Genomic DNA, 142,028 nt, shown 5'->3' on the forward strand with positions numbered 1-142,028 from the left:
TCTAATAACGAGTTCTATCGGACGGAACACGGTGTGGCCCGGAAAACGTGGTGTGCTCAGCACGTGGTGTGGTCAGAATGTGGTGTGGCAATAACGTGGTGTGCTCAGCACGTGGTGTGGTCAGAATGTGGTGTGGCAATAACGTGGTGTGCTCAGCACGTGGTGTGGTCAGAATGTGGTGTGGCAATAACGTGGTGTGGTCAGAACGTGGTGTGGTCAGAACAGTATGGTCTCTATGGGTCTCTATGCGAGTCTGTGGGTGTCTACGAGAGTCGATGAGTCTGTAATGAGCCTGTGGGTCTATGTGAGTCAATGGGTCTCTGTGTGATTCTGTGGGTCTCTATGCGAGTATGTTGGTCTCAGGGCCAGTCTATGGGCCTGTATATGAGTCTATGGGTCTATGTGAACTCTGCCTACACACTGCACCAGGTACTCGTTTGAGGCTTAGTCGACCTAGGGGAGACCCAGGACCGGTTCAGATAATCGTCGCTGGTGTTGGCCGTAAGTGGAAATCGAACTCGGGTAACACCGGGTTCGTAGCTCAGCATAGCGCTAACCACTACACTACCGCTCCCCATCTCATATACAACCTCCCCAAAAGACTCAACAGTTACGTTTAAATTTCGACTTAAAGCTTTCGTGGCTGCAGGGATTCATATTCTTGGTTCTTTCGGTAAAGTCACGTAGAAGGGAAATAATTTAAATATTTTATTTTTCTTATTTTATTATTTTCATTCTACGTGACTTTACCGAAAGAACCAAGAATATAGTTACGCTTAAGTTACAATTGTTTTTGCCTGGTTATTGTGTAAGGGAGGTCCTTGATGTGGAACTCGACCGTTATAACGCGGAACGCGACTGTTATAACGCGGTTACTGAGCGGTCGATGACGAACTACTTTCTTGAGCTGGGCGGAATGACACAGTAACACGGCGCCGTACCTCAGTTATTTGTCCTGCCATATCACTGTACATCGTATCTCGCCCCCAACTTTATCGCTACATTACCTTTTGGGAAATTATTTTCGCTTCCCGCATTTTTCGTTGAACGGGAGTCACTTTTCACGAACGCATCTACCGCGTTCAACGATGACTTACTGTGTATATGGGTGCATCTGTGGGTCTACGTGAGTCCGTGGGTCTCTATGCGAGGTCTGTGGGTCTCTATGCGAGGTCTGTGCATCTACGTGAGTCCGTGGGTCTCTATGCGAGGTCTGTGCATCTACGTAAGTCCGTGGGTCTCTATGCGAGGTCTGTGGGTCTACGTGAGTCCGTGGGTCTCTATGCGAGGTCTGTGCGTCTACGTGAGTCCGTGGGTCTCTATGCGAGGTCTGTGGGTCTAAGTGAGTCCGTGGGTCTCTATGCGAGGTCTGTGGGTCTACGTGAGTCCGTGGGTCTCTATGCGAGGTCTGTGGGTCTAAGTGAGTCCGTGGGTCTCTATGCGAGGTCTGTGGGTCTACGTGAGTCTGTGGGTCTCTATGCGAGTGTAATAAAAGGACTCGAACACTTCTTTCTGTCTTCGTGTCTTTATTCAGGTTCACGTCTTTACCCACACGGCACTCTGTTATAACTCCTGTATTCGTAGCCCCCGGCTATTCACTGCTATTATAGCTTCCTCTCCCCTCTGACTCTCTGCTTCATCTACTGTAACCTCCTCCCTGCAGACTCGCTGCTACCCCTATGCAGACTCCCGCTGCTACCCCTATGTGCAGACCCTTTGGCTGTCACTGTATGCAGACCCGCTGCCCACTCTCTCTGTGCAGCCCCGCTGCTGACTGCAGCCTCCTCGCTGCTTCGGGTCGGTCACCGCTGGCCAACGGTGCCGATCCTCGCTCCCCCCGTGTTCGTGGCGATCTCGCCACACCCTGCTTCGCCCTTCGTGGCCTTCCTCTGTTCCTGGTTCCCCGTCACTTCCCTTGCTCTTCCGGTTCCCCTCCTTCTATACTCAACCCCTCTGACCCCCACGTGACCTAACTCCTCCCCCCCTGACGGCACCTCAGAAGGGCCGTTTACAACCGCATTACATCACCCTCCCCCCTAAAGAAAATCCAGCCGACCTCGGCTGAATTGCAACCTGAAAAGCAATGCGGGTGTAAAGGGCCAACACGCAAAAAGACACGAAGCATTGAAGACATTATAACAATAACACAACACAACACAATCTAACGAAACGTGAGGGATTTCGAGCGAGTACGGGTAGCCGGGCCGTCCCGGACGGTCGGCGGCCCACCCGCCGAGCGGGAACGTGGAAGGGTTTTAGGGGCGACGGGCGCAAGTTCTTCCGTCGCCATTGGAGGCCCGCCACTGTCCCGCTCGCGTCCAGAAACATCCCGTACTCGCGTCCGCGGAGGGATAGGAAGAGCTGCAGGTCCCGTGGGTTCTGCGGCTCCGGTCGGCGTCCCACAAGCGGAAGGTCCTCCTCCCTGCGGTGTCACGGCCGGCTTGTCTGTGCCGGAGGGTCTTTCTTTGGGGCGTCCGCAATCGAGGCCTCCTGCTGGGGTGGCCCCGGAACCCGGGCCCAGCAGTCCCTGGCATAGTGGCCCCGACGGCCGCAGCGGAAACAGTCGACGTCGGGTCGGCGCGCAGCAGGCCCCCCGTCCCGACGTGGCCGCGCCGGCGGCGGAGCCCGCGGCCCCGGCCCGCTTCGAGCCGGCCACGGAGTGGAGGCGGCCGACAGCTCCTTTGGGCCGGTCGCATCCGGCACGTACACGGCCTTTGTAGGGTCCCACCCTACGGCCCCCCCATCGACGACAGGACCGCCCGTCCACGCCGTGACTTGTTTCCAGCGGCGGAGATTGAACTGGGCGTCCAAACACTTGGCCACGGTCCGGGACATGAGTTTCTCGTGACCGCACGCCGGCATAGGAATGCCCAGATCCCGGGATAACTCCAACATCTTCCCCAAGATGAGAGGTTCCAGCAGGTCAGGCTCCGTGTCCGGGTAAGCGGCCATCGCGAGTTCCAGCACGGCGCCCCTGTACGCTACAGGCGACTCCTCCGGTGCGCGTTGCCGCTGCACGAAGCGGCGATGGGCGTCATCCGGTGGCTCGTACGCGTCCGCCATTTCGTCGAACACTCCACGCAATGTTTTCTTCTTCGCAGCTTTTATAGAGCGAAAAAAACGAACAGACTCATCGTCAAGGAGAGTCGGAAGCACCTCCAGCGCCTCGGCGTCCGTCCACCTTGCCGTTCGTACCGCCGCCAAAAATCGACAAGCGAACGCACTCCAATCGCCCCCGATGGAGAACTCCTTAACAGTTGTAAGGTGACGACTGCGGCTCCTTGGCCTGCTTCCGTCCGTCACCGACTCCTCCGGCGGCAAGTTCAGCAAGGCGTCGCAACGCGGTGTCGCCAAGATGGCGGACGATCCTCGTGGCGGCCCCAAAATGGCGGCTTCCCGCCTTCCGTGGTGCGCCACGCCCAAGATGGCGTCTTCACGCCGCGTGGCCGATGGCGGCGCCATCGAAGACGACCCGGGCTCCTGCCGATCACCACCATCACCTTCCAACGCCGCCCTTGGCGTGACAAGGTCACACAACTCCGTGATGACGGTTTTTAGGGTCGCCAGTTGCTCCGCCATCCGGGTCCATCTTAAATCTTCGTCCTTCAACGCAGATGGGTCAGACGCAGCGGCAACCTCCTCCACACCCGGGCCCTCACGGATCTCTCCCTCCGCCGAAGTGAAGCCGACCTCAGGAGGAAGATCGTCGTCGTCCGATGATGAAGCCGACGCCGGAGATGGGATATTCTTCTTCCTCAGTTGTTTCGCCATGCCGTTTCACTTCTGACTCCAGTGTAATAAAAGGACTCGAACACTTCTTTCTGTCTTCGTGTCTTTATTCAGGTTCACGTCTTTACCCACACGGCACTCTGTTATAACTCCTGTATTCGTAGCCCCCGGCTATTCACTGCTATTATAGCTTCCTCTCCCCTCTGACTCTCTGCTTCATCTACTGTAACCTCCTCCCTGCAGACTCGCTGCTACCCCTATGCAGACTCCCGCTGCTACCCCTATGTGCAGACCCTCTGGCTGTCACTGTATGCAGACCCGCTGCCCACTCTCTCTGTGCAGCCCCGCTGCTGACTGCAGCCTCCTCGCTGCTTCGGGTCGGTCACCGCTGGCCAACGGTGCCGATCCTCGCTCCCCCCGTGTTCGTGGCGATCTCGCCACACCCTGCTTCGCCCTTCGTGGCCTTCCTCTGTTCCTGGTTCCCCATCACTTCCCTTGCTCTTCCGGTTCCCCTCCTTCTATACTCAACCCCTCTGACCCCCACGTGACCTAACTCCTCCCCCCCTGACGGCACCTCAGAAGGGCCGTTTACAACCGCATTACACGAGGTCTGCGCATCTACGTGAGTCCGTGGGTCTCTATGCGAGGTCTGTGCGTCTACGTGAGTCCTTGGGTCTCTATGCGAGGTCTGTGGGTCTACGTGAGTCCGTGAGTCTCTATGCGAGTCTCTGCCAGTCTACACATCGAGCCGAGCCTTTCACGGGGCCAAATATAACACACCGATTACACTGGTCAACACACTTTTTCTGGCATAAGGTATTCCAACGGTTTTAAGGTAATGTTGGGGTGCTGATTCCAAATCTGGAATCAGTTTTTTTCTATCACATCAGGTTTTTTAGATATCAAATATTGCATTTTCAATAAAAACAGCAAATATATGCTCATATACGAATAGCTAAACAGACATCCATACAAGAATACGATAAGATACAATATACAATAATAATGAAAAAACATTTAATGAGCCGTAGCACAAAGTTGTGAGAGTGACTGCATATCAACGTGAGTGAATGCATATTACCATGTAAGAATTGAATTGTGAAGATAAGAAAAATATGTACAAAAAGGTCATTCACAATAGTGATGTTACATCTGCATAAACGACCTCTTCTTTGACGATCTCCGATGTACAGCTTGTGGAATGTCTCTCATCACGGACCAGCAGTAATCTGCCATCATGTTTGAGTCCCATCGCCTTGGTAACGTTCTTCCATAACTTTAATGTCTTGATGAAAGCGTTCACCTCGCTCTTTGCTCACGTGACCCATGTTCTCTGGACACTGGGCCACGTGACTGTGTAAGTAGTGAACCTTGATGCTCATTCTACATCCAAGTGCTTGGAAACTCAAGAGCAGCTCCTCCACAATCTCTCGATAGTTGTCCACTTTCCTGTTCCCAAGGAAATTCCGCACCACATCAGAGAATGCATTCCAAGCTCTAGCCTCTGCCGCAGTCATTGTTGTAACAAAGTGTGGATCCCTGATGAGTGTTCTTATTTGAGGGCCATCAAATATTCCTGCCTTTTTCTTCTCGGCACTGAGACTTGAAAAGGTGGAACATGTATAGCTGAAGCAGTCTCCAATGTGATCAAGAGCTTTGACGAATTGCTTCATTAACCCAAGTTTTATGTGCAGTGGGGGAAATACAATTTTATTCCTATCAACCAGAGGCTCATTCTTGATGTTCTTGTCACCAGGTGTCAAACTGATTCTTGGTGGCCAGTTCTTTTGAACCCAGTGTTCTAATGTAGCCCGACTGTCCCAGTAGCACAGGAAACAAGGGTATTTGGTGTGACCTCCTTGCTGACCCAGCAGAAAATTAACCATTTTCAAATCAACACAAATTAGCCATCCATGAACATGGTATTCCAATCTATCCAGAACAATCTTGATGTTGGCATACTCTTCATTTATTTTTACAGAGTGTCCTATTGGGATTGAACCATATATATTTCTGTTGTGAAGTAACACACATTTCAAACTCCTTTTACTACTCTATGGGAACCTCATTTGCCAGTAAAAATATGATAATTGGTTTTTTACCCTTCTATCTGGCAACAAAACTGACACCTTTTTTACAAGGAGTCATGTTTGCATAGACCGCAATACCTGCAGTCATAATACAAACAAAAGACATAACTCTGATAATGTGCACTGTCCTTGAAGTTGATTGGTCCACACCCGAGACAGCTTTCCTTAGAGCCTAGTCTCACATGCGTTGGACCAGATGACGCCAAAAGGCGCACAACTCGAAGACAATGCACCATCAGAGTATGAGAGCTCGGGGCAAGCATCTACACTATGGGAACCTCATTTGCCAGTAAAAATATAATTGGTTTTTTACCCTTCACATTATCAGAGTTATGTCTTTTGTTTGTATTGTGACTGCAGGTATTGCGGTCTATGCAAACATGACTCCTTGTAAAAAGGTGTCAGTTTTGTTGCCAGATAGAAGGGTAAAAAACCAATTATCTCCTTTTACTACTGTCAATACAAAGTCTCCATTCACTTGAATCATATGCGAGCAGTCCCATATTGAGAAGAAGCCCTTCAACGTCATTTCAATGAACAAGTTGACCATCTGAATGGAAGCACTTTCGCAGTGCTGCTTCTCTGTTACGATAAAAGGAGACACTAGTGCCAGGTCTGAGTAGTCCTTTCTCTTGAAGCCTGGAAGCCAACAATTCAGCAGACTGCTTTGGCAAATTCAAATCTCTTACAAGATCATTCAATTCAGGCTGACTAAACAGAGACATTGTATCACGATCTGCATCAGATGGCGTATATTCGATCTGAGCATCATTATCATCATCTGTCGAAGCAGGTAAACTGAGGGATTCAACATCAATCTCTGGTAGCTCAGTAAATACAGGCATTTCCTCACAGTGCTCAACTGGTCGTCTGGCAGATGGGATATCTGGGTATTGTAAGTGTTGCTTGTTTTTCTTATTGAAACCTTTTACATTGACAAGGCAGAAGTAGCAGTTATGCAAATGGTTTGTAGGTTCTCTCCAAACCATTGGCACACCAAACTTCAGCTTAGCATTCTTTCCTTTAGACCATGATCGCAAAGTTTCAACACAGGTGTACACGCTTTGTGAGGAGCCCAATTTTTGTCTTGGTCTCCAAGTCGTACTTTAAAGTAGGCAAGATAAACCTTCTTGACAAAGGTATTGATGTTGCGCCTTTGATCCTGCAAAGTGAAGCTGCCACAGATGTAGCAGAAGATATCTGGGTCATTACTGCATTTCCTTCTATCGGATGTTGTAGCCATTGTTAGATCACGCCCTGTAGAAGAAAAATAGTAAATAAATGTGGATATCTACATAAAATGATATTTTAAACACACTATCCTAAAAATACAGCACCATATTTTAACACTAAAGCAGTCACTGACTCGCAACAATTTGCAATCAAAAGTGACAGAGTTAATTTCGGGTAAAATCAAAGAAAATGGGGTATGCCGATAGCATAAAAATGAGATGTGATAGAGCAAATCTGAGATCAGATTTGGAATCAGCACCCTGAAATTAGTCTAAAACAGCTGCAAAAGTCCAGGCCAGAATTTTTTGTTTTTGTTGACCAGTGTCATCACACTCACGTCGTCATGCACACGGCAGACGCCCTCTCTCCCTATCCCCAGATATCGCGTACGGCGCGAACACATGGACGCCCACGGAGAACGTCTCACCGAAAGTTGACAATGAGTGCGCACAGAAGCGCGGAGCGCGGAGCCGCTTGGGATGAACACCGCGAGACGGGATGGGAGCAGAGAGAGCGCGTGGATTAGAGAGGACGCGCGCGAGACACCACGTCGCGTCGGCTGCACGATACGCAGAGTCAGCAGCGACGACCTGTCCCAGGTGTGTCTCCCTCTCCTCCCCCCCACAGGTGAACAGACCATCTCATTCAAAAAGACAAAAATCCCCCGTATAGCTTCAACAGACTTTCGTGGCAAGTGCTGTTAGCGAGTAGCCCCCGTGAAGGCCGGACCGGCACGTGAGTGGGTGGTGTGGCCAGCCCCGCCCCCGGCCGCTTTTGTCTCCCGCGTGGCGATTTTTACACAAAGTACCCGGATACTCATTTTAGGCTGAGCCGACCCACGGGAGGTCCAGGACCGGGACGTGGGTAGTCGTCGCCGGTGTTGGTGGCCGTCGGGTCGCCGGGTTCGCAGCGCGGCGCGCTAACCGCTGAGCCACCGCTCCCCCCATCTCATGTCCGAACCCCCCAAGACGCTCAACGGGTCGAGGATTGTCCCTCGTGCCACGAGGTGTCTCCCTCTCCCACCCCGCAGGTATCGTGAACTTCCCGTGACAGGTCTGCTGCCCCCCCCCCCCTGTCCCCTCCTGCTCCTCTCCCCCCCGTCTCCCTCTTCTCTAATCGGGGTTGCCAACCTTCTCCACACCTCCTCCCCTAATACAGAACCACTCGCACTGCCTCCACTGCCAACGCCGCAGCAGCAAAGGCCGCAGCAAACACAATGTCACCAAATGGTGAGTTCAGTCCCCCCACGCAGGGGTCCCACCACCCCCCAACAGGTGCCCCCCCTCCCCTCCGCCCCGACTCTCCCTCCCCTCCCTCTCGATTCCGATTCTCCTCCAACATCAGCCCCACCTTTACAACTCTTGGAACCTCCGAGTTCAACCAGTCTACACAACAAAGGCTCATTCCTAGCAGCGTGCTTCAGCCGCACCGAACTGAACCTCACAATAATAATATCCAGGTGCCTGCCTTGGCTCCTCCCACCCTCAACCAGTATATATACAAGGACTGTTTTCTTGGAATTTCTCTCACTTGATACAGCTATCGTGCTGTGAATGTTCCACCTGAAGACGGAAGCTTGTGTTGCCTCCGAAACGTCGTGATTTTAATTTTATTTTAATTTTACTTTTATTAATTTTAAAATTTTTACCTACGTGACTTTACCGAAAAAGCCTAAGAATAAGGTGGTGCGGTGCCAACCTCCCCAGTCCCCACCCAACAAACGTGCCCCTCCCCTCCCTCCACACCCCCCTCCTCACCCAGGAGGTGCCAACTCTTGCGTCGAGCCATGCCGGGGATCGCAGGCGCGCGGTCCGCGGCGATGCCGACGAGCGGCGTGGCGAGGCCGTCGGCCACCTGTCCCAGCAGCACGAGGAGGCCCGCGCCGTCCGAGCCGATGCCGGCCACGCTGTGCAGGAACGCGAGGCTGTAGGTGAAGCCCAGGGAGGCGCTCACGTCGTTCAAGAAGTGGCCGCTGCCGTAGGCGAGCTTCGCCAAGAACGGCAGGGGCTGTGGGGCGTGCTGCGATGTCTTGGCTGGGGCCCACATGGTGAGCGGATTGGAGGTGGTGGTGGGTTGCGAGCACACGGGATAAGAGCAGGAGAGAGAGATAGGAGAGGTTGGTGGTGCACGAGACAAGGGGGGTATCAGAGGTGGTGTCAGAGGGGACCGATATGGGGGTTTGAGGGATGGGAAAGAGGGGCGATAGGGGCGGGGGGGTGGGTGGTGGGAGCCCTGGGGGGACTGGACGAGGCCGCGTCTCGTGTCAGGAGCGGCGGTGCCGCGGGCTTTTAAACTCGCGGTGTCGTGGGGAGGGGTGGAGGAGCAGGAGGAGGAGGGTTGACGCGGCTCCTGCCCTGAGACGTCGAGAGATTAGAGGGAGAGATGGGGACTTGGGCGGGCGGGGGGTGCGGAGAGGCGGGGGGGGGGGGGGCTTTGGGGAGAGGGATGTTGATGTGGGAGGGGGGGCGCGAATGGATGGAGATGTTGACTCAGCATGAGGGGAGATGACGAAGAGATAAGAGATGGTGAGTGATGGCGAGTTATGGTGAGTGATGGTGAGTGAGGTTGTTGTCCTTCCCCCGCAACTCCGATTAGCACGGTTGGCTACGTACGGTGCGAAAGAAGTCCAACACACGTGCAAGTTGATTGTTGTTCCACCAGGTTGAGAAGTCAAGAGACCAGGATCGGTGTCTCATTCGCAGGAGTGACCTGGGGTGAGAGTTTGCCAGTGGGGGGTGTAGGTTGCTGCTGCTGCTACTGAGTGTGAGTAGGTGTGTGAATAGGTGTGTAGGTGAGTGTGTGAGAGTGTGAGTAAGTGTGTGAGTGAGTTTGTGAGTAGGTGTGTGAGTGAGTGTGAGTAAGTGAGTGTGTGAGTAGGTGTGTGAGTGTGTGAGTAGGTGTGTGAGTGTGTGAGTAGGTGAGTGTGTGAGTGAGTAGGTGAGTGAGTGTGTAAGTGTGTGAGTGTGTGAGTAAGAGTGTGTGAGTGAGTGAGTGTGTGAGTGAGTGAGTGTGTGAAAGTGTGAGTGAGTGTGTGAGTGAGTGAGTGTGTGAGTGTGTGAGAGTGTGAGTGAGTGAGTGTGTGAGAGTGAGTGTGTGAGAGTGTGAGTGTGTGAGAGTGTGGGAGTGAGTTTGTGAGTGAGTGTGCGTCTCGCTGTGATGTGAATTTGATTTTCCCAGAACGCGGGAACGCATTGTGCCTGGAGCTGCGATTCACACGGACACGAGATGCAACCTCTGCACTACCACGCAGCTCGAACAGTCAACTCGACCAGTCAACTCGACCAGATAAGCTCGACCAATCAACTCGACCAGTCGACCTCGACCAGACAACCTCGACCAGACAACCTCGACCAGATAAGCTCGACCAATCAACTCGACCAGTCGACCTCGACCAGTCAACTCGACCAGTCAACTCGACCAGACAATCTTGACCAGACAATCTCGACCAGACAATCTCGACCAGTCGACCTCGACCAGTCAACCTCGACCAGTCGACCTCGACCAGTCAACCTCGACCAGTCAACTCGACCAGTCAACTCGACCAGACAATCTCGACCAGACAATCTCGACCAGACAATCTCGACCAGTCGACCTCGACCAGTCAACCTCGACCAGTCGACCTCGACCAGTCAACCTCGACCAGACAACCTCGATCAGTCAACCTCGACCAGATGACCTCGACCAGTCGATCTCGACCAGTCGATCTCGACCAGACAATCTCGACCAGTCAATCTCGACCAGACAAACTCGACCAGATAATCTCAACCAGACAAACTCGACCAGACAAACTCGACCAGACCATCTCGACCAGACATCTCGACCAGTCAACTTCGACCAGTCAACCTCAACCAGTCACCCTCGATTAGTCAACCTCGGTCAACCTTCAACGAGTCAACCAGTCAAACTTGGCGAGTCAACATCCACTGGTCAATCGCGACTCGTTAACAAACATTCAGTCAGCCACGAATCCCCTGCACCTCCGATAAACACGGCTGGCTACGTACGGTGCGAAAGAAGTTCAACATACACACGAGTCAACCAGTTTAAACGCGACTAGTCTACCTCCACAAGTTAACCACGACCAGTCAATGCAGACGATTCAATCTGGACGACAACCAGAACTGATGGCCCACGTGGTCTGGGAACCCTCGGGAGGCCACGGGGCCCTCAGACCCCCTTGGGTGACAGGAGACACGGGGGGGGGGGGGGAGATTCCGATAGTAGGGGGAGACACGGGGGAGCAGGGGGAGACACGGTGGTACGGGGAGACACTGGGCGACGGGGGGAGACACGGGGAGATCCTGGGAGACACGGGGTCATAACAGATATCAGGACGAGACACGGGGGGGTTACAGATATCAGGGGAAGATAACAGATAACAGGGGGAGACACGGGGAGTCAAGGGGGAGACACGGGGAGCAGAGAAACCTTCTATCCCACTGTGGGCCGCCAGGAGGCAGCAGAGAAGCACCGCCTTCACCATCATCACCGTCATCGCACCCATCAAAGACAAAGATCCCCCGCGTAGCCTTCACAGACTGTTGGGGCAAGTGCTGTTATCGAGCAGCACCTGTGAAGGCCGGCACTGTGGCACACGAGGGGGTGGGTGGCCAGCACCACGTCCGGCGGTGTTTACACACCGCACCAGGTACTTATTTGAGGCTGAGTCGACCTAGGGGAGGCTCAGGACCGGTGCATATGATCGTCACTGGTATTGGCGGGAATCGAACTCGGGTTGCCGGATTCGTAGTGAAGTGTGATAGCCACTGCACTGTCGTTCCCCATTGCACCCATCACCACCAGCAATCACGGCCATCATACCCATCACACCATCACTTGCGATCATACCCATCACACATCATACCCATCACACCATCATAGCCATCACACCATCATTACCATCATAGCCATCTGCCTTTCTCTCCTCCCCTCTCCCCCCATCCATTCCAGTGCTGATGTTTACACACCGCACCAAATATTAATTTAAGGCTCAGTCGACCTAGGGAACACCCGAAGCCGAGAGGAGATGGAGACAGGTAAAATCGGCTCTTGTTACAAGGCCTTGGTTTCACGATTACATCACAGGATCGTAGGGCTTGTGGATGCCTTCATCCAGCAGCAGATTGATCATGGCTGCTAATGGTGATGTCAGTGTGTGTGTGTCTGTGTGCACGTGTGGTGTGTCTGTGTGTGTGTGTCTGTGTGTCTATATGGGGAGCAGTCGTGTAGCGGTTAGCGCTTCGCTGCGCTATGAACCCAGCGAGATCACCTGAGTTCGATTCCTGCTCACGGCCAACACCGGTGACGATTATCTGAACCGTTCCTGGGCCTCCCCTAGGTCGACTCAGCGTAAAATGAGTATCTGATGCGGTGTGTAGTAAACATCGTCACTGGGAAGACAAAGGCGGTCGGGCGTGGTGCTGGCCTCCCACCCCTTTGTGTACCGCTCCGCCTTCATAGGTGCTACTCGCTGACAGTAATCTGTAATCTGTAAAGTCTATAAAGTGGATCTTTGCATATCCACTATGTCAATGTTTGTTCGTGGGGAGCGGTGGTGTAGTGGTTAGCGCGTCGATCGACGAGCCCGGCGACCCGAGTTCGATTCCCAACTCACGGCCAACACCGGCGACGATCATCTGAACCGATGCTGGGCCTCCCCTGGGTCGACTCAGCTGCTACGGGTGTTGTAAAACATCGCCGCGAGGGAGACCGAGGCGTGGTGGTGGTGGTGGTGGATGGGGGGGGTCGCGGGGTGAGGGTTGAGATTTCGTAATCCTCTCCAGGTCGTCATGGAGCCACGGGTGACGACCCCCCCCGCCCCCCCCCAGGTGAAGGCGGTCGCCACCTGCACCCCCCCCCCCCCCCACACGCCTGGGTGAGGGACCGGTCTGAGGTTGAGGCACGAAGCGTGGGGAGCAGGCGGCGGGGGGGCAGGAGATTGGGGGAATGGGAGGGGAGGGGTTGGGGGGGGGGCAGTCTCATCGGTGAGCGCCCATCGGTAGGCGAGGCTGCGGTGGCTGTGGCATGGAGCCCCCCATTCCCCATGCCCCATGGAGCCCCCCATAGAGCCCCCCCCTGCCCCAGGCACCGCATGGCCAAGAAGGTTCTGGTTGCCCGGATAGAGAGGGGGGGGGATAAATGGGCGCGGCACGGGCTCGAGAAGAGATGGAGCTGATGCGGTGCAGAAGGACGTGGAGCTGAGTGGACTTGCCGGTGACCGGGTACCAGCGGTGTCAAGATCGGCCTCTGCGGGCAGTTGGAGGCAGTCGCCCTTGAACAACAACGGACGGCAGAGGTTCGGCGCTCACAACAACGAGCTGAGCGCCGGGCGGCTAAAACGCAGCGAGTTGGCACAGCCGGGAGGAACGAGCGACGCATCTTCCCAGCCATAGCACCTGGGTCTGTCACGTGACAGCAGCTTAACACACACGCCACGTGCTCTCCACGTGGACCTCGCCTAGCACCACAACAGGCGCCGTTGTGACATCAGCAGCGACGCAACATCACGGGAGGGGGTCGGGAGGGGTGAGGGCGCGGGGGCTGGAGGCGGGGGTTGCGTAAGATGTCTTCCGCGGCGTCTCCTGAGCTCCTGAGAAACGCAGGGAGGAGAAGGGGGGGGGGCGCTGGACGTGTGCGCGTGTGTTTGTTTGGGGACACAAAAGGGCCGTCCATAAATTACGTCACGCGATTTTTGACGATTTTTGACCCCCCCCCCTCGTCACACGGCGTCACAAAAAGTCAGACCCCCCCCCTCAAATATGACGTCACAAAGCTCTGCCCCCCCCCCCAAATAAAACATTCTTCAAATCACTTTAAACTATTGTCATTGTAGTGCGTATTTAATGTGCCGCTGCACTCTGATGTTGTAGGAGTAAACATTTATTAAAAAGTCTATTTAATTAAGCAGAACGTGTTGTCTATTTATTTAAAGTTGCGCATGTTGATGCGACGTCACATTTCTCAAACCCCCCCTCGTCACACATCGTCACAAATATCTGACCCCCCTCCCTCCCCTAGGTGCGTGACGTCATTTATGGACGGCCCCAAAGGCGGTCGTGCGTGGTGTTGTTGTACACCGCGTGACTGATGCTGCACAAACAACAAACACTCAACAAGGTGGTCGATAACGCTCTCTGTGGCCTTCACATGGGAAACAAATATCTAGTGGTAGGCGACGTTTCGGGCAATGGCCCTTCTTCATAGCACACAGAGAGAGGGTAGAGAGATGGAGACTGCCCTTGTTTACACCATTCGGCATGATTATAATTCCGGGAATTGTTCATGAATTAATCACGTGCCCTTGGGCTCACTGGGTGGATTCTGCTGATCAAGGTCCAAACTTTCGTGACTGCAGGAATTCATATTCTTTGGTTCTTTCGGTAAAGTCACGTAGGTAGAAACATAATAATAACAATAAAATTAAGAAAAATTATAAAAAAAACCACGACGTCCAGTTTACCTGTGCCGACAACATTTTATACTTTTACATTAAATACAAATTAGTTCATTTTCTCATGCATATTTGCGATTATTGGAGGGTTTGTCTGTTACTCAATAGCTACCAATTGTGTAATCATTAATACCCCTTTTTAAAAAAAACTTCAGAAAAATTGTTTTTGTGTGGTCGACTCAGACTTTAATTTGGTAGGGTACCTGGTGCACTGGGGAGACAAAGTCGGCCGGTCGTGATGCTGGCCACCCATCCCGTCGTGTGTATGTCACCGTGTCAATGTAGCTGTCACTCTGTCAAAGTGTGCGTAGGTCAGGGTAGGTATGTCAGTGCATGCAATTATTTGTGAGTCATTGCGACAGAGTGTATGTCACTGTGTCAGTGTGTATGTGGTGTCAACGATTCAGAGACAGAGTTTCTAGGAGGCACTTTCTTTATTAAAAACTTCCACGGTCTCGTCCACACACTCCCCACAGCAGCTCAGCCCAGCCTGTACACAACACCAACCGTCTAACACTGACGGCGCTGACCTGTACACAACACGGTTAGGTTAGTGAAGGCCCCCGATGCCTCGGACTGGAATACGAACTGAACTAAAACGAAACAATTTTTTTTATTTCACCACTGAGCTCTGTAGTTCTTTTTCAGAAGCGATCTGGCCACAAATGATATCTCAACGAAGTAGATTATCATGTGGAAATGTATAGCAGTCAAATCCTCTAAACGCTCGTTCCTAAATGTGGGGGGGGGGGGTGGGGGGGACTGGAAGACCTTGAGAAAAATCCACACGAGCACAGAGATAGACACGCAAACTCCAAATATACAGCAGCAGGCGTCAGGGTCGGGATCGAACCCACGACCCCCTGTATACCAGGCGTGGAAGTTAACATCTCCGAGCCACCGTGGTTTCCATACACGTGGCCACACACGTCAGAGAGGAAACTGCATTTCCTAAAAGTGACTCGCAACATCACCCCCTTTACAACCCCGGGCACGGCTCCACTACAGTCGCATCGCATTCCTCCTCGCTGGGCCAGTGCGAGCGAAGGGGAAGCGAGAGTCGTGGACACGTGGAGGACCCAGTAATTGGGGGGGGGGGGGGGAGCGCACGTATCTACGCAAGTTGTGAAATCTGCGGATGCAAAGCGGCACCCCACCCCCCTACCCCCTCCCCCAAGGCCTTCGCTGCACAACCCTCACGAGTCCAGTTCACACCTCACACAGGGCACGCGAGCGCTCCCCTTTCCCAGATGATCCTTCAAGGACCCCCGCCACGGCTAACAACCCCCTAGTGGCCGAGTAGACCTCATCAAGACCCCCATGGGCGCGCAGACAAAACCGTTAATTAGCGATAATTGATTGCTACATTGAGAGGCGCCCCTCACTTCCCACCACCACCAACCCCGGGGGATGATCGCTGGGAGCCACCTGCTCCGTCGCCTCATCCGGAGGTACCGAGATCGCGAGGTCAAGGATGAAGAGGAGCCACGGCGGAGCCGATCGCTTGCCAGGTGAGCAGAGAAGCCAGCCACAGCCGTCAACTCCTAACGCCTCACCCCTGACCCTGACACCACTGTCCTTGACCCTAACCCCTATTCCTGGTCCTCACCCCTGGCGCTCACCCATAACCCTGACCCTCACCCCTAACCCTGACACCACTGTCCTTGACCCTAACCCCTATTCCTGGTCCTCACCCCTGACCCTCACCCCTGACCCTCACCCCTAACTCTCACCCCTATTCCTAACCCTCACCTGTATCTCTGTACCCTTTAGCGCTCAAACATACCCTATCCTCTCGATTTAAACCAAACCCCCATCTCTCGTCTAGACCTCGAGTCGTGCGGCCCTGGACTATGACCCCGACCCTGTAACCTCCATCCCTGAACTTCCCCCTTTCTCTGCAGCCTTTAGACCTCAGACATTGCCTCGGAAATCCAACCACGGTGGCGAGATGTTAACTACCTCGCTTGGTATAAAGGAGGTTGTGGGTTCGATCCCGACCCTGATGTCTGTTGTACATTTGGAGTTTGCGGTGTCTCTCATCATCATCACGATGGCTAAGAGATGTTAATTACCTCGCCTGGTGTACAGGAGGTCGTGGGTTCGATCCCGACCCTGACGCCTGTTATATATTTGGAGTTTGCGTGTCTCTCTCTCTCTCATCATCATCACGGTGGCTAGGAGATGTTAATTATCTCGCCTGGTGTACAGGAGGTTGTGGGTTCGATCCCGACCCTGACGCCTGCTGTATATTTGGAGTTTGCGTGTCTCTCTCCCCGTGGCATTTTCTCAGTTTTTCCTGCACACTTATAATTAACGTTCATTTAGAGCATTTGGCTGCTACCCATTTGCACGTGACAAGCCACTTCGTTGAGCTCTCATTTGTGGCCAGGTCGCTTCTGAAAAAGAGCTACGTAGCTCAGTGGGCCTTACTTGGTGAAATAAAAAGAATAGTTTAAATAATAAAAATAGCAGTTCAACCATCACTTCCCTATCCCAGTGTCTAAACCCTAGCCTCTAACCCACGATGATGTTGGGGTTTTGTGTACATGTTAGTGTGTGTCTTTGTCTTCTGCATGGCGAGCGGTGATGCAGAGGTTAGCGCACTGCGCTACGAACCCTGCTCTGCTCGATGTCCGCTCACGGTCAATAACAGTGGCGAATATTTGAACTGGTCCTGGGCCTCCCCTAGGTCGACTCAGCCTCAAATTAGTACCTGTTGCGATTTGTAAACATCGCCACTCGGGAGACAAAGGCGGGCAGGGCGTTGTCATAGGCACCCACGCCGGCCTTCATAGCTGCTCACTAACAGCACTTCCCACAACAGTCTGAGGCTAAACGGGGTATCTTTGTATTTTGTAAGTGTATTAATGTGTCTACCTGCACAGAACACACGTGTGTACCTGTGTGTGTATAACACACACGTGTACCTGTGTGTACCTGTGTCTGTTAGACACACACATGTACACGCGTGTGTGTTAGACACACACGCGTGTACATGTGTGGTAAACACACACGCGTGTACCTGTGTATAACACCCACGTGTGTACCTGTGTGTGTATAACACACACGTGTACCTGTGTATAACACCCACGTGTGTACCTGTGTGTCACACACACGCGTGTACCTGTGTATAACACCCACGTGTGTACCTGTGTGTCACACACACGCGTGTACCTGTGTATAACACCCACGTGTGTACCTGTGTGTGTACCTGTGTGTGTGCACCACGAGCGCAATCATTTCACCGATAGTCACGTGACCGTCGGCGCGCCCAGGCGGGAGGGGGGGGTGGCTCGCCCTCCCCACCCTCCCCCAGTTCGGTGACGTCACTCCACGTGGCCGCACAGCGCCGCTTCTGATTGGCTTTCATCCACCCCCCCCCCACCCGAGAAATCCCAGCGCGCTCGCGGAGTTTAGGGGCGAGGCCGCATTGGGTCAGCGCGGTCACGTGGGCCGCCAGAGCGCTCTCACGATTGGCTTAAAGTTTTTTCGCGGGGTCCCAGCGTGGACGGGGGGGGGGGTGAGCAGGAGGGGGCGGGGCTCCACGGGGTGGAGCGCGGGGGGCGGAGAGACGGGGACAGACACGGGGACAGAGGGACACGGGGGAGAGACACAGAGACACGGGGCAGAGACACGGGGACACTGGGAGAGGGACACGGGACAGAGACACAGACACAGAGACACGGGGACACTGGGAGAGGGATACGGGACAGACACACAGAGACACGGGGAGAGGGACACGGAACAGAGACACACAGACACGGGGACACTGGGAGAGGGATACGGGACAGGGACACGGGGGGAGAGAGACGGGGAGAGGGACACGCTAGGGGACAGAGACGGGGAGAGGGACACGGGGACAGAGGGACAGACGGGGAGAGGGACAGACGGGGAGAGGGACACGGACAGACGGGGAGAAAGACACGGGAGAGAGAGACACGGGTAGAGAGAGACACAGACAAGACATCCTAGAGAGAAGAGGAATAGGCGCGAGGGAGAAACGGGGGGGGGGGGGATACAAGGAAACAAGGAAACACGGAGACACAAGTAGACATTGAGACAGGACACATCGGGTGAGTGAGCAAAGACGCGGGGAGACGGACACAGAGACACAGAGACACGGGGAGACACAGAGACACAGAGACACACAGAGACACGGGGGGTCACGGGGACGACTCGGCTGTAGGCGATGGAGGAGCCGGCGGGCCCGGGCCCCGAGCCGGGCAAGACGCGCCTGGGCAGCAGGTGGAGCCGGGGACGGCGCAGGTGAGAGGGGGGTGGGTGGGGATGTAGTAGCAGGTCAGTGGGGGGTGAGGAGTGGTGGGGAGTGGTGAGGAGTGGTGGGGAGTGGTGAGGAGTGGTGGGGATGTTGTAGCAGGTCAGTGGGGGGTGAGGAGTGGTGAGGAGTGGTGGGGAGTGGTGAGGAGTGGTGGGGAGTGGTGAGGAGTGGTGTGGTGAGGAGTGGTGGGGAGTGGTGAGGAGTGGTGGGGATGTTGTAGCAGGTCAGTGGGGGGTGAGGAGTGGTGGGGAGTGGTGAGGAGTGGTGGGGAGTGGTGGGGAGTGGTGGGGAGTGGTGAGGAGTGGTGGGGAGTGGTGAGGAGTGGTGGGGATGTTGTAGCAGGTCAGTGGGGGGTGAGGAGTGGTGAGGAGTGGTGAGGAGTGGTGAGGAGTGGTGAGGAGTGGTGGGGAGTGGTGGGGAGTGGTGGGGAGTGGTGGGTCCATGCGTGTGAGGGCTGGGAATGTAGTAAGAAGTGAGCGGTCAGAGGTCACCGCCGCCGCTTGTCGGGGTCTGTGGCTCCCAAGGCCGCGCCCATTCCTCGTTTCTCTGGAAAGCCAAGTCCATCCGCACGCACGGCGTCCTGCGCTTGCCGCCTGAGTGTCGCCTCCCCTGCGCTGTGGGGGTCTCCTTGTTGCCCCCCTTGGCCCCCCATGCCCCCCCCCTCTTCCTCACCTCATCCCGCCTCGATCCCCGCTTCAAGTCGTGGCGAGAGTCTGCGAACAAACGCGAAGGACACGGGGGGGGGGGCACACACGGGGGGGCACATGGGGGGGGGACACACGGGGGGGGGGACACACGGGGGGGCACACACGGGGGGGCACATGGGGGGGGGACACACGGGGGGGGGGACACACGGGGGGGGACACACGGGGGGGGACACACGGGGGGGGACACGGGGGGGGGGGACACGGGGGGGGACACACGGGGGGGGACACACGGGGGGGGGGACACGGGGGGGGACACGGGGGCGGGGGACACGGGGGGGGACATCGGGGGGGGGGGGACACGGGGGGGGGAGACACGAGGGGGGCACGGGGGGGGGGCTGCGTCTTCCTCTACCGCGCTGATCACAGTGAGTGCTGCTTGTTTCTGGCCGCCGGGCGTCTTGGAGGCTGCGCGCAGACTGCGAACGACGCTCCTCCCCCGCCCTTTAGCGGCATCAGCGAGGCCTTCCATCTCGCAGTGGACTGACAATGGTTCTGTAAGTAGCGGTGGTTGCCCTACCTATAGACTCGCCACCCCGCCATGGGAACATGGAATGTCCATCCCTGCGTCAGGGTCGAACCCACGACCTCCTGTAGATCGGGCGAGGAAGTTAACATCTCCTAGCCACCGTGATGATGATGATGAGAGAGAGAGAGACACGCAAATTCCAAATATACAGCAGACACCTGTAGACCAGGCGAGGAAGTTAACATCTCCTAGCCACCGTGATGATGATGATGAGAGAGAGAGACACGCACATTCGACATATACAGCAGACACCTGTAGACCAGGCGAGGAAGTTAACATCTCCTAGCCGATTCTACAAGACTTAAAGATCAGCAAAGGCCCTGCCAAGAATGTCAAGGAGGGGCTAATGATGCTGCTGATGCTGCGTGTAATCCCAATCGAGCAGTTTGCAGGCGATATTTCATCATTGGCGTGTTGTTACATTGTATCGGTGCTTTTAGTTACGGGAGGAAATCCACAGGGAGAGAGGCGTCACAAAGGCAAAGATCCCCCGGGTAGCCTTCATTAGAGGGGCAAGTGCTGTTAGCGAGCAACCTATGAAGGCCGGCATGGCACACGAGGGGGTGGGTGGCCAGCACCACGCCCGGCCGCCTTTGTCTCCCTAGTGACGATGTTTACTACACACCGCACCAGGTACTCATTTGAGGCTGAGTGGACCTAGGGGAGGCCCAGGACCGATTCAGATAATCGTCAACTCGGCTCGCCAGGTTCGTAGCGCAGCGCGATAACCACTTCACTACCGCACTGTAACACACTAACACACTGTAACACACACTACACCCACTGTAACACACACACTGTAACACACACTGTAACACACACTACACACATTGTAACACACTACACACACTAACACACTAACACGCACACTGTAACACACATTGTAACACACACTGTAACACACTACACACACTGTAACACACTAACACACTGTAACACACACTACACCCACTGTAACACACACACTGTAACAACAACAACAACCGCCATTCGCCACTAAGTGGCGGTGACGTCACCACGATGCTTGTGCCAGGCCAAGTGCACCTTGAGGCCACGTGAAGTGTCGAAAGCCCGCTGGCAGGAGGTCACGGGGCAGACCCAGCAGGTGCCACGGGTCGACTGACCGAGATGACCGAGATGACTGGCTGATGCACCACCTGTGCCCCCTACTGTGCCAACTTGCTGTGCTTTAGCCACCCGGCGCTCCGCTCGTTGTTGTGAGCGTCGCTCCTCCGCCCTCCGTTGTTGTTGGAGGGCGACTGCCTCCAACTGCCCAGTAGCGTCCTTCACGAGCCTCCTCCACCGAGGCCGATCTTGACACCGCTGGTACCAGTCATCGGCAAGTCCACTCAGCTCCACGTCCTCCTGTACCACATCACTCCATCTCTTCTCCAGCCCGTGCCGCGCCCGTCTAGCCCCCTCGATCCGGCCGAACAAAAGCTGTTTAGGCATGCGGTGGCTGGGCATGCGGGCTACATGACCCAGCCAACGCAGCCTTGCCTGCCGGAGGAGCTCACTGATGGGACTTTGCCCAGATCTTTCAAGGATTTGTGAGCTCCTCACACAATCCAGCCTGGTTAAACCCAGGATGGATCGTAGGCAGGCCAGCCTAAATGTTTCCAACCGGCGAAGATGCTCCACCAGGGGGGTCCACGTCTCGCAAGCGTAGAGAAGGGAGGGAATGACCGTGGCCGAGAAGACCTGAAGCTTCGTGCGGAGCGACAGACCAGGTAGCTTCCACACAGCGTTACGCAACCGATGAAAAGATATTGCCGCTCGACTGATTCGGAGTGAGACCTCTGCTGTTAAACTGGAGCCGGTCATAAGCATACTGCCTAGGTATGGCAAAACTCTCCACTCTCTCCACAACTGCCCCATCACCGATTGGGAGTTGTGTGGGTGGAGTGTCCGATGGTACAAAATACCCAGGCAGGTGCTTAGTTTTGGTGGGGCTGATGGTAAGGCCCCACCTCTTAGTGGCATGCTCCAGTCTCAGCAGCAGCGTCTCCAACTCCTCCTCTGAGTGAGCAGCTATTACCACACTGTAACACACACTGTAACACACACTACACACACTGTAACACACTACACACACTAACACACTAACACGCACACTGTAACACACACATTGTAACACACACACTGTAACACACTGTAACACACACTACACACACTGTAACACACTACACACACTGAAACACACTGTAACACACACACACTGTAACACACACTGTAACACACACTGTAACACACACTGTAACACACACTGTAACACACACTGTAACACACACATTGTAACACACACTACACACACTGTAACACACTACACACTGTAACACACACACTGTAACACACAGAGAGGCACATCATCACCGCGGGGATGACAGAACCCGCGGATTCTAAATCCCAGTACACAAACAGGCATCGTCAGGGTCCGGGTTTCGAACCCACGGCCCTCCTGCAATAAGCCGGGCGAGGGGGCTCACGGCATCTCACGGACACCCCAAGGAAGGATTAAGAGTTGGTGGTAGTGGGAGCCTCCGAGAAGGGAGAGAGGGGGGAGCCAGGTGAGCTGCAGCTGTGCTGGGTGAGACGCGGCACGGGGTGGGGGGCGGGGGTCTGCGTCAGAGTCACCGCCAGAGGTTGCGTTGTCTTGAGCCGAAGCGGAGACCCCCACCCCACCCCTTCCTCCTCCTCCACACCACCACCACCCCCTGACCACCACCCCCACCTGACCACCATCAACCACCACATCCACCACCACACCACCACACTACCTGACCACCACCACACTACCTGACCACCACCACACCACCACCCCACCACCCCACCACACTACCTGACCACCACCACACCACCACCTGACCACCCCACCACACCACCTGACCATCACCCCACCACTACCCCACCACCACCCCACCAGACCACCTGACCACCACCACCACCCCACCACACTACCTGACCACCACCACACCACCACCTGACCACCCCACCACACCACCTGACCATCACCCCACCACTACCCCACCACCCCACCACCACCCCACCAGACCACCTGACCACCACCACCACACTACCTGACCACCACCACACCACCACCTGACCACCCCACCACACCACCTGACCACCACCCCACCACTACCCCATCACCCCACCACCTGACCACCACACCACCTGACCACCACCCCACCACTACCCCATCACCCCACCACCTGACCACCACACCACCTGACCACCACCCCACCACTACCCCATCACCCCACCACCTGACCACCACACCATCTGACCACCACCCCACCACTACCCCATCACCCCACCACCTGACCACCACACCACCTGACCACCACCCCACCTGTGTTTATGACTTCGCTCGGGTGTCACGTGCGCCGCTCCAGGCCCGGTGTTGGGTGTTAGCGCAGGGAGGGAGGGGGGCGGGTTACCGAGTCGTGTTCACGTCGCGTTGCCACGGCCAGGAGGGGGGGCCCCCTCGCCCAGACCCCCCCCGCCCGAACCCCCCCCCCCTTCGCCCAGTCCCCCCCCCGGACCCCCCCCCCGGACCCCCTCCTTCCCCTCCCGCCCGGACCCCCCCTCCCCCCCCCTCTTTGGAGCCGGCAGAGTCGCAGTTTGATCCAAGCGCGCAGGTCGGTTGCAGTTGACTCTGCCTCATCATCCCACGCGTGGTCGATAAAATTGGCACCAGGTTCGCCACTACGACCGGCGTGTGGAAATTCGCCCACCGGCTCTCGGCAGGGCTGTAAACCAGGCGCCGAGCAGCAATGCTGCAAAGCAGCAATGCTGCAATACCCAGCGGTGATGTAATGGGCCGACTCGGAGCGATTCCTCACCTGTTACCTAACCCGCGAACGTGGCAGCGAGTAATAACAGTGACAATAGCGGTGGATTGGCAGCAATCATTGCAAAGTTTACACCAACAATCCAACAATGCCCCCCCGTATTTCCCCGATGTGTGAGGATTCACCACCAGCACACCCTCGCAGGCGATTCGATGGCTTTCTCGCGTTGACCCGTCTCGCTTTTCTCGTTCCTACAGTTCCATGTGCTCCATTAGCCTACACGTGACGTGGAGACTTACTCCGTTCGCGTTGTTTACAAATCGTTCGTCAATGCCGTTCACATCTCGACGGCAGACAGCGGTTGTCCAGTGATCGCGTGACGCACGGCGGATGTGGTGTGCCGGGTTTGGGGAAATATTTCCCCAAACCCGGCACACCACATCAGACGTGAAATATTTCCCAGGTTGCTGTGTAAGACTGCTGCCCGGGTAGGTGGCACGTGGCGAGCAGGACCCACCAGAGCCGTAGCGAGAGCTATACTGGATGTGGTGTGCGATGTTGTTTTCTCGGTTGCTGAGTGCTGCGACATTGGGATGTTTTGGGGGGTCGTGGTGGGGGGTAGCGGGGGGGGGGGGCAGGACAGGTTGGGGCGGTGGCTGCTCGCTCACCTTGGGAATCGTCAGGTTTCCTGCCCCGGGGCTCAGCATCTCACCGCAGGATTTGGGTCAACGTGAAACTCATTTGAAACTCGGAGGCGGCTGTCACTCGGCATGTGCCTGTAGGTGTGTACTGTATGTGTGTACCTGTGTGTGTATGTGTGTACCTGTGTGTGTACGCGTGTGTACCTGTGTGTGTATGTGTGTACCTATGTGTGTGTACGCATGTTTGTGTACCTGTGTGTGTGTGTACCTATGTTGTGTGTACCTGTGTGTGTGTGTACGCGTGTGTGTGTACTTGTGTGTGTGTACCTGCGGTAGTGGAATGGTTAGCGCGCTGCGCTACAAACCCGGCGACCCAAGTTCGCTTCCCGCTCATGGCCAACACAAGTGACCATTACCTGAATCGGTCCTGGGCCTCAGCTCGGTCGACTCAATCTTAGATGAGTACCTGGTGTGATGTTAACATCGCCACTGGGGAGACAAAGGCGGCCGGGCGTGGTATTAGCCACCCACCCCCTCGTGTGCCGTGCCGGCCTTAATAGGTGCTCGCTAACAGCACTTGCCCCTACAGTCTGTTCAGGCTATACGGGGGTCTTTGTGTCTACCTGTGTTTTTGTGTCTACCTGTGTGTGTGTATGTGTGTGTCTGCTCGTGGCCAACAACAGTGATTAATGTCCTGAACTGGTCCTGGGCCTCCCTTAGGTTGAATCAGCTTTAAATGAGTGACTGGTGCGGTATGGCCGTGTCAGCCTTCATAGGTGCTCGCAGACAGCGCTTGCCCCACCAGCCTGCTAAAGGTTACACGGAGGGGAAGCAGGACCCTTTGTTGATTTGTGGCGTGCGTTGTGTTGGTGCGAGCAGCATCGACTCCAACGCCGACTCCGTGGGGACCAACGGCAACTCGTTTGACGACGGCCGCACCCCGGACGCGACGCCAGGCTGCGTCGCCGAACCTGAGCCCCGGCAAGAGCCGGAGCCCGAACCGGAGCCGCAGCCGGAGCCGGGACAGAGGATGAGGCGGCAGCAGTCCCGGTGAGAGGGCGCGCCGCTGGCGCCACCGTCCGCCGGAAGAGAGCGCGCGATTTAACCCCCCACTTGGCGCACGGGTGTCCGTGGTTGTGCCGCCCTAGAGCTCTCCGACGTCCGTGTGGGTTGTGCTGGCATTAGTAGGGGTTAGGGGTGGGTATAACTTTTGTTCATGTTTTTTGTTTGTTGCGGTTGCACCCGATTCAAGAGCCGAATGGCTCACAGGGCTATACCTAATAAATGAACTTGATAGCAATAGGGGTTCGGGATAGGGGTTAGAGTTTGGGATAGGGGTTAAGGGTTAGGGATACATGTTACACATAGGGATAGGTTTTGGGCATAAGTATAGGGTTCAGTGTTCTGAGTTAGAGAGGGACATAGGGATTAGGGAAGGGCTGTGAGTTAAAGTTGGGATTAGTGGTTAGAGGTTTGGGCGAGTGTTGATGGAGCCCACTGTGCTCCCCGCCTCGCTCCCTCCCCCATTCCCCCCCCCCCCCCCCCCACTGGCTCCGCAAGGCCCTGCCCCTTGAGCTGCCGACTTCCGCCTCCACTTGCACGGTCTCTGCTCAGCAGCAGCAGCAGTAACCTCAGTGACTCAGCCTTCCCCACAGCCTGCGGTTACGGTGTGTGTGAGAATGTGTGTGAGAGTGTGTGCGTGTGAGAATGTGTGTGTGTATGAGAATGTGTGTGTGTGTGAGAGTGTGTGTGTGAGAGTGTTTTAAGTTGTCTTGTGGTTGTTGTTGTTGTTTGACTTGCATCCCACTGGGATTTTTGCACACAGCGTTGGTGTACGGTGTTTTTTCTGCAATATTTTTGCTGTCTTTTCTTGGATTTTCTGTTTGCACTTAGTCACATATTCACTTTAAGATGTTTTTTGTTCATGTTTTTTGTTTTTTGTTTGTTGCGGTTGCACCCGATTCAAGAGCTGAATGGCTCACAGGGCTATACCTAATAAATGAACTTGAACTTGAGTGTGTGTGTGTGTGAGAATGTGTGTGTGAGTGTGTGTGTGTGAGAGGTAGTGTAGCGCGCTGTGCTACGAAATTGGCGACCTGAGCTCATTTCCTGCTCACGGCCAATACCAGTGACGATTATTTGAATCGGTCCTGGGCCTCACAAAGGTCGACTCAGCCTCAAATGAGCACCTGGTGTGGTGTGTGAACATTGACAGTGGGGGGGAGAGGGGGGTTGTTCTGGCCACACCCCATCACTTCGTGTGCCTGCGAATGGCAATTGCCCCAAGCAGCCTCTGGAAGGCTGTATGGGGGATCTCTGTCGTTTATGTATTATATGTTTATGTGTGCGTGTGTGCAGTCTGACCTCAGCACAATCGGGTACTTCTCTCTGCTCTGTCTTCATCAACATGGGCTGTGAGCGGATGCGGTGCCAACCTCACCGCACTCCCACACGGCCCCCCACTCCCCAGCCCCCCCCCCCTGCGTCCTGTGCCAACTACAACACTTCCCATGTCTGTACGGGCGACATGGGAAGCACTGTGTGTGTGTGTGCGCGGGAAGCACTGTGTGTGTGCACGAGTCACGCGGCTGTGCATGTGTGTGTACGTATCGTCTTAACCTCACATGAGGACCTGGTGCGGTGTGTAAACATTGCAAAGGTGTGTAAACATTGCAAGGAGACAGAGGCAGTGTTGGCATTGTAAGGTGCACCAACAGCACTAATAGCACTTGCCCCAACAGTCTGTAAATGCTATACGGGGATGTTTGTCTTTGTGTTGCGAGCAGCTCCAAGTCTGCGAGTAAGCTGCTGCGGGAGTCCGGGGAGAAAGTTCACTCCTCCACGACGGTGAGCAGCACCACCTCCTGGCCTCGCCACTCCCCGACACTTCTCCCCCCCCCCCAACCACGTGGCTCGTCATGTGTGTTGGGAACGGCAGGGAGTGCGTGGTGTAACGGTTCTCACCACGATGATCACCTTTCCTGGGTGGCTTCATTTCAACCGGGAACGTCTGGGTTTGCGGTGCTATAGATTCCCACGTGAAAAGCCACTTCGTTGAGCTATCATTTGTGGCTAGGTAGCTTCTGAAAAAGAGCTACATAGCTCAGTGGGCCTTAGCTGGTAAAATAAAATTGTTTAGAGGAACTAGATAATAGTTTTATATCCCATAAAAAAAATCTCTACACCACATCCACCTCTCGCTATGACTGCGGTCACAACTACCGGTCCAGTCGCTTGTGCCTCTTCCGTCATCGGAACCTACGGTTCAGATTCACTGGCGAGCCCGGGGACGTCTGGTGAGAAAGGAAGTTCTTGAGTTTACCCGGCGGAGATTAAGCCGAGAGTTTGGCCGTGATCTCTGCCCAACTCGATAAAGCCGGTGCTGTTCAAACACGCCGCCTGTGCCGGTGTTTACCCACACGGTTGTTGGCGCACGCACCGCCGTTCCCCCGACTCTCTGGCAACCGCTGTCGGCTGACCTCGGCTGCTCACCCGCCCACCCGCTTGCTCGTGCACTCACCGTCACGCTCACTCGTACGCTCACCGTCACACTCACCCACCCACTCACCCACTCGTGTACTCAGTCACACTCACCCACACGCTCGTACATTGACCCTCAACACACACTCATCCGCTCGTATGCTCACTCGTACACTCGTACACTCACTCGTACACTCGCTGCGAGTTATGCACGCTCACTCGCAAACCCACCCTTCCTCTAACACCCCCCTCCTCCCGCTCATACTCTCACTGTCACTCGCTCTCTGCATGTTCTCTGCGTGTTTGGCCACAGATCCGGAAGAAGTACAACGCCCAGTTCCACCGCCTCTTCCAGGAGGTGACGGCAGACGAACCACTCAGCGACAGTGAGAGACGCACGCACACAGCTGCACACGCTCACACACAGTTACACACACTCACACACAGCTACACACACACTCACACACAGCCACACACACTCACACACTCACACAGCCACACAGCGACACACGCACTGCCACACAGCCACACACACCCACACACAGCTACACACACTCACACACAGCCACACACATACAGCTACACACGCACTCACACACCTACACACGCACACACAGCTACACACACTCATACACAGCTACACACACTCACACACAGCCACTCACACACAGCCACACACACTCACACACACTCACACACTCACACACACATACACAGCCACACACTCACACACAGCCACACACGCACTCACACACAGCCACACACGCACTCACACACAGCCACACACACTCGCACACGCACACAGCTACACACACCCTCACACACCTACACACAGCTCTTTCGCACACATACACACACAACTCGCATGCACACACACGCAGCTCACACTCATTCTCTCGTGATGGCGTTGTTGACGGTGTTGATGTCCATGTTGATGGTGGTGCTCTCCTCAGCATTCTCGTGCGCGCTGCAGAAAGACATGCTCTTCCACGGCCGTCTCTTCATCTCGGCACGCTGGGTCTGCTTCTACGCAAACTTCTTCGGCCGCGACATCAAGGTGGGTGCCCACGGCAGGGTGGGGGGGTGGGGGGTGAAGGTGTATGGTGAGGAGGGGATGGCAGTAGCAGTGATGGAGGTGCTGGTGATGATGGTGGGGGTAGTGATGATGGTGGGGGTAGTGATGATGGTGGGGGTTGTGATGATGGTGGGGGTTGTGATGATGGTGGGGGTAGTGATGATGGTGGGGGTTGTGATGATGGTGGGGGTAGTGATGACGGTGGGGGTAGTGATGATGGTGTGGGTAGTGATGATGGTGGGGGTAGTGATGACGGTGGGGGTAGTGATGATGGTGGGGGTTGTGATGACGGTGGGGGTAGTGATGACGGTGGGGGTAGTGATGACGGTGGGGGTAGTGATGACGGTGGGGGTAGTGATGACGGTGGGGGTAGTGATGACGGTGGGGGTTGTGATGATGGTGGGTGTAGTGATGACGGTGGGGGTAGTGATGACGGTGGGGGTTGTGATGATGGTGGGGGTAGTGATGACGGTGGGGGTAGTGATGACGGTGGGGGTTGTGATGATGGTGGGGGTAGTGATGACGGTGGGGGTAGTGATGACGGTGGGGGTTGTGATGATGGTGGGTGTAGTGATGACGGTGGGGGTAGTGATGACGGTGGGGGTTGTGATGATGGTGGGTGTAGTGATGACGGTGGGGGTAGTGATGACGGTGGGGGTAGTGATGACGGTGGGGGTAGTGATGACGGTGGCGGTTGTGATGACGGTGGGGGTAGTGATGACGGTGGGGGTAGTGATGATGGTGGGGGTTGTGATGATGGTGGGGGTAGTGATGACGGTGGGGGTAATGATGATTGTGGGGGTAGTGATGATGGTGGGGGTAGTGATGATTGTGGGGGTAGTGATGATTGTGGGGGTAGTGATGATTGTGGGGGTTGTGATGACGGTGGGGGTAGTGATGATGGTGGGGGTAGTGATGACGGTGGGGGTAGTGATGATGGTGGGGTTTGTGATGATGGTGGGGGTGGTGATGATGGTGGGGTTTGTGATGATGGTGGGGGTAGTGATGACGGTGGGGGTAGTGATGATGGTGGGGGTGGTGATGATGGTGGGGGTGGTGATGATGGTGGGGGTGGTGATGATGGTGGGGGTGGTGATGATGGTGGGGTTTGTGATGATGGTGGGGGTGGTGATGATGGTGTGGGTTGTGATGATGGTGGGGGTAGTGATGATGGTGGGGGTAGTGATGATGGTGTGTCCCCATGGCTCAGGTGGTGATCCCCGTCGACTCGGTGAAGTCGGTGAAGAAGCACAAGACGGCCATGCTGGTGCCCAACGGGCTCTGTGTCACCACTCACCACGGGCAGAAGGTGAAGCACGCCACCCAATGCACACGACGAGACCCTCAGTGTCTCTCTGCACAACTCCACTTCCTGCCTGCATCTCTGCTGTCGTGTCGGGGTCACCGCGGGGTCACCGCGGGGTTGACGTGGCACGTGCCGATGGGTCACCGCGGAGTTAACTTGGCACGTGTCGGGGTCACCGCGGGGTTAACGTGGCGTTTGTCTCTCCCCACCCCAGTTCCTGTTCGTGTCGCTCATGTCACGTGACGCCACTCACCGAGCCCTCGCCTCCGTCTGCAAGCTCCTGGTGAGCGCCGGCTCCCACCACCCCGTGCCGTCCCCTCCCCTCATCAGCCTCACCCCTTCTATGCATCACCTTCTATGTCCGGATGGTTAACTTCTTTTGCACTGTACGCAGCTTACCGTGTGTCACCACCCCGTGGGAGTGTTTCTGCGTCCCCATGTGACCACTCTGTGAGTGTCTCTGTGTCCCCACGTGTCACCACCCTGTGTGGGTGTCTCTGTGTGTCTCTGTGAGAGTCTCTGTGTCCCCACGTATCACCATCCTGTGTGGGTGTCTGTGTCACCACCCTGTGTGGGTGTCTCTGTGTGTCTCTGTGTCCCCGTGTGTTGAACAGGTGGGGTCCGGCACGCACGGCGGGTTGAGCCGCGTGTCTCCGGAGAGCGAGAGAGTGTTTTCTCACCCCGAGAGACCAACCTCACTCGCACTGGTGAAAATCACAACCACACACATCCACACAAAGACAAAGATCCCCCATATAGCCGTTAACACACTGTTTGGGGAAGTACTGTTAGTGAACACCTATGAAGGCCCGCACGGCTAACAAGGAGGTGTGTGGCCAGCACCACAACTGGCCACTTTTGTTTCCCCAGTGGCGACATTTTTTCCACACTGCACCAGGTACTCATTTGAGGCTGAGTCGACTTAGGGGGGAGGACCATGACCGATTCAGATAATCGTCACTGGTGTTAGCCGTGGGTGGGAATTTAACTCAGATTCGTAGCGCAGCGTGATAACCGCTACACTACTGCTCCCCACACCTATACAAACATCCCCTGTGTAGCCTTAATAGACTTTTGGGGTTAGTGCTGTTAGCGAGCACCTATGAAGGCCGGCACAGTACACAAAGGGGTGGATGTCTCCCGAGTGGTGATGTTTACACACCGCACCAGGTATTTATTTAAGTTTCAAGTTTCATTTATTAGGTATAGCCCTGTGAGCCATGCGGCTCTTAAGTCTGTGTGCAACCGCAACAAACAAAATATAAACACAGAACATCTTAAAGCGACGACGTGTAACAGCTAAGTCGACCTAAGGGAAGGCCCAGGCCTAGGTCAGATAATCATCCCTGGTGTTGGCCGTGAGCGGGAATAGAACTCCCGTCAGCAGGCGCTAACCCCATGTACCGTGCCGGCCTTCATAGGTGCTCGGTAACAGCACTTGCCTCAAAAGTTTAAGGCTATACGGGGGATCTTTGTCTTTCGGCTAGCAGGTCGTGCTGGCCGGTGGGGACGAGGTGGACGGTCTGGCCGAGTGGGTGGAGACTCCGGGCTCCATCACTCCGCGCACCACCAACTCCAGCGACAGCGAGAACGCTCAGGCCAGCACCACGCGCCCGGCCTCCGGCAGCAGCAGCGGTGAGCAGCGACACTCACGCATGGATTCTCACACACACTCACACACGCACTGACATCCTAAGACAAAGATCCCACGTATAGACTGATGGGCAAGTGCTGCTAGCGAGTACGAAGGGGTGGGTGTTCCAACACCACGCCCTTTATCTCCTTCGCAGCGACGTTTACACACCAACCGAGACCCAGAATCGATTCAAATTATCATCACGGTTGTTGGTGGTCGTGAGCAGGAATTGAACAATGTCGCTGCGTACGGAGCACTATGCGCTAACCACTACATCACCGTGCACCCCTGGCGCACACACACACACACACGCACGCACACACACTTGCATATTCCAGCAACACTTGCCCAGCCAGCTCAGCATCGGGCAGTAGCGGTAAAGAGTGATGCTCGCGCACACACACACAGACAGTGGCATGCATTGGCACACACACACTTGAATATACTGGTACACATATACACATGCACTGCCATTCTAGCTCAACAATTTTTCACTTATTGGGCGCGAGCGAGAATCAAACTCAGGTGGCTGGGTTTGAAGTGCGGTGCGCAAAGCGCTGTGCCTTCGCTGTGCCCTACACACACACAGACATGAGCATCATCCTCACCACCAACATCGCGTATAGGCTACAAGGGGGATCTGTCTCATTGTTACGTGTGTACGTGTGTGTGTGTGAAGAGCGGCTGGTGGACGTGCACCGTGGGGTGGATGAGGTGGGGGAGGGTGACTCCAGCCCCCGACGACGCCTCAAGTCGAGCTTCCACGGAGGTGCGATGCTCACCGCACTCACCGCACTCACCACGCATACCTACACACGCACAAACATGCACACACAACACACAAGGTTGGCTACGTATAGTGCGAAAAAAGTTCAACATAATACACACTCTCATTTTTGAGTACGACGTTTCGCCATTCTGGCGAATTGCCCGATGATGCTGGATGCAATTACCAGCGAAACGTCATACTCAAATTGTAAATGTTGTGGTTTCACGCTTCAACACACCGGTGGGCTAAAGCAGTGAACTATTTGTCTTTTGTCAACGTGACACTTTTTTACTGATTGGCCATGTCGGGTGGTGGAGGGTTACGACACATTTATAAATAACGCGATCTAAACCCAAAAACGTTGATTATGAATAATATTGGTCACGAAAGCCTACTACGTGTTAGATGGTGAGTAGTCCACGCACTTTACTGCCCTCTCCTGGCGAGCCAGGGTTCGGCACCTCCTCGACTCCCACGGGAAGGAGGGAGTTTCACGAGGTTTGCCGTGCGATCCACTAACCCTCGCTGCCGCCTCCACGGCTCTGAATTGTCGGCAGCCAAGCGTAGCGTAGCCATCTCTAACGAGTTGTCTCACGGTCTCTCTGCCTTGTCTACCCCCCACCCCACCCCACTAGGCTCTGTGCGCGCGCGTCTGACGCGGTGGTCCCGGCGCATGCATGCGGGAGAATCCACGCTCATGCACAACGTGCTGCTCGTGTACACACTCCTGTGAGACTCACACTCACACTCACCTGTACACACTCCTGTGAGACTCACACTCACACTCACCTGTACACACTCCTGTGAGACTCACACTCACCTGTACACACTCCTGTGAGACTCACACTCACCTGTACACACTACTGTGAGACTCACACTCACCTGAACACACTACTGTGAGACTCACACTCACCTGTACACACTCCTGTGAGACTTACACTCACCTGTACACTCTCCTGTGAGACTCACACTCACCTGTACACACTACTGTGAGACTCACACTCACACTCACCTGTACACACTCCTGTGAGACTCACACTCACCTGTACACATCCTGTGAGACTCACACTCACCTGTACACATCATGTGAGACTCACACTCACCTGTACACATCCTGTGAGACTCACACTCACCTGTACACATCCTGTGAGACTCACACTCACCTGTACACACTCCTGTGAGACTCACACTCACCTGTACACTCTCCTGTGAGACTCACACTCACACTCACCTGTACACTCTCCTGTGAGACCCACACTCACCTGTACACACTCCTGTGAGACTCACACTCGCACTCACCTGTACACACTCCTGTGAGACTCACACTCACCTGTGTACACTGCTGTGAGACTCACACTCACCTGTACACACTCCTGTGAGACTCACATCGCAAAGCTCAAGAATCCATATCTTATTAGAATTGTATTGTTATTTATATAGTACCGTTGTTTGACAATCGTATTATTCAGTTTTCATTTCCGCATGCTTATTTCTTTCTTATTTTTAAGAGTTCTCTTTCAAGTAATGCTGCTGCATCCAAAGTTCGCTACGCCGAAACTTGGCTCGTCGAATGCGCATGCGTGTCGAGGTGTCGCCGTCCACCCTTCTGCGCGATAACCCTCGTGGCCTCCCCTCCCCCGCGCGGCATCCACCGCCGCCCCTGTAGGGTGGTCGTCCTCTTCCTCCTGTCGTGTTTCCTGGCGTACAAGCTCGTTTGTCTGGAGGAACGCCTGCTTGCCTCCGGGTGAGTGGCCCCGCACCACCACCGCACCCAATGCCTTGCGCTGCCGCGGCAACACGGCACACGTCGTAAACCAATACCCGCCACCCAGTGACGGTGACGACCCCACGGCGCCTGTGCCAGGCCAGGTTGATTTTGAGGCCACGTGAAGTGTCGAAGGCTCGCTGCTGACAGGAGGTCACGGGACAGACCCAGCAGGTGCCGTGGGTTGACCGACTGAGATGACTGGCGGATGCAGCAGCTGTACCCCCTACTGTGCCAACACGACACACGCCACCCACGGCACAGCGCACACCGCGCCGCTCACCGTCCAACCGCACCGCACCGCACCGCAAGACCACCGCGCCACGATCACCACCGCATGCCACCTTGCACCGCTCTACGCACGCCACGCCACCGCCACACAACTGTGACACATCGCCCCAATAAATAAACCACACCATCGCCGCTCCTCACACCGCCACGCACCGCACCATTTCGGACGCAGGTGTGCTCGACCCTGCCCTCGACCTCCCGCTCGACCCCACTCCTGACCGCGTGCGTGACCCCATGCGTGACCCCGCGCGTGACCCCGCTGGTGACCCCGCTGGTGACCCCGCTCGTGACCCCGCTCGTGACCCCGCTCGTGACCCCGCTCGTGACCCCGCTCGTGACCCCGCTCGTGACCGCCCTCCTCCCCCTCCCAATGTGTGACCTGTGACCTTCAGGCTGAATGTGCCGGAGAGCTCAAACCCCAAGTGGGATGTGGGGGTGGGAGTGGGGGGTGGGGGGGACAAAGGAGACGGAGGAGGAGGCGGCGGAGCTGCTGATGGCGGCGCTGACGGTGGCGCTGCTGACGGTGGCGCTGACGGTGGCGCGGGTGCCGAAGGGCCTCACGTTGGCGGCAGCGCCGACTTCGACTTCCTCCGAGAAGTCTCGACCAACATGGCGAGGCTGAACAGCGTGAGGGCCCCCCCCCCCCATCCGTGACCACCATGACCCCCACTGTGCCCCCCCCTTGTGCATGGATGCGAGTGCTTTCTTGTATGTGTATGTGTGTGCGTGTGTAGTAGTGGGGGAGTAGTAGTGTAGCGGTTGGCGCGCTGCGCTACAAACCCGGCGACCTGAGTTCGATTCCCGCTCACGGTCAACACCAGTGACGATGTTTTTCTGAACTGGTCCTGAGCCTCCCCTAGGTCGACTCAACCTCAAATGAGGACTGGGTGCGGTGCGTAAACATCACCACTGGGGAGACAAAGGCGGCCGGGCGTGGTGCTGGCCACCCACCCCCTCGTGTGCCATGTCGCCCTTCATAGGTGCTCGCTAACAGTACTTGCCCCAACAGTCTGTTATAGCTACACGGGGGATCTTTGTTTATGCTTATGTGTGTGTGTTCATGTGTTTGCAGATCCATGCTTCGCTGAAGTTTCTACTCCAGGAGATCGAGGAATCTGAGCATTTGGCATCGTGAGAAGAGCGGAGGTCGGGGGGTCACCGTGGGGGGGGGGGGGCACGACTATCTCCCCCCTCTGGCCCTCCGTGCGTGCTTGAACATTGCCTTTGAGGAGTGGTGGCGGCGCAGCGCTTCACGCACCGCGCATCGAGTTCAATTCCCCCCGTGCCCTGCCGTCAGTGGCGCGCGGTATCTGAACCCATCTTGTGCCTCTCCCCTAGGTCTACTCGGCCTCGAGCGAGCTCCACCCCGCGGCGCGTTAAAACGTCGCCACTTGGTGGCGACAAAAGGTGGCCGGGCGGACGTAGCCATCGCCACGTCCACCCGGCCGCCTCACGCCGTCTTTGATAGGTTCTCGCGAACAGCACTTTTACCCCCCAGTGGTCTGTGTGGACCACACAGTGGTGAGGGGGGACCCTAGTCCGTGTTGTGTGTGTCTGCGGTGAGCGGTGAGCACCTTCCTACTTCAGCGTGTTTACAGCTCGTGCCCTGGTGCTCTGGCCACACCAGGAGCCGGGCCGTGGGTTAAGTTATTGTCGCGTGTGTGTGTGCGGTGGTGGTGGTGGTGCTACCTGGTTAGTGCTGCCCGGTGGTTGGTGGTGGTTTGTGGTGATCGGCAGCGGTGGCTTGCGGTGCGGGTGATTTAGTTGCCGGTGGAGCGGTGTGCGTTGCGGTTGCTGTGTGGTACGGCGAGAGGGTGGCAGCCACCACCCAGCCCAACCCCCCGAACCTCGCTCTGGCACCGCTACCATGTCGGGTGGAGAGCGAGCGAGGGACCAACGTTGTAGCGACGGGTGACTCGGTGAGTGACCCAGTCAGTGGGTGACTCGGTCAACGAATAACTTTGTAATTGAGTGGCCAAGGGGGTGAGTGACCAAGGGAGTGAGTCGTTCATTGAGTGAGTGACTTAAAAGAGAGACCCAGGGAGAGAGGGGACCTATACATGGACCAATTTAAGCACTGAGTACTGCACGAGAGTGTGGTGAGTATGGTACAAGAGTCCCTGTCTTGCGCATGCATCCACATGGCAAGTGTTACATTGTACCCCAGTGGTGAGTGTAGTGAGTGTGGTTTGGTGTATAACCCATGTAGCGGATGTGGTGAGTGTGTGCCCGTGCGGTGTGTTACCAGTGTAGTAAGTCTGGTGAGTGTACCCATGTGGTGAGTGTGTTGAATATACCCGTGTGGTGACTGCAAGTGTGGTGAGTGTGGCGAGTGTACCCATGTGGTGACAACTCATGTGTTGAGTGTCCCCGTGTGGTGAGTACCGGTTTGGTGAGTGTGGTGAGTGTACTCGTGTGGTGATCGAGTTGTGTCTGTGAACCAAAGCCGAGCGCCCGTCTCTCCCCCGAGTCCTGTGAGGACGCTTCCTGTACAAAAAAAGGTTTTTAGCCATTTCTGTGAAGTGGTGACTTGCAATTGTGTTGTTTAAATAAAGGTTTTGGTCGATAAAAGGGCTCTTATAAGCAAGACAACAGTGTCGCCACCTTTGTTCATCGGCATCATCAGCATCATCGGCATCATTGGCAAGCGGCAGCGACGATCAATCCACTGCAGGACGAAGGCTTCCCCAATTCGTCGCCTGCTAATCGCCATCCTGCGACCAAAACCATCCAGCCAGCGCCAGCGCGCAAGCCGATTCCGTCACTGCCATCTCGAGCGGGGCGTTGCTCTCGCGCCTTTGCCTGCAATTCCATCACCAGTCTCGACCGCCGGCCGTCGTCAGAGGAGGAGGTGGGCAGGGGGACAACAAGATGGTCTCCGTTAGGATGAACGCGCCACCCGTCGCACCTCACCCGCGATTGGCTGGCCAGCAAACAAAAGGCGGTCGCCGCATCGCGCGCTTTCGGATGTGCTTTCTGCGGCCGTCTGGAATGCTCTTCCACTGGGAGCGATGCACTTTCACATTAACTTGAATGAAAAACTAATTTGTTCAGAGCTGCCTTTTGTGGTTTAGTTGGTTGTCCTTCCCATGCACCGCTCGATGAGTGCGGTTGGCTACGTACGGTGCGAAAGAAGTTCAACGTAACTGGTACAAATCCATCTCTGCGCACACCTTCCACATCCTGGACAGTGGCAGGAACTCGACGGCAATTTATATTTCAAAACGAACGGATGGGCTTCCAGCAGCACGTTAACAGTCGCTTACACGCAGGATTCGCGACCAACGTGTGTCGGTACTCGTCATCACGATCCATGGGCAGGTCGCCCCGTAGGTGTCGACTACACACGAAGTCATTCGTGTGTCCTGTGCCGACAATTCTCAAGTCGTTGCCACATCTTTCTGGCACCAATCTCTCTTGACGCCCTCAACCCAGTCTCTGTTCGGTCTCCATCTCCGTTTCCTTCCATTATTTTTCCCCACACGCTCTTAATTGTACTGTTGTCCATCCTACACGTGTGTCCGAATTCGTGCCAGTTTCCTTCTCGTCACTGCCTGCATCACCACCATCGTCGTCACGTGGTCTTCCACGTGCGACATTTTCTTCTTGTCCGTTGGTCACTCTTTGTGTCCAGCTTTGATGCAGGATCCTTCCGTTGGCAAATACATTTCGAGTGCCAACATATCTTAGGGGCCGTTCATAAATGACGTCACGCGATTTTGGACGATTTTTAACCCCCCCACCCCCCTTTGTCACACGACGTCATAAAAAGTCAACCCCCCCCTCAAATATGACGTCACAAAGCTCTGCCCTCCCCAAAAATAAAACATGCTTCAAATCGCTTTAAACTATTGTCATTGTAGTGCGTATTTAATGTGGCGCTGCACTCTGATGTTGTCGGAGGAAACATTTATTTAAAAAAGTATAATTAAGTAGAATGTGTTGTCTATATTTAAGTTGATGTGACGTCACATTTCTCAACCCACCCCCTCGTCACACCTCGTCACAAATGTCTCACCCCCCCCCCCCAGGTGCGTGACGTCATTTATGGACGGCCCCAAAGGTCGCGAGTGCAAACAAAGGTTGTTGGTGTGGAGTTGACTCGCATCCCTGTCAACCCCTTATCAGTGCCCCGACCTTATTAGAGACCAAGTCAGACCCTATTGGTCACCCCGTGTCTCAACGTCATCCTACAAAGTTCCATCGCAAGGGAGAAACACAAATAAATGTTTTTTTCACGAATTGAAAGTTGCAATTCGAAACGGCTCTGCGCCGTATGGAACCTGGACACTCAATTTGCTTGTACAAGAATACGGCTTCAACCACATGGGTTGACAGGTATGCCGACTCATCATCATCATCTCTACGGGATAGGTAAAATAAGGACTTTTTTTCGGGAAACCAACGGTGCGTATCAGATGTATCAACTCGCCCCCGCCATAGGAACGTGGAATTTCCCAATGGGGGAGACAGACGGGACGATGACGGAGTGGCAGCCTCGGGGCTCCACTGACCACGTGGCCGCTTCCCGCGTTACGTCACCCGCAGTTGCTCCGCGGTTGCGTCACCGCGGCCCGGAACCGTTTCGGGGCCCCACCCCCCCACCCCGTTCGTGTTTCCACCCGGAGCCCGGCACCCACGTGCGTGCGTTGTGGACGAGAGTCGGCATGGCGGCGATGTTTGGTGCTTCGCTTCGCGGCGGGTCGCGCTCGGGGCTACGGCTGCTGGGGCTCGCACCTCCGCGGGGACCGTCGCTCTGCCGGCCGCGCCGTGGAGCCGCGGCTCAGGACGTCGCGCTGCGTGCGGGCCCTGAGCTCGGCCGCGCCGTCGCCGGCGGCGTCTTGCGGGGCCCCGCACGGAGGCGTCGGGCAGAGGCCGCGCGGGGTCACCGAGTTGGGATGGCCGCACCGCCCGCCGCGGCGCCTCGCGTCCGGGCGGAGCGAGGGAGGCGACCGCGGGGCTCGAGGCCTCGGGGGAGACGATGCGGCCGAGGGTTCTGGCGGCGGCGAGGAGGCGGGGAGCGGGGACGGCGGTGGTGGTGGTGGCGGTGCCGCCTTCTCCTCGCCCGGGATCACGGCGCTGGCGACGCTCGTGGTCCCAGAAGTGTTCCCCAACGTGCCCGCGATCGCGGTGTCTCGCAACCCCGTGTTCCCGCGCTTCATCAAGATCATCGAGGTGAAGGCTCCTGGGCTCCCCACATACACACACTCTCTCCAGCTCTCTGCTTGTGCTGTCATTCTCGCTCGTGTGTGTTGAACTTTGTTCGCACCGTACGGAGCCAGCCGTGCTAGTGGGAGGTGCGGTCAGCACTCGTCGCTCCGTCCACGCTCAATGACACCTTCCAACACTCATCCCGTATTCTCTCTCACCCGCAGCGCCCCCCAGTACCCTTCAAACATCTTCCACACTCACTGACACTCCGCCACCTTCTAGAATGATCTGCCCTCCCAACTGTTGACTTTCACCACCTCGTCCTCTCGCTTGCACCGCGGGGGTGGTTTGTGTTTGTTGATGGTAAATCTACGCCGAGTGACGAGTGCGGTGTGGTCGAGGTGGAGAGTGGTGAGTGGGAGCTGGTGGCTCGTGGTGGCGATGACTCGGGGTAATGATGGTGCTGGTTGTGGTGGTGCTGGCTGTGGTGGTGCTGGCTGTGGTGGTGCTGGTTGTGGTGGTGCTGGTTGTGGTGGTGCTGGCCACCCACCCCCTCTTGTGCCGTGCCGGCCTTCGTAGGCGCTTGCTAACGGCACTTGCCCTTTCAGTCTGTTAAGGCTGTTTAACACGTACTGTAGTAGGCTTTCGCGACAAATATCCATAACAGTTTTTTTTCTTTGGGTTGGATCGCGTAAATATAAATGTGTCGTTAAACCCGCCACCACCCGACACAGCCAATTAGTAAGGTTTGTCACGTAAACAGAACGTGACAATTCGTTACTAGTACAGCACACCAGTGTGTTGGAGAGCAAAGCCACAGCATTTACAATCTGAGTACGACCTTTCGCTCGTAATTACAACCGGTATCGGGCGGCAGCCAGATTAGTGGAGAAATCCAGTTTCTGTTAAGGCTCTATGGGGTATCTTTGTTTGGTGACGACTCGTGATGATGACTCAGGGTAATGATCTTGAAGATTCTAGATTTGAAGCTTTCGTAACTGCAATGATTCATACTCTTTGTTGTTTTCGGTAAAGTCAAAATTGCTGTATCAAAATTGATAGAATGACGGTTTCACCTGAAGACGGAGGCTTGTGTTGACTCCGAAACGTCGTGATTTAATTTATTTGTTTGAGGATGCTGGTTGTGATGGCTCTTGGTGGTGAGTGGTTAATGCTGGGGTTGGGCGTTGATAGTTTGCAACATCTCGTGGTGGTGAGGAATAGTGATGTCTGTGTTTACGCGTGTGCCCGTGAAGGTGGTAGTGCAGCGGTTAGTTCGCTGCTCTAAGAACCCAGCGACCCGAGTTCGCTTCCCGCTCACAGCCAACACCAGTGACAATTATCTGAAACGGTCCTGGGCCTCCCCTACGTCGACTGAGCCTCAAATGAGTACCTGGTGTGGTGTGTGAACATCGCCGGATGTGATGCTGATCACCCATCCCCTGTGTGCCGTGCTGGGCTTCATAGGTGCTCGCTAACAGCACTTGTCCCAACAGTCTGTTCATGGCTATACGGGGGGTCTTTGTTTTTTTTTGCCCGTGTAGGTGAAGAACAAGGAGCTGATGGAGCTGTTGAGGAGGAAGGTTCGGCTCGCGCAGCCCTACGCGGGGGTCTTCCTCAAGCGAGAGGACAGGTGTGAGAGACCACCACCACCCCCATCAACCCCATCACCATCACCCCTGTCACCCCCACCACCCTCAACACCATCACCCCCACCTCCCCCGTCACCCCCACCAACACCACCCCCGGTCACTACCACCACCACCCCTGTCACCACCACCACCACCCCCGTCACCCCCACCAACACCACCCCCAAACCCCCAACACCACCCCCAACACCACCACCGCCACCACTACCAACACCCCCACCACTACCACTACCACCACCCCCACCACCCTTAACACCACCAGCACAGAGTTATCCCAATCTATGTTCGAGTATATCCCATTTGTCTGCTATGAAGAAGGGGGCTTTGCCTGAAATGTAGGGTGTTGACGAATGTGTTGAGATAATGTTGTTTGTGCTTGTGCACCACTGCCCATGCAGTATCACAAACATCGTTTAGCTATATGCCACCCGTAGGCAAATCGGTGCCCTGTTGTCACCAAAGATAGCAACGTAGCACCCCGTGTTACAGAGAATGGCCTCACCACTGCTTCTGAGGTCTATTGATTAGCGTCGTATCCACAGCAGGGGGTGTTATTGCATCACATCCTGCTGCTTGGGTGTTCATTGCATGGCAATCACCACCCGTGTGTCTACTGTGTGAGTGCGTGTGTGCCGGAGGAGCTCTGATGGTGTGTGTGTGTGTGGGGAGCGGTGGTGCAGTGGTTAGCGCGCTGCACCATCAACCCAGCTACCTGAGCAAACCGGCCCTCCCCTAGATCGACTCAGCCTCAAATGAGAACCTGGTGCGGTGTGTAAACATCGCCATTGGGGAGAAAAAGGTGGCCGGGCGTGGTGCTGGCGACCCACCCCATGTGCCGTCCCGGCCTTCATTTGTGCACACTAAGAACACTTTTCGCACCTCCGATTAGCACAGTTGGCTATGTACTGTGCGAAAGAAATTCAACGTACGTTCATTTTCCGAAAAGTCGGTTGAGGTTATACGGGGGGGGGGTCTTTGTGATTGCGCGTGTCTCTGTGCAGTAACGAGGCGGACGCGGTGAGCAGTCTGGACGAGATCCACCCCGTGGGGACGTTCGTCCAGATCCACGAGATGCAGGACCTGGGCGACAAGCTGCGCATGATCGTCATGGGCCACCGGCGGTAGGACCACACTCGTGTCACACCGTTAACACCGGGGGTAGGGCCGCACTCGCGTCACACCGCTACTGTTGGTGGTATCACTGGGACCATCGGCATATTCGCTTTACATACCAATGTTATCCAGCAGCATTCCTTCACGCGAATTAAACCTTAGTAGATGGTGGCGGAGGCTTGAGGAAGCTTCATCCAGCAGTGGATCGACCACGGCTGAAGGTGATGAATGAAAACCAATTTTAACGAGCGCAGTCATCGGTGACCACGCTGCCCCCTCCCAACCCATCTGCCCCCCAGGATCCGGATCACACGCGCGCTCGACGCCGACCCCGAGATGATGGTCATGACCCCGCAGGCAGAAGCGGACGAGACCGCGACCCCGGGCGACCCCGAGCAGGAAGGGCGACCCCGGGGTCGACGCTGGCGCCGGGAGAGGGGCGGGCGACCCTTGGAGACCGTGCCCCCCGCGCCTGGCGCCCCGGGGGGCCCCGAAGAGGTGGTGGAGGAGGCGGCGGTGGGGGGGGGCACGGGCCCCGTGGGGGTGGAGCCGCTGGGAGGGGAGGACGCGGGGGGGGCGAGCGAGGAGGTGCTGATGGTGGAGGTGGAGAACGTGGTGCACGAGGAGTTCACGCACACCGAGGAGGTCAAGGTGCGTCGCGTTGAGAGCTCGCGCCAAACGGGCACAGGTTTCACGGAGAGATAGGTCAGATAGGTCAGAATCAGAATCTTTATTCATACTGGAGGTATCCGATGAGCTATAAAGCTCTTTTTCACAGATGTCCAGTAAGGGCGGGTCAGTAGGAGTTCTCAGAGATACCGCAAATGGCGATTGTTGAGAGGTCTTGAAATGCAACTGTGACTGTGTGTGTCTGGGCGCGCTGCTTGCACGTGTTCACGTGCCTCCTTGTCTCGTGTGTGTCTCCCCGCCTCCCCGCGTCTCTCGTTGTTGTCCCCGTGCGCCAGGCCCTGACGGCGGAGATCGTGAAGACGATCCGTGACATCATCGCGCTGAACCCGCTGTACCGCGAGTCGGTGGTGCAGATGATGCAGGCCGGGCAGCGCGTCATCGACAACCCCATCTACCTGAGTGACATGGGGGCGGCGCTGACCGGGGCAGAGTCGCACGAGCTGCAGGACGTGCTGGAGGAGACCAACGTGAGCTGGGGGTGGGGTGGGGGGGTTGGGAGCGCGGGGATATTACGCAGAGACTAAGATCTGCCTCCCCTAACCATGCAGCCTTTAGCAGGCTCTTGGGGCGAGCAGCTGTTACGTCGGCACTCGCACGTCATCGTGTCCGTGTGTCACCACGTCCCTGTCTCCCGTGCGACGGTTTGTCTCTCCGTGTCGACCCGTGTGTCCTTGCGATCGCGTACTCCTGCTCGCATGCGCACACACACTCGCGTGCTCGCACACACACTCGCGTGCCCGTACACACTTTCACTCGCGTGTGAGCGTTAACAGATCCCCAAGAGGCTGTACAAGGCGCTGTCACTGCTGAAGAAGGAATTTGAGCTGAGCAAACTCCAGCAGAGGCTCGGGCGAGAGGTGAGAAGCCCGGCTCTCCCGGTCTCTTTCTACCCTCTGTCTCTCTCTCTCAGCCTCTCTCCCCACTCATTATTTCATAATGACAACGATTATTTTCGTCATCAAACACGTACTGTGACTGCATCACATACAAAACGGTACACACGGAGGCGCGCATAGATTAGGATGTTTTCAGCAAATCATTTTTGAGCAAGGGGGCAACACTCGATCCCATACAGAAGGCAATGATGATATCAGTCCACACTTTGCTGGTACCGCCATCTCCCAACTCGCGATGCACCCACCACGTTCTCCACCTCGACCATCAACACCTCGTCGCTGGCCCCCACCGCGTCCTCCCCTCCCAGCGGCTCGGCTCCCATGCGGCCCTTGCCCCCCTCCTCCTCGAGGCCTCTTCCCACTTCCTCGGGGCCCCCCTGGGCGTCTGTCGTGGGGGTGGGGGCACGGCCTCAGAGGGGCGGCCCCCTCCTCTCCCCAGCGTGGGATCGCAGGTCGCCACGCGTGTAGACCCCCCCCACCCAACGCCCGACCCTCTCCCTGCTGCGTCTTCCTCAACACGACGCTGCCGCTGCCGCCCTCGCAGGTGGAGGAGAAGATCAAGCAGACGCACAGGAAGTACCTGCTGCAGGAGCAGCTGAAGATCATCAAGAAGGAGCTGGGCCTGGAGAAGGACGACAAGGACGCCATCGCGGAGCGCATGCGCGAGCGCCTCTCCCACCTCGTGGTGCCGCCCCACGTCGTCCCCGTCATCGAGGAGGAGCTGAGCAAGCTGGCGCTGCTCGACAACCACTCCTCCGAGTTCAAGTGAGGGCAGCGGCGCACGGGAGAATCCGATGAGCTATGGAGCTTTTTTTAACACGTGTCCAGTCGGGGCACGGGGGTCACGTTACAACGACAATCAGTCTGTTACAGCTACACGTTAAATCTCTGTCTTTATGATGTTGGTATGATGTGGTACGTATGATGCCCTCAGTGTGACGAGGAACTACCTGGACTGGCTGACGAGCGTGCCGTGGGGCCGCGTGAGCGAGGAGACGCTAAAGATCGGGCGAGCGCGCGAAGTCCTGGAGCAGGACCACTACGGCATGGATGACATCAAGGCCCGCATCCTGGTGGGGACCACAGCCCCCGCCACCACGGAGCAAATACACCACAAGCACAACAACAAATACACCACAACAACAAATACACCACAAGCACAACAACAAATACACCACAACAACAAATACACCACAACAACAAATACACCACAAGCACAACAACAAATACACCACAAGCACAACAACAAATACACCACAAGCACAACAACAAATACACCACAAGCACAACAACAAATACACCACAAGCACAACAACAAATACACCACAAGCACAACAACCACAACAAGAACCGTTTCAGAGAATCGTCACCGATGTTGATTGTGAGCGAGAATCAAACTTGAGTGGCCGGGTTTGTAGCGCAGTGGGCTAACCAACCACCGCACCACTGCTCAGTGTACACAAAGACACAGATCCCCCATCTAGCCTTAACAATAATCGTCACTGGTGTTGGCCGTTAATGGGAATCGAATTCGGGTCATTGGGTTTGTAGCGCAGTGCGCAAACCACTGCACCATCTCTCCCCATAGTGTACAAACACACGCGCGCGAGTACACACGCAGCTTTCGCCCACCCTGATCTCACTCTACCCCCCGCCCCCACTACCTACCGTACGTGCGCGTACACACACACTCACGTACACACACGCACGTACGCAGGAGTTCATCGCCGTGAGCCATCTCCGCGGCACGACGCAGGGCAAGATCCTGTGCTTCCACGGCCCCCCCGGCGTGGGGAAGACGTCGATCGCACGCTCCATCGCCCGCGCGCTCAACCGCGAGTACTTCCGCTTCAGCGTGGGCGGCATGACGGACGTGGCCGAGATCAAGGGGCACCGCCGCACCTACGTGGGCGCCATGCCCGGCAAGATCATCCAGTGCCTGAAAAAGACCAAGACGGAGAACCCGCTCATCCTCATCGACGAGGTGAGAACCCTGTGCGTGTGTATGTGTATGTGTGTGCTCATGCCCAACCACCGCATGCCCAAGCAGCTTCTGTTTGGCTGGAGAGAGGGGGCTAAATGGGCATGACACGGGATGGAGAAGAGATGGAGTGATGTGGTACAGGAGAATGTGGAGCTGAGTGGACTTGCTGATGACTGGTACAAGCGGTGTCAAGATCGGCCTCTATGGAGAAGGCTCGTGAAGGACGCTACTGGTCAGTTGGAGGCAGTCGCCCTCCAACAACAACGGAGGGCGGTGGAGCGACGCTCACACCAACGAGCGGAGTGCCGGATGGATAAAATACAGCAAGTTGGCACAGTAGGGGGCACAGCTGGGGCATCAGCCAGTCATCTTAGTCAACCCATGGCAGCTGGGCCTGTACCGTGACCTCCAGTCAGCAAGCCTTCCACACTTCACGTGGCCTCAAAGTGCACCTGGCCTGGCACAAGCGCTGTGGGGGTGATGTCACCCCCACAGAGCATGTTGTGTGTACGTACGGTTTGATTCCCGCTCACAGCCATCACCAGTGACTATTATCTGTCCTGGGCCTCCCCTAAGTCGACTCAGTTTCAAATGAGTACCTCGTGCGATGTGTAAACGTCACCACTAGGGAGACAAAGGTGGCCAGGCGTGGTGTTGGCCACCCACCCCTTCGTGTGCCATGCCGGCCTTCATAGGTGCTCGCTAACAGCACTTGCCCCTACAGTCCATTAAGGCTACAAGGGGGATCTTTGTCTTTGTTGTCTGTGTAGCGGTTAGTGCGCTGCGCTAGAGAACCCGATGACCCAAGTTCGATTCCACTCACGACCAACACTGGCGACGATTACCTGAACTGGTCTTGGGCCTCCCCTAGATCGACTCGGCCTCCGCAAAGGAACAGATTTCACAGCTCGTAAATAGAACAGGAACGCATGGCGCACGTCATGCCTGGCATTCATGCCACGTGCACCAGTTGTGTGAAAAGATTTAAAGCAATGGACTAATTCCAATTAAAATTATTTTCACAGTGTTTATTTCTATAAGGATCTTGAATTCATTCTTTTTCCCCGATATATTTATCAGATTCGAGGTCCCATTTGCTTAGCCGAGTGCCACTCCACGAGAATGCGTTCCTCCGGTAACGTGGTCGCTGTGCCCGTTTCCACGGCGACCAGGTGGACAAGATTGGCCGCGGTTACCAGGGCGACCCGTCGTCTGCGCTGCTCGAGCTGCTGGACCCCGAGCAGAATGCCAACTTCCTGGACCACTACCTCGATGTGACCATCGACCTCTCCAAGGTGAGGCCGCTTGACCCCGTGACCCCTGGTGACCTTCCACCTCCCTCCATCAAACTATTACTACTTTTATTTTACCAGTTAAGGCCCACTGAGCTACATAGCTCTTTCAGAAGCGACCTGGCCACAAATAATAGTTCAACAAAGTGGCTTGTCACGTGGACATTTATAGCAGACAAAATATGCAGGGAAACCCGGAAGACCTTGAAAAAAATCCATACGACCATGGGAAGAACTCCAAATATACAGGCATTGGGGTCTGGATCGCACCTTGATGCTTGACTGGCTGACCCGTGGATTGACTTGACCCCTGACCCATTGACCCACCTTCTCCCAAGGTGCTGTTCATCTGCACGGCGAACGTGCTGGACACGATCCCCGAGCCGCTGCGAGACCGCATGGAGATGATCGCCGTGTCGGGATACGTGGCGCAGGAGAAGCTCGCTATCGCCGAGGCAACTATCACACATCCACCTCTTCGTCGAACTCGCCTCGTCACACAAACCACTGCGCGCATACGCACACACACACACACACACGCACCCTCGTCACGGGCGCGCGTCCTACACACACCTTGGCACACGCGTACCGTGACGCGCAGCTGCACGCCATCGCGCGGTTGCAGTCCACAGCTTGCCGAACACACCGCATCTCGCACACGCCACCGCACTCCACGCTTCATCACACACTCGGACAAAGACCCGCCGTATAGCCTTAACAGACTGTTAGGGTAAGTGCAGCTAGCGAGCACCGATGAAAGCCGGTACGGCACACAAGGGGGTAGGTGGCCAGCACCACATCCGGGTGCCTTTTTCTCCCCAATAGCGATGTTCACACCACATCAAGTATTCATTTGGGGCTAAATCGACCTAGGGGAGGCCCTGGACCGCTTCAAACAATCGTCACTGCGGTTGGTGGTCGTCATGTGCTGGAATCGAACTCGGGTCGCCGGTTTCGTAGCGCAGTGCACTAACCGCTGCACCACCGCTCCCCACATACCATCACGTTCACACACTTCATCACAACCTTGAACATGCGCGCACAACTCAACATCTCCCACCCCCTCTCCGCCCCCCCTCCCACCGTAGAAGTACCTGGTGCCACAGGTGCAGACAGGCACGGGACTCACGGACGGGCGGGCGTCCATCACGGCGGACGCGCTCGCGATCCTCATCCGGCAGTACTGCAGGGAGAGCGGCGTGCGCAACCTGCAGAAGCAGATCGAGAAGGTGAGATTGTGAGGGTGAGACAGAGGGCTGCATGTGAGAGAGAGTGAGACAGAGAGAGTACTGCAAAGGGAGTTTGGTCCGGCTAGTGGAGGGCCAGTGAAAGCTCGTCATCGCGGTTGTGGCAGTGACGGCATTGGTGGTGGTATTGATGTTTATGCCGATGGCTGTGTGAGATTGTTGGTGTTGGTTACAGTGGTGCTGGTAGTGACGGTGGTGACGGTGGTGGTGTCGGTGTTCCGGAAGGCCGCGTTCCGGCTCGGGTAGTGTCATAAAGGGCATGTTTTCAATGGTAGTGGTGTTTGTGTTGACGACGCTGATGGCTATGTGTAATTGATGGTGTTGTTGACGGTCGTGGCGGCGGTTGTGGTGTAGGTGTTCCGGAAGGCCGCGTTCCGGCTGGTGGAGGGTGATGCGGAGAGCGTCACCGTGGACACCGGGAACCTGCAGGACTTTGTGGGGAAGCCGGTATTCACCGTGGACCGCATGTACGACGTGACGCCGCCCGGCGTCGTCATGGGTCTGGCGTGGACCGCCATGGGTGCGTCGCAAAGGCCCCCCCACTCTCTCCCTTCGCCCCCATCGCTGCTGCCCCCACCACCGCCCCCACCACCGCCGTCACAGTCTACAGCACTGTCTCCCCCAGCGTGATAACAAAAATAATGATTATATAGTAAATGTGGTATGGGCGGTATCGTTCTTACAGCGCAGGGCCATCGTCACAGGGGCAGCCTGCCCTGGTTTCTTAATAGGAGGAGATTCCACGTTGACTAATTTATGGTGTCATTTTTTAAAATTATATTTAGCAAATTTGGATCGTGACGGCGGCACAAGACGACAGCCTGCTCGTTACCACGTGATAGCCCGCTCATTTACCATGATAGCCCGCTCGTTTACTACGATAGCCTGCTCGTTTGAGTTCCAGACGCCCAACCGTGATGTAACCGCGTTGTAACCGCGTTCTCAACCTCGCCGACCGCAGGCGGCTCGACGCTGTTTGTGGAGACGTCACTGCGCCGACCCCGCGACCCCGAGACCAAGGAAGGGACGCTGGAGGTGACGGGGCAGCTGGGCGACGTGATGAAGGAGAGCGCGCGCATCGCGTACACGTTCGCACGCTCCTTCCTCATGCAGCACGATCCCGGCAACGAGACGCTCACCAGCTCGCACCTCCACCTACACGTGCCTGAGGTACATTTGTGTGGGTGCGCGCGTGGGCGCGTGCGCATGCTTTGTGGGTGTGTGTACAAACCCAGTGACCCGAATTCGATTCCTGCTCAAGGCCAACGTCTGTGATGAATACCTGAACCAGACCTGTGCCTCCCCTAGGTTGGCTCGGTCACAAATTGGTATCTGGTGTGATGTGTAAACATTGTCGCTAAGGGACAAAGCGGGCCAGGCATGGTCCTGGCCCTCTTCAAAGAGCTATTAACGTTTAAATCTAGATTGAAAATTCATTTCTTTACAACTGCTTTTTGTGTTGAGTTTGTTGTACTTCTGGTTGTCTACAGTGCAATGCGAAAGAATTTCAACATACATACGCCGGCCTTCATCGGTGCTCGTGAACAGCACTTGCCCCAACGATCTGCTGAAGGCTATGCGGGGGAATCTTTATCATTGTGCGCTCGCAGGGTGCGACGCCCAAGGACGGGCCGAGTGCCGGCTGCACCATCGTGACGGCGCTGCTGTCGCTGGCGCTGGGCCGCGCCGTGCGGCAGGACCTCGCCATGACGGGGGAGGTGTCGCTCACAGGCAAAATCCTCCCGGTGGGCGGCATCAAGGAGAAGACGATCGCGGTGAGTCTGTTTTTATTTTTTTACAAGCCAAGGCCCACTGAGCTATGTAGCTGTTTTTCAGAAGCGACCTGGGTACAAATGATAGCTCAACGAAGTGGTTTGTCGTGTGGAAATGTATAGCGGCCAAATACTCTAAACGCATGTTTCTAAATGTGGAGGGAAAAATCTCAGGACTTGGAAAAAAATCCACGTGACCACGAGGAGAACATGCAAAGTCCAAATATACAGGAGTCATGGTTGGGATCGAACCCACAACCTCCTGTATACCAGGCGAAGTAGTTAACATCTCGCCACCATGGTGTACCCCCTTACACAATTGTGTACCCTTACCCGCACTCTTAACTCACACCCCCCCGCGCGTGTGTGCGTGCGTCAGGCGCGGCGAGCGGGAGTCACCTGCATGATCCTACCCGCGGAGAACCGGAAGGACTTCTCGGACCTGGCGTCGTACATCACTGAGGGCCTTGAGGTCCACTTTGTGGACCACTACAGCCAGATCGTTGGCGTGGCCTTCCCGCCGGAGCAGAGCTGATCTCTCTCCCCACCCCCCTCACGCGCGCACACGCACAAACCTGGCCTCAAATCGGCCCAAAGACTTGAACCCGAGCCCGGTGCGGTGCTCACCGAGCCACCGACAAGCGGCGTCCGCGCGGGAAGGTGGAGCGACATTGGTAGAGTTGTGGAGACACGAGGGTGGAGTGGGCAGCGTATCGGCTGTGGTCACTGCTCCGATGCTCGGCTGGTCAACTAAGCCGGCCTTAACCGTAGCCGGGTGGCCTTTGTGTGGACTCGTAAGGCCGTCCATCATTGTGTCGCCGTTCTGCCTATGAGCCCAGCACGACCCCGGCTGAGCTGGACACGCTGCGTAGGAACTCCACTTCGTACCTCCGTCGTGCCGGGGTCAGCGACGCTACGGTGGCCCCGCAGCTTCCTCACGTCATCGTTCACGCAGCATGCCATCGCTGTCGCCATCGCCACCATCGTCGGACGCCGACCTACGCGGGCGTCCCGCGCCGTGGCCTTGGAAGTCGAGTTTCTGAGAAAGAGTCTCTCGATGTAGTTTTAGCTCCGCTTGCGCGCACCTAGTATGCACCTACCGCCTGATTAATCGGTTTCGTACGGTTTTTATAGCGTGCACCCCCTGCACCCCCCCCCCTTCCCGAGTGGGTCCACGATGAGTGATGTGGTAGGTGCCTCCGACCCCCAGCACCTGCGATGAGGTCAAACGCTGGCGTAGCTCGCCGCCGCCGCCACAACCCTGCCCCAGCCCAGCCCCATCACTGCGGCGGTGTGGCCTCGCAGATTGTGGAGTCACAGGTCTCGGTGTGGGTCTGTGTCCATGCTGCTGCTGTAGTTTGCGCTACGGCGACTGTGTCAAGTGTCGATTGGGCAACCGCGAGCTAAGCCCGGCCTGAGCAGACAGGGATTATGAGCTGATAGTGATAAATATACATTGTAAAGATGTCTAATCTATAATAAATTACCTGAATCAGGTGCCTGTTTGTGTCTTGGCTGCTGCCGTCGTGCAGGCCCTCGGTGGAGCGTTGCGTCCAAGGACCGCGGGGGGTTGCGACGTCTTTGGAAGACCATCCAGCAGTAGATGGAGCATAGCTGGTGATGGAGCATTTCTGGTGAAAATCAGAATCTTTACATAAATTATTTGGTGATCATGCTGCGTTGGCAGTGGTACACAAGTGCAAATAAAAACACTCGTTCGTCATATTCTTGCTTCTTTCGGTAAAGTCACGTAAACATTTTAAAAGCAAAAAACCCACGACGTTTCGATCGCAACACAAGCGGTCTTCTTCAGGTGGATTTCAGAAAGATGGAAGACGTCTTCCGGAAGATGGAGATGTATTCCGGAAGACGTTTTCCGTCTCACAGGAAGACGTCTTCCGGAAGATGCCATAAACCTTCCGGAAGACGTCTTTTAGAATGATGGAAGATGTCTTCCGGAACATGGAGAGTATTCCGGAAGACGTCTTCCGGAAGATGGAGATGTATTCCGGAATGCGTCTTCTGTAAGACATCCGTCATTTGAAAGATGCTCGTCAGTTAAGAATTTTTTTTAAGTATGCTTTGGAGGCCCATTTCCCTAAACATCGGCTTTCGTATATTCATTTTAAGGCCACACTGTTATCGACTATTGTTTATTTGCTGACATTGGCGCGCTCAAGTCCTTTGTAACGGCTCGTCGTCATGGAAACCCTAAAATTTTCGCGCCAAAAAAGGGGCAACCGTTGGTGACGTCACCACCTCCGCTCGTGGCCACGCCCACTTGCGAGCTGAGCACTTTCACCTTGTGACGCCCTGGCAAACGTTAACGTTGATTTTATTTAAAAACAAACAAAAAACCCCGACGGTCATTCATTACGACGCACATCGCAGGCACCGTTGTGTTAACTGTTTAAGAAAAAAAAGTCCGCTTCGGTCGGAAGAAGAGGTTAAGGGCCGGTGTGTGTGGAGACTTTGCGTTGGCGGGGCAGCTGTGAAACATGAACAAAAACACGCAGCTCCCCCCACGTGGAGATGGAGCGACGAGATAGAGAAATTCATCACAGCAGTGGACAGATCACGGCTGTTGGCGTGGGGAGGACACGTGAAGATGCTATCACGGTCCCCGTTGTACTGGATGCTGCTTGTGGCGAGCAGTGGAACAACGCGGACAAACAGAATAAACCTCTAATTCTAGATCCAAACAGAAAAAACTCCTAATTCTAGACCCAAACAGAATAAACCCCTCATTCTAGACCCAAACAATAAACTCCTAATTCTAGACCCAAACATAACAAACACCTCATTCTAGACCCAAACAGAAGAAACCCCTCATTCTAGACCCAAACAAAACAAACCCCTCATTCTAGACCCAAACAGAATAAACCTCTCATTCTAGACCCAAACAGAACAAACCCCTCATTCTAGACCCAAACAGAACAAACCTCTCATTCTAGACCCAAACAGAACAAACTCCTCATTCTAGACCCAAACAGAAGAAACTCCTCATTCTAGACCTACAAGGGCGAGAAGGCTGGGAGCCAGGGTCCTGCCTATCCAGGACCTATTCTCCCTTGACCAGTGGTTACACTGAGCCTCAGCCCTTACAAGGGCTGGAAGACTTGGCCCAGGGTCCTAGCTGCCTTCAGCCGGCTTGAGTCTTCGTGCAGGCAGAACTGCCCAGAGCTCTCAGCGCTCCGGCCTTTATACTGGTTCGTGACTGGGTTCGTCCAATCACAGGCCACCTTGTGGAACCTTCTGATTGGTCCTTCCCAATCTGGCGTTTGGATCCTACATGACCTCAGTTGACCCTGACCGTTTACCAAGCGGGAAAACTGAGTTTTCGATCCGCTATCTCGCGGATCGCCGAACAGCGAGTAGTTATTACCATTACACAACCATCAAACCGCATTCGAACATCAATAGGCCGATGCTGCACATCTTTTTTTTATAAATGTTAAATTAAACACAAGCCAGAGTGGTGAGATTGTGGCCACGCAGCCCAAACTATAGACCGTATTGTTAAAACCACAGAGATACTAGATACCTCTCTTCAAATACTCATAGAAATACAGAGACCCACAGACACACACGTACACATATAAATGCACAGACTTAGAGATACATAAAGACGCATAGAGATTCGTAGAGACAGAGATCATTGATAACATTAAAGACGAACCACTGACAGTGCGGTAGTGTGATTATGGCCACGTAGCGCAATTTATTCACCACAAAGTAAACCACTGAAGCCTTCACTAAGGGAGAATATTAAAGCTTTCTCGAAGCCTAGCAGCCCTCGGACACCACACACACGGGTCATCATTTAGCTCCCCAGCATATTGTGCCACACGCAATGTGCTCGAGGTCTATGGGTGACCGAGCTTCTTCACGTGTAGCCCCCCGGCTATGGAAATCTCTTCCACGAGATTTCAGATGGATCTTTCTTATATTTACGTGATATCTCTAACACCAAAAAAAAACACCGATATTATGGAGCTCTCTGAGCCTGTGGACATTTTTTTCGCTTCCGCTTATTAAACTTTTAGTTCATTTAGTAAATTATTCTTAACATGTATTTATATTGTTTATGGAGTCAATGGGGGGGGGGGGGGCGTGGGCCAATCTAGTCAATGGGGGGGGGGGGGGGGTAATGTAGTCAATGGGGGGCCATGGAGTGAATGGGGGGGCAATGGAGTGAATGGGGGAGGGGGGCAAGGAGTGAATGGGGGGCAATGTAGTTTAATGGGGGGGGCACGGAGTGAATGGGGGGCAATGTAGTCAATGGGGGGGGGGCACGGAGTGAATGGGGAGCAATGTAGTCAATGGGGGGCGGCAATGGCGTCAATGGGGGGGGCAATAGAGCCAATTGGGGGGGGCAACGTAGTCAATTGGGGGGGGGCGCGGGCCAATGCAGTCAATGGGAGGGGGGATGGAGTCAATTGGGGGGGCGCGGGCCAATGGAGTCGATGGGAGGGGGGGTAGAGTCAATGGGAGGGGGGGGGACTCAATTGGGGGGGGGCGCGGGCCAATGGAGTCGATGGGGGGAGGAGCCAATGGCATCAATGGAGGAGGCGAGCCAATAGAGTCCATGGGGGAGGGGGGGGCACGCCGCCTTTGTCCCCCATTGAAACAAAGCGCAAAGCTTCCGGTGTGGAGCCTTCTCCATTGGCAGCATCGTGGAAAATAACTTTGAGCAAGCGCAGTGTTACTCGCTCCCCCCCCCCATTGCCACATTCGCAGTATGACGAGGAGGGTGCGGGGAAAATTAGAAGATTTGTTTTCTCCTTCATCGCTGCAATTAATTAATAAAAGAGCTATTACCAGAAACGTTTGCCTGTATCGTGTTTTATTATTTAGAGGGGCAATGTTGTTGCGAACGGTGTGGAGTTCGCGCGTGTTGTTTGTGCAATTATTAATTAAAGTGTTAATTAATTATTTTCTGCACTTCACCGAAAATAAAAAAAAGCGCGGGAACCAAGAAACGGCGCGCGCCGCTTCGCTCTCCCCATTGGCCGGCGCGCGGTCACGTGCGCTCCTCCATCTTGCTTGCGGTGCCGCGCGCGCGCGCGCGCGCTCGGTGACGTCACCGCCCGCTCGCCCCGCCCCCCGCGACCGCCCCCCGCCCCCCCCCCTCGCGCCGCCTCGAGTCGTTGTCGGAGGAGGAGGAGGAACGGTCGCGTCCCTCACAAAGCGCAGCGGCGGTGACGGTGGTGGCAGCGGTAGCGGTGGTGGTGGTGCCTTCACTTGAGGAGGATTGACGAGAGCGAGTTGACAAGCTTGTGGAGCAGCAGCAGGAGCAGCAGCAGCGATGTCGTCCGCCACGGCCACGCCGAGCGGGCCCCGCAGCGCGGGACGCTCGTCACTGGCGTCGCCCCTGAGCCCGACGCGACTCTCGCGGCAACGCGAGAAGGACGATCTCATTAACCTCAACGATCGCCTCGCCATCTACATCGACAAGGTAACGTCGTCGTTGTCGTCGTTGTTGTCGCACGAGTGTTTGCGGCGTTGCGTGAGGCGGCAGGGGGTCGTGGGTTTGTCTCCCCGGCCGGGCCCGGAGCCGCCAACCGCCACCGGCCGCCTCCTCGGCCTCCTCCTCGCCCCCCCCCCCCCCCTCGGTGGGGTTCGTAGGGGGGTTAAGGTAACTAATGTAATTAACAACACGACTCGATATTGTCGTTAACATTATCTTCATTGGGGGGGGAGGAGGGGCAATCGATAACCGCCATCGGAATAATCAGAAATAGCAAAATTAACCCAATTATCACCGTCGGAATAATCACGGGCAGCTTTCTCCAACATCAACATCGGCGGCGTAACGAGCAGCAGCGATCATCATCGTTGGTCGCATCGCCATTCGTGCCACGTGCCCGTGGCGGTGTCCATGTGGTGGAGGAGGAGGTGGAACCGGCGGCGTCTCCTCCGCCCCCCACGTGCTACGCCCGTTATGGCCTCTCTCTCACTCACTGACACGCGAGGTTGTTGTGTGAATATTTCTAGATTTGAAGCTGCAAGGATTCATACTCTTAGGGTTTTTCGGTGAAGCCACGTAGGTAAAAAATAAAGAAAAAATAAACTAATAATACAAAATAAAAATAATAGAAATAAAATAATAAATCACGACGTTTCGGAGGCAACACAAGCTTCCTTCATTAGGTGGGACCGTCACAGCTAAATTTAGTGTATCAAGAGGGTGTATTAGGTTAAGGGAGTTGTGTCACAACCTCGCGCCTTGTGTAAATATCTGGTGTCGGTGTCTTCTGTGACATCTTAATTGTGTTTCGCTGTTCCTCGTGTGTGTGTCAATGGCTCGTTTTAAGCCACGTGCGAGACATGGCTGCACATTTATGTAACCGCAATGTAAAATGTAATGATAATACAATGACTGGGGTAGTAGTGGTGGTGATAAATGTGAATGGGTGGTTGCGTGTGGGAGTCAATCAGGGCGTGGATGAGTGGTTTGGAGGTGTGAGTGAGTGTGATTCTCGTGGTCGGGTGGTTAACGCGAACAAGTTATGGTGGATAAGGGTGAGTGGTGAGTTAGTCCGTGAGTGAGTGGATGGGTTGGTGGGTGAATTTAGGGGGTGGGTGAGGGTGTGAAATGGTTTTGTGTGTATTGGTTAAGGGGGTGAGTGAATTGTTGAGTTAACACTTAAGAGTGTTGGGGCACGGGTGAGTGGTTAGTCGATGAAGGGGTGAATGGATTGGTGAGTTGAATTTGGGGGGGGGGGGGGGGGGTGTAAAGTGGTTTTGTGTGTACAGTATTGGTACGGGGAGGCGAGTGGTTTGTTTGTCTGTGAGGAGGTTGATGAGTTGGCGAGGGGATTAATTAGGGGGTTGTGGGTGACTTGGTGAGGCGCGGCTTTCTCCTGCCCGCTCCTTGGAGGTCAGTGACCGCATTTCCCCAGGCGTCTCCTTGTAAGGGTCCTCTCCTGTCGCTCGCGTCAGCGCCGCGTTCACGTGGTCACCCCCCACCAACACATGGTACCCGCACGGACGGGTTCCTCCAGAGGCTCACAGGGTTATACCTAATAAATGAAAACTGAACTGAAAACTGATGATGATGGTGCCTATGCAACCAGAGGTTTGTGTCAAGGAAACTTCAGGCTTAAGAATTTCCCATCAACTCAAGACTCCCCCCCCCCCCCCCAGCACGCGTAGTCGCGTGGATGCGCTATGCCCAGAGCTGAAGCTAAAAACGGGATCTCTATGGAATTGCGGCTTCACGGGTTTAGAAGACAGCAGCTCCCTTGTGTCTCGTTTGAGACGAGGGCGATGCTCAACCGGAGATCCGCAGAGACGCCGTGAGCACACACGTACGCACCAATGTCACGAGAGGCGGAATAAACTTTCGTGGTAAGATCTTCATATGGACATTGCAAGTGGATTATGTAATAACCATTTTTATTGAGTTGTCACGAAAAGCTCTTTTTGGCCATTTAAAGTATATGGTGGGAACGTTGCGGGGATGGTGGTAGTGGCTTAGGAGGAGCCCTTCATCCAACAGTGGATTCATCATGGCTGAGGATCGAGTCTATTTGTGTTTTGATGCCTCAGTTGGTACCAAATGGCACACTGGCCCATGGCTTACTAGTTCTGAAGTGTCCATAAGGCGTAGGACAACCGAGTTTACAACATTTCCTGCTTCTATTAAGCTAGGACTTCTTGCACTATAAATGTAAGTCTCCTGTGACTGGTCACATAAAACACCCCACGTGAAAATGAAAAATCACTTTACACTAATGCAAAACACTACGGGAAGGAGATCACATTATTTGTATAAAGCTGCTCACTGTGCTCCCTGACTTGCTAGTCTGGATCTCTGATATGCTGGGCTATGCATCTAAGTCCAAACTCCAACAGCAATCCGGTTGACTAAGCGGATGTTAAAATGCTTGTGTTCACACTGAGGCTTCCCTGCGAAAATGTGACTTCTCAATCACAATAAAAATGCCCTTGAACCAGCAAAGCCTCACTGAGTCTCAAGACACTTCCTCAGGGGGGGAGGGTCCTGTATTGGTGATGTTTGACCAGTTCCCTTAAATGAGTGGCAAGTGAGGGAAACCACATGTCAACGAGGGAGTGATGCAGAAAGCTCCACCATTGGTGTCCTGACAATTTCCTGACTGTCTCGCAGGCCAAACTTGATATATCCAGATAGTCTCTCATCCAAGTACTAACCATGCTCAATCCAGCTTGGCTCCAAAAAAACAACTGGTTATTTGTTATTTTTCCTTCTCAAAAGTTGTCTTTTGCAATTGAAGGCTAAATGTAGTTCCGTCTTTTTTCTAAAACGTCTTGGAATGCAGTTTCATTTTGGTTTTTCTCCAGTTTTAACTGATTGTGCTATTGGTGGCATGTCATGAGGTGAAGTAACCATTCGGAGCAGTTCAACTCTTTGTGTTAAAGAGCATTCCGTGGAAGCCGACATCAGAGGTAGAGATAAGGTTGTATTTATACACCGTAGGAACGTATGCTGCTGTTATCTGGTCGTAAACGAAGGTGTCGCGTCTTGCTCAGGTTCGTTCGCTGGAGACGGAGAACAGCCGCTTGCTGATGCAAGTGTCGCAGAGCGAGCAGGTGGTCACACGTGAGGTGAGCGGCGTGCGCTCCGCCTACGAGCAGGAGCTCGCGGACGCGCGTGCGCTGCTGGACGACACGGCGCGGGAGCGTGCTCGCCTGCAGATCGAGGCTGGAAAGTACCGCGCCGAATACGAGGAGTTGCACGCCAAGTGAGTGCGCCAGCACACCGGCACGGCACGATAGATGATACGGTACATCAGAAAAATACCGTGATGCGTGTCACCGAGTTACAGTACACAATACGTCACAGTACACCACAATAGGTCACCATCGTACATGATACATCACACGACACTGGCACAGCACACTGGGACAACAGGATACATCGCACAATTTCACAATGTACAATCCACGCTATATAACACTCTGTTACATTATACACCACGATAGGCCACACACTGCAATACAACATACCATGGTACGACATACTACACGTGTTACTGTGTACCGTAAGCCAACACTTCATCACGCCACATCACCGTACATACCACGCCGCACCGTATTACATCCCGCACCGCCCTTGTAGATGTATCCACCGCACGGGCCTCAGAGCCTGCTGACGATAGTGCGTGCTGCACTGGCGGGATTACGGCTGCTCAGATCCGCGGTGCGTGGAGTGTGGTGAGAGGAAGTGCCCCGGGTGATGGCACGCGCCGGCACGTGCCGGCACAATTTGTGGTTTATGTCCGCGTGCTCTCGGTTCTCACGTGCGGCTGGTGCCCGAGGGCTGTTGCTACCTGTGGCTTGTTCTCCATTACATGGGTTTGTCCAGGTCACGTAAAGTTGATGCATCAGGTGTCAGGTTATATGACACCATTGGTTTTCCCTATAAAACTCGTTATAGCTGCAGTTGAGAATAGGGTTTCCCCTTTTTTCTGGCAACAAAACAGGTGTTGAGATGTTAAAACACCAAACTGAAACCTTTTACAAGGAATCATGTCTGCATTAACCACAATACTTGTGGTCAGAATGCAAACAAAAAACATACTCTGATAATATATTAATTCAATCTTGATTTGAGGCTTTCGTGACTGCAGGAATCCATTCTCTTTGGTTCTTTTGGTAAAGTCACGTAGGTAGAAAACATAATAGATCACTACGTTTCGATCGCCACACAAGCAATCGTCATCAGGTTCTAACAGTTGTGTGAAAACCCTCCCCGTAGAGGCGGTTCAATCTTTACCGAAATAACCAAAAACTGGATTCCTGTGCAGTCACGAAAGCCTCAAATCAAGATTGAACCGCCTCTACGGGGAGGGTTTTCACACAACTGTTAGAACCTGAAGACGATTGCTTGTGTGGGCAATGGAAACGTCGTGATATATTATTATTTCTACCTATGTGACTTTACCGAAAGAACCAAAGAGTAATATATGCATTATCCTTGAAACTGATTGGTCCACACCAGAGACAGCTTTCTTTTGAGTCTAGTCTCAAAACGGTGTTAGACCAGAGGACGCCAAAAGGCATACAGCAGTCCTCTGGTCTAACACCATTTTGAGACGAGGCTCAAAAGAAAGCTGTCTTTGGTGTGGACCAATCAGTTTCAAAGACAATGTATATATTATCAGTGTTTTTTTTTACATTCTGACCACAAGTATTGTGGTTAATGCAGACATGATTCCTTGTAAAATGTTTCAGTTTTGTGTTTTAACATGTTTTGTTGCCAGAAAAAAGTGGAAAACCTATTCTCATATTTTGGTACTGGCAAAGGAGGTCCCATGATATAGCTGCAGTTGGTGTGGGTAGTGCTCGGGCTACAGGGCGGCATACGTCCCGAGCATTTCTACGAGATCGCACCTCGTCCACGCGTGAAGAGTGGCCGTAGCGTTGGGAGGTATTGTGCTGTGGGATCCAGTGGTAACCCATCAAGCTCAGGGATACGGCTTGGGGCCTCTTGGTGACAAAACAACTTCGTGCCAATCAAGCACGAGAAAGAGACTGAAATAAAAATACCAGAACCTCAAGACAAAGCAGCTCTGTCCAAGTTTGGTGCGGGAGATGGAACCTCCCCCCCCCCTGTCCACACGCGCGTGTTTGTCTTTCCCATGTTGGCGGGTAGTTTTTTTATGGGGATTTGTGACTGACGGCCGACACGTGTGCAGGAGGAGCGAGCGGGCAGGTGATGGTACATGCAGTACCCCCACCACCATGCCATGACACCTGGGGCGTGGGTGCATCCATGCGGTGCGGTTGTGGGCTGTCAGCGATAGTTTTGCTGTCGAGGGGTGGAACAGCTGCGCTTGTGCAGCCACAGGCAACGCTTTGTGGGGCGAGCGCAGCAGCTGTTGACCCCGCCACCTGTGGGGCGTCACTCATTAGTCCAGTCTGCACTGTGCCTGTAAAGGAGCTTATGGGAAGCCAGGCAGGGGCTGTGTTTTCCCCGCGTCTTGGACTTCCAAAGCTGAGTTATCGTCACCTGATTGAGCCATTGGCTTCCACTGCACTTCCATGGGTGTGAGTGAGGGAGAGCGCAAGAGTGAGAGTGTTGAACATGGCTGTGATGGGAGACCGTAAGATAGAGTGCGCATGTGTGTGAGATGGTGGAGCCACACATTTTACAGCCCCAGTGTATCGTCTTTGGCAGCTATATTCCTGAAGCACAACCCCCCCCCCCCCCCCCCATTTCTGGACTTTGTATTGACTACATATGCAATAGTGCGTTTGGTTGCATAATGTCTCAACCTGCTGCTTTACGATCCCAGTTTCGTTTCTTTACCAAACACGAAAGTGGTATTTGAACCTGTCCTGTGTGTCTTCTAAGCAGACATGGGCGCCATAATGTCTAGATGCTATCTCCCTCACTTGGTATACAGGAGGTCATGGGTTCGATCCCGACCCTGACTCTTGTATTTATTTTATATCTGCGTGACTTTACCGAAACAACCAAAGAGTGGATTCCTGCAGTCACAAAAGCTTCAAATCAAGATTGTATATTTTGAGTTTGTATGTTCTTACTGTGGTTGTATGGATTTTTCTCCGGGTCCTGCACATTTATAGTCAACATTTGCTGCTATAAATTTCCACGTAAGCCACTTGAGCTGTCATTTGTGACCAGGTCGCTTCTTGCAAAAGAGCTATAATCGTTCAGTGGGCCTTACCTGGTAAAATAATAAATAGTTAATAGGACATGGCATAAATGAGAAGGGTGTATAATTCTAACATTTTGGTAATGGGTAGAAAAAGGGCATGGTCTCTTGCCTGTGTCATGCTAGCCTTAATGTGCTCTGACAACACTTATGCAGTTAGTGAGGCCAAATGAGGGACCTTTATCCATTGTTTGTGGCTTGTGTAAGTTAAGTAGCCGTTGCGAATGTCCTAAATGCAGTTTTGGGGAGTTCTCCAGGAATGGAGCAGCCTGTGAACATACACACTGGGTGCTTGCCCGCTTGGTGCTGGCAATGCGAGCGATGTCAAGAATGTGCTGCAGTGGCCGTGTGCTAGAAGTGGCCTCGCTTGCCACGATAGCTTTGTTGGTTGTTGGATCTCGAACAAATGAGCCCAGAGTACGGCTCGCTGTGATTGGTCAGTTTTGAAAGTCGCCTGGAGGCGAGTGGGGGTGGGGTGCTGCCTTCTTCAACAGGGCGTGCCCGTGCGGGGTTTTCCCTCGCTTCCTTCCATGCCCCCCGTTCGTTCTGCGTGACTGCGCCGCCATGCCAAACCGTTGGCTCACTTCACAAGCAGGCTGACAGTTTTCACTTCCTCATTTATTCATAATTTGTCTTGCTGTTGGCTGCAGCAAACTCTCTCTACCTTAAAAAAAAGTTGTATTCTATTCCTCGAAAGTTCCTGTGCAGTTTGAGAAATGAACCGCGCCCCTTTTGGTTTTTGCCAAGCGTGCGGTGTGAGCGATAGGCGGCTGTGGTGTGAATAAGCATCCTGCTCTGGTCTCCGCCGCACGAGCTGGCGGAAGTTAACTGACCACAGAGCCACAATCTTCCCCATTACCCCACCCAGCTTACACATACGCATTCGTAAATATGCCCTGATTAGGGAGTTGCGTGCGTTATCGTCGGAGACGCGGTATGAATTATGGAGGAGTGTTTCATTGTGAAAGATTCACTTGTGCAAGTTTCTGTTTTGTCGAGTCGCTGTGGTCTCGTTGAGTCCCTTTGAGCCCGTGCTCCTGCCCGGCACCGCGTCCATGTTGTGTCTGCTGCCACTCGCACAGGGTGAGGCCTCGTGCCTGGGTGTGGCTGTGGTACCTGGACGTGACTCAGACTCGCCGGGAACTCTGTACCGCAGAGTGAAACCCAGGCGAGCAGTGCAAACAAATTGGTATTTATTCTAGATTTGAAGCTTTCGTGACTGCAAGGATTCATATTCTTAGGTTTTTTCGGTAAAGTCACGTAGGTAAAAAAATTAAATTAATAAAAAGTAAAATAATTTTTTTTTACTATTTATTAATTTTAATTTTTTACCTACGTGACTTTACCGAAAAAACCTAAGAATAAATTGGTATTTGTTTTATTTTGGGTTTTCGTGGCAGTTGCTAGGCACCGAGTCCTTGATTTAGTTCTGTGATCGGTTGCATTAACCATTTTAAGGAATGTTTCTCCTTAGTTTGCCTTGTAAATCATTACGAATTTTGTTAAAAGGGGAAATGTCATTTAAGGAACGTTATGCAATTGGCGACTGAGCTTTCGCTCAAGGTGCCTGGGTTGGTTTCCCAGCTGCACCCACTTTGCTTATATAGTTACAGCTTGTGACATCATCCCATCTTCATGTCTTATGCAGAGCAGTGCTCTTCAGCAGCAGACTCCACAGGTCATTCACATTTCTACATGGTGAAAGAGTGGTGCATGCATGGTGTGTGTGTTGTATATTTGATGTAATTTGAATGGTGTTCAAGGTTTGTGTGGTTTGTATATGGTAAACTGTGTGCTGAACAGGATGTGTGTGATTTGTTTGTCTGGAGTACGTGTTTTATGGTGTGTGTTTAATGTATGGAGCTCTGCATGGTGGTGGATGTATATCCAATACGGTGTGGTGGTCATTAGTGGTTCGCAGTGTGTTTTGTAATGAATGTACGTGCGGTGTAATGGTGGGGGTTGTGTATCGTACGTGGTGTGTGTCGGTTGGCGGTGTGCATGATGTGCATGTTGCGTGGTGTGTGATCCCTCAGGCTATCAAAGCGTGACAATGATTTCGCGACTGTTCAAGCTCGGGCTCGTGACCTGGACGCGCAGCTTGGGGCCAAGGAGGTGGCGCTGGGGTCCGCGCTGTCTGACAATAAGAGCTTGCAGTCCGAGTTCAACGAGATCAAAGCCCAGCTCGCCAAGGTGGGTCCGAACTGGGCCCGGCAGGGCTGCCGCGGTGACAACACTGGCAGGAAATGAGAAAAAAACCCCAAAAATTCCAGTCGCTCCAGATGTAACCAGACCCAGCCACACGGGAGGCGTTAGCCAAAAGGGGTTGTGGGCAGTGTCTGTAAAACCTCACGGGGTCATTCGGGGGGTGGGAGGCAGGGGTGGACCGGGTTTTCGTAGGAAATGAAATGACGTTGGAGGCCTGAGGTTTAAGCTGGATGCCGAGATTCCAAGATGGAGGGCGTTTTGGTTGATGAGGGAAATACAGTGGGTGTTACTGCAGCTGCTACGGCCTTCACATCTGGGGATACAGTGCAGTGTCCGTTGTTTGATTGCTGGTGATTACACAATTGTGGAATTATAGCTGTGTTGCCTGTGAAGGAGTTAAAGTTGATAGTTAAAAGCGATTTCCTGCTCAAATGAGTTTTGAGGCATTGGTGTTTAACTCCAGTTCACAACTCTTGAAACACTGGTGGAAATTCCAAATTGATATGATGGAGGCACATCTGTCCATAGAACAAGCACTATTGACTTCCCCACAAAGTGGTACCTATTTTACTCACCCCAGAGGCATGATGGGCTGAATCCACACCCAACCACGATCAGAACTCGCAACCTTACGATTGTGAGTCGCTCCCTGTGCCGCTGAGACATCTGGCCATCGACAATTTTCGACATCATGCATTTCTACCCTGACCAATTAACCCGCCCACACCCAATGCAGTATTTGTGAATGGTGTAAACACTCATACACTATATAAATGTATCTCAGGCCCCACCAAGTTGCATATGTGACATACTATATAGACGTCTGTAAAATAATATTTATTGATCCAAGAAAGCTTCCCTATAGTCTTAAGCCGATATAAGGAAGATCCTGCCCTGTGAATCTTTTTCTAATGAGAGTGTCGCTTGTGGGAGGAAATTGGAGGGCCCATTAACAGCCATAGGGAAGGAGCAGATAACACATGTGGCTGCTTAAACCCACTTGCTGTCCTGCTTTTTTTCCACCTCAGGCTAGCAGGTTTGTGATTTTAAATCTGTGATCCCTATCAGCCTTTGCCTTCAAAGTGCTGGGTAATATCCAAACATTAAGTATGTAACATTACGTTGATTTAAAGATTGATATAAATTTCTTGTGCGCATGATGTGTGCACTTTTGAAAATGTTTTTTTCCCGAATCAGAATTGCATTTGCAAGATGCATGCTAATATTACAATAAGGCTTATGCGAGCAAACAAACGGCACAAATGGGACAGCAAAAAATTTAGAACTAAAACCAGAAAAACGAGATTGTAAACTAATCGGTTCTTAAATTGAGACCCTGAAAGCATGGCAATAGTATGGTGATGGCGAGATAGGGGAAAGGGTTGCACACCTCTGTGTGCACCTGTGTGGTGTGTAAACATCGCCAAATGGGTGACAAGGGCAGGCAGGCGTGATGCTGGCCACTGACCCCCTCCTGTGCCTTGCCGGCCTTCATAGGTGCTACTTGATAACAGCACTTGCCGCAAGTCTGTCAAGGCTATATGGGGGGTCTTTGTTGTGCGTCTGTGCAGATGGAGGGAGTCCTCGCCTCCACCAAGAAGCAGCTGGCTGAGGAGACCCTGCAGCGTGTGGACTTGGAGAACCGCGCACAGAGCCTCAAGGAGGAGCTGGAGTTCCGCAAGAGCGTCTTTGAGGAGGTGTGCTCCCTCGGCGTGTGCTCCAACTCTCCCTGTGCCCCCCTCTAATGCTCATGCTGTTTCGTGCAAGTCAACGAAAGTGTTAAGGCAGAAACGAGTACGTAGATTATTATCCTGTCAAGATTTTTTTTATCGGCTAATCAAGTTGTTTTGAGTTAATTAGAATGCTGCTCTACTTGTTTCAGTTGTAATTGAGGAAACATCATCGTCATTTTGCATGTTGGTTCTTGGAAGGTGGACCCATGTCAAAATGTAGAAATAGATGAGGAAGATGAGAGAGCATGTGCGTGTGCTTTTGAAAAAGTAATTTGATAATCGACAGGATAATAAAAATAATCTGAAGAAGAAAGTTTTCGGTCGTTGCATATTGGCATCGTGTTGGTGGAGTTCCCCTCCTTGCCCCCGTGACGCTTGTGGCGTGCCTCCGTGCCGCCGCCGCCGCAGGAGGTACGCGAGACGCGGAAGAAGCACGAGACGCGCATGGTGGAGGTGGACTCTGGGCGTCAGCGGGAGTACGAGAGCAAGCTGGGACAGGCGCTGCTGGAGTTGAGGGAGGCGCACGCTGATCAAGTGAACGCTTACAAGCAAGAGTTGGAGATCAACTTCCGTGCCAAGGTGTGAGGGGTTGTGGGCAGCGGCGTCATTTGTGTTTCCCGGCCTGACCTGCGTGGTCTCGTTATGGTGCATGGCCTCACCTGTGAGCGGTAGAGTGATGCCATGAGAATAGTGTCTCATAGCTGCAATATATCTATAATATTTAGTGAACTTAAGTAAAAACATGTTTTCAGGGATTTTTTTTTTACTAATCATTGGTGCCATGTTTGAGACCACCAACAAACTACACTTGTTTAAATTTGTTGTCCTTCCCTGCACCTCCTGGTTATGTGCTTGTCCTGTGAATTCTTGTAAATTGTCTCACTGTCTGTGTGTGTCTGTGTGTGCAGATTGACAATGCACGCTTGTCATCCGAGAAGAACAGCTCCAGTGCCAATAGGGCGCGCGAGGAGCTCTCGGAGATGACCCTCCGTGTGGAGACTCTCACGAGCCAGCTCAACAACGCGCAGAAACAGGTGCTCACACACACAAAATATACACTTTATATACACACACACACTGAAAGATCCCCTGTGTAATCTACACAGGCTGTTGGGGCAAGTGCCATTTAATAAGTGGCCATGAAGGGCGGAACGGTGTGCGAGGGGATGGTATGACCAGCACCACACCTGGCCCACCTTTTTCTTCCTCAGTTCTGATATTTATACATTGCACCAGGTACTTGTTTAAGACTGAGGTGACCTAGGTGAGACTCAGGACCGGTTCGGATAAAAATCGGTGATATTGACCACGAGCTGAAATCAAATTCAGGTCGCTGGGTACACAGCGAAGTCGTTAGCGCATTGCACTATCGCACCTAATATGCACACACAGGCCGATAGACCAAGGCTCAATTCTAATTACAGATATAACAGCATTGTTAGCTGAAATTACAACGACATTGCAATTCATTACAAATTGCACGATGCCAATTGCAATTGACCCCAAGTCTACCGCTAGCGCCATGCCTGGACAGGTAAAGCGAGTGAGTGGGCATGGTAACCAGTGCGTGCGTGCGTGCTAATAAATGTTTTGCGCGTGCGCCCGCGTGTGTGCCACCGCAATGCAGACCTCTGTGCTGGAGTCGCGCGTGCGGGATCTGGAGGACAGCCTGGCGCACGAACGTGACTCCCACCGGCGTGCGCTGGCCGAGCGAGAGCGCGAGCTGTCGGAGCTTCGCGAGCAGATGCAGGCGCAGCTCAACGAGTACGAGGAGCTGCTGGACGTGAAGCTGGCGCTCGACATGGAGATCTCCGCCTACCGCAAGCTGCTGGAGGGCGAGGAGGAGAGGTGTGGCTTCTTGCCCCCCCCCCCTCCCCCCGTCTAATAATCTAAAATTAACATTTTACAACCCACACACACACCAAGATGGGGGAATCGCACACCAGGGTTACAGTTGTTCAATTATAATTTTGACACGTAAGCTTTTACGACCAAATTATCTATAATAAAGTATTTTTGGGTTAGATTGCATAAATATAAATGTGTCGTTAAACCCGCCACCACCCGACAGCCAATTAGCAAGGTTTGTCACGTAAACAAAATGTGGCAATTTGTTACAACTTCAGCTGCGTCGGGTGGTGGTGGGTTTAATCGCACATTTATATTTACGTGATCTAACCCAAAAAAAACCCTTTATGGATCAAATAAACATCTTCATCGTTGTCCAACTCAATAAAATTTTAGCTTTTTGTCCGGCCAGTTAGTTCAGCGATAGTGCAAGCAGCTCCGAATCGGAAGGGTTGCGAGTTCAAATACTGGGGGGGTTGATTGAGCCCATCATCCCTCTGGGGCCATAAGAATGAGTACCACATTGTGGAGAAGTCAACAGTGGTTGTCCTATGCAAAGACTTGACCCCACCATGAGAATGTGAATTTTCTCCCCTGCTGTAAACAGGAGGGGAGCACTGCCTCAAAGCTCATTAGAGCATAAATTTACCTGCTACTTTCTTTTTTTAAATGTGCACTGTAAGGATGCAGAGGCACCACCACAGAGTGCCGAACGAATGCTACTATACAAACTGCAGTAATCACTGCACACCGTTAGAGGCTATAAAATAAGCCGAGTTTGTTCTCTTAATGGATACACAATGTTAGCTGTGAAGATGACAGCTGCTGACACTGCCTGTGCTCCACGCCCTCTGTTAATGTCTCTCTTGTTCCCACATCTCTCTTGCTAAGGAATCTGCTGTCTCAATTGATTCCAACGTGTTAATGTCCACGCATGTATGCGTGGACATAATAATAATAATAATTATTAATAAATTACGTGGCATCTAAATACAAACGCGTATTCAGGATTAAAATGTAGCTTTGTGACCAGTTTGTGGGAGCAGTTGATGGGTGTCACATGATGAGATTGGTTCCTATGGTAGGATGTGGTATCTATTTGAGAGTGAAGTCACATGACAGCCGTGGGAGGTCACGTGATGGGTTGACGGTCATATGATCTGTTTACAATAGAGATGTAATTATTCACCCCCTCCATGATTTGACAAATTTTCTTAATTCAGTATTTTTTCTGTGTCCCGTACTTGTATGATCTGAATTCTTACAAAACTACAGAAAGTGTAAAAGTATTTTAAGAATAAGCAATGGACTGACGTACAAGTGCAATGTCGTGGTTTTGCCACGGTGTCTGGTAACATCGTGGTGTCGCTATGGTAATGGTGTGGTGTCTCTGTTGTCAAGTCATGGTTGCTCCATGGTAATGGCGTGGTAAGGTCATGGCATTTCCATGGTTACTATGTAGTGTTGCCGTGGTGACTGCGTGCAGGCTGAAGCTGTCTCTGAGCCCGTCGTCACGGGTCACGTTGTCTCCATGATGTCGATGTACTGTCTCTATGGTAACCCTGTGGTGTCTCCGTGGTGACTGCGTGCAGGCTGAAGCTGTCACCAAGCCCGGCGTCGCGGGTCACGGTGTCGCGCACGTCGGCGTCGCGCAGCAGCAGCGTGCGCACGGGGAGGGGTAAGCGCAAGCGCGTGGAGGTGGAGGAGCGCGAGGCAAGCAGCTCGAGCAGCGTGAGACAGCACGCACACGCCTCGGGGCCCGTGGCCATCGACGAGGCTGACCAAGAGGGCCGCTTCGTGAGACTCCGCAACACCTCGGCCCAGGTGAGGCTTGAGCCACGCACACACGCTCGCCGCCGTTATGTTCGCCATCGTCGTAATCGCGCTGCTTAACGCGCTATCGTCAGCATCGTGACACCTTGAACGCTCGCCTTCCATCGGCAGCATCACTCTCTCAACACCCGACACTATTGCAACAACGCAACACTCTTCTTCATCAGTGGGATCACACACTCTTGACGCTTGCCACCATCGTCTTGTTAATGAGCACTCGCCTTCATCGTTAATACAGCACTCGTTCTCAACAAGATCACACTCGCCACTTGCCGCCATCACTCGCCATCGTCACAAAAATATTAACAGCGTTCACACTCATCGTAATGAAAAGCACTCGCTTTAACCGTAATGAATAGCTGTTGTCATCACAATAATAACCAAAACCCTTACTTATAATTGACCATTATTGTAATTAGTACTCACAATCATGACTAACACTGCACTCACCATCGTCGCAACTTCCACGCGTGTGCTTTGTCGAGTGAGTACATGTGTGGGGGTGAGTACACGCGTGCTGTTTTGTGCTGTGCTGTGTGTACTAGGACCAGCCGCTGGGAGCGTGGCTGCTGAAGAGGAAGGTGGGGGAGCAGGACGAGATCACTTACAAGTTCACGTCGCGATATGTCCTCAAGGCCAATGCCACGGTCACGGTGAGGGGAGGGGAGGGCGCAGTACAGAGACACACCGCTGCACGGGTGCCGTCGACCCGGTGTAGCTTGTGAAGTGCGACAACACGAGCCCTAACATCCAGCCAACCAGCCACGAGGACTATCCCCAGGTCAAACCTTAACTAAGCAGTCGCCAAACCATTTGCACCAAAGAGTAACGCAACGAGTGGAGCGTCAGGCAGCAAGTTGGCATGGTGGAGAGCATAGGTGGTGCATCTGTCAGTGATCTCGGTCGGTCAACTCCTGGCACCTGGTTCTGTCCCATCATCTGCCGGTGATCCTTCGACAATTCATATGGCCTTAAGGTGCACTTAACCTGGCACAAGTGCCATGGTGATGTCACTTATTGGGAGACGGCGGTTGTTGTCATTGTGGGGGAGTGGTAGTGTCATGTTTAGCAAACTGCGCTACAAACCCAGCAACCCGAGTTCAATTCCCACTCACGACCGATGACAGTGACGATTATCTGAGCCAGGTCTGGGCCTCCTCGAGGTTGACTCAGCCTTAAATTAGTACAGTACCTGGTGCAGGGTGTGAAACCAGCACTGGGGAGACAAAAGCAGCCGAACATGGTGTTGGCCTCCGACCGCCTCGTATACCATTCTAGCCTTCATAGGTGCTCGCTTAACAGTACATGCCCCAACAGTCTGTTAAGGCCAGGGTGGTGGTTGTGGTTGTCGCGGTGTTGTTCCCCTGTGTCATTGGTGATGGAGGGAGTTTCTGTTGTGGCTGTGGGTGGCAGGTGTGGGCATCGGACTCCCACGTGGCTCACAACCCGCCCACGGACTTGCTGTGGAAGAGCCAGGCAACCTGGGGCTCGGGAGACCAGATCTTCACCAGCCTTTTTGACTCATCCGGCCAGGTGAGGGTGTTGTGAGCCTGGGTGGGTGAATGTGCGGCGAGTGTAATTGGGGTCAGTGTGCTGAGTCGGGGTAGGTGAGTGGCCATTGTAATTGGGTGAGTGTGGTGAGTGTGGATGGGTGAATGTAGTGAATCTGGCTGTGTGTGTAACAAGTCTGGGTAGGTGAATTAGTCTATGTCCCTGAGTGGTTGTGACTGCTGGCTTTGTGCTGGATGGAGAGCGGTTAGCGCGCTGTGCTACAACAAACCTGGCGGCCCGAGTTTGATTCCTGCTCACAGCTGACACCAGTGACAATTATCTGAACTGGTCCTGGGCCTCCTCCCCTAGGTCGATTCAGCCTCAAATGAGTACCTGGTGCGATGTGAAAACATCACCACTGAGACAAATGCGGCTGGGTGTGGTGCTGGCCACCCACCCCCTAGTATGCCACAGTGCCGGCCTTCATCGCTTCATAGGTGCTACTCGCTAACAGCACTTGCTCCTACAGTCTCTTAACACGATACGGGGTGGGGGGGTGTCTTTGTGCTGGATGTGCGAGCAGGAGGTGGCGGTGAGGAACTTGAGTCGCGTGCTCACCGACGCCGCGCTGGGGGGAGATGGCGAGGACGACGAGGAGGAGGCAGAGCTGGAAGAGGAGGAGCTTTTCCACCAGCAGGTGCGTGATGAACAACTCGCCCTCGCTCACCTGCATGCCTGCACACACACACGTGTACAATAACAACGACAACTGTTGTTTGCCACTAAGTGGCGGTGATGTCACCACAACGCCTGTGCCAGGCCAGGTGCACCCTGAGGCCACATGAAGTGTCAAAGGCTCGCTGGCAGGAGGTCATGGGACAGACCCAGGTGTTATGAGTTGACTGACAGATGCGCTATCTGCGCACCCACTGTGCTACCTCACTACGTGTCAGCTGCCTAAAATGCAGTGTTGTGGGTGCACCCCTCTGCACTCTGTTGTTGTTGGAGGGAAACTGCCTCCAATTGTCCAGTAGCGTGCTTTACGGGCCTCCTCCACTAAGGCCGATCTTAACACCGCTGGTACCAGTCCACATCCTCCTGTACCGCATCAGCCCATCTCTTCTCTAACCCATGCTGTGCCCTCTTAGCCCCCTCTATCCGGCTAAACAGAGTCAGAGTCTTTATTTAGAAGCTGCTTGAGCTCACTAATGGGGTTATGTCCAGATATTTCAAGAGTCTGTGAGCTCCTCACACAATCCAGTCTGGTTAAACTCAGGATGGATCATAGGCATGTTTCAAAACCGGTGCAGATGTTCCTTTTAAGGGCTCCGCATTTTACAATCATAGAGATGGGAGGACATTACTGTGGCCGAGAAGGTAGCTTCCACGCAGCGTTACACAGCTGGTGACACGATAATGCAGCTTGACTGATTCGGAGTGAGGCCTCTGCTGCCAAACTGGAGCTCGTCTTGAGTACACTGCCCAGGTATGCAAACGTCTTCGCTCTCTCCAAAACTGCCTCATCACTCATGGGGAGTTGAGGGGGTGGAGTGTTTGATGACATAAAATGCCCAAACAGGTTGCTTTTTTTTTGGTTGGGCTGATGGTCAGGTCCCACCTCTTAGTGGCATGCTGTAGAGTAGTTCATTTCCAACTCCTCAGAGTAAGCAGCAGTTACCATATCACTTATATACGTAACATGGTGGACCAATAGGCATCGGTCAGCCTCACAGATCAATAAAGCAGAGATGTAGGTCTTTTTGAAAATTCCATAGACCTCTGCTCTCGCACTTATTTACTCATCTACAGGCATCCACGTGTACGTACACACACCTTTATACGCTCTCACTTACACATTTGCATTCGCATTCTCGTATACAAAGACAAAAGATCCCCCGAATACCCTTAACAGACTTTTGGGGCAAATTCTGTGAGCGAGCACTTATGAAGACTGACACAGCACACGAGGGGATGGGTGGCCAGTACCACACCCGGCCGCCTTTGTCTCCCAAGTGACGATGTTTACACACCGTACAAGATACTCATTTTAAGCTGAGTCAACCTAGGGGAGGCCCAAGAACGATTCGGATAATCGTCACTGGTGTTTGCCATGAGCGGGAATCGAACTCGGGTTGCTGGGTTTGTGGCACAGCGCACTAACCGTTCCACTATTCCCCCACATGCCCATATACCCACACATTCACCCACATGCCTGCACATACGCACACCACACTTGCACACACACTCGCCACGACACACACATCCTCGCCGAACATGCTTGCACACTTACACACCCGAACTCATACACTCATGCACATGCGTGTGCCCATGCATACACCAACAGAAACCCACACACACATCACCCATATTCCCACACACCCAGATACACTTTTATTACCAACTTGCCTTCTCGCACATATATATGCACTTCCACACGCACTCACCGGCATGCCCACGTACACTCACCCACACTCGTGTTTCCTGACCCTTCTGCTCCATCTCCGTGTGTCTGGTCCAGGGCGATCCTCAGGCGAGCGACCGGCAGTGCGTGGTGATGTGAGTCCGGCGTTGCAGAGAGGAGACCCCCCCTCGGGCAGCTCGCATATTTTTTTTTCTATGGTAGAGAACGTGTTTTAAGTTAGTCGATCTCATAGCCTCATGCCAGTGTAGCCTTTTACTAGAGATTTGTAGTGTGAAAGATCATTAGATTTTTTTCTGCTTTGTTAGAGGATGTACCAACCAACACCCAAAATGTGACAGGGAGGTTTCTAAAAAACAAACCACACTCATTTTTTGTTTATTTTTCCTCTCTTGATGCTTTTACAATTTGAACAAATAAAAAACACACAAATTTACAATGGTAAGTAGGAGCAGTGTTTTTATGTCGGGGCCTTCATTCCATAAGGAGCCCTTCTCGTGGCGATTCTCGGGTCAAGATTAGGTCGGCTGTGCCGGAGCGGTCGACTGCAGCGTTGATTGACAGGGGAACAGTCGACTGTCAACCAACACTGCACAGTTGACCACTGCTACTGTCAACCAACACCGCACAGTTGAGCATTCCGGCAGCGTCAACTGTGCAGTGTTTAGTGAGTAGGAGTGGTCGACTGTGTGGTCGGGATCAACGGTGGCGTAACCAATCAGTTGCAGTGGTAGACTGCAGCATTGGTTAACGGCGGGAGCTGTTAGTCTGCATTGTCAGTCAAGTAGTGGTCGACCGCGACGATGGTTGACAGGTAGTGAACAACTCTGCAGTGTCTGTCGACCGCGGTAGTAGTCGTCTCCGGTAGTAATGGTCAACTAAAGTTGACTGTGGTAGTGGTAGATTGTGCGGTAGACTGGTAGTGGTGGCGATAGCTGTGTGGTCATGGTGACATGCGGTAGTGAATTGAGCGTGTGGTCGCGGTTGGATGCATGTAGCTATAGTCGATGGTGTTGTTGCGCCGTACGATGTGGCCGAGACTGAAGTCACCACTGCTCCACGCCACGCACGTGTCCCCTCCACGTCCATAAACATGCGCTCCATTCTAGCGCGTAGGTTTATATAGTTGTGCTGTATAGCTCTCCGACGTGTCTTTATGTTGTGCCGTGTGGCATTCAGCACGATGTATGATTCTTCGCAGCACGTGCTGGGAGCTTCTCCAGGAAATGACAACTAGAAAACACTCGGAGAGCTATTGGTGGGCTCCAATTTGGTTTGTGCTGTACAGATATGCACGTCACTGTTTCAAAGTTAGGCAGTCCACTCTCTTGCAGTGTTGCATTGGCACTAAAATAAATAATGGTTTCAGGGAACGCATCTTGTGTGGCTGCGGTGAGGGGTGGGGTTAAGTCATGCAGGGCAATGCCACTAGACCCCCTGTCCCCCCCTCCCCTCTTCCACTATGTACCTCTTCACCCCCATGTACCCCTCTCCACCCTTGATCACCCCATGTCCCTCACGTCTGGTGCTTTCCCCGTGCCGTGTGGTTCCCATGCATGGATGCCGAGAGTCGTGATGTCGTGAGGAGAGAGAGCCCGTCATCGAAACACGTGCAGTAGCTTGACTACGTCTGGCTGTTCACGCATCTCCTCTAGGGTACACTGCACACTAACGCATCCTGTGGGTGATGAACATCTCTACATAAACCACCTCCAGAGTGGACAGCTCTCAGACTGAAAGTTGACTGACTGACTTTCCCACTGCTGCCTTTGCCACGTGGTGAAGGACAAAAGAGAGGAGCACCTGGGCCGGGATTAAACTGTGAAGCGCGTGCTGGGGAGCGCCGGTGTTGGGGTCGGCTCGGCACCCTCGCGTGTCGCAGCACAGTATTTGTGAATTCGAGGTTTTCTAGCGGAGTTTTCTAGTGCATGCTCTACAGTATCTTTCGTCTTTTTAAATTACGCATTTACCTGAAATTATGAAACAAGTGAAATTATGGAAGTATTTTGTTTCTGTCCATGACAACAACAAAAAAATAAACTTACTTTTATACCCATGCCAACTTGTTGCTGTGCCTCGTGTCACGTTTCCTGTGAAATCATCCCCAGCCTCACCCAGTGGAAGTTGAACTCGTTAAGTTAATGTCCGTGTAGAGCCCACGCTGTACGGATTGTGGAGGTTATTTAACTTATTTGCCATGCTGGCCAGTGGCAACCTGCGATGCACTGTAGGATGAGCCTGGGGTTACCTTCTGAGATCTGATGAAATCGGATGTATTTTTGTATTTAGAATTTCACTTTATATACATTTTAGATTTTTAAAAAAAATATATATCGTAATCTTATTTTAATGTATCTCCTGAAAAATATATGTACGTTAATGAGTCGCAGCATCGCACGTAATGCACAACCGCAGTGAACTAGTCTGCGACATTTTGCGTGCATAACATCGTGTGCCGTTAATTCTACTGAAGTTTAGTTATCCTATTTGGTTCTTTCGGTAAAGCCACGTAGAACAAATACAAATATTGTTATTTTAATTATTTTTTCTATCTACGTGGCTTTATGAATATTAATTCCTGCAGTCACTAAAGCTTGTTAAGTCAAGATTTAGTTATCCTAGTTTGAGGAAACGATGTCCACAGTCGTTGACAAAAGTGGTTGGATTGGGAAAACAAATTGAGCAGGAGATTAAGGCTGATAAAGTTCAGCAGTTGCTCAGCGCCCATTCGCAAGAGATGACCAATGCGGCTCTCATGGAACTGGAGGCAGAATTGTTTGTAGACGAAGCTGAGGTCACTGACATTTGGGAGCCCAAGAGATTCACAACCAAATCATTGGCTGAAGCTTTTCGTTATTTTGAAGCCGGCTTGACTATGCTTGAGGTACAAGCCCCTAACTTTTTTTGATTCTTGACTTAAAGCTTTCGTGACTGCAGGAATTCATATTCTTTGGGTCTTTTGGCAAAGTCACATAGGTTCAAAAAACTACGGCGTTTCGATCACAACACAAGTGATCGTCATCAGGACAAAACCTGGAAAGCTGCTGAGGCAGATTGTTTTAAAGGTTTAAAATGGGTGTAGCCAAAGGGTCATACACGAAGTGGGCAGTGCTAGTGATGTTAATGTGCGAGATTAGCATGTTAGTGTGAGATCTCAGAGCCGTCGCGACGTCGAGGTCGGTGCGCGGAGGTGGCAGGATGGGAATATCACAGCCAGTTTTGACTTAAACTGGTTGATGACGTCCTTCCAATGATTGCTCAGTTTATACTCATCTCATCAAAACTCTACACCATAGAGCTTGATGTATTTCCGACCGTCGTCACATAGCCAGTGAACTGAAACACACGAAGCTCCCAAGATGAATGGATTACACAATCCGTAAAGATATCACCCCAACCATTGAGAAAGAACCATCTGAGGACCCAATCAAAACCATCACCTTGCCATATATAGCAGGGGTCACCAAAAATATCTCCAAAATCATGAGCAAACACGAGATCCAGGTTCGATTTAACACAGTACATCAAATTCGTGATCTGATCCCATCTGTGAAGGATGTGATCCCTGACATGCAATACCCCGGCGTCTATAAACTAAGCAGTGTCTGCGGCAGTTGTTACATTGGGGAAACTAAGCGACATGTCTCGGACCGTGTTCGTGAACATAAGGCAGATCTGAAACACGGTAGGACCAATACCTCGGCCGTGGCTGATTATTGTTTTAATACGGTGGGCTAAAACGAAATTGATTTATCTAAGACGAAGGTACTTTGCAAACCCACTGGCTATCAACAAAGATTCGTTCATGAAGCCATCCATATTTACAGACACAATTTCAATCGAGAAGATGGGTATAAACTGAGCAATCATTGGAAGGACGTCATCAACCAGTTAAAGTCAACTGGCTGTGATGTTCTCATCCTGCCACCTTCCAATGTTAGGTTTTTATTTTCCCCGTGGCTTCGGTTCTCCCGAGTTGCCAAAATCGACCTTACGTATAAGTGGATTAAGGCCCCCACAGTGTTACCACGTGACCACATTACTCACAATACCCCCACGGTGTTACCACGTGATACATTACTCACAATACCCCCACGGTGTTACCACGTGACGCATTACTCACAATACCCCCACGGTGTTACCACGTGACACATTACTCACAATACCCTCACGGTGTTACCACGTGACACATTACTCACAATACCCTCACGGTGTTACCACGTGACGCATTACTCACAATACCCCCACGGTGTTACCACGTGATACATTACTCACAATACCCCCACGGTGTTACCACGTGACACATTACTCACAACACCCTCACGGTGTTACCACGTGACGCATTACTCACAACACCCCCACGGTGTTACCACGTGACGCATTACTCACAATACCCCCACGGTGTTACCACGTGACACATTACTCACAATACCCTCACGGTGTTACCACGTGACACATTACTCACAATACCCTCACGGTGTTACCACGTGACACATTACTCACAATACCCTCACGGTGTTACCACGTGACACATTACTCACAATACCCTCACGGTGTTACCACGTGACACATTACTCACAATACCCTCACGGTGTTACCACGTGATACATTACTCACAATACCCCCACGGTGTTACCACGTGACACATTACTCACAATACCCTTACGGTGTTACCACGTGACACATTACTCACAATACCCTCACGGTGTTACCACGTGACACATTACTCACAATACCCTCACGGTGTTACCACGTGATACATTACTCACAATACCCCCACGGTGTTACCACGTGACGCATTACTCACAATACCCCCACGGTGTTACCACGTGATGTGTTACTCACAATACCCCCATGGTGTTACCACGTGACGCATTACTCAAAATACCCCCACGGTGTTACCACGTGATACATTACTCACAATATCCCGACGGTGTTACCACGTGATATATTACTCACAACACCCCCACGGTGTTACCACGTGATAGATTACTCACAATACCCCCAGTGTTACCACGTGACGCATTACTCACAATACCCCCACAGTGTTACCACGTCATACATTACTCACAATACCACCAGTGTTACCACGCTACTGGACTCAAGGTAACAAAAACAAATCGGACTTATTTATTTTTATGTAACTTTATTTTAAGATTTATTCACCATACAGTATATTTTTTAGTGTTACATGCAAATGTACAATTATTGTTATTTTTAAGCTGAACAATGCTTCCTTTTTTTGTATAACCATAACACATTTTATAACTCTGACAGGTATATGCATTTAAAATGGGGAGCGGTAGTATAGCGGTTAGCGCGCTGCGCTATGAACCCGGCAATACGGGTTCGATTCCCGCTCACGGCCAACACCAGTGATGATTATCGAAACCGGTCCCGGGCCTCCCCTAGGTCGACTCAGCCTCAAATGAGTACCTGGTGTGGTGTGTAAACATCGCCACTGGGGAGACAAAGGCGGTCGGGCGTGGTGCTGGCCACCCACCCCCTCGTGTACTGTTCCGGCCTTCATAGGTGCTTGCTAACAGCACTTGCCCCTACAGTCTGTTAAGGCTACACGGGGGATCTTTGTCCGTGTGAGCCGTAGTGTAGCGGTTAGCGCGCTGCGCTATGAACCTGGCGACCCGGATTTGATTCCCGTTCATGGTTACCACCAGTGACGGTTTTCTGAACCGGTCCTGGGCCTCCCCTAGGTCGACTCAGCCTCAAATGAGTGCCTGGTAGTGTGTAAACATCGCCACTGGGGAGACAAAGGCGGTCGGGTGTGATGCTGGCCACCCACCCACTCGTGTACCATCGTGTAGGATATGTCCTTGCTAACAGCCCTTGTCCAAAGAGTCTGTTAAGGCTATACGGGGGTTCTTTGTCTCTTGCCTTTATGTGTGTGTGTGATGTTAACTTTTAAAATGAAATAGTTGCACGAAAGAGAGTTCTGAGCCATGAAAATGAAAGTTTACTCGTCTTGGTGGTGTCATTAGTGGTGGCGGTGGTGGCGTCGTGGTGGTGGTGGTGGCGTCGTGAGTGTTGGTGTTCGCGGCATTGGGAGTATCGGTGACATTGGTGGAGATGGTGACGTTGACGGCTGCAGCACGAATCAGCTTCTCGTTCTCGTGACGCAGCCGTTGATTCTCCTTCTCTCCGAGGCGGATCTCCTCATGCAGCAGCTGTGGATGCTGCACCATCGCCCTCTCATGAAGCAGCATCTCTCGACGCAACGCCTCATTGTCCTTACGCGTCGCCGCCTCCCTCACCCTCAGGATTGCGTTGTCGTCTTCCACCGAGCTTTTTATTTGACGCAGCTTCACGTTTTCCTCGCACAGCATGGCGTTGTAACGCTCGGCGTCGGATAGGTTACAGCTCCAACGACGCCACAGGATTATCTGGATCACAGCCATCATCACTATCGCAATGCCCATCAGCCGTGACACAGCGCATGGCAAGGGGTCTATGTTGGGCTTTGTGCACAATAGAGTCGGGGTCGGGTAGTTGGCACCGTCTCCTTTATAAACGACCCCTCCGGTCGCGTGAATCAAGGTCGATATGACGAACACCTTGACCCCGTGCAGGAGCAACATGTTGCCACAGAAGCCAGTTCGAGTGTGAGCGTCGGGTGCGAGCGTCACGTGTATTTAGCCGTTGACGATTGTGACGTCATCGCCGGATGTGACGCGCTTAGAATCTGACATCGGCCGGGCACGTCAGCTAACCACGCCCCAAAACGTGACGTCACAGACCGAGCTGCGCCCGCATTATTTATTTATTACAACGGGGAGGATGACGGTAGGGGGGGGTCGCTGCCGCGGTGAACGCGATCCTGTCGGCCATCTTACGCAGGGAAGAGTTTCTCGCTTTTGCCAATCCCCGTGTCCCCTCAGCGTGGGGGGAGGGGGGAGGTGAAAGGGGGGGGGGGGGGGTTGATGACGTCATCGTCGGCTTTCCCGTTCACAACAACGGGCGACGCTTCCCTCACGTAAGATGGCCGCTGGTGACAATCGTTTGCGAGTTTGAAGTTGCAGGACAGTTTTTTTTTCGTCGTATTCCAGCGCCTTTCTCGTCTCTCTGAGGCAGCAAGACACGCGGCCTTCCACTGTCAATATCCACCAATGACAACCAACTCACGTGTCTCCTTGTTTGTTGCAGTATTCCAGTCCCTCCAGAAAAACGCGGAGTTTTTTGGTGATTGTTGCGGGCAAAAATCGTTGATTATGCGGCACGTTTTCTTAAAAAATGCGATGGAATATGCGGGATATTTATGCAATTTTATGCGATAAAATTGCGGGAACTTGCAAAAACTGCGGTTTGATGAAAAAGAGAAAAAAAAGTGATTCCCCCAACACCCTATTCACTAGGCTACTACTTTAATGTAAAGAGTCATTTCTTATTACTTCCTATGATAAGCAAGCATACTACATCACAGAAAGTGCTGGGAATATTTAAGTTCTCATCTTGTTTTATTTCAGACCTTAACAAACAGATGGCTCAAACTTACAAAACATTGAGTCGAACAAGTTCTGTAGCTTTACAAAATGAATATGCTACAACTTCTGTAAAAATGAATAAATAAAATATTAAAAAATAAAATGCGTGCTTCCTGTTTTACAGAGGTAGCTATACAAAACAGACATCTTCTGTTAAAATAAGTGTTTTCAGTGCACAGTAACGTAAGCAATACAGTAACAGTACAGTCTTACAGTAATGTAAATTTACATACTACTAACAAAAAAGTGCAATCTTACAACTGTAAAGTTGCATAAACTCCTGAATAAAACTAACTACGTAGCCTCTAACACTTCATAACGTTCCCATGGCAACAGGGGAAATGGCTGCGCTTGTGTGAAGTAAACGCAACATTTTTCAACTTTCTGCTAAGATATATGTGACTTTTTGCAACGAAAATGCGGGGATTATGAAATCATGCAAGCCCGCATATTTTGCGCGCGGAAATCTGCAATTTATGCGGCGAAAGTGCGGCGTATTTGAAAAAACGCGCCCCCCGCATAAATATGCGGACTTTGGCTGATTTTGCGTGGAATCTTGCGATCGCATAATCGCGTTTTTCTGGAGGGACTGGTATTCATTATGTAAGGGACCGGCAGCCTTGGCTTCACCACCATCTTCTGGTAGAGAGCACAGCTCCAGATAATTGTCGATTTGAAGCTTTCGTGACTGCAAGGATTCATACTTTTAGGTTTTTTCGGTAAAGTCACGTAGGTAAAAAATAAAATGATAATAAATAAATTAACGTCGTGATTTAATAGATTTATTTTCATTTATTATTATTTTATTATTTACCTACGTGACTTTACCGAAAAAAACCTGACAGTATAAGCTCCAGATAAATTCGAGTGTAAAATAAAAGTTGCCTGCAACAAGCTGGTTAAGTGCGTGAGGGAGGATGCACGAAACACCTGGGAATATGCAAAACTTGATTGGGTTTCACGACGCATTCATATTTACGCGACCTAATAAAAACAACCTTAATTATGGATAATTTTGGTCGCGAAAGCTTACGTGTTAAACTCGTTGAACATATTCTTGTTTTTTTCGGTAAAGTCACGTAGCAGGGAAACAATAAAATATGAAAGTCGTGACAAATTGTTTATTTTATTATTTTATTACTTCCCTTCTACGTGACTTTACCGATAGAACTAAGAATATGAATCCCTGCAGTCACGAAAGCTTTAAATCAAAATTAATTGAACATAGTTAATTGAATAAAAGTGACCATTGAAACGAGATTTAGAATGTTCGTTCATCCATTAAATCGGTTCGTCTCTCTTTGTCTCCGTGTCTGTGCAGCTCCGTGTCTGTGTGTCTCTGTGTCTGTGTGTCTCTGTGTCTGTGTGTCTCTGTGTCTGTGTGTCTCTGTGTCTGTGTGTCTCTGTGTCTGTGTGTCTCTGTGTCTGTGTGTCTGTGTCTCTGTGTCTGTGTGTCTCTGTGTCTGTGTGTCTCCGTGTCTGTGTGTCTCTGTGTCTGTGTGTCTCTGTCAATATGTCTCACTTCGTGTGAATGTGCCTCCTGACCGAAGCAAGTGCACGGATGGCTGAACCTACAGGGTTGCCACGACGAGTTGTGGCATTGCCATCACTCTGCCCATCAAAATAAAGCGCCTGCCTGGCCAATTTATAGTGGCTGTTGTTCTATACAGACAGTCCCCAACTTACGAACACCCAATTTGCGAACCTCCACATTTAAGAACTTTCAAAAATATATTAATGTTTTAATCATCGACTTGCGAACGTACACTCGAAGTTGAGAACCAAACCACGGAACAATTTGGTTTGGTGCAGCGATCCTTCGAGAGATGCAATGAGTGGCAGCATCCCGCGTAATGCGCAACATCGTGTGCTGTTCATTCTCATGAGTAAGTTTAGATATCGGAGTGAACCTCACCATCTTCTTGGTTCTTTCGGTAAAGTCACGTAGAAGGGAAATAATAAAATAATAAAAATTTTAAAACAATAAAATTATTCTCACGACGTTTCGGCCACAACGCAAGCAGCCGTCCTCAGGTGAAGACCAGGTCCGTCCCGACAGACCTGGTCTTCACCTGAGGACGGCTGCTTGCGTTGTGGCCGAAACGTCGTGAGAATTATTTTATTTTATTTTTATGATTTTTTTATTTCCCTTCTACGTGACTTTACCGAAATAACCAAGAAGATCAATCCCTGCAGTCACGAAAGCTTTAAATCGAACCTCACCATGTCTGAGAAACAGAAGACTGAATTAATGGATGTTCGTGCGTCGAGGAAAAGCTGCACCATTACTATGGAGATGAAGCTGGACATAATCAAGCAGTCTGAGAAAGGTGAAACTCCTACGACCATAGGACGAACATTCGGCCTTCACCGGTCAACGATAGAAACAATAATACAAGACAAAGATCGAATTGTGGAACATGAGAAGGGATCGGTGCCTATGACGTCAACCACAATTACAAATAAAGCGAGTGCCGTGATTTGCAAATTGGAAACCAAAAAATGTTTATCTGGCTTGAGGTCCAGAATCAGCATCATGTGCCACGAAGCCGTATGTTGATCCAGGATAAAGCAAAACGTTTCTCCGAAGATTTAAAGGCGAAGCTAGGTGAAAGTGAATAGTTTGTTGTGAGTCGTGGGTGGTTTAATAGAATTAAAGCGAGGGCAAATTTGTATTACATTAAATTAATTGGGGAAACTGCTCGTGCTGATGTTGAAGCAGCTCGTGAATTTCCTGGCCATTAATGGCTGATATTATTTTGGAGGAGAAATTTAGTGCATCGGTGACTGAGGCCCTTTTGGCACCATCTAGTGAACGAACGGGAGAAGTACATGTGCATCCTTTCAGCTGCCCTTCATCATCTTGTTAGTGTTGGTTAATGCTCCTGGTCACCCTGCACACCTGGGTGATTTTCATCACATCAAGGTTGTCTTCCTGCCACCCAACACAACATCCATACTGCAACCCATGGATCAGGGAGTTATTGCCTCATTTAAAGCCTACTACCTACGTAGGGCATTTGCAGAGGCAATAACGGCAATAGAAGGTGAAGGTTGTAAAACCCTTAAGGAGTTTAGGAAGGGTTTAAATATTTATCAAGCAATAAAATAATAAAAATTAAACATAATTAAAAAGAGACAGCTGTCTCCCCGACAGACCTGGTCTTCACCTGAGGACGGCTGCTTGTGTTGTGGCCGAAACGTCGTGAGAATTATTTTATTATGTTTTATTTTTATTATTGTATTACTACCCTTCTACGTGACTTTACCGAAAGAACCAAGAAGATGAATCCCTGCAGTCACGAAAGCTTTAAATCGAAATTTATCAAGCAATCAAGAACATTACAGGGCCTTGGAATGAGGTGCAGCAGACAAACATGAATGGTGTTTGGATACAGCTTTGCCCTCAATTTGTGAGTGATTTCAGGGGGTTTGAGGAAACGATGTCCACAGTCATTGACAAACGTGGTTGGATTTGGAAAGCAAATTGAGCAGTAGATTGAGGCTGATAAAGTTCAACAGTTGCTCAGCTCCCATTCACAAGAGATGATCAATGTGCTTTCAGATGAAGCTGAGGTCACTGCCATTCCGGAGCCCAAAATATTTACAACCAAATCATTGGCTGAAGCTTTCCGTTATTTTGAAGCTGGCTTGACTATTCTTGAGGTACAAGACCCTAACTTATATAGATTCACCAATGCCTCTAGAGTATCCATCGATGGCTTGAGATTCCACGAAGATATATATGAACAAAATAAGATGGCCTCTGTCCAAGTTTCCCTTGATAGTTTTTTCAGAAATGTTGAAAGGGAGCCAGAGCCAACCCGACCAATCTCTCCAGAAAGATTTCCAGAAAAGTTTCCCAAAATGCGCCCTTCACCATACTCGCTTGGTCACTTCTTTTAATTGACCATGAATTTCTCCTACACAACCAAGCCAGCATCAGGAATCAAGGTAACAAGAACAAAACGGATTTATTTATTTTGATGTTACTTTATTTTAAGTTGTATTCACCATACAGTATATATATATATTTTAAAGCGTTACATGCAAATATACAATAATTCTTATTTATAAGCTTAACAATGCTTCACTTTTTTGTTTAACCATAACACATTTTAAGACACCGACAGATATGTGCATTTAAATACAGTACATTATTGCTTCCCGACTTACGAACCATTCGACTTATGAAGGGTCCTCAGGAACATAACCCATTAGTAAGTCATGCACTTGCGTGTGTGTGTGTGCATGTGTGTGTGAGGAGCGGTCGTGTATGTCATATGTCCTTGCTAACAGCCATTATCCTATTCTTTGTTTTTTGCCTTTATGTGTGCGATGTTTTTATTCAGGCTCCTTAACTTGGCAAATTTAAGCGTTAATGAAAGAGGTTTCTGAGACATCGAAATTTAAGTTTCTTGGTCTTGGTGGTGACGTTGGCGGTGGTGGGGTCAGTGGCGGCGATGGAGGCGGTAGCATCATCAGTGTCGGCGTTTGAGGTGGTGGGATCGTCTGCGGAATTGGTGGACATTGTGGTGTTGGCTGTGGCAGCAACGGAGGTCTCCTCATTAGTCGTGATAGCGGCGGTAGAGGCGTCACTAGCGTTGGCGTTCGCGGCGGTGGCAGCGTCAGCGGCATTGGTGGAGACGGTGACGTTGGCTGCGGCGGCGTTGGCGACTGCGACACGAATCAGCTTCTCGTGACACAGCCGTTGATTCTGCTTTTTTACGAGCCAGTTCTTTTCACACAGCACCTGTGGATGCAGCACCATCGCTCTCTCCCGAAGCAGTATCTCTAGACGCAACTCCTCATTTTCTTTACGCGTCTCCACCTCCCTGACCCTGAGGAATGCGTTGTCGTCTTCCACCAAGCTTCTTCTTTGACGCAGCTTTTCGTTTTCTTCGCACAGCGTGGCGTTGTAACGCTCGGTGTCGGATAGGTTAGAGCTCCAACGTCGCCACGTGAATATCTGGATCACAGCCATTATCACTATCACAACGGCCATGAGCTGTTGTGACACAGTGCATGGCAAGGGGTCCATGTTGGGCTTTGTGACCAATAGAGTTCGGTAGTTGACACTGTCTTCTTTGTAGTCAACAAATCTGGTCAAGTGACTCAAGACCAACATGACAAACGCTATGACTACATGTAGGAGGAGCATCTTGCCACGAGTGTTGCCAACGCGAAGCCAGTTGAGGTGTGAGTCTCGCGTGCGAGCGTCACGTGTATTTAGCCTGTGACGATTGTGACGTCACCGCCGGATGTGACGCGCTGACCCCGCCCCCAAAAAAATCGCGGTTGTGACGTCACAGACCGAGCTGCGCGCTCATTATTTATTTATTTAACCTCACGCGGCGTCTCGCGCAGCGCCCCTGGCGGTAGCGGGAAGGATAACGGTGGGGGGGAGGGGCAGACGGGGGGAGGTGAAGGGGGGGGGTGATGACGTCATCGTCGGCTTTCCCGTTCACAACGGGCGACGCTTCCCTCACGTAAGATGGCCGCTGGTGACAATCGTTCGCGAGTTTGAAGTTACGGGGTTGTTTTTTTTCGTCGTATTCCAGCGCCTTTCTCTTCTCTCTGAGGCAGCAAGACACGCGGCCTTCCACTGCCAATATCCACCAATGACAACCAACTCACGTGTCTCCTTGTTGTTGCAGTATTCATTACGTAAGGGACCGGCAGCCTTGGCTTCACCACCATCTTCTGGTAGAGAGCACAGCTCCAGATAATTGTCGATTTGAAGCTTTCGTGACTGCCAGGATCCATACTCTTAGGTTTTTTCGGTAAAGTCACGTAGGTAAAAAATAAAATAATCAAATAACTATTAATGAAAATAAATCAATTAACGTCGTGATTTTATTGATTTATTTTCTTTTATTATTATTTTTTACCTACGTGACTTTTCCGAAAAAACCTCAGAGAAGCTCCAGATAAATTCGAGTGTAAAGTAAAAGTTCCCTGCAACAAGCTGGTTAAGTGCGTGAGGGAGGATGCACGACTGGAAAATACGTGAGAACATGCAAAACTTGTGCGGGTTTCACGATGCATTTATATTTACGCGACCCAAAAAAACCTTTATTATATTCTTTGGTTTTTTCGGTAAAGTCACGTATAAAAATAAAATAAAATAAAAATAAATAATGCTATTATTTATTTTTCTTTTATTTTATTTTTATTTTTATACGTCACGAAAGCTCCAAAATTAAGATTGAACCTTTATTATAGATAATATTGGTCGCGAAAGCTGACGTGTTAAACTCGTTGAACATAGTTTGTTGAATAAAAGTGAGCATTGAAACGAGATTTAGAAATCTCGTTCATCCATTACATCGGTGCGTCTCTTTGTGTCTCCGTGTTTGCGTATCCGTGCCTGTGTTTGTGCACGTGGCCTCAAGGTGCACATGGCCTGGCACTAGCGTCGTTGTGACGTCACCGCCACTTCGTGGCGAATGGCGGTTATTGTTGTTGTGTTTGTGCAGCTCCTCGTGGCGGCTCGTGACATGTCCACGAGGTGGGGCTATTGTGAGTGACGTCTGTCACGGTGGCGTTCTCATGAAGAAAACCTCGTCGTGTTATTGGCCTTGCCGTGAAAGTGCTATAACTGTCCTGTCCCCCAACGGTGGGCATTTATAAACAATACGAAACAAAACAGCAAAGCACTCAAATGCTGTCCCCATGACCCTCAAGTCCACACTACACAACTCCTTTGACACTGCCAAAATCCGTGGCCTGCTGCTATAGTTGCACAGTGCAACCAAGCGTTGTGACATCGTCTCATTACAGCCACGGGCGTCTTTTTCACCGCCCTGAATGGGTGTCAAACGGAGTGGCTAAAATAAGCGAATGGCAAACGAATGAAGGGAAATCTCTCACTCGGACGCCTTCACAGCCGCCCCGATATCTCTCCGAGGCACAAATCACACTGTGGCTATGCAGCGGTTTCAAATGTGAACAACTTAAAATGTTATCTTCATGAAGCAATTCACGTTGAAAAAATCATTTGTAAACACAACAAAAGGATTTATATAAAAGTATTTTTATTTCAGAAATAATTTGATCTTCTCCAGCTAGTTGGTGGTGGGGCAGCGCCCCAACGCCCCTTGGGGACGAACCGCGCCTGGCAGCTCCGTGTCTGTGTGTCTCTGTCGATATGTCCTCACTTCGTGTATTTGTACCTCCTAGCCAAAGCAAGTGCACGGGTGGCTGAACCTACAGGGTTACCACGAAGAGTTGTGGCATTGCCATCACTCTGCCCACCAAAAGAAAGCACCTGCCTGGGCATGTTATAGTGGCTGTTGTTGTTGTATACAGGCAGTCCCCAAATTACGAACACCAGATTTACGAACCTCCACATTTACGACCGTTTCCATAAGATATGTATCTTTCAACCATCGATTTTCGAACGTGCACTCGCAGGTGAGAACCAAACCACGGAACTATTTGGTTTGGTGCAGCGATCCTTGGAGAGTCGCAGCATCCCGCGTAATACGCTACGAGAGTCAACCGGTCGGCGAGATTATTCTTGCTTAACATCGTGTGCTGTTTATTCTACGGAGTAAGTTTAGATATCGTAGTGAACCTCACCATGTCTGAGAAACGTGCGTCGAGGAAAAGCTGCACCATTACTATGGAGATGAAGCTGGACATAATCAAGCAGTCTGAGAAAGGTGAAACTCCTACGACCATAGGACGTACAGTGAGGGAAAAAAGTATTTGATCCCCTGCTGATTTTGTACGTTTGCCACTGACAAAGAAATTATCATTCTATAATTTTAATGATAGGTTTATTTGAACAGTGAGAGACAGAATAACAACAAAATCCAGAAAAAACGCATGTCAAAAATGTTATAAATTGATTTGCATTTTAATGAGGGAAATAAGTATTAGACCCCCTCTCAATCAGAAAGATTTCTGGCTCCCAGGTGTCTTTTATACAGGTAACGAGCTGAGATTAGGAGTATACTCTTAAAGGGAGTGCTCTTAATCTCACCTTGTTACCTGTATAAAGACACATGTTCACAGAAGCAATCAATCAGATTCCAAACTCTCCACCATGGCCAAGACCAAAGAGCTCTCCAATGATGTCTGGGACAAGATTAAAGACCTACACAAGGCTGGAATGAGCGACAAGGGGATCAAATACTGTTTTCCCTCACTGTACATTCGGCCTTCACCGGTCAACGATAGAAACAATGATACAAGACAAAGATCGAATTGTCGAACATGAGAAGGGATCGGTGCCTATGAAGTCAACCAAAATTACAAATAAAAGGGGTGCCGTGATTTGCAAATTGGAAACCAAAAAATGCTTATATGGCTTGAGGTCCAGAATCAGCGTCATGTGCCACAAAGCCGTATGTTGATCCAAGATAAAGCAAAACGTTCCTCCGAAAATTTAAAGGCGAAGCTAGAAAAGTTTCCTGAAAGGTGCCCTTCACCACACTCGCTTGCGTCACTATCTTTTAATGAACCATTCAATTCGCCTACACAACCAAGTCAGCATCAGGACTCAAGGTAACGAAAACAAAACGGATTTATTTCTTTATATGTTACCTTTTTGAAGTTGTATTTACTATACAGGATTTTTTTAGAGTGTTACATGCAAATGTACAATAATTCTTATTTATAAGCTGAACAATACTGCCCTTTTTCAACGGTTTCAATTAACTTGATTTCTCAATTTGTCATGGTCAAATCTTGTAATCAAAATTTCTTCCACTTCCCGTTGTCCAATCAATTCCACATTTTTCACACGTGCTCAGATCCGGTGACAATGCATGCCAGTATCAAAATCGGCATCGATTAATTCGCTACTTTAAAGCAATTAACATTTTGTATGGACGCCTTATTATTTATATATATTTGTGTAGGTACAAACGCCGCGGTCCCTAAACTGCGGAATCGGCTCGCACAAAAAGCAGGCCCCGCGTGTCTCAGGCGCCATTGACGTACTTCTCGACCGTGAGTTAAACGAAGTTGTTAATAAAACCGGTGTTTAAAAAAAACATTTTTTAAACGAGTTTATTTGTTTAACCATAACACATTTTATAACATTTAAATACAGTTCATTATTGCATCCCGACTTACGAACCATTCGACTTACGAAGGGTCCTCAGGAACGGACACCTTTAGGAAGTCAGGCACTTGCGTGAGTGTGCGTCCATTTGTGTGTGCATGTGTGTGTGAGGAGCGGTCGTGTAGGTCATACGTCCTTGCTAACAGCCCTTGTCCAAACAGTCTGTTACGGATATACAGAGGTTCTTTGTCTTTTGCCTTTATGTGTGTGACGTTTTATTTCGGGTTCTTTAACTTTAAAAATTAAATCGTTTTATGAAAGAGGTTTTTGAGTCGTAAAAATGTCCGTTTTTTCGTCTTGGTGGTGGGATTAGTGGCGGCGGTGTTGGCATCGTGTAAGCGGCAGTGGTGGCGGTCACGTCGTAATCGTTGGCATTCGCAGCGGTGGGAGTATCGGTGACATTGGTGGAGATGGCGACGTTGGCAGCTGCAGCACGAATCAACTTCTCGTTCTCGTGACGCAGCCGTTGATTCTCCTTCTCTACGAGGCGGATCTCCTCATGCAGCAGCTGTGGATGCTGCACCATCGCCCTCTCATGAAGCAGCATCTCTCGAAGCAACGCCTCATTGTCCTTACGCGTCGCCGCCTCCCTCACCCTCAGGATTGCGTTGTCGTCTTCCACCGAGCTTTTTATTTGACGCAGCTTCACGTTTTCCTCGCACAGCATGGCGTTGTAACGCTCGGCGTCGGATAGGTTACAGCTCCAACGACGCCACAGGATTATCTGGATCACAGCCATCATCACTATCGTAATGCCCATCAGCCGTGACACAGCGCATGGCAAGGGGTCTATGTTGGGCTTTGTGCACAATAGAGTCGGGATTGGGTAGTTGGCACCGTGAATCAAGGGGAACATGACAAACGCCATGACCCCAAGCAGGAGCAATATCTTGACACGGGTGCTGCCAACGAGAAGCCAGTTCGAGTGTGAGCGTCACGTGCGAGCGTCACGTGTATATAGCCTGTGACGATTTATGACGTCATCGCCGGATGTGACGCGCTTAGAATCCGATACCTGCCGGTGACGTCAGCTGACACCGCCCCCAACAAATTTTTTTGGAACGTCACACAAGGTCTGTGACGTCATGAGGTGCGCCCTCATTAATTATTAATTTATTTCTCACGCGGCGGGGAGGATGACGGCGGGGGGGAGAGACGGGGAGGGGGCGGGGTCGGTAGCGCGTCCGCGGTGTACGCGTTCCTGTCGGCCATCTTACACAGGGAAAACTCTCCCGCTTTGGCCAATCCCCGCGTCCCGTTTCGGCGTGCGGGGGAGGGGGGAGGTGTGAAGTGGTGACGTGTTGATGACGTCATCGCCGGCTTGTCCATTCACAGCAGCGGGCGACGCTTTCCTTGCGTAAGATGGCCGCCGGCGGCGGCGAGTCGCGGGTTGCGGCGGCGGTGGCGGCGTCGTTCAGGGCGCACATGGGGCGCTCGTTCCCTTCTCTCCGAGGCAGCGAGAGAGGCGGCCTTCGATAAGCTCCGATAAACAACACCCAGCTAACCAGCGTGTCTCCTTGCCACTGCTGCTGTTGTGTTTGTTACGTAAGGGAACCGGCCGGCTTGGCTTCACAACCACCACCACCGCCAACAACAACCACCACCACCACCACCACCTTCCCCTACGAGGTTTCAAAGCTCTGCGGGGACCTCTTTGCGGGCTCTCTCGCTCGCTCGCTCGCCCCATCGTTCATGGCCGTGTCGCGGGGAGACGTCGTCTACCAGAAGGGGCAGGTGATGGAGAAGCCTCGCCTGCACCTCATCTCCCATACCTCCTCCTCCTTTGTGTTACACGCGCGCCACGCATCCGCTGCTGGATGAGGGCCTCTGCACACGCCGTGGGGTTTATTCACTTGTCCATACCTCACCTCGCCTGGTCTGTGCGCGTTGGTGCGAGTGGGAGGGGGGGTAGCGTAGAAAGTCAGTCGAGTGGTGGCTTGCGGATGTGCTTTTGTTTGCTGTGCACCGCGAAGTAGAATGAACCCGTTACTTTACAGACGTTACTTTATTGACGTAACCTTTTAACGTTACTTTAACGGCGTTACTTTGCATACGTAACGTTACATACGTTACTTTACTGACGTTACCTTACTTACGTTACTTTTGCGCGGTACGCTGTATGGGCGTGCACGGTTGGGCTTACGTGCATTGTACAGTGACACTACAGTGCTGTGTGAAGTCAACAGTGCACTGCTTTGTGGCGAATCAACAGCGGTGGTCACATGCGAGTCACCCACTCGCCGCCCTAGAAATGAGGAATTCCCACCACTGGCTCGGTATATAATGTCCCCTTGCTGGCATGACCATACAATCAGTTTTCGACGCGTACTACATTCAATTAGCCTGCAAGTTGCGAGTGTCAGCACTGTATGGAACTCGAGCTTTCACTCGCCCGCATTCACAGACCCGCTCTGACCGGCGTGGTGAAGTATGGTCACAACAGGCGCCGCAATGCGCCGCCCCCTGGTCCAGCAGTGGACGTCGTCACTTCTCTCACACAGCGCTCCGGGGACGCCGTGGGTCTCTGTGCGTGGCACGTGCGGCCCATGTCGACTCAAAGGGGTCGTGGTGGTGGTGATGGTGATGGTGGTGATGATGGCCGTGGTGGTGGTGGTGGTGATGATGGTGGTGGTGGTGATGATGGTGGTGGTGATGGTGGTGGTGGTCGTGGTGATGGTCGTGGTGATGATGGTGATGATGGTGGTGGTGATGATGGTGGTGGTGGTGATGGTGGTGGTGATGGTGGTCGTGGTGATGGTGGTCGTGGTGATGGTGGTGGTGATGATGATGATGGTGGTGGTGGTGATGATGATGATGATGGTGGTGGTGATGGTGGTGGTGACGGTGGTGGTTGTGTGCCCTTTGTAGAGTGACGATTCTGACATTTGGGACGACACAGCGCTCATCAAGGCGTATGACAAAGCCGTCACGTCCTTCAAGGTGAGCGAGTGTCTCCGACTCTGGCTGCGAGCTCAACTTTCTGTATTTGCGCGGTCAGGGTGACCCTGAAGTGGTGACGGTAGTTTTTGTATTAAAGTATCACTCGTGGGGAGTGGTAGTGCAGCGGTTAGCGCACTGCGTGACCAACCTGGCTACACGGGTTCGATTCCCGCTCACCGCCAACACCGGTGACGATGATCTGAACCGGTCCTGGGCCTCCCCTAGGTCGACTCAGCCAGAAGTGGGTACCTAATGCGGTGTGTAAACATCGCCACTGGGGAGACAAAGGTGGCCGGGCGTGGTGCTGGCCACCCACCCCCTCGTGTGCCATGCCGGCCTTTATAGGTGCTCGCTAACAGCACTTGCCTCATATACGGGGGGTCTTTGTATCGCTTGTCTGCGTATACTTGTACTCTTCGTACCTCTGTGTTCGTGTACATGATTATACAGTAGTTACACCTTGAGACACAACACACCCTGTTTCAATGGATACCCGGGAAAGCCCGACAACATAACACACTTCGTGTGTCACGTGCACCACCAGTGGTTAGAAAACTAATTTCTTTAGAACTACATTCTAGTCCCCCGCACCTCTGATGAGCATGGTTGGCTACGTACGATGCGACAGAAATTCAACATACGTTCACCTTCGAGTACTGTGTTATCATTCGATGGTAAGCGCCTTGCTCAAGCTGATATGACTGTTTTTGTCTAAACGAACTTCCTCACCAGTGGGCAGTGAGCGTGCACAGTGATGCGTGCGCAGGTTGGAAACATGTCGGCCACAAATATGAATGGAGAAAATGGGCACAGTGGTTTGCCAGCATTGTTGCTAACTCAATAAGTCGGGATATACCTAGACTAGTTATAAGAAATGGCACTGGACGTTGTGCCATAGCAAAGTGACATAGGATTTCTATAAGGCGCTTTTTGAGTTGATGAGCCATTCAAAAGTCATGTAAATGCGTACATTGATACGCAGCTGGAATTGCTTCTAAATCCTCTTAATTATCCAAAAAAGTCACTCATGGTCGCTTTACGAGCCGTTCCAAAGTAGTACGTGTATGTACAGACGCAGATCAATACACCGTCTTAGAGCAGGGGTGGGTTACCTACGGCCCGTGACTTCATCACTGTATATGGCCGTGGCTACACGAAGCCCAACCAACCTCAACTAACCGACCGTGCTCTTTCAGACGGCGCTCAAAAATGGCACGGCCACTTGTGAGAGCCCCAAGATCTGCCGGGAGACGAAGTCTGTGAACAAGCGGGCGAAGACACGGAGACGGCACAAGAGGAACAGCGTGTCGCCCTCCGACAAGGTAAATTTCGATGTAAAGCTTTCGTGACTGCAGGGATTCATCTTCTTGGTTCTTTCGGTAAAGTCACGTAGAAGGGAAATAATAAAATAATAATAATAAAACATAATAAAATAATTCTCATGACGTTTCGGCCACAACGCAAGCAGCCGTCCTCAGGTGAAGAACAGGTCTGTCGGAAAGACAGTGTCAGAGAGAGGTAAATATCCTGAAGCAGAAGATTAGTGGTGCTCTGGATGTGGCTGTCACGTGTATTTGCAAATGTGATTTATAACTTTGATCATTACTTGCGTGATGTTAATAGTTGTCTTCTTTGTCGTTGTGTCTGCTGTCAAACCTATTTTGGTCTTTCCCCAATATTCTCCACAGGCCACCGCTTCTGGTATTTGGCATTGTCAAATCATTGTAGTGCTGCAGGGCAATCTCAGGGAGAAGATCCATGAGGTTTGCTTCTCCTGACAAGCAAATTATTTAATGAGATCTCCTTTGCCAATATTAAATTATGATAATCGGGATTTCCCCTTTCTGGTTTATTGCCTGAAAGGGGAAAGCCCTATTATCATAAGCAAATTATTATTTTGTGCAGAAGCCCCCCCATGATTTCGTGAGAGAATTGCTTCTGCCGAAATCCACTCAGTCTGTTTAGGCTCCACCGTGTGAGCCATTTTGAGTTGTAGCCAGATGCGAGCTCCGTGTTAATGTGCCATTTTATTGAGGGACTACTGTGCGGTGTTATCTCCGTGCGGTCTGGGACTGTTTTGTTGTTTTTGCTGCCTTGCCCAAGCTTGATAAATCGGACTCCCGTAATTAATAAATTCCTTATTTATATTTAGTGACTTGCTAACCATTTTCTCTAATATTCACTCCTATCGTTTCATTTGTATTGTTTGCTGTTGTACCTTGCTGACCTCCCCATTCTGGACCATCTGTGAAAAGGAGCTTCATAGCTCATCGAATTCCTCCAGTCTAAATAAAGATTCTCATGTATTTTTTTATAATTCAGTGGGCTCACATGACATTGATTTATCCAAGACAGAGGTTCTTTGCAAGCCATCTGGCTACCATGAGAGGTTCGTTCATGAGGCTATTCACATATACAAACACAGAGACGATTTCAACCGAGAAGATGGATTCTGGCTTAGCAATCATTGGAAGGATTTGATAAACCATTTCGGGTCTTAATTGATTGTGTTCACGCTTACGGTGACTTTCAGACCGCATTCCATTTTCTGCTCCCCCCTCCTCTTTTCCGAACATAGATGGACTCGTCCATCTGGCCAACTGCCAAATCGCTGTCTGTGGTGCTGACGTTAGGAAAAACCGCCACTTTTTTCAAATTTTCTTGCTGTGGATTTCACACCTGATGACGATTGCTTGTGTTGCAGTCGAAACTTCGTGATAATTTTTATTGTTTTATATTTATATTATTTTATTATTTCCCTTCTACGTGACTTTACCGAAAGAACCAGGAATATTCTCATGCATGTTTGTTGAACTGCTTTCGCACTGTACATAGCCAACCGCGCTAGTCAGAGGTGCGGAGGAAGTACAAGAAACTAAACACAAAAAGCAGTTCTAAAGAACTTAGTTGTAACTCTAGATGTAAAAGTGCACAGTTCCAGTGGCTTCCTAATATTGGAAAGGAAGAGCGTTCCAGATGGCCGCAGAAGCGCATCTGAAAGTGCATGGTGAAAAATCTAGCCAAAAGTTTGATGGTTAGCCAAACGGTCCCTTTCAGTGTTCCCTGCTGCGACGACACTGAGAACAAGGAACACAAATGATACGTAAGCATACACAGTCCTGCGGATGGCAATTTTCCTCAGCTAAATGCCAATGTCGAGGTCTTCCCGCCACGAGAGCGCTTCAGGAGAGAGTTCATGTAGTTTTTTTTCTTCCGTTGGTGGAGCGCAGACTACAGCGGTTTACTACGTGGAGACTTAAGGCAGCCAGGCGTGGTGCTGGCCGCACCGTCGCCTTGTACGCCATGCCGTCCTTCATAGGTGCCAACAGCGCTTGCTCCAGTGGCACGCGTCGGCTGCACGGGGGAATCGTTGCCCGTCTTTGTGCCAACCTCTCGTTTGCCAGTGGAGGCCGGGTGACCTGTGCCAGGCTGTCTGGTCCGAGGACGGCGTAGTCTACGACGCCACCATCAAGTCGGTGGACGCCGGTGCCGGCACGTGCGTCGTGGTCTTCACGGGCTACGGCAACGAGGATGAGATGGAGCTCGCCGATCTCCTGCCGCCAGCAGCGGAGTCCGCCGGCGGGGAGAGCGACACGGCCGCGAGCTGCGACGCTGACGCGGCGTCCCAGGGCGGCAAGGTGAGTCGGGGCGGCGGCGATTCGGATGAATCGATTCGTTAGCTGCCTTTACCGCTCAAAACATGCAATGCGGCAAATGTTCATTTGCTCTGAGCCAGTGGTGGAAAAACCCGACCCCCCCCCTCCCCCAAGGCTTAAACTTGTAACTTTTCAAGAACAGTCCTGGGACCACATTGACCATCTTGCACAAACCAAAATGGCGATATATGGTCAAACAACTCCCATGACCCAATACGGCATGGTGAGACCTTCATCTGTCAAGAGGGCTGTAAATTATAGCATAATTCATTCATTGTGGTGGAAAGGAATTTTTTGATACATTAGGGAAGAAAAGCAGCCTAACCCCTAAACGTTGGCAGCGACGTGGTTCTCCCCAGGACGTGGACGCAGCCCTACGTTTTATACAGCCGTGGAGGTGAGGAGGTGCCTTTCTGTCGGAGCGTAACAATACGAGTCGGTTGATCGGCAAGACGAAGATTTGTTTTCTGCGTGGGGAATTAAAGTTGTGGAGCGTCGTTGAACCAAATGCATTGCATTTCAAGAGAAGTAAAAACATAAAGAAAACCCGCTTCATGAAGGCAATTTTTATCGATTTTTAAGTCGGATTACAAACTTGTCTGCCACATGGTTTAACATTCTAGCAGATCTTTGTATTTTACGTGTGCCAGTGGAAGTACAGTGGTGGTGTGGTTGAGTGCACTACACCCCGAAGCCGGCGACTTGAGTACGGCCAATACAAGTGGCTAATATTTAATCCTTTCCTGCGCCTCACCTAGGTTGCCTCAGCCTTAAATAATCACCTGGTGTGGTGTGTAAATATCCACATTTGGGGAAACAAGGGCAGCATTGTGCTGGCCAACCATCTCCATCGCGTGCCGTGCCGGCCTTAATAGATGCTCTCAAACAGCATTTGCCCCAACAGTCTGTTAAAGGCTATGCGGGGGATCTCTGTTATTGTGGAAGTACATGCCGTATCAACAATGCAGCGCGTTGTTTAAGGCCCATATGTAATGTTATGTAAATACAGATATTACCTCTTCATAACGAACCACTTGCGAACCTGGAATGAACTTAAACTGGACCTGGAGGAAACGCGTGACGACGATAATGTATAGCTGTATATATAAAAAGGTTTATTTGAACAGGTATCCTAATCAAATGCTAAATTAAAACATGACGTACATTATTAATAGAACACAAAAGAAAAACCCATCAATGATTGGATGTTTGGCAGCGAGCACGATCGTTAAATATGTAGGGTGGTTAAGGTAACCCGAATGCTGCGTGGAAGTATATACGCTACTGCAGCTATGCTCGTAATAAACGAGCTGTCGTTATGAGCATGGTCCGCTACAGGAGGTCAAGCCGCAGTCATTTAAGCAATGCAGAATCGCGCGAAAGCGCCTCTCTGATGTGCGTTCCCGTGTGTGCGCCGACTCCGCAGGAAAGCGCCCCCTCCGCCGACGACTACGAGATGCCAGGCAGACCCAAGGATGGGCACGGAGCACGGAAGAAGGGGGGGCACAAGCAGAAGCACAGCGTCCCACCGTGGGACTACCCGTCGCCACCCTTATCCCATCCTCCCCCCTTCCCTGGCTTTCCACCTTACGTGAGCACCTTCGCCCGGTGGGACACTTGAGCTTTGCCGCGCGTGTCGTACGGAGACGCGAGTGTTGTTGGACGAAGAATTAAAAGTGATTGTTACATGCCGACGAGAGCGGGTAATCGATCGGCAGGTCGCATATCGTGGGGGAAAGCGTGTAGACTCCCGCTTTTTTTCCCCGTCTGGCCAGCGTGAAAGAGTAGGCCAAATACCCCCTAAAGGGGCTCTCTATGCCAGCAGTGGCTTGGCAAAACATTGGAGGAGCTGCATCTTTGCCTGAGTAGAGCTACCGCTCAGCAGTTTGTATTCACTCAAACTGTTGGTGCCTCGTTTTGTTGCGTTTGATTTGACATTTTTTCATTTTGTTTTTCAGTCGAACGCGTGGGGAGGATTCCCACCGCCTCCTCCACATCTCTCTGCAGCAGCTCTTCCGGTAGTTGACACACACATGGCCGCTCCAGTCGATACGCTGAGAATACGCACAAGTGTGGAAATGTTGTTACTTGGCTACATCACGAGAAAGCCCTTACACCAGGAAGGCCATCACACTCTCATTCAGAAAGTTTGCGACGTTGGGGTGTTTGTCGCTCATTGAGTGTTTTTGTGTGTAGGGGAATCCCGAAGGCCCCATGGAGAAAACTATTTTTACGAGACGAAAGCACCACAAAGTTTTTCTCAGATGGATTCAACAATGAATTTGCTGTATTGCCATTCCCCGAGTATTTCACAGCCCACTGGATTTGGGAGTTTTCGTGAATTTCGTGTCATCCACCAACCATTCCCGTCAGTGCTGGATTAGATGCGTGCCCAATAATTAATATTGCGAGATTATTTGGCTGCTATAAATACCCACGTAAGCCACTTCGTTTGAGTGGGCAATCAAGAGGAGGACCCCAATCCAGATGGTGGGATACTGTGGAAGGAGACCTCGGAGGTAATTTGTCAATTTGTAACAACTGTAGAATCAAAGGGAAGTGGCGATGAGGCATGACGGCATCAACCGTGCTGGTTGTGGCGAAGTCCGACTTGACTCTGGCCGTGTGGATTTGTCTTCACGGGACGGCACCCACGGATCTTGGGTTTATACTTTTTGGTTTAGGTTAAGTACACGTAGGTAGAAAATAAAATAAATTAAAATGGAACCGCCACAGTGAAATTACACCTGAAGATGGAGGCTTGTGTTGCTTCCGAAACGTCGTGATCTAATTTAGTTTTTAATTTATTTTATACCTACGTGACTTTACCGAAAAACACAAAGTATGGATCCTTGCAGTCATGAAAACTTCAAATCTGGGATCTTGGGTTTGTTTCTGCCGGCTCCCAGATGATTCCACCTCCCCCTCTGCCTCCGAGCGCCGCCTTCCCGGATGACGATGACGAGGCTCTGGGCAGCATGCTGATGGCGTGGTACATGAGTGGATACCACACCGGATACTACCAGGTAAACACTGCACGGCATTTCAATACCGCATGGAACCACTCGGTGTCCTTTATTCCATCGTGGGTGAGCGCAAAAGAAGGACCAACCGTGAGAAACTTCAACAATCGGCTCGCTAATGAAGTGGTGGGTACGACCTGTAATTGGGGCATGGCGCTTATTGAAAATGTGAAGATTGTTTCATTTAACAGCTTGTTTGATTTTACACTGCCACTCAATTGGGGATAAGATGTCAACGATTCCCTTCTAAAATGAGTGCAGGACTTGGCTCCGTCTTCATTGGTGGCCCTGATCCATTCATCACGATTATATGGAACAAACACCGTTCGGTTACACGGTGCTTCATACACACGGAGAAACGTCACTCTCGCTGATCGCTCCCGTGGCCTCTCAGCTGGTTATTAAAGCGTGTACGTGCGCCGTGCCGCACTTGATAGAAAGTCAACTTAAATACTTCTTAGACACCGCTACACAAGTGTTGAGGGTCGATCGTGTGGCTTTGGTTCTAGGGTCTGAAACAGGGAAAGAAGGATGCGATGGCCGGGCGGGGCCCACGCTACAAGTAACAGCAAGGTGAGCTCTCCCCGAGACACTGGTGGCTCAGTGCTGATTTTGGTGAAATGTTAACTCCTTCGCCTGGTGTGCAGGAGGTTGTGGGCTCCATCCTGATGCTGACGACTAAATATTTGGAGTTTGCATGTTCTCTCCATGGTCACGTGGATTTTTTTCCGGGTCCTCCGGGTTTGCCCTCCACATTTAGAAACACGCCCTTAAGAGTGTTTGGCTGCTATAAATGTCCACGTGATGAGCTGCGTCGTTGAGTTATCATTAGTGGCCAGGTCGCTTCTGAAAAAGAGCTACGTAGCTCAGTGGGTCTTTCCCGGTAAAATAAAAAAGTTGATAGTTTTATGGGTCTGTACTTAACGTAGGACATGAGTTTAAAACTTTGTTAACGAGTCTGTAAAAAATTGTGCAGAGCTTATACATAAATTATTTTCACTCGTTGTAGTAAAGCACAGCACGTAGTCTTACAGCGGTGATGTCACCTGTAGCGCTTTGTCAGTCGGTGTGCCTGAAAGTCACTTGAAAGTGTTTTAATGCACTCAAATTACGGTTGAAAGTATGAATGCTTTGTCTCTATCCATCTGTAAAGGATTGGGGGGGGGGGCACGGTAATTATCGTAATGGTGATCCAATATGAACGAAAATTTATCCAAGTTGTGATGTTATTGGGGACTAACTCTTTAGACAACCGCAAAACATTAAAGTGTTGGCCAAATCTTGGTGAATAGGATCTCGGGATAGAGAGATTTTCAAGATTTTCCTTGTCTGCCTTCCATAATTGCTCTATTGTTTACATCCTCTGTTATGTTTGGCAGTTGTATTCGGTATATACGATAAAATACAGTATCACTAAGGATGGAGTCATTCATGAATAATAACTTATCCACTTAAAATGAAATAATCCCTATGACAAACGCATGTCGCAAAAACGCATGTCGGAATCCGTGGGTGCATAGGATTTTACTTTTTTCCCCTTCCCATAACAATGCTTCGTGAACATATTTCACCGCCTTGGACACACGATCGTGTTTTTTTTTATTGTTGTTGTAATGTTCTTACCCGCCCTACTGGACATATGTGAAAAAGAGCTTTATAGCTCATTGGATTCTGAGGTATATATCTACGAAGGGTTCTGAGGAATATATCTACGAAGGAAAGTTGTTTTAGAGCAGCATCTTGTATTTCTTCCTAAAAGCATAAACGGCTTCCCGCCTAAGTGATTGTGTTTTGTGTTGTAGGGTCATGGAGCTGGGATCACGATATTTACACAACGGTGAGAGCACTGGATGCAAGGCCCCATTAGAAAATACTTTCTACTCTTTTGTGCACAATAAAAGTCTCGATCATCTGCGAGTGGCAATCGTTAATTCCAAACGGCACCGCAAGGAAATCAGTTGGAGTACATGGCTGTCTTGATCAGCTCAAGCCGATTGTAAACCCACGTGACTTTTGTGGCCCCCACCCCCTGTCAAAACACTCTTGCTCCGTGTACCCAGCTTTTGCTCGCTCCTTCCTCCTCTCCCCTTGGGGTTTGTGTTCAGTTTGTTGTCCTTCACCCGCACCTCCGATTAGCGCGGGTGGCTACGTACGGTACGAAAGAAGTTAAACGTACCCGACATACTCTCATCATCTCCGACATCTTTGCCCAAGTCATTCCCCCCCTCTTCCCCCTCCCACCCGGCGCTCCTTCCTGCTGCTCATTGAGAGCCGTGCCCTCTTTGTCCGTCTTGGGGACTTGCGTCTGAACATCCCCTTCCTGGGTGTCTTGCCCCTTGTCTGCCTATCGCGCAACTGACTCGACACCCCTTCCCCAGTGTGCCCATGCGTAAAGAGTCTTCATCTGAAGAAGCTTCATGCAGTGAAGAAACTTCCCATTTTCCTTCAAGCTGAGCCATTGCACCGTCATGGAACTGCCCTGGGAGATGACATCACTGAGCTGCCTTTTGTGTCTTTTCGCTCGATGGTTTAATGCCGTTAATGAGCGGTTCAGATATGCCAATGTTATAATTACACACTTTATTGCTCAGAGGTTGGCTGAATCCAATGAAACAAAGCATCTATTTCACACACGGGTGTTGTTTTACTGTTCATTGATGGCCTATGCCGAGGTCACGTATTATATATATATTTGAACCTCGTTGACTTGTGGGTTGGCTGTGCCTGTTCAAAAGCAGCATCGTGGCAGTGCTGGCTCAAGGCTCAGCCGAGCCCAAAAGCCACGGGGGTCCCCCCCCCCCCTCCCGTGGTCCCCCCCCCCCCCCCCGTGGTGCCCCCGTGGTCCCCCCCCCCCCTCTCCTTTAGTCGGGCCGAGTGGTGGTCGAAATGTCACGTTCCTATCGTGGGGGAGTTATTGACGACATGAGGCATGTAACAATTCCTTGATTCATTAAAGTGAACTCATGCGCACAACACATGCGAAGACATAATTGACTTTTCCTTGTTTGCTTTTACCCATAATGCCCTGCAGCAACGCGCGAGTTTGTTGTGCGGCAGTTGCTTTTTTTTTGCCTTGAACAGGTTCCCATAATGTATATGGAGGGCTCTTGCAAAAACCACGTCGTAATCCAGCACCATTTCGTTCAACAAGCCTAACTTCTGGTGAAACCCAGGTTGAAATTACTTCACATTTGTGTATGTTGAACTTATTTATCAGAGGGGTCCCGGTTTTGGTTTGCTAAAAAGCTGTTTGACTGGTGGACGCAAGTTATTTTTGTTATTTGTGGAGATAACTGTTTATTTGCTTTTATCATACATGTATTCCATTTGCGCTTATAGGAATTACGGTTTATGGAAATTACGTTGTTACATTTAGGTATATGTATCGTACAAAAACTGTCTGAATGTTAAACTTCTTTCACACAGTACGTAGCCAACCAAACGAGAATAAAAGGAGAAAATACACGAGGTGGTACACGCGCCTATATTCTAGAATGACTCAATCTTAATGATTAAATCTGGGGCGTGGTGTTCTGTAATTAAGAGGCCTCGCGTGAAGCAAGCACTGCCTGTTGCGATGACGATGGCGGACTGATGATTATATCACCGATCTGCACCGCACAAGCACGGTTTTTCCCGGTTGAGGTTTCGGCCGTGCACGAGTGCAGAATTTTCCGCGACGTGGAAGCAACGTAGGCAAACCTCAGTCCTTATAAAACACCTGCTCACTCCCGAGCAGATAAAACCACACGCTTGTTAAAATGAGCAGTCACTACCCAACCCCACCCCCACTCGGGGCTTGTTATAAAACATTTATTGTATAAAAAGTGAAGATTTGGCAGCTTGAAGCAACGTTTTCCTGTTCACCGCACGAGGCTACGCGGACATGACGCCGCATGTTTGAGAAAATGCCCACGCGTGCAAATCGTGGGTTAGGAACACTGTTAACCAATGTACAAAACGGCAGTTGTACTGCCCCCTCCCCAATAACAAGAACCTCTGCTCCGTTGTGCACTTCCGCTTTACGAGGTAAACGACCGTTGAGAGACAAAGTCCCTTTGGCGTGGAAGACTTGGGACACGTGACCATTATTGCAGAGAATTTTTCAAATTGGGGTTTGGGCTACAAACGTTGAGGAATTCCAAAATAAGAAATTGGTAAATGTACATAATAATAGTTCAATTTGTAACGCGCGCAAATTTGCAGACGTAGTGGCCGCAATTCAGAGGCGCGGAGCCAAGCTCAGTCGCTCAAAAGCATGATTGTAGAGGTGAGTTTTTAAGTCTCTCTGGAAGGAGGCGATTGAGGTGATGCTGCGAATGTGCAGAGGGATATCATTCCAGACTGTTGGGGCTGCCACCGAGAAGCGGCGCGTAGACATGACCATCCTGGATATTGGTATCAAGAGGAGGTCGTGAGTCGCGCTGCGCAGGCATCTTGCCGTGTGCTGAGCTGAAAGTTGTCAATAATGAAGAAAGGTACGGCGGGCAGGCGGATATGAAGGCGTTGTGGCAGAGGCAGGCGGATCTTGTATGTGACCCTACTGGCGATGGGGAGCCAGTTGAGAGCACGGAGACAAGCTAGTGAGTCGAGACGAGGATGAGTGTGGGCAATGACGCGTGCTAGGTTATTTTGTAGTCTTTGAAGTTTCTTTAGGTTGCCAGCGGAGGTCCGGACTAGGACGGAGTTGCAATAGTCAAGGCGAGACCCAACTATGCAACATGCCAATGTGTTGGCAATTTTAGTAGAGATGAGAGGACGTATGTGTCTAAGAGCCTTCAGGTGAAAGTTACATGAGCTGATGATATGGTTGGTTTGACGGTCGAAGGATAAAGTTGAATCTAGGATGACACCGAGGTAGCTGAAGTGGTCGGTGAACTTGATGCTGTGACCGAAGATGTGTATGTGTGTGGGGAGTGCTGCTGAATTGAGACATTGCTTGGTACCTAACATGATGGCCACTGACTTTTTCAGATTAAGGGCTAGGTTGTGTGCAGTGAACCATTGTTGCACGGCGGTGGTACATTCCGAGAGCCTCTCGAATCCAGATGCATTGCTAGAATCGATGGCGGCGAATAGAATCGTGTCATCCGCGTATGAGTGATGCTTAACACTGAAGCTTGCGATGAGCCGGCCGATCGGGGAAGTGTAGGCTGTGAAGAGCAGGGGACCTGGAACAGAGCCCTGGGGAACCCCGCATAATGCTGTTGTTTCAGGCGATGTGGACATGCCCACCCTGACTGAAGACTGCCGGTCAGAAAGGTACCAAACTATCCACTTGAGTGCTGAGCCGCATATACCGAAGTCGGATTTCAGGAGGGAAGTAAGCAGCGAATGGTTGATGGTGTCGAAGGCTGACGAAATGTCTAGACTTACAAGTGCAACAGTTGAGCCGGAATCAATGATCGTTAAAATGTCATCGAGCACTCTAGTGAGTGCTGTTTCTGTGGAATAGTTTTGATGGTAAGCTGACTGGAAGCAGCAGTAATTTGCGGAGGAGGTGATGTGTGGTTGTAGCTGGGCGAGGGTTAGTCGTTCAAGGAGTTTAGAGAGGTTCGAGAGGTTAGTGATGGGATGATAACTAGATGGGTCATCCAGATCTAGACTTAGAATTTTCTTGCAGCAGTTTGGCACTGGCAATTTTTTTGTTTTCTTCCTATGCCTCGTTGCAAAAAGAGCCGTATTACCAGTAAGCATTCCGTAAGGGTTCCTTGCCATCATTTTTTTTACAGGTTTCATCCAGGTTGCGTTCTTGGCAACTCGGAACATTCAATCCGAATTCCAATACCCCAATTCTCATAGATCCACACGTCACGTTGTGGAGAGAATCAGGATGTTGACGATGTTTACCTGTCCACCAATGGTGGATCTTCCACAACCAAAACTTCACCACCGTTAATGATGCACAAGAGCTGTGCGCTCTGTGGCAGCCTGCCAAAAATAAGCCTCCAATAACCAAATTAAGCACAAAACCCACATTTTAAATGATGGGATTTTTGTGCATTTATTGACAACCAGAATAAGACCATCGAATGGGCTGAACTACGTCGTGCGTTACCGTTCGCCCAAGCGCAGGACGAGCCTGGAATTCAATGCCAGGCTTTTTTTGTCGTCAGCAATTGTGACCTTTGTGGGCTCGAGCAGTTTAATCTGCCACCCCCGCCGCGAGCTCCGGTGCCAACCACTCAACGCCGTGCTGGAACAGCGTCGCCGCCCAGCGTGTGTCCGTCGCGGCCCTCTTAGGTGTTCTGCTTGTCGGAGTGCACGCAGCCGGGGCAGCAGTGCAGGGTCTCGTGAATGAAGAGATCGCAGTCGAGGCAGAACGGTCTCGCGCACAAAGAGCACATGAACACCTGCGGGCGACACGCGATTTGAGCTTCATAAAAACGCACGATTGAGCTTCAGAGATAAAAGGGGGCCCCATGTAAATGTTACAGACCACTAAATAAAAAGTCACCTTTGCCCAGCTGTACAGCAGCGGCCACACACGGACATACGTCTGCGTTGATTAAGTCACGCGTGCCCACAGAGCCAAGCACAGCGTCACGCGTGTCTCGGCTGTCACTCAAGAAGTGGTTCAGGTGGCATCACTGGATGAAGTCACGTGACACCGTGTAAATAGTCGCAGGGACCAGCTCGGTTCACAGGGTAAAAACCCAAGTGGGCAGAAACCTAAAGCAGGGTTCAACTTTTGTGGCCTGCAAGCCACACTTGCCAATATATACGCGTCACCAATACATATTGCTTACTTAATACACAACTAGCCTAAAGCCCGTCCAAGGACGGGTGTATTGCAGTGAATCTGAAATATTCAAACGAAAAAAAAAATCCGCTCATGATTATTAATGATGGTGTTAAGGAGTTAGTGTGACATCAGAGTTATTGCTTTTTATATATTAAGATTATTAAAGATTTGTGAAATTAAAGGGGTGAACAACAACACGAGTGAAATGAAACCTGAGATAAACGAGAGAAGCGTAGAGGACGGCTTCACGCGAATAGTTGCGTGCACGGAGAGTATGGGGTCACGACCCCACGCAACGTGGTTCACATGACGAGGTGGCGTCTGGGTATCACGTGACGTCACCGCCGCCACACATTCGTTTTATTTTGGCCCAACGAGTCGTGTCCAATTCGTGAAGTACTTGAACATGTCATCAATAAGAATAATTTTGAGACGCTGATCGACTTAAATCGCTCAAGCGTCAGCATTGATGCGTTTGCAGTAAAAAAACATTACACTGTTTTCTTTCAGCTGTACTTGACATCCTTCGCACACCCTGAAACACACACGCACACACAGTCGACGCTGATGAGACACTTGAAGAAACATGTTGACAATGTAATAAAAACACTTTGTGCTTATCCTAAAATCGCGCACGAACGTAGAGGACTGACACACGGCTCACACAAGGTGGAAGGGTGAATGACCCAGTCGGCACTAAACTACAAATTTTTTATTTAATTTTACCAGGTAAGGCCCCACTGAGCCATGTGATTCTTTTCAGAAGCGACCTCGCTATCACAAACATTAAATCAGCAAAGTGGCTTATCAAGCGGACATTTATGACAGTCAAATTCTCTCTCAACTCATGATGTTGATTTTAAATGTGGAGGGAAAAACCGGAGGACCCGGATAAAAATCCACATGACCACGGGGATAAAGAGACATCCAAACTCCAAATATACAGCAGCAGGCGTTGGGGGTCGGGATCGAACCCACGACCTCCTGCATCCTAGGCGAGGTATTCAGAAGGCACTGGAGCAATGCACTTAAGTCATCTATATTGAAATCTCATTACTTAGAATAGATTTTTGTGTTTGGTTTGTTGTCCTTCCCCCGCAGCTCCGATTAGCATGGTTGGCTACATACAGTACGAAAGAAGTTCAACACACACACGTACAAACTAATGACTAATTTGCCGAACGAGCAGGAACCGCCTGTCACGCAGATTCAGCTGCGCACACACGGCACACACGGCACGTACCGCTGTCCCGTAAACTTGTCAAGCGGCTGCTCCTGGAAGGCGTCGAGCGGGAACAGGTGGTGGTAGGAGCGCGCCAGGTGCGGCGCCGACACCAGTGTGAGGCCTGGTACGGCGGCACATGCGGACGACAAAAGCGCAGCACGTCAAGGGCGATGACAGCGCATGCCCACGGTCCGGCGCTCCAGAGACGAGGGGTCGGTGGGTCACAGAGAATCTCCCAATCCCACTGGGATGAAAACGTGTCCAGGAGGTGGCAGTGAAGCGAATGGATTTGCGAGTGTTACCCCTGTGTGTGCTTAAGGGTTTCTCCAGGTACTCTGGTTTTCCTACAAATATCGCAGCAGCATCTAGAGGCATCCAGCAGTATCCCAATGCCTTGTGCGATGCTACACCAAGGTAGCCGTACAAGCCGCTTGTTCCTACTCGCGCTGTGACGTAGTTCCGTTCACTCGATCGCATTATATCCAACTCGCATCGGCGTTATAAAAAAACGCTGTTCCCTAATACATTCAACTTGTGTTATGAAAGCATGCACCGTTCTCGGAGTACAGACTATTTGGATGCTGTCCACGTGTGCCAGTGGGGTTGCGTCAGTGTCGGATTAAGCTAGTGCAGGGCCTGTAGCATATGTTATAAAGGGGCTCTAAATAAAAAAAACATAATTAAAACACACATTTTTTACTTGCATAGTAAAGTAATTGTATTTTTTCATTTGCTATACATCCACATAATACGACAAATTGCTAACCTTAAACACCCAGTCGTTCATAAAAGTTGAAGGCAGTATAGTACTATGGTAATAGAGCAAGTGCAATTCACTGAACTGGAATTCATGGCTTGAAAGCATTTAGCGTGGGGTCCTTGAAAGTACTGGGGCTCGTAGGAAATGTAGCTACTGTTGCTACTGGGATGAGGGGTTGCGGGCACACACGCCGCTTGCTGGGCGGCCAGTAACAGTACGCACCGCACACTTTGCACTCCACGGGCAGCTCGCAGTACTTGGCCCGGCACTGAGGGCAGAAGAAGCCTCCTACGGACAGCACCTGGCTTCTTCTCCTTCTGACTCTCCAGCTGCCTGCACGCCAGCGGCACATGACGATCGTCAAACACACAACCCGTCCGTCGTCATCGACAGCGGCGGTCGCCGTGAGCGGTGGCATTGGCAAAAGGGATCGACAGCGGAGTAATTCAACGTCCTTTTTTTACCAGGCAAGAGCCAGACATGGGGTCAATTGCAATTGTGTTTGTGGCTCCCTGTACCCAGTCCCGTTGTCGGTGCCTCTCCCTCGCACCCCTCCACTGGAATCAACTTCCCCTGTACATTGAGCAACACTGCCCATAGACTCAACACTGCCCATAGACTCAACACTGCCCATAGACACAACACTGCACCATAGACTCAGCACTGCCCATAGACTCAAAACTGCACCATAGACTCAACACTGCCCATAGACTCAACACTGCCAATAGACTCAACACTGCCCATAGACTCAACACTACCCATAGACACAACACTGTCCAGACTCAACACTGCCCATAGACTCAACACTGTCCATTGACACAACGCTGCCCATAGACACAACACTGCCCAAAGACTCAACACTGCACCATAGACTCAACACTGCCCATAGACTCAACACTGCACCATAGACTCAACACTGCACCATAGACTCAACACTGCATCATAGACTCAACACTGTCAATAGACTCAACACTACCCTTAGACACAACACTGTCCATAGACTCAACACTGCCCATAGACACAACACTGCCCATAGACTCAGCACTGCCCATAGACTCAACACTGCCCATAGACTCAACACTACCCATAGACTCAACACTGCCCATAGACACAACACTGCCCATAGACACAACACTGCCCATAGACTCAACACTGCCCATAGACTCAACACTGCCCATAAACACAACACTGCCTATAGACTCAACACTGCCCATAGACTCAACACTGCCCCATAGACTCACACTGCCCATAGACACAACACTGCCCATAGACACAACACTGCCCACAGACTCAACACTGCCCATAGACTCACACTGCCCATAGACACAACACTGCCCACAGACACAGCACTGCCCACAGACTCAACACTGCCCACAGACTCAACACTGCCCACAGACTCAACACTGCCCATGTACTCAACACTGCCCATGTACTCAACACTGCCCATAAACTCAACACTGCCCATAGACACAACACTGCCCATAGACTCACCACTGCCCACAGACTCAACACTGCCCATAGACACAACACTGCCCATGTACTCAACACTGCCCATGTACTCAACACTGCCCATAGACTCAACACTGCCCATAGACTCAACACTGCCCATAGACACAACACTGCCCATAGACTCACCACTGCCCATAGACTCACCACTGCCCACAGACTCAACACTGCCCATAGACACAACACTGCCCATGTACTCAACACTGCCCATGTACTCAACACTGCCCATAGACTCAACACTGCCCATAGACTCAACACTGCCCATAGACACAACACTGCCCATAGACTCACCACTGCCCATAGACTCAACACTGCCCATAGACACAACACTGCCCATAGACTCACCACTGCCCATAGACTCAACACTGCCTTTGCACATTAAGCAGTCCCCCTCATTAACCCCCTTCCGTTCCTCTCAAAGCTTCACCGCCTCTTCTCCATCGCCCATTCTCTTCCCTCACCTCGCCCCTCCACTCCTTCCCGTCACTCCCCTACCCTTTAGTGATCCCCAAGCACCCCTCTGATGCTGTCACTCGTTCATCAATCTTTACACTCGTCTGCCATCTAAATCATTCTACTCCGTCACCGTTTTTTCTAAACTGTGTCAAGCACTTTGAGTGAAGGCGTTCTAAAAATATCATATAAAATTATATTACATTGTAGTCATGCGATCTGACCCAATTATTTTTCAAATTATTAATTACCTCCGATTTTCCCACACCTCCAATTAGCAAGGTTGGCTACGTACGGTGCGAAAGAAGTTCAACGTACAAAGGTCAAAGATACCCAGTGTAGCCTTAACAAACTATTGGGGCAAATGCTGTTAGCGAGCACCTATGAAGGTCGCACGGCACACGAGGGGGTGGGTGGCCAGCACCACGCCCGGCCACCTTTGTCTCCCCAGTGGCGGTGTGGTTTACACACCGCACCAGGTACTCATTTGAGGCTGAGTCGACCTAGGGGAGGCACATAACCGGTTCAGATAATCGTCACTGGTGTTGGGCGTGAGGGGGAATTGAACTCGGGCCGCCAGGTTCATAGCACAGCTCGCGCTAACCGCTACACCACCGCTCCCCAAAACATATACAGACACGCACACTACGTTGACCGCAACAGCCTATGTGTAAGAGTTAAAGACATTGGCCCCGAGTTTGTGGTGTGCAGGGCTCACGCCATGCTGAAGGAGGGCTTGGCGTCGCTCTCCGTCGCCGAGCCCAACGTGTGCTGGGGGAAGCCTGGGAAACGATGACGCAACACGGGGGGGGGGGGGGGACGACGACGACCGGCACGGAAAAGCCATCGGTGACTTCAGGCTAAAGCGGGGGAGGGGTGGGGGGAGCTTTCCTTTACCGAGGGATGAAAAAGGGGACTTTCAAATACCCGAATTAACACACAGACAGCGGCTTCTGGCTGGCCATCAAAACAAAGACGGTAACCGCATCGCCACGCTTTCAGACGCGCTTCTGCGGCCGTCTGGAATGCTCTTCCGATATTAGGAAGCCACTGGAGCTATGCACTTTGAAATAATCTAAATTGCAAAACGCCTTTATTTAGAACTGCTTTTTCTATTCAGTTTGTTGTCCTTCCCCTGCACCTTCGATTAGCGTGGTTGACTACGTACGGTGCTGAAAGAAATTCAACGTATGGCACGTACAATAAACATCGGGGCTCTCCTGAGGCCTGTGCATGCTCACAACGCCCGGTGGAGCCTTTATGATCACAGAACGGCGAACAGAACGTGCGTGTCGGCCGAGTGTAAGAATGACCCTTGCACCGACGGACGTGACCCGACAACGCTACAATTGTGTTGAAAATATGACACTCTAATACCCAATTAGTGTGCCTAGGATGCTAGTACGGTATTCCCTCGTTATTCACGAACTTTCTGCGATTTTGGCTGTCAGCGAATTGCATCCGCAACTCTCCACGTCTGCATCGAGAGAGCGTGATGAGATAAAGTGATGAGATAGAACTTCTTCGAAGATTTAGAAGCATCTTCAGACATAAGAGGCAATATCATTATCCACGAAATTTGCTATTCACGAGCATCTCCGGACGTTTCCCTTGCAAATAAGGAGGCAATACCGTGGCGAGGGATTGATGTCGTGTTCTGGCTATTGTTCATGTGATGGCCTTCATGTGGCTGCAGGCCGTGTGTATTAAAGTGGAGGAATGTATCCAGCCTATGGGCCTGAGGTTCCATAACCCTGGTTCTAAAGGGTTGTGTCCATTTCTCCACTGTAAGGCATTGTGAAGTAGATTATTGTTGTTGTATGTTTCATGACAATGTAACACCGGTGAAAACCGACTCACCCATGCGGATTAAGGAAGAGTCCATGTTGGCGCTGACAGGAGGGGGCGTCACGTGGTATAGCAGCAGCTCCTTGAAGTGGGACTCGTCCAAAATGACGTGGTACGACCCTGCACGACAGGGGACAGTGGTGCATATGGTCGAGAGACAAAAAAAAAGAGATAACATTTGTGAACAAAAGCAAAATAAATGCAACAGGTAGAGGTTGTAAATGTCTAAACAGTAATGCAGCGTGTTAGGGATACGTTTTGCATTTCAAATATCCGATGTCAGATTTTTAAGGACAATTTCAGAAAACTTTCAGATAGTAAGTCATTTACTTTACGTACTAATAACATTGCGTCTTTTCATGCGAACAAAAGCGACGTCACCCGATGCCACAAGCCTCCATTTTGTGGGAATAGCGATGGAAGTGATGTCGTATTTTCGGATCAATACCGATTAAAATGTTTTTTTTCCCCGGATGATCCAAAAGTTCCTATGAAGGCCTTGATTTTCAGATTGTTTTGGGAAAATCGGGAACACATCCCCTACGGTGTTGTAGGCTTCGGTAAAAGTCAGAGAAGCAAGTGGCTTGGTGTAATGATAATCGGGTTTTCCCTTTTCTGCCAATAAAACAGGAGGTGTTAAGATATTATTGGTTCTTTTGGTAAAGTCACGTAGAAGGGAAATAATAAAATAATACAAATATAAAACAATAATATTCTCACGTTTCGACTGCAACACAAGCAATCATCACCAGGTGTGAAATACACAGCAAGAAATTTGTGAAATCCACAGCAAGAAAATTTTTCTTGCTGTGGATTTCACACCTGATGATTGCTTGTGTTGCAGTCGAAACGTCGTGAGAATTTTATTGTTTTATATTTATATTATTTTATTATTTCCCTTCTACGTGACTTTACCGAAAGAACCAAGCAAATGAATCCCTGCAGTCACGAAAGCTTTAAATCAGGTGTTAAGATGTTAAAAACCAAACTGAAACCTTTGCATTGAATCATGTCAGCATTTACCACATATACTTGTGGTGAACATGCAAAAAAAACATGATTCTAGCTTTGAAGTTTTCGTGACTGCAAGGATCCATACTCTTTGGTTTTTTCGGTAAAGTCACGTAGGTGAAAATAAAATAACTAAATTAAATCACGTTTCGGAAGCAACACAAGCATCCGTCATCAGGTGTGACTGCTCCAGTTTAATTACTGTAGCGTATGAAGAGAGCTATTTAGAGACACATGTTTATATAGGGTACTGGGGGGGGAGCATGCGGCAGGCCGTGTGAATTTACCAAAAAAAACAAAGAGTATTAAAACAAAACATGCTCCGACAGTCCGTGCATTGTCTTTGAAACTTACTGGTCCACACCAGAGACAGCTTTCTTTATAGCCTAGTCTCAAAGAGTGTTAGACCAGAGGACGCCAAAAGGCGAACAGATATGGCGAGGTGAACTTTCGTTTTTATAAACAACGGTGGAACTGCGCCGCGTGACTGACAGGAGACTGGCTTATTTGGCGGTGTGCTTGACCGACCAGTTAACTCTCTTGTACAACGAGATGACCTGCCCATTCAAGCGAGTTCCTCTCTTCAGTGCAGGCCTGGGATCAAGAGAGAGGTTTTTTTTTACCTCCGGTCTCTTTCGTAAGAGCCGTGCAGACGTGCACTTCCGCAGAGAGTCCGATGATGGACACACGCACCTTCCCCGCCTTTAAGGTCTGAAACAACGCAGCACAAAACGGCGGTAGCCGTTATGAAGGTGTGTCCCCCTCCCCCCCCTGTTATTTGTTCACCGTTACAGTTTTATTATTCTTACACTCATGATGCAGGAATCAACTATTTATCCTTTGCTTCATGGCACGTGTAGACTCATGTAAACGATGCTTGAGGACAAAATGATAACAGACAATGCGAGTGGGAAAGTGTCAACAAGATTTTGGAATAAAATAACAAACACACGAGTTGTAAAAATAAACTCTTTATGAGGGGATGGGGATGGATCGCCAAGGAATTATTGACATCTGGAAGTCCGTCTGCCGAGGACAGGGGAACGGGGCAACCAAAATAACGAGAGCCATTTTTGTCGAATTCGGTCAACAAAAAAATCCTCAATATTTCAACAGCCGCAATGCACCATAGGTGAATACGAGACGGTGGCGGTCCTCAATAAATAAGGTCACCTAGAGCTGCACGCGAGGCTCCGAAAAACCGGGTTGCCGGTCCCCCTGGCCGACGAGGTGGAGGGATGACATCGGCTCGTGTGCAACTGCTGGTTGGATTGGCGCACCGAGGGACGGAGAGAGGAGGTGGTGGCGGCGGCGGCGGTAAAATGACCCGACGCACCTGAATGAGGTCGTAGATGTTGGCTGGATCGCATGTGGTGAGGCTGCCGAACACCACCAGGATTTCGCGACTCGTGTGGCTGGGCATATGTCTGCAAAGTAGGTGGCGCGCACTGCCGTTGCGGGTCCACTCTCCTCTCTTAAGCACAATCCACACGTCCCCAACGTCCCGTCTCACACTGTCTGCAATTCTCTCCATTTTGTACAATCCGCGACCACCAACAAGAGCTCACAGAATAAACGCACCTGGCGCGACGCACATGCAGCCAGCGGCCAATGCCACAGAACTTGCTACACATTGTAAATGTGATTTAAGCTTTGATGGGAGACCAACATTTTAATACAGGATTTAAGAAGTGCTGGTTCAGATCTCCAATATATATAAAACAGTTGTTTATTCAGAAAAGCCTGAATAAATAACCGTAGGGAGTGATGATTGGTATACGTTTTCCCAATAGAGTAATTTTCCGGTAATGTTTCAAATTGGCAAATTTCATCCTACTCTTTTTAGAAGAACGTAACGGAGACTAATTCCCGCCAAGTGCCACCCGGTCCCACCCGGCCCTACCCAGTGTCCCCTCTAGCCCAGCACTCACTTCAGGGTCTCCATAGCCAGCTGCAGCGAGTTGTAGAGAGACGGTTCTCCCAGGCATGTTGACTGGGTGGCTTTCTTAAGAGCCGTAATGTGCTTCTTGGGTGTACCTGTTCAGAAAACTTGGCGTCAGTTTTTATTACAGGACATAATTTTATTATTATTTATTTTTATTAACTAAGAGCCCGGCACAGAGCACGAGCGATGGGGAGAGGGGGTAGAGGTGTTCTGAGGCCGGGTGCGCACGTGTCAGGGCAAAGGGACGGTGGCCAGGTGCCCACATTTGAAGAACGGCAATTTGGGGTTGACCTTACGGCTGCTACAGCAGTTCGTGTGCTTTGTATGACGCGGCGGCTTCGTTTTCGAAATCCTGTTTTAACTACATCGCTGCAAAGCATCGGTCCTGAACGCCTACTTGGCCCGATGGGTCACAACCGTATTTCATGTTTTTGTCGACGGAGAAAAACAAAGCCTTGTATGTTTAATTATGCATTGTTTTATAAATGACTATCCAGTTTTCGAAGCCGGCAGGGTGGCTCAGCGGCCGAGCTTTGCAATCGGAAGCTTAAGAGCCCATTTCCTCAGCCCATCATCCCTCCAGGGTCAATAAAAATAAAATTACCACTTTGTGGTAATTATTTTATTATTATTTGTTGGTCCTATGGAGAGACTTGCCCCCCACCATTGCAATGTGGAATTTCCAGCAGGGCTGTAAACGGGAGATGAGAACCAATGCCTCAAAGCTCGTTTGAGCAGAAATTGTAACCATGTTGCCGTTGAAGATTTGTAGGAAAATCATTTCCAACGTACGTATCAAGCCCCGTGTGTCTTTTTTGGTGTGCAACACTTAGTGACTATGCTAAGGTATCAAACTCACTTCGCTATGTAAGGTGGCTTAGTTCAACACAAGGCTGGTTTCATTTCCCAGAACCTGACATCAGAAGTTCAACTTTGCTGGCTTGTTTGCTCTGAGAGGAGCACAGGATCAGTCACATGCACCTCCTTGCCACTAGCAAATTGTTACGAATCAAAGAGTCTTCATGAGAATCAAGATCTTTATTTAGACTGCAGGTGGAATCCGATGAGCTGTGAAGCTCTTTTTAAACAGATTTCCAGTGTGGGTGAGTCAGCAAATTACGCAACAAATGAAAAACGATACCTCCAAGTTCGGTCAACTTCTCCGCCCTTTTATTTTTTGTCGTAATCAATCCGACCTGCGGAACGCAAAAAAAAAAGGAGCCGTTATTTACTTGAAACTTCAAAAAGGCCACACTTGCAGTTGAACAGCAAGAGCTTTATCCGACACGATTTGGTTCCATATTCTCACCTGGCTGATGGGATTCTGATAGAAGTACTCCTCCACAAAGTGCTCCAGCAGCTGTTTAAAAGACGGGAAGTAAATCTTGGTGAAGTAAACACAACGCAGGCACATGCCATGGCTAGTGATCCCGTGGAGGGTAAATAAAGATGCAAGCAGTGATTAAACAAAAACATATTTCTTTAATTAAGCTAAGCGCTTATACAAATGAAAATGCTCATTCCTATAAGCACATTATATATATTGATTGCAAACCTCATTCTCAAAATATGTCACTGACATCTATATATATAAAATCGCGAATCTGTCTGTCTATCTGTCTGTCTGTGTGTCTGTGTGTCGCCGGACCATACGCACTTTCATTGGACGCCGGTTGCCCCTGCCAACGGCTAGCGACGCCTTCGCCGCTTTCATTGGACCTGGCAACGGCTAGCGACGCCTTCGCCAAGGGCTGCACTTTCATTGGACGGCGGTTGCCCCTGCCAATGGCTAGCCACGCCTTCGCCACTTTCATAGGCTCCGTAATTAATTAAATAATAGCCATTACACAGTATTGTTGGAGCGCTGAGGGGGGGGGGGGGGAAGGAACGCCACCCGTACCCTGCCTCTGCCGGGTGGACAATTTTGACGAGGCCGCAGGCTCTGCACGCTACTAGGCCTCGACACCCACCACGCCACTCTGAGGTAAATTCATCAAAGTTTTTCGTACTCTTCACTCGACCCCCACCACAATGTGTGCAATTAATATTACTTTTAAACCCAACGCGCCAACAATCGATTACTTAAATGTTCACTGTACAAATAGTCATTAAGCTGGGTCAGCGTACTGCCAGTCTATCATGTAGACTGTAGCCTGCTTATTAAGCTCGGTGAGCGTACTGCCACTCTATCATCTACACTCTAGCCTGCTTATGAAGCTGAGTGCGTGTACTGGCAGTCTATAATGTGGACTGTTGCCTGCTTATTATAATCGATTCTTTATATGTTCTTTGTACAAATAGTCATTAAGCTGGTTGAGCGCCCCCAGTTCGATTCCAACTCACGCCCACCACCGCTGACGATTATTTTCAACGGACCTGGGCCTCCCCTAGGTCGACTCAGCCTAAAACGCGTAACTGCTGTCGTGTGTGAACATCGTCACTGGGGAGACAAAGGCGGCCGGGCATCGTGGATCCAAGTCCCGGGCGAAGCCGGGTCATGTCTATGTGTGTATGTGTTTATGTGTATGTCTGTGTGTCTGTATGTATGTGTGTATGTATGTGTGTGTATGTGTTTGTGTGTATGTGTGTGTGTATGTATGTGGGTTTTTTTGTATGTCTTTATGTGTATGTCTGCGTGTCTGTATGTATGTGTGTATGTACGTGTGTGCATGTGTTTGTGTGTATGTATGTGTGTGTCTATGTATGTGTATGTGTTTCTGTGTATGTATGTGTGTGTATGTATGTGTGTTATGTGTCTGTCTGTGTGTCTGCATGTATGTGTGTGTGTATTGTGTATGTGTTTGTATGTGTTTGTGTGTTTACGCTCGCATTACACAAATGTGTTGCAGGTCTAAGGCGTTCCTTGCGCAGCATTGCCGCTTTATTATTTCAGTCGTTTACTGCCGTATGCACCCTGAAAGTCGTGTGTGTCTGCAGCAAGCGCGTGTATGTGTACCTATGGACGCGCGCGCGTGTGTTGTGTAGGGGGAACGGTAGTGTAGTGCTTAGCGTGCTGCCTGTGTCTGTGTGTGTGTCTGTGTGTGTGTGTCTGTGTGTGTGTCTGTGTGTGTGTCTGTGCGTGTGTGGTGTGTGAGGATCGGTGGGTGTAGTGCTTAACGCTACGCTGCGCTACCAACCCGGCGAACCCAGTTCGATTCCCGCTCACGGCCACCACCGGTGACCATTATTTGAACCTCCCCTAGGTCGACTCTGCCTCAAACGAGTAACTGCTGTGGCGTATTAACATCGCCACTGGGGAGACAAAGGCGGCCGGCCGTGGTGGATACAAGTCCCGGGCGAAGCCGGGTAGTACAGCTAGTGACCTATAACTGAATTTTAGGTATCGTCACAACAATTACGATTCATGGCGTCTATGTATTATTTTTGCAGGAGAAAGATGGGAGTTGAGATTGGATCAAAGCGATGTCTTGCTCAAATGAACGTTTGGAGTGCTGCTCATCTCCTATTCATAGCCCAGAGTTGGTGCTGGAAATTCCCTATTGCTACCGCAGGGCGAGTACATCAAAAATTACCGTTGTTGACTGCCCCACAAAAGTGGTATTAATTTTTTGTTATGAACCCTGACCAGGATATTAAATTTCGCAACCTTCCCCAAAACCCTAAGGCAGGCTGAGAATGGCAAAAAAAAAGCTTGGGCACAAACAAACTGCCTTGCCTTGAGAGAACAGGTGAGACGATTGGGCTTCAGGTCTTGGTCTTCCATGCCCCGCGACATATCCACCACTACGAACAGATGCCGCATCTAAAGAATGAGAAATCCCTGCTTCATCCAGACCCTCGGTTGTTGCTGCTGCTCACACAGTGCGTTAATCGCCGGGCTGAGCTGACGATCGGTGCCCATTTTTAAGATGTATATACTCCCACGTATGGGCTCCGATTGAGCACAGTTGGCTATGTACGGTGTGAAAGAAGTTCAACGTACATACAGTAGACTCTCGATTATACACGCTAATTATGGGCAGCACGGCCGCGGATAATTCACAATCGCTGATAATCCAAAAATATAAATTTTCCGTGGACCTCTATGCCAAAAACCAAATTTGCCCACGCAGAAGAGTCCGCCCACTACGTGGTGAGCAGAGCCACGCCAATCAACATCAATCAAACTCCGCCCACTATTGTAAAGATATGCAACTACTGTACTATAGAGGCGATCTCGTGGATTTCGGATTAACCGGAGCAATATATTTGTACGGTTTAAGCATGTGACTTGCAATAAACATTTCCAAGAATAACAATGTATAGCTGTTTTTAAATTATTTATTTGGGCTTAAGGAAAAATCCACGAGTTATTAATTTATGTCAAAAGGTATTCTTTACAACACATCTCTCAATCTAAGTCGGGGTCACCAATGACTCCATAAAAATAAAATAAATGTTCACTTCCAGCATCCTGGCTTACTGGAATGACATTTCAAGTAATGTATCAAAATCAAAATAAATACTGTGTTCCCACAGTAAATAATTGTTTACTTATCCAAAAAGCATTACTTAGGCGTTAAGACTTTTTCAGGAGGCCCGTGCATTGCGATGTTTGACCGATTATCTCGCATTTTAGAGAAAACCAAGTATCAGGAGAAATCCCATGTATTGGAGATAACTAAAAAAAAAATCTACAACATACCAAATGTTTCACCTACTATAGGCTATCCCATAGCCCTAAAAAGTACGTCTCGCACACAAGCAGCGGTGTTCTACACTTACCATCCCAAGCCGCACTTGTCCATGAAATTCAGAGACTCTGAAAGTAAACAAGCATAAGTACAGTCCTCGCTCAACGCGTGTTCGCACAACGCGTTTTCGTGACAGCGGTTTTTCAGGAAACACTTTTCGCACGACACGGAATGCGCAACCATTATAACGCGACCTCTGAGTGGTCGACGACGAACTACTTTCTTGAGCTGGGGCGGCTGGACGGTGTGGGAATTCTGGGTACACGCGCGGAGTGATACGGTACATGGCGGCGTACCCTCACCTCAGTTCTTTGTCCCACCATGAGATAGCGAAAGGCCGATTTTATCGTGCAAATGTGATTCAAATTGGCAGTTTTATTTATTCATTCCCTATAATGTAATTCCTCGCTGAACGCATTTTCGCTTAAAGCGACACTCTTAAAGAACGCATCTACCACGTTAAACGAGGCATTACTATAATATGCAGGGCTTTGTTAAAACGCAAAGAGGCAGAGTTGACTTTAAACAACAATATTGTTTCGTTTAACATTACACGTAGGATGACCAACTCTCAATTGCAGAACATTGATTGACTAATAATTACTTCCATGAATTTTACAGCTGCAATGATTTGAACTTGATGAAATAAAATTTGGCATCGAATTCTGAAGTCCAAAATAGAGTTTGAGGGAAAATATTCACTGATCTGCAGAGGACAGGAATGTAGCCAACGACTCTAAACAGAACCCTTGCCTCATTAAAGGCCATTAATTGGGTTCAGTGTTGAAAAAAATTCCACTGAATAATCATTATAACAAGAGCCAATAATGTATCAACTACTGTATATCTGTGATTTACTTAGCTATTAGTTCTGTGTATGTGTGTTGAACTTTTTCTTGCACTGTACATAGCCAACCGTGCTATGTGTATGTATGTTGACCTTTCGCACTGTACGTAGCCAACTACGTCATGTGTGTGTAACTTCTTTCGCACCTTACCTAGCCAACCTTCCTAACCGGAGGTGCGGGGGAAGGCCAAACAGTGGCATATGAAGCGGGGGTCTTACTTGCGGCGCTTGGCTTGGAAGATGAGATCGTCCACGCTCGCCTTGAGGGACCCCGACTCATCCTCTTTGAGCACCTCCCTGCACCACGACAGCAGATCGGCAGCACGTCAATGTCAGAATTAGAGACGAAACTAAAAACACTTCATTATTTTACCAGGTAAGGCCCCATTGAACTATTCTATAGCTCTTTTTCAAAAGCGACCTGGACATCACAATTGATCGCTCAACGAAGTGGCTTATGATGTGGATATTTATAGCGGCCAAATACTCGGAGAAAAATCCACGCGACAACAGGGAGAAAATGCAAACTCCAAATGTAGTACAGGCGTCGAGATTGAACCCATGACCTATATGCCAGGCGAGGGAGTTTACTGTTTCTATTGAGACCCTGGCTATTAATGAGTTTTAATCCGGCGAGGATGAATCCACTGCGTCGTTATCATCAAGTACCATTTGACGAGGGTGAACTATTCGGTGAGGAGTTAACAGTGGTAGCTGTCTTAACAAAGGCCCCACCGATAACGTCAAAATTTCCATGACCAACTTGACGTGTTCCAAGTACACGGTTGTTTTTGTTGTGTTAAGCAAAGAACGCCGTTCATTTTTCCAGGGAAGCTTCACGAAAAGGCGCCAAAAACTCTTCTTCCAAAGGGTCGTGCCATGGGGATGTCTGGACATCCGAGGGCTTTTGTGCGTTCCAAGAGACCAGTGTGACCCTGAGAAAGCCCAGATCCTTGGAAGGGATAACATCTCCAGGGTCCAAAGGGCCTCACGAACCAAATTGCATGCATTGTCACATTGATAATTGTATTTTTACCCTTTTATCTGGCAACAAAACTGACACCTTTTTACAAGGAGTCATGTTTGCATTGACCACAATACCTGCAGTCGGAATACAAACAAAAAACATAACTCTGATGTAGGCACTGTCCTTGAAATTGATTGGTCCACACCCGAGACAGCTTTCCTTAGAGCCTCGTCTCACATGGTGTTGGACCAGATGACGCCAAAAGGCGCACAACTCAAGGACAATGCACCATCAGAGTATGAGAGCTCGGGGTAAGCATTTACACCATTGGAACCTCATTTGCCAGTAGCAAAATATTATATATTTTTTGTCACATTGCTTGTGTTGCAGTCGAAACGTCGTGAGAATTTTTTTGGTTTTATATTTCTATTATTTTATTATTTCCCTTCTACGTGACGTTACCGAAAGAACCAAGAATATGAATCCCTGCAGTCACGAAAGCTTTAAATAAATAAAAATCCTGGCCACAGTTCGCATCATCAACGGGATGGCAGATTCACAAATCTGCCGTCCACCCAACAGCCCCCTGCCACGCAAGTGGATCACGTCGCCGCCACCACGCCGCTTGGTGCCAGGCTAGGTGCACTTTAGAGGCCACGTGAAGTGTGGAAGGCGACCACCTGGTGGCCCAGAGGTCCACGGAGAGTCCCACGTGGGATTACAGGTTCGCCGAGATGACTGGCAGACGCACCACCTGTGCCCACCATTGTGTCAAATTGCCTGCCCCCCTCGAAGGCAGATTTTGCTTAATTAGCTCTCTACGATTTTGATTTAAAGCTTTCGTGACTGCAGGGATTCTTCATATTCTTGGTTCTTTCGGTAAAGTCACGTAGAAGGGAAATAATAAAATAAATATAAAACATTAATCAATAAAAATTCTCACGACGTTTCGACTGCGACACAAGCAATCATCGTCATATAATTTTATTACCGAAAGAACCAAGAATGTAACTCTCTATGCTGGACTTCTTTCGCGCCGTACGTAGCCAAACGTGCTAATCGCGGCGAGCGAGAGGAAGTTCTCACCAAGTTCTTTCATAATCTCCCTCCCAGCGTTTGGCCCGTTCCGGCTCCTCTTCCATCATTTAGCTCTGTGTTGTTGTTGTTGTTGCTGCTGCTGTTGTTGTTGTTGATCGTTGGTGTGGCTCGCGTCTCGCTTTGTTTGCCGTGGGTGTCGGAAGAGGGGGACACTTGTACTTGATTTCATAACACAGATACGCCAGCACGCCCCAAGCCGATTGGCTGACGCTGCCGCGAAGCCGATTGGACGGGCAGCCGCTGAAGGCCGCAGCCAATCAGAGGCCGTCGACGCGTGTGCGCTTTACGAAATCTAAAGGGCGTGAATGTTGAGGTTCCTTAGGGTTCTGCGGGGCCACGTGGGTTACCCCGTGGCTGTTGCAATAAATCCGATGAGCTGTAAAGCTCTCATACTCCACCCCCCCAGTAGGGTCGGGTGAGAACGTTAGAACAACACACATAGAGTGCAAAGTATAGGAAAAGTAAGCAGATAACTCAAACAAAACTATATCACTGGTAGGAACCTCCTGGTTACACCAGCCCACAGGAGATTATAGTGTCCGTCCGTCGTGCAGGGAGGGGCTGGGTGGGGAGGGGCTGGGTCGGAAGGGTGGGGAGGGGCTGGGTGGGGAGGGTGGGAGGGGTGGGGAGGGGAGGATGGGGCTGGGTGGGGCTGGGTGGGGAGGGGCTGGTCACCCCGTGGTGCCCTTATAAAACTCAACGTTTAACCTACTCACGCCGGCTTGTGCCCGCCCTCACAGTCGGGCATATTTGTGGAATACACCACGCCGCCGTTGACCCTGCAGGCCATTGACCGAGCAACCCAACGTTCCTCCACTCGGTGCTCCGACCTCGAAGCCACTTGACCTCCTCCTCGCTCACGATATATACAGCAGCACGATTGATTAATTGGCCTTACGACCACAAGGAATTGTGATGCGTTGGTTTTCCAGATTCATTTAGAGGTGACATTTGCTCACCCGTAAGGGGCCGTCCATAAATGACGTCACGCGATTTTGTACGATTTTTGACCCCCCCCCCTCGTCACACGGCGTATCAAAAAGTCAGACCTCCCCCCCCAAAAAATAAAACATGCTTCAAATCGCTTTGAACTATTGACGTTGTAGTGCGTATTTAATGTGGCGCTGCACTCTGATGTAGGATAAAACATTTATTTAAAACGTCTATTTTATTAAGTAGAAAGTGTTGTCTATATTTATTTAAAGTTGCGCATTTGGATGTGACGTTACATTTCTCAAACCCTCCTCCCCCTAGGTGCGTGACGTCATTTATGGACGGCCCCTAAGAAGGGCAGTCATGGAAATAAACTTCAGCGATGAGGAAATCTATTGACGAAGGTAGCGAGGGGGTGTCAAGTCACGGAGGCAGTGTCTCATTACCAATAAGCCGCATTTTGTGAAGCTGCATCCTGGCCCGTATGGCAGGAGTTGTGTTCGTGGCCCACCTCACCAGAATTGGCAACATTGCCTGCACGCCAACACGTGGCTGCATGGGATAGTGGTAGTAGCAAAGTGGTTTGTGCACTAGGCGTTGAAATGTGTTTAAACAGGATAATACAATTGCGCCTTCTGTTCAGAAACTCGTGGAGAATTCTTGATGACGGTAATTATAACATCTAATTACTGGAAACGTATTTTGAACTTCTTTCGCGCCGTACGTAGCCAAATGTGCTAATCGAAGATGCGTGGTAACAATAACAAATTAAACACAAAAAGCAGTTCTGAATAAACTAGTTTTTCAATCGAGATGATGATTTAAAAGTGCAGAGCTCAAGTGGCTTCCTAATAACAGAAGGAAGAGCGTTCCAGACGGCCGCAGAAGCGCATCTGAAAGCTCGCGATGTACTCCAGAAAATACAATGTACTCCAGGAAACGATTGAAAATGTTTAACTGTAGAAGACCTTGATAATTGAATGTGGCTACAAAGTGAGGCTCAAGATATTTCGGTGAGAAAAGTCGCGTACAACATGTTGGCAAACCGATTCAAGACGCCGGGAGGGGGGTCACAACTGCAAGACACATTGGAGTAATGTAATGCGTGTTCATTGAGGGCAGTCGTTGGATGTGGAACTGGGATAGCAACAAATAGTGATATTCTTGGTTCTTTCGGTAAAGTCACGTAGAAGGTGTGGATTTCACACCTGATGATGATGATTGTGGATTTCACACCTGATGATGATTGCTTGTGTTGCAGTCGAAACGTCGTGAGAATTTGTATTGTTTAATATTATTTTATTACTTCCCTTCTACGTGACTTTACCGAAAGAACCAAGAATATGAATCCCTGCAGTCACGAAAGCTTTAAATCAAAACAAATAGTGAATTAGGTGGTCGAGAGCTGTCAGAAAAGCTGAACATCAACATGAAAATCAACACGTGGTCTGAAGAGCAATGCATGCAGTGTCCCTTGCATGGGTCTACAACTTGATTGACAACATGCAAACTGCGCCTCGTGTCCATGGGAACTTGCGGCGAGTCCAATGGCAATGTTTGTTTGTGTTCCTCATGTGAAGGCGATGATGTGGGACTCCGTTTAAGTGTTCGCTCTCGGGGGTCGGGCTTTTAGGACGCATCAAGAAGTCGTCGCACACGAAAGGAGGAGAGAGAGACACCACTCCCGTGCCCTTGCCACCTGCAGACGCAGCACTAATTCAGCCTGATGACTGTTTGGGGGCCCTCTTCGTGAGCACCTTTCTAGGCCACGTGATGTGCATTGAGATTGCATTGAGATTGCATTGAGATTTCGTACGTTTATTTGTGTACGTATACAATACAAAGATTAAAGATCTCCCCCGTGTAGCCTTAAGAGACTGTTGGGGCAAGTGCTGTTAGAGAGCACCTATGAAGGCCGGCACGGAAACACGAGGGGGGTGGGTGGCCAGCACCACGCCGGCCGCCTTTGTCTCCGCAGTATCGATGTTTACACATCGACACTAGGTACTCATGAGGCCGAGTCGACCTAGGGGAGGCCCAGAACCGGTTAAGATAATAATCGGTGTTGGCTGTGAGCGGCAATCGAACTCGGAATCACCAGGTTCGTAGCGCAGCGGCGCGAAACGCGACACCACAGCTCCCCCACAACAACACCACAACCACAACAACACCACCACAACCACATCACCACCACAACAACACCACCACCACAACACCACCACCACCACAACACCACCACCACCACAACACCACCACCACCACAACAACACCTCCACCACAACAACACCACCACAACCACATCACCACCACAACAACACCACAACCACAACACCACCACCACAACAACACCACCACAACAACACCACCACAATACCACCACAACAACACCACCACAACAACACCAGGACCACAACACCACCACACCACCACCACAACACCACCACCACCACAACACCACCACCACAACACCACCACAATACCACCACAACAACACCACCACAACAACACCAGGACCACAACACCACCACACCACCACCACAACACCACCACCACCACAACACCACCACAACACCACCACCACAACACCACCACCACAACACCACCACAACAACACCACCACAACAACACCAGGACCACAACACCACCACACCACCACCACAACACCACCACCACAACACCACCACCACAACACCACCACCACAACACCACCACCACAACAACACCACCATAACAACACCAGCACCACAACACCACCACCACAACACCAACACCAACACCACCCCTCCCACACCACCACCACAACACCACAACACCACCACTCCCCACAACACCACCACAACACCAACACCACTCCCCACCACCAGCACCACCACTCCCAGCTTCCATTCATCCACGGCGCCGTGTCCCCCTCCCCTCCCCTCCCCCCGCCCCTCCAACGCCCCCCGGAGGTGGAGGTGGTGGAGGCGGCGACTCCTCCTCACCCAACGAGCCCCCCCACCCCCCACCTCCACCCCCCACCTCCACCATCCGCCTTGCGTGGCTGCCATGGCAAAGCCGGGCGAGCGTCTGGGTCGTCGTCGTTGTCGTCGTTGTTGAGCGCCGCGTGGCGAGACGCGCCCCGGCGTGGAGGAGCTGTCCGTGTGCAGGAGCTGTCTGTGTGCAGGAGCTGTCCGTGTGCAGGAGCTGTCTGTGTGCAGGAGCTGTCTGTGTGCAGGAGCTGTCTGTGTGCAGGAGCTGTCTGTGTGCAGGAGCTGTCCGTGTGCAGGAGCTGTCTGTGTGCAGGAGCTGTCTGTGTGCAGGAGCTGTCCGTGTGCAGGAGCTGTCTGTGTGCAGGAGCTGTCTGTGTGCAGGAGCTGTCTGCGTGGAGGAGCTGTCTGTGTGGGGCGCCATGGGTGGAGGGGCGTCTTGGAGAAAGTCGCCGGTGGTGGAGGAGGTGGTGGAGGTGGCGTCCCCGAGACGAGGCCAGGGCGGCAGCAGCAGCAGCCAGGAGCGGCTGGAAGAGGTGATTGTTATGACGAGGTGATCGATTGATATTACGAGGTGATTGATTGATATTTCGAGGTGATTGATTGATCGATATTACGAGGTGATTGATTGATTATTACGAGGTAAGCAGACGTCCTCCGGACGCTGTGAGAATTTAGTTGTTTTATTATTTCCCTTCTACGTGACTTTACCGAAAGAACCAAGAATATGAATCGCAAGAGACTCGTCTGCAGATGGACATCGAGACACAGTGAAGAGATTCACGTAAAACGATGACGACAGAGCGGAGAGACGTTCCAGACGTGAGGGCTGTTGTTTTGGGTGTTCATTTAACAGGCCACCGCGGGCGTGCAGAGTTGCCCGGCAAATTCTCCAATCCCACGTCGCACTTTTCGTTTTAAATGCCATCGCCCACCGTTGTGTTAGAAGCTGGATCCAAACCACACCTCCTGCTACCGCACCTCCGGTTAGGACGTTTGGCAACTTACGGCGCGAAAGAAATTCAATATACAAGCCGATCTGAACATGCCATGCCAGATTTTTTTCCCACTAATACAGATTGAATGTAACTGCTGTTACTGCGCAAATGATTTAAATTTTATTGTTCTTGTTGTTTTTCAGACGTTTAGTTTACGGCGCTGCATTAAATGTCTTTGCAGCAAAACACATCACGCGGAGAAATTCACCGCCGAGTAAAAGTTGACTTTCAGGGCAGTCGAGCAATGAATGGCAGCAGCTGAACGGCGACGGTTTTGCCGTGTGACAGAACTACAGGGCCCTGTGGCGGCGAGAGAGCCAGGCCGCTCGGCACGTGCAGGGGAGCGACGGCGTCCAGGAGGTGGGAGGCTGGAGGATCGTGCGAGTCTTCGTGTCGTCCACCTTTGCCGACTTCCACGCCGAGCGGGAGGTCCTCGTGAAGCAGGTGCCGCAGCGCGGGTCTGGTTCGCCAAGGGTCGAGGCGACCCCCCCCCCCGTCCCGAATAGCCGATGAATGTGTGTTCATGATGAAGGTTTTTTTTGGGTTAGATCGCGTGAGTATAAATGCGTCGTTGCAAATCCGCCACCACCCGACACGGCCAACCGGTGAGGTTCATCACGTAAACGAAACGCGCCAATTGGTAACGACTTCAGCCCACCGGTGTGTTGGAGAATCAATCGACAACAGTTACAATTTGAGTACCTTGACGTTTCGCCGGTAATTGCATATAGCATCATCGGGGGATTTTGCCAGAATTGTCAAAATACCTTTATTATGAACAATATTGGTCAAGAAAGCCTACGTGTCAAACTGAATGTGTGTATGTTGCACTTCTTTCGCACCGTACGTAGCCAACCGTGCTAATCGATGGGTTGGTGTTCATATCCATTGCTGTTGGAGCTGTCAAAAGCGAACGGTGAAGAAACACTGACAGAGGGGCCTGATAAACTAAACTAATTTAATTTTACCAGGTAAGGCCCACTGAGCTATACGGCTTTTTTTCAGAAGTGACCTGGCCACAAATGATAGCTCAACAAAGTGCCCTATCATGTGGAAATGTATTGCAGCCAAATACTTTAAAAGCACGTTTCTAAATGTGGAGGGAAAAACCAGAGGACCTGGAGAAAAATCCACACGACCGCGGGGAGAGAGACACTCGCAAACTTCAAATATACAGCCGAGCCAAAGCCCGAGATCGGCGCCGTGGCAAGGGCTTAGTGAGGTGGGGCAGATTGGGCTCACTGTCCCACCCAGGTGGGGACCTCTATGTGGTATGTGTGTTGAACTTCTGTCGCACTGTACGTAGCTAACTATGCTCGAGCAGAGAAGTGACAGTTTACACAGGGACTCCTCTACGTGCGAATGAGTTGGGTTCCAGAGGTCTGTGTTCGTAAGTCGATTTTTTCGTAAATCCAACTTTACTCCTGTCGATTCCAAACACGTTGTACGGCGTGTACACTAAACACTGGCAATGGCTTTAAAAGTTGTGTAATCTCCTGTAGATGCCACTGGTGCTTCACGCTCTGCAGATGTAGATGCCACCGCCGCCATCTATTGCAGGGCGGTTGAACCCACGACTCTCGTTCTGAACAGGCAACTTGACATACGTGGACATGTTTGCTCGTATCTCTGAAAGTTCATAAGTCGAATTTTCGTAAGTGGAGGAGTCCGTGTACAGGGGGAAGGAGGGAATCGGTAACCTCCTGCGTGCTATTAATGCCCAGCGATGGCGACGCGACCCTCCCCCCCGCAGGTGTTCCCGTGCCTGCGCGAGTGGTGCGAGAGTCGCCGCTTGCGCCTCTGCGAGTGCGACCTGCGCTGGGGCGTCCCCGCCGGCTCCAGCTCGGCGAGCGTGCTCCAGACGTGCCTCGGGGAGCTCGACCGCTGCCACGGCGACACGCAGGGCCGCCCATTCTTCCTGGGGCTCGTCGGGCATCGGTGGGGCGCGCGGACAGAGAGAGAGAGAGGCACCGCGGAACGCGCTCGTTTTTGCCACCCCCTGAGGTGTAACAAAACCTCTGGAGGGCCTCCCTCCGGCGGAGGCCCTTCGTACGTGTGTCGTCGAACTTCTCTCGCAACGTACGTAGCCAACCGTGCGGTGGCACGAGCAAGAAATTGCGGAGCTGCGTGTTATTAACCAGGGTGGCCGCCGGGCTCGAACCGCGAAGACCTCTTCAAGCCGGCGGGAGAAACGCGCCACCGCTCGGCCACGTTGGCGAACTCTCGCCTGGCCGACGGCGTTGATTGCCCGACGGCGTTTGTGCCCAGGTGCGGCTGGATCCCCTCGCCGGAGGAGGTGCCGGAGGAGATGGCCTCCCGGTACGCCTGGGTGCCGGGCTTCTCCGTCACGGCCATGGAGATAGCGCACGGCGCCTACCGCAGCCGCAACCCGAACGCCGTCTTCTACGTACGCCGCAGCAACCTCACGGGTAAGGGGGGGCTCACACGATTGCAGGGACTGTATACAAGGTCGTGGCCTGCACGCGAATATTCAGTTTTATTTTTTTCTATAATTTCAATGTCAGGATAGAGAGAAGCAGAGAAACCCGGCTGCGATCGCAATCGCACCGATCTCCGGAACTGCACAACATTGAGAGACACCACTCGAGTGTTTGGAGCAGAGATGCACCGTCGTTCAAACATCGGCGTTCATTGTGTTGTAGTGGCTTGTGCCAAAGCCTCATACGTGCCGACAGGCACGGGCCTGCTTCCTGCTTCTCGGCCAAGAGATGGTTTTCATCTTTGTTGGCTGGTGAGTCAAAGCGATTTCATGCTAACATTAGCATTAGGAGTTTGGATTTTTTTAAAAAGATCATTTATCCAGGAGAGCCACACTGAGTCGTACGACTCTTGCATAGGAGGGTCCTGCTGCTACATTGGGTTTTTATTTGAAGATATTTTCAGCCAATTAATGAATGTTTCTACACGTGGGAGGAAACTCGCAGCACCCCCTTTCTCATTACTGCCCTCTGCTGGCGAGCCAGGGTATGGCATATCGACGTCCGTGGGAAAGGAGTTTCACATCTCTGTGTGGTCCTAGCCTCCACATCTAGGTAATTCCACGCTGATTTCAGCGTGGAATTTCAGCGTGGAATTAGTGGGAGGAGAGCGTATCTGTAGGACAACCACTGTTGACTTCCCCATAAAGTGGTACCTATTTTATCGTCCCCTTAGGAATGATGGGTTGAGTCAACCCCCAACCAGGAATGAACACCTTGAAAACTAATTTCTTTAGAACTGTTTTTTGTGTTTAGTTTGTTGTCCTTCCCCCGCATAGCATGGTTGGCTACGTACGGGGTGAAAGAACTTCAACATACATGCATATGTGAACTCATGCTTTCACAATACGGGAGGCTCCTAATATACGGCGTACAAGCTGAGATATATTGCGGCATATATACAACAATACATCGCGGACGCATTTTCCTGACGATTCCGGTGGAGTCCGTGCCTACGGTTGGTTCCTTCACTTCCACGCGGCTCTGGTTTTTGTTGCGCGCTGCGCTCGGCGCGTGCAGCCAGCCTGCCGGAGTGGGCGCGGGCCGACTTCGCGGAGACGGAGGCACGGCGCGCTGCGCACGTCGCCGGCACGCGCTCCGCCGTGCTCGAGCGTTTCGCGCCGTCGGGGCAGGCGCGGGAGTACGACTGCCACTACGCCGGCGACGACTCCGGCACCGACGACTCCGGCACCGACTCCGGCAAGGTGAGGGAGGCTCGGCTGTTGCGAGCGACAGCGTCGCACGCCGGGCTCGCTGTAAGCCGGAATATGGGGTAAGCCGGAAGGCTACCTGCGATAAATATTTGTAAAAATGTAAGAAATATTTAGGAAAGAAAAAAATAACCCCAACCGGAGCGCTATCACTGTGCTAATTAAGTTGTGCGTACGGCATGATTTTTTTTAATGTAAAAAAAATATATTAATGATGACACTCGAGATTCAAATGTTGTGAAAGTCCCTTCCTGTGGGCATTGAGGAGGAGCCATACCCTGGGCTGTCAGGTGAAGGCGGTACAGCGCATGGACTATTCTCCATCTGTGTCTATCCGTATGGGTTTCTTCAGTGTGCTCCGGTTTCCACCCACACATACAAACACTCATTCAGTGGCTGAAAACATCTCGTACATATCGAGGACCACAGAGGTTGAGCAACTGTTAGCACCTCCCTGGCCACCGCAAATGCCCTTGTGCTCGTCTGTGCATTCTCTCGTGCAAGCGGATCCTTGTGTCAGGCCTGGAGGAGTTCAGTGTGGGTGTCCTCAGCTTCTTCCAGGAGGCCATTCAGCGTCAATTCCCCGACCGCACGCCTGGCACGGAGGGCCTCTCCTGGTGAGGCCTCTTCGAGGCAACAGAAACGTATTTCCAATGTGCCCCCCTCCCCCATTTTTAACCGTGTTTTCCTTAAAACGCTATCAACGGGCAATATCGTGAATGTGGATCGTCGTAAATGGTACATTGAAAAGCTTCCGTAACATTTGGTTCATAGACATCAGGCAATTTCCACTAAACTAAAGAAACAATGTTTTGATTTAAAGCTTTCGTGATTGCAGAGATTCATATTCTTGGTTCTTTTCCTTCGACGTGACTTTACCGAAAGAACCAAGAATATAAAGAAACAACGTTTTTATTTGACCAGGTAAGGCCCATTGAGCTAAGTAGCTCTCTTTTAGAAGCGACCTGGCCACAAATGATAGCTCAACGAAGTGGCTGCCAACTCCCTGCGGTCGTTACAGGGCGGCCGGCGATGGGAAATGGGCCATCACATCCTGCCATCCAATATTGTGTTCCTGACATCACGTGTCATCGAAGGGGAAACCATTTAGGTTGTTCCATCATGCAGGAGCCCCACAAAAGCACTACAATAACAAGCACGGTGCATCAGACAACGACCGAGTTTGACTTTACCATTCTCCAGTTGTGACAAGGCGTTAGGCTGTAATGAGGGCTTTGACGTGCCAGCGACGTGCTGTCAACACCGGACGTTTTTTTTTTGGGCTTCTTGTCGCTGGTGTTTATTTATATTTTGTTGTACCCGCAGGGAGCGAGCAGAACACGAGCAGCACCGCGATTTCCTAGAAACGCGAAGGGAGCTCGTTTTGGGTCGAGATCGAGAAATGCGGAAGATGCTGTCCCACATCTGCAGGCCTCAGAGTCAAGGTGAGGCACGTGAAACTTCAGAACACTGGCGCAAGGTAAACGAAGCGGGAATTGGAGCAGCCGCCGGGTTTCCCTGCAGCAAGACAGCGGCTGAGGCTTTAGCGTTGAATACAGTCGGCGGAAGATGCAGACGTGAGGCTCCAACAGAGCAGCAAGTTGGCATATCGAATGGCACAGCGTGATGTCTGCCTCGTGTTGTTTGCACCGAGGCCATCTACGAACAGCCCTCAGGAAAATTGCACGGGCAAAGTTTACTTGGAGTGGAATTACAACAATGCGATTATTTTACCACGACAGCGCATGAGTTGGTAAGGATTGTCGCGGTGCAGCCATTAGCACGTCACACGACAAAACTCGGCAATCTAATTTGGATTTCCCAGCTGTCCTCGGTGATATCTGTATTGATCCTGCGTCCGCCGTGCACCAACCTGCGCCGACATGGGAAGATCCTCATCCAGAAGTGGATTGACAATTGGGCTGTGCACGTGCCTGCAATGCCAGATGTGTTATTTGGCACAGGTAGGCACGGTGGCGAGATGTTAACTACCTAGTCTGGTATGCAGGAGGTCATGGGTTCGATCCAGACCCTGACGCCTAAATATTTGGAATTTGTATGTTCTCCCCGTGGTCCTGTGGATTTTTCTCAGAGTTTCTCCGCTTTTTACATCTACAGAATCAACGTGAGTTTATAGTGTTTGGCTGCTATACATTTGCACGTGATAAGCCACTTCGTTGAGCGATCATTTGTGATAGCCAGGTCGCTTCTGAAAAAGAGTTACAAGAGCTCAGTGGTGGGCTTTACTCGGTAAAATAAAAGCGTTTTAATAACTTTTAATTATTGCGGCAATCTGCACATGGGTTTCATCTCCCTTTCAGAAGCCGAAGCGCCGGACTCCGACGAGGAATTACCGCCGGCGCCTGTTGTCCTGCTACTCGTTCGGGCCGAGCCAGGCATGGGGAAGTCATCGCTCATGGCGAGATGCGTGGCAGAGACGTTAAAGGTATTCGCGCCGACCCAGCTACTCCCCAAAAAGCCGTGAGCATCAACAACCCTGGGCAGCGCAGGGTCACGTAAAGCATAAACCGTATTTATTTTAAATGTAATATCACCTCCACTCAAGGGGGTATCAAAACATTGTAGACTGAAATCAAATGCAAGGACAATACAATAATGCTGAAGTAAAAGCCATAAGAAAATAGTGAGTCTTCGACTCCCTCCTGAACACACACGGAGGCTCTGAGCGTGCCGGGTCACCGCCGGCAAGGCGTTGCAGATCCTTGGGGCAACACTTGAGAAGGCCCGACCCTCCAGCCTCGAGCGCAAGAGCCCAGGCTGGGAGAGCAGTCGGTCCCTGCTCTGAAGAGCGTAGAGGATAAACCCCAGTCGTGCGTGCGTCACGGCCAGCCGCAGGATTTGTTAGTCGGCGGGTCTACCGCTCACGCTGTCCACCGGCTCGCCAACCTCAGCGTGTTGCTGATCGGCTCCCCCGCGCGCAGGCAGCAGCTGTCGTAGGCTGCTGCCGCTGCGCTGTTGGAGAAGGCCTTGTGAAAGCTGCGGGTTGACAAAATACGCAATCGTGTCGTAGTGATCGGGCTGCGCGCGCGGGCGCCATCGTGCTACGGCTGTCTTGTGCTGTGCGTTTTGTGCCCCAAAGATGCCAGGCCTCTCGGTGTTCTACCACTTCATTGGCTGCTGTCCAAGCTCCACAGAACTGATCAACTTACTTAAGCGTCTCTGTTGCCACGTGAACCCCCCTTCAAAAGGTATGCCAGTGCCCAGGTTATGACACACAACAATATTCAACCAATCGCGCTGCATTTTCTGGCCTTTTATAGACTGTATCTATTACTTTGCAGATAAGGTTGGTGGATCAGGGACGTTTCATTTGGACTTGCACCTGCCTACCTCTTCTCTATCATCTCTCTCTCCTCCAACAACAACCGCCGTTTGCCACGAAGTGGCGGTGACGTCACCACGGCGCTTGTGCCAGGCTATGTGCACTTTAAGGCCACGTGAAATACCGAACGCCCGCTGGCAGGAGGTCACGGGACAGACCCAGGTGCCATGGGTTGAGTGACTGAGATGATTGGCAGCTGCAACACCTGTGCCCCATAAAAATATCTACACACACACTCTTCCACTGTGATCTCGTTCTACTCCCCCTCCACGCTCTCTCCTACCTCTCCCCTCTCATCTCGCTCTACTCTCCTCCACGCACTCTCCTAACTCTCCCCTCTCATCTCGCTCTACTCTCCTCCACGCACTCTCCTACCACTCCCCTCTCATCTCGCTCTACTCCCCTCCACGCACTCTCCTACCACTCCTCTCTCATCTCACTCCACTCCCCTCCACGCACTCTCCTACCACTCCCCTCTCATCTCGCTCTACTCCCCTCCACGCACTCTCCTACCACTCCCCTCTCATCTCGCTCCACTCCCCTCCACGCACTCTCCTACCACTCCCCTCTCATCTCACTCCACTCCCCTCGACGCACTCTCCTACCTCTCCCCTCTCATCTCGCTCCACTCCCCTCCACGCACTCTCCTACCACTCCCCTCTCATCTCGCTCTACTCTCCTCCACGCACTCTCCTACCACTCCCCTCTCATCTCGCTCTACTCCCCTCCACGCACTCTCCTACCACTCCCCTCTCATCTCGCTCTACTCTCCTCCACACACTCTCCTACCACTCCCCTCTCATCTCGCTCTACTCTCCTCCACGCACTCTCCTACCACTCCCCTCTCATCTCGCTCTACTCCCCTCCACGCACTCTCCTACCACTCCCCTCTCATCTCGCTCTACTCCCCTCCACGCACTCTCCTACCACTCCCCTCTCATCTCGCTCTACTCCCCTCCACGCACTCTCCTACCACTCCCCTCTCATCTCACTCCACTCCCCTCCACGCACTCTCCTACCTCTCCCCTCTCATCTCACTCCACTCCCCTCCACGCACTCTCCTACCACTCCCCTCTCATCTCACCCTACTCCCCTTCCCGGGCTCTCCCACCCCTTTGCTGAATTGTGCGGCTGAAATAATTTCATCCTAGCACGTAATATTTGATAGTAATGTGAATAATTAACTGCTCGGAACCTGGCGACCTGAGTTGGATTCTCAGGGACTACTAATGTTGTTGTCCTTCCCCGCACCTCCGATTAGCACGATTGGATACGTACGGAACAAAAGAAGTTCAACATCTGGGCCAATCTTGGGCTCCCCAGATTTGCCAATCTATACTCAATCAGCGTGGTGAAGTATAGTCAAATCAACTTCCGTGGCACAGGCAGACCTTCTTCCAGCAGTTGTTTGACAATTGGCTGTAAATTACCATTCATAATTTACTCTCAAGATGTATGTATGTTGAACTTCTTTCACACCTTACGTAGCCAACCGTGCACATTGAAGACGGTCGGATACTGTGAGAGTGGACCTTGGAGGTTGGTGGTCCGTAGTGTAGCATCGAGCAGAGGGGAAGAGAGGAAGTACAGCGAGGTGTGGCGTGCGGTGACTTGACTGAGCGGTGCCGCGTCTGCCGCTGCCTGCAGAGGTTTTTGCGGTTCGAGCCCCACGGCTGCCCTGGTTAATACTGCGGGTGAATTAACCGTGGAATACACGCCGCCCGCTTCACAGTGGCCGTTAAAAGATCCCCGCCGCGATGTCATCCGAAAAGAAGAAGGTTGTGCGTGTGCGTGTGCCGCCGTCATGTTTCAAAGTTGATGGAAAAACAACATTTATCCGCTAATCACTTGATTGGGAAGTAACACACGGCGACGTTTGCCCACCCCCCAGTGTGAAACTGGCAGGACCCTCCTGAGAAGAATACCGAGACTCGGTCAGGCTTCTGTGGGTTAACAAATGTGAACCATAATGAATAACTTTATTCAGCCAGAGGTTTATGTTGATGTCGGTCGAGCGGCTTCACGGGACAGCTCAACTTTCAGGAGCAGCTGAACTGGACAATCTCTTTGATGTCCCTGTAACCACAGAGACGTTGTTGGAGACCCTGGAAAACTGCACGGACGAAGAGGCGTGCTCCCAGCCACTGCAGGAGATCCTGGAGGTTACTGGTGAAGGGGAGCTGTCGTTAGTCATCTTCGTAGATGCCCTGGACCAGGTGATACCAACGGTCGCTTTTGTGCAGGGGCTTCGTTCGTGTAACCGAATGAAGATACTCTGTTGGGGGGCCAAGCTGGTGCACTGTCAGAAGGTTTTGAATTCTCATGCGAGTTGGGGGGGGGGGGGGGCGGGGGTGTTAACTCAGCCCTTCATCTTTCCGGGGACGATCAAATTGAGATCCAATTTGTGGGAAGTTTGTTTCTTTCTTTCTTAGGTTTACGAGTCAGCTGGCCAGGATTAGGCTAAAATTGGCCCACTTCACAACCCAGGCAACTGGAGAGCACCGACTTAAGTGTTTCTGACATAACATTAATACTAACAATGACATATTTAATAATCGCAGTTAAGAGGGAAACATCATATGTACTATTAAAAAGGAATAAAAAAAAATATATTTTTTAAACGTAAGTCAACAGTAACTGCACGATGGGTGCACTCATCCCCAACATAGACATGTGGAGTTTCCACATTGTGCTGCAAGCAGGAGGCGAGCTGCCCAGCATGTTCATTTGAACAGCGGCCACTTCTGCTCACATCCCCAGTGTTGATCAGACAGGCCTTGTCCAAGCAAAGTTCTTGAGGCACAAGGGAGCACGGGGTGCTATTATTCTACGTTGGTTCCTGACAGGGATGGAAGCGGCATTATATATAGAAACTTGTCTCTGTTGTCCTGCTGCTCAACTAAAACACAGCCGTGGTTTTCACTTTTTTTTTATGACGGTGATCTAACCATGGCAGTGTGCGGGGGTGTCCACACAGTGTACGACGCCGTGTGCGGGGTGTCACGTGAACGTGCAGGGCGTGATGGGAGGACCGATACAATGGCCACAATTGTGCCTTCGCCTTCTAGAAATGAAGTGATGCACTCTTGTTTGTTAACAGCCTGCTAGCAATATGTCTCATAAATTTACGAAGAGTGTTACAATTGCAGGAAACCAGGGAGAATGCAGTGCTATGGGGGAACCATCTTACAGAGAGATTTTTTAATGAATGCGCTGCTTTAACATGGGGAAAGATGACTTCTGGAATGTTACTCTGAACAGATGGCGGTGCCTTCTGTCCCCTGGGCGGTCGTGTAACAGTTTGGCTACGGGCGGTACCATCTTCCGGAAGATGATTTTTAACAACTCGATTGAAACACGCCTTTTGTAACACTGTTGCTGTATCCATTGGTCGATAAGGTGCAGCGCCAACTTCGGCTTTAACATTCATGGGGTAAAAAAGGTGTGCCTTATAGTCTTAAGAGTACGTTATACAGTAGTCCCTCGGTTAACGTTTTTAATCCGTTCCACGAAATATACCGTTAATTGAAATAACTGTTAATCGAATTCACTTGTAATTTTTAAAGTAGAAAAAAATAATCACCGAGTCTGCAAGAGAGAGCTGTTTCCACTGCCAGAACAGACACCGTGATGTTAACAAAGCCGGTAGAGCTCTCATCGCTCAAATGGGCATCCCCGATTGGCTGAGAGCATGGCTCAGTCCGCTAAGGAGCACTTGGATTGGCCGACATTAGCGTCCGCGTACATACCGTTAGTCAACATTTTAACGTTGTCGAAACCATGGGGTCCTATTGGGAGACGAAACGTGAACCGAAAAACACTGAACCTATGTCACTTGTCACCGGGGGACTACTGTTGTACTTGATTTGATCAATTGTCGCTTCCTATCAGTTCTCAAGTCACGCGTCGGCCAGCCACCTCTGCAGTGCCCTCCTCCGGGCTGCGGAAGCCGGAGGGCCCCACGGCGGAGCTACCTGGGTGCTGAGCTCCGCCGTGGGGCATGGCTGGCAGCACGAGGCCCTCTCGTGGAGCGGCCCCCTCGTGGAGCTGGGCCCACTGGCGGAGGACGAGGCCCGGGATGTCGCGACCGCCTTTCTGCAGAGGTTCAACAAGGTGGGGATCGAATGCCTTTCACCGCTCAGGATCCTTTGCCACGTGTACTCGACGGACTTGGTACCGAGTTTGTGTCTTCGAATTATATGAACTGTTCTGTCCCCACCCCCAGCACCACACCACACCACCCCTCACCAACCTGCACTGACCAGTGTGGTGAAGTATGGTCAATGAAAGCTCCATCCAACAGCTGACAAAGGGTTGTGAAAGGCGAAGGTGCAAGCCTGCGATTACTTGTAACACCTGAAACTGAAAATGCTATTTAACAGAGGATAGCGTTGAGCTAATGCTAGGGTTTGACGCTACTGCCTGCATTCTGTGGATTTTAAGGCGCTCTGGAAAGTAATACGCACACCAAACTTGTACTCCACGTCAAATCTGGTCTCACACACACACGGCTATCGGATTCTAAGATGCACCCTTAACGTTCCCTTTAAAATAAAGGGGGAGGGGGTTGGGGGAAAGGTGCGTGGTACTCTGGAGAATACGGTAAGTGTTATGCACCTTTAAATCATCTTGATTGAGAACAATTTCTTTAGAACTGATTGTCGTGTTTAGTTTGTTGTCCCCCCCCGCACCTCCGATTAGCGCGGTTGGCTACGTACGGTAAGGTGCGAACGAAGTTCAACATAACGGGTGCGCACACACAACCACCCCCCACACACCTCTCGGCACGCAGAGGCTGGACCTGGCCCAGATGAGCTCTCTCACGACCAACCCTGGAGCTCGTCTGCCGCTGTGGCTGGCCCTGGCGTGCGAGGAGCTGCGAGTGTTCGGCTCCTTCGAGGGCCTCTCGCACCACGTGGAATCGCTCCCCGCCGACCTGCCCGCCCTCCTCGCCCAAATCCTGGGACGGGTCACGGCGGAGGACCTGAGCGGGCTGCTCGGCAAGGTCAGGAAGGAATCCGTTCAACGGCGGAGTCTTCGAATCCATGAAACATATTTATGGGGCCAAGAACCCGCTGAGGGAAACTTACTGTGATGCCCTTGTACGTGTGTTGAACTTCTTTCGCACCATACGTAGCCAACCGTGCTAAGCGGAGGTTAGTTTCGTACTGTTAAATTTTGTATTGCGCTGACCGCTATCCAAATAAAAAAAAAACCCATCAAGTTCCAACCTACACAGATCCCAAGTCATTTTGGATGAAAGAAATACACAGTGCATCCCTCGGCCCCATGTATGACTGTGAAACGAGGTTTTAAGAATACGTTGACCTAAAAAGACTGTTTTAAGGCACGATCCCACGTCACGGCTGTGGTTTATTTTTATTTAGTATAATTATATATTTTTATCAAAATGATAGCAATTGAACAATTTGATTTGATCGCCTTAAAAAAAAGGGGGCCTCTGATACGGGTGGGGGTGGGGGGGGGGGCACAGTGTAATGACAGCGGTAACTCGCGTCAGCACCACGGCTCGTTCTGCCAGTTTGGCAAAGTGTGACTCGCGGCTGTCTCTGTGCCATCGCTTCGAGCAGCCAGGCACAATCCTGCCCGAAACGTGGCCATCTGCACTTGAAACCGGTCCACCTTGGGCACAAACGCATCAACTTATAATAAAGGGTTTTTTTCAATCTTCATTTGAAGCTTTCGTGACTGCAGGAATCCATACTCTTTGGTTCTTTCGGTAAAGTCACGTAGAGATAAAAAATTAAAAAAATCACGACGTTTCGGGCACAACACAAGCGTCCATCATCAGGTTGGAAAGCGTGGTCTGCTGCTGAGGCAGACTTTTAAAAGGTTTGAAATGGGAGTAGCTCAAGGGTTATAAAGAAGTGGCCGGGGCTAGTCTAGGAGGCCGCTCTCCTAGCTTACTTTTACATGCTCATCCCTCACATTAATATCATGATAATTTCTCACATTAACATCATGCTAATCTCTCACATTAACATCATGCTAATCCCTCACATTAATATCGCCACTTCCGTGCCCTCGTTTAGGAGGCTGCTGTCCTATCTAACAGTTACATGCTAACCCTTGAGGGGGATAACACTCAAAATACAACGCTCGCCTCCCGCACACAAAACACCTACCAAGGAATTGTTCCAGCCACGTCACGCCGGGCTGGGCTTCTTGGGGCGACACAGTGGCAAGATGTTAACGACCTCGCCTTGTATGCAGGAAGTCGTGGGTTAGATCCCGACCCTGACGCTTGCTGTATATTTGGATTTTTCTCCGGGTCCTCCGTTTTTCCCTAGACATTTAGAATCAATATGCGTTTAGAGTATTTGGCTGCTATTAATGTCCACATGGTAAGCCACTTTTTTATCATGTGGTCAGATCGCTTCTGAAAAAAAGCTATATTGCTCAGTGGGCCTTACCTGGTAAATTTTAAAGTTTAGTTTTAGTTTTTCTCACCTTCAGGAGACAGCATTATCAGGACTGGAGTAATTGACCACAATAAACGTAGTTGATGACAATTGTGAGTTCATTAATTAATGGACTTAATCAACACGTCCCCGCTCAAGTTTCACGTTAATCACGATTCAACTTTCCTTTTGCCCGCGCGTAGATGCTGTGCTTGCTCGAGTGTGCCCCTCACGCCCTGGCAGAGGTGGACCTGCGGTGCATCCTGGGTGGCTGTACGGAGGGAGGCAGCCTTCCCATGATGCAGTGGGCCCAGACGAGGCGTGGGGCCCGCGGTCTGCTGAGGGGGAGTCTTGACGACGGAGGTCTGGAGACGATTGGATTCTGCCACAACGCTGTGGGGGAGGTGACGACAACAACTCCCTCGCTTAGACCAATGGCACGGGTTCTCAACCTCTTGAAACAATATAAAAAAATATTTTTTATTTTAATTTCACCAGGTAAGGCTCACTGAGCTATGTAGCTCTTTTTCAGAAGCGACCTGGCTATCACAAAGGATATCTCAACGCAGTGGCTTATCATGTGGAAATTTATAGCAGC

The 142,028-nt window shown here is 51.3% G+C and overlaps 6 protein-coding genes across 10 annotated transcripts in view; 5 read left to right on the forward strand and 1 right to left on the reverse strand.

Moving 5' to 3' along the window:
- Nucleotides 1-15,684: 15,684 nt before the first annotated feature.
- On the forward strand, nt 15,685-38,480 carry LOC133355070 (GRAM domain-containing protein 2A-like). Of its 3 annotated transcripts, none has more exons than XM_061572352.1 (14): nt 15,685-16,013; nt 25,332-25,502; nt 27,239-27,299; nt 28,246-28,318; nt 28,886-28,989; nt 30,218-30,316; nt 30,528-30,596; nt 30,928-31,020; nt 31,801-31,948; nt 32,629-32,718; nt 33,354-33,447; nt 34,385-34,462; nt 35,167-35,401; nt 35,847-38,480. In XM_061572352.1, the coding sequence occupies exons 1-14, from the start codon at nt 15,913-15,915 to the stop codon at nt 35,907-35,909; spliced, it is 1,479 nt and encodes a 492-aa protein (XP_061428336.1). In that variant the 5' UTR covers nt 15,685-15,912; the 3' UTR covers nt 35,910-38,480. The 3 variants fall into 3 exon arrangements, with proteins under 3 accessions (XP_061428336.1, XP_061428337.1, XP_061428338.1); XM_061572353.1 differs by having other exon boundaries at nt 15,686-16,013; nt 31,804-31,948; XM_061572354.1 differs by lacking the exon at nt 15,685-16,013 and adding an exon at nt 18,120-18,771.
- Nucleotides 38,481-39,381: 901 nt separating this feature from the next.
- Nucleotides 39,382-52,065, forward strand: LONP1 (lon peptidase 1, mitochondrial). Its single transcript, XM_061572313.1, is given in 17 exon segments — nt 39,382-39,561; nt 39,563-39,949; nt 41,470-41,558; nt 42,576-42,695; nt 42,987-43,338; nt 43,653-43,844; nt 44,151-44,234; nt 44,818-45,038; nt 45,208-45,346; nt 45,991-46,257; nt 47,430-47,552; nt 47,888-48,004; nt 48,638-48,778; nt 49,151-49,316; nt 49,758-49,966; nt 50,407-50,571; nt 50,948-52,065. Coding segments are annotated over 17 exon segments (3,048 nt in total). The 5' UTR covers nt 39,382-39,441; the 3' UTR covers nt 51,104-52,065.
- A 3,630-nt stretch (nt 52,066-55,695) lies between these two features.
- Nucleotides 55,696-75,826, forward strand: LOC133355066 (lamin-B1-like). The gene is made up of 12 exons (XM_061572345.1): nt 55,696-56,026; nt 59,086-59,297; nt 64,274-64,430; nt 66,017-66,142; nt 66,587-66,757; nt 67,087-67,212; nt 67,806-68,026; nt 69,619-69,850; nt 70,405-70,512; nt 71,273-71,392; nt 71,934-72,047; nt 73,869-75,826. Exons 1-12 carry the CDS (start codon nt 55,877-55,879, stop codon nt 73,908-73,910), a joined length of 1,779 nt encoding a protein of 592 aa, XP_061428329.1. The 5' UTR covers nt 55,696-55,876; the 3' UTR covers nt 73,911-75,826.
- A 15,885-nt stretch (nt 75,827-91,711) lies between these two features.
- LOC133355085 (survival motor neuron protein 1-like) lies at nt 91,712-102,933 on the forward strand. The gene is made up of 10 exons (XM_061572381.1): nt 91,712-92,075; nt 93,210-93,281; nt 94,478-94,603; nt 96,686-96,919; nt 98,364-98,528; nt 98,896-98,955; nt 99,847-99,963; nt 100,470-100,533; nt 101,763-101,797; nt 102,339-102,933. Exons 1-8 carry the CDS (start codon nt 92,034-92,036, stop codon nt 100,524-100,526), a joined length of 873 nt encoding a protein of 290 aa, XP_061428365.1. The 5' UTR covers nt 91,712-92,033; the 3' UTR covers nt 100,527-100,533; nt 101,763-101,797; nt 102,339-102,933.
- A 3,208-nt stretch (nt 102,934-106,141) lies between these two features.
- On the reverse strand, nt 106,142-123,236 carry LOC133355079 (general transcription factor IIH subunit 2-like). Of its 3 annotated transcripts, XR_009756659.1 has the most exons (15): nt 123,048-123,235; nt 121,214-121,291; nt 120,179-120,215; nt 119,130-119,216; nt 116,763-116,813; nt 116,595-116,649; nt 115,440-115,545; nt 114,845-114,935; nt 114,132-114,219; nt 112,510-112,617; nt 111,368-111,431; nt 108,913-109,023; nt 107,949-108,051; nt 107,201-107,240; nt 106,184-106,313 (listed from the first exon to the last, which is right to left on the reverse strand). XR_009756659.1 is itself a non-coding variant. In XM_061572369.1 (14 exons), the coding sequence occupies exons 1-14, from the start codon at nt 123,104-123,106 to the stop codon at nt 106,200-106,202; spliced, it is 1,128 nt and encodes a 375-aa protein (XP_061428353.1). In that variant the 5' UTR covers nt 123,107-123,235; the 3' UTR covers nt 106,142-106,199. The 3 variants fall into 3 exon arrangements, 2 of the variants coding, with proteins under 2 accessions (XP_061428353.1, XP_061428354.1); XM_061572369.1 differs by lacking the exon at nt 111,368-111,431 and having other exon boundaries at nt 106,142-106,313; XM_061572370.1 differs by lacking the exons at nt 111,368-111,431; nt 119,130-119,216 and having other exon boundaries at nt 106,142-106,313; nt 123,048-123,236.
- Nucleotides 123,237-127,046: 3,810 nt separating this feature from the next.
- Nucleotides 127,047-142,028, forward strand: part of LOC133355058 (telomerase protein component 1-like) — a 20,252-nt gene continuing 5,270 nt past the window's right edge. Inside the window, exons 1-13 of the mRNA XM_061572325.1 lie at nt 127,047-127,494; nt 128,245-128,400; nt 129,710-129,894; nt 130,225-130,385; nt 131,475-131,659; nt 132,170-132,282; nt 132,992-133,110; nt 133,987-134,111; nt 134,766-134,874; nt 137,097-137,224; nt 138,900-139,121; nt 139,801-140,013; nt 141,634-141,834. Coding sequence (XP_061428309.1) covers nt 127,381-127,494; nt 128,245-128,400; nt 129,710-129,894; nt 130,225-130,385; nt 131,475-131,659; nt 132,170-132,282; nt 132,992-133,110; nt 133,987-134,111; nt 134,766-134,874; nt 137,097-137,224; nt 138,900-139,121; nt 139,801-140,013; nt 141,634-141,834 — 2,031 coding nt within the window. The 5' untranslated portion in view covers nt 127,047-127,380. The remainder of the gene's footprint in view (nt 127,495-128,244; nt 128,401-129,709; nt 129,895-130,224; nt 130,386-131,474; nt 131,660-132,169; nt 132,283-132,991; nt 133,111-133,986; nt 134,112-134,765; nt 134,875-137,096; nt 137,225-138,899; nt 139,122-139,800; nt 140,014-141,633; nt 141,835-142,028) is intronic.

The sequence above is a fragment of the Lethenteron reissneri genome, chromosome 50 (assembly GCF_015708825.2).
Source record: "Lethenteron reissneri isolate LAM-NWPU_2019-01 chromosome 50, ASM1570882v1, whole genome shotgun sequence".
NCBI lineage: Eukaryota > Metazoa > Chordata > Hyperoartia > Petromyzontiformes > Petromyzontidae > Lethenteron > Lethenteron reissneri.

What these genes read in the sequence shown, in the direction of transcription:
- LOC133355070 (XM_061572352.1), top strand. Translation starts at nt 15,913, where the DNA reads ATGATCGCTGGGAGCCACCTGCTCCGTCGCCTCATCCGGAGGTACCGA. An exon ending in ATGAGGCGGCAGCAGTCCCG is followed by an intron (nt 25,503 to 27,238) that starts GTGAGAGGGCGC and finishes TGTTGCGAGCAG; the next exon opens with CTCCAAGTCTGCGAGTAAGC. An exon ending in CTGCTCGTGTACACACTCCT is followed by an intron (nt 33,448 to 34,384) that starts GTGAGACTCACA and finishes CCGCCCCTGTAG; the next exon opens with GGTGGTCGTCCTCTTCCTCC.
- LOC133355066 (XM_061572345.1), top strand. Translation starts at nt 55,877, where the DNA reads ATGTCGTCCGCCACGGCCACGCCGAGCGGGCCCCGCAGCGCGGGACGC. An exon ending in CTGGAGGGCGAGGAGGAGAG is followed by an intron (nt 68,027 to 69,618) that starts GTGTGGCTTCTT and finishes GACTGCGTGCAG; the next exon opens with GCTGAAGCTGTCACCAAGCC. An exon ending in TCCGCAACACCTCGGCCCAG is followed by an intron (nt 69,851 to 70,404) that starts GTGAGGCTTGAG and finishes TGTGTGTACTAG; the next exon opens with GACCAGCCGCTGGGAGCGTG.
- LOC133355085 (XM_061572381.1), top strand. Translation starts at nt 92,034, where the DNA reads ATGGCCGTGTCGCGGGGAGACGTCGTCTACCAGAAGGGGCAG. An exon ending in TCGTCTACCAGAAGGGGCAG is followed by an intron (nt 92,076 to 93,209) that starts GTGATGGAGAAG and finishes TGCCCTTTGTAG; the next exon opens with AGTGACGATTCTGACATTTG. An exon ending in ACCACACCGGATACTACCAG is followed by an intron (nt 99,964 to 100,469) that starts GTAAACACTGCA and finishes CTTTGGTTCTAG; the next exon opens with GGTCTGAAACAGGGAAAGAA.
- LOC133355079 (XM_061572369.1), bottom strand. Translation starts at nt 123,106, where the DNA reads ATGATGGAAGAGGAGCCGGAACGGGCCAAACGCTGGGAGGGAGATTAT. An exon ending in GTCTCACCTGTTCTCTCAAG is followed by an intron (nt 116,814 to 119,129) that starts GCAAGGCAGTTT and finishes TCTTTTAAACAG; the next exon opens with CTGCTGGAGCACTTTGTGGA. An exon ending in TCTTACGAAAGAGACCGGAG is followed by an intron (nt 112,618 to 114,131) that starts GTAAAAAAAAAC and finishes CCTGTCGTGCAG; the next exon opens with GGTCGTACCACGTCATTTTG.